At 46.5% G+C, this 144,179-nt stretch overlaps 1 protein-coding gene across 1 annotated transcript; it reads left to right on the top strand.

Moving 5' to 3' along the window:
• The first annotated feature begins 47,222 nt into the window (after window positions 1–47,222).
• On the top strand, window positions 47,223–107,704 carry LOC131393105 (coiled-coil domain-containing protein 180-like). Its single transcript, XM_058523542.1, is given in 39 exon segments — window positions 47,223–47,300; window positions 47,542–47,609; window positions 47,797–47,890; window positions 49,103–49,293; window positions 51,642–51,730; window positions 52,895–53,004; window positions 54,065–54,193; window positions 54,290–54,400; window positions 54,526–54,621; window positions 56,802–56,965; window positions 58,351–58,470; window positions 61,891–61,970; window positions 64,612–64,700; window positions 66,414–66,536; window positions 67,876–68,049; window positions 68,887–69,002; window positions 70,121–70,247; window positions 71,949–71,988; window positions 72,118–72,542; window positions 73,816–74,045; window positions 77,548–77,723; window positions 79,288–79,468; window positions 80,870–81,016; window positions 81,641–81,785; window positions 81,978–82,094; window positions 86,798–86,896; window positions 88,133–88,225; window positions 89,916–90,088; window positions 90,373–90,496; window positions 90,498–90,616; window positions 92,284–92,394; window positions 97,732–97,798; window positions 98,556–98,697; window positions 101,266–101,426; window positions 102,005–102,142; window positions 102,642–102,753; window positions 105,306–105,411; window positions 106,219–106,354; window positions 107,551–107,704. Coding segments are annotated over 39 exon segments (5,088 nt in total). The 5' UTR covers window positions 47,223–47,267; the 3' UTR covers window positions 107,683–107,704.
• The last annotated feature ends 36,475 nt before the right edge of the window (window positions 107,705–144,179 follow it).

Here is a 144,179-nt window from a genome sequence, read left to right as displayed (position 1 = left end):
CTTTCCTTGATGTGTACACAGAGGAGTTGAAAACTTACATCCACACCAAAACCTACACACAGATGTTTATAGTAGCTTTATTCATAATCGCCAAAAATTGGAAGCAACCGAGATATCCTTCAGTAGGGGAATGGTAAATCAGCTGTGGTACATCCAGACGGTGGAATATTATTCATTCCTAAAAAGAAATGAGCTATCAAGACAGAAGACATGGAAGAACCTTAAGTGCGTATTTACTAAGTGAAGGAAGCCAATCTGAAAGGCTACGTACTATATGATTCCACCTGTATGACGTTCTGGAGAAGGCAAAACTATGGAGACAGTAAAGAGATCAGTGGTTGCCAGGGTTGCGGGGAAGGGAGGGATAAATGGGTGGAGCACAGAGGATTTTGGGGCAGTGAAAAATACTCTGTGTGATACCACAGTGAGGGAGACATGTTACTATAGGTTTGTCCAAACCACAGAATGTCCACACCCAGAGAGAACTGTAACGTGACCTGTGCACTTTGGGTGGTGACGTGTCCATGTAGCTTCATCAACTGTAACAAATATACCACCCTGGTGGAGCGGTGTTGACAGTGGGGCAGGCTGTGTGTGTGAGGGGGCAGAGGGTGTATGGGTACTTTCTCCTCTATTTTGCTGTGAATCTTAAACTGCTCTAAAAAAATAAAGACAAAAATTTTTTTCAATTACACCTTATTCCCGAGAACATACTGGGTATTTTCTCCTTCACCAAAAAGTTGAGGCTGACACTGGACATGGAAATGACTTCTTTCTGAGTTTCCGCAAATAGAGATCGATCACTTACATCTTGTTACTGAGGAGAAAAGCATTTTTTATTCATTAAAATGTAAATTTACTTGGGTCTAATTCATGTCACCAAAAAACACTGGAAGGTTCTTCCATTTGATTTTGACTTAAACCTCGTTCAGTTTAGTGTATATAGTTAGTATTGGTTGTCTTCCTTAGAAACTTTCAAACCTTTCTTAAACAGTGACCTCAAAGTTCCTGGAATTTTTCCATGAAAAACCAAAGAAACACAAGTTTTGAAACTTCCATGGACTCGGGAAATATTCTGATCATATGTCCTCCTTGCAGCATAGTCAAGTCTCTGAGAATATCCACACATAACCACACACACGCACACACACACGCGCGCACACAGACACACGCACAGACACACACATGCACGCACACAGACATGCACACAGACACATGCACACACACACGCACACACAGACACACACACGCATGCATGCACACACAACCACACGCATGCACAGACACACGCACACACAACCACACACCCACACACACATGCACACACACACACACAGCTGCACACACAGACACACGCACAGACACACACACACAGACACAGACACAACCACACACACACACACTCACACAGTGAAAGAATGGCCACAAACTTCCAGCTGCTTTGGCCATAGAATCTTTTTATAAATCAGTATTCTTTATTATCCACTTTGACAGAGATTGCTTGACAGTGCACGGCACGGCATCGCTGAGTTAGTGTGGCCGGCCCACTAGAAGGTGGTTATAAAATGGAAGATTCAGAGCAGAGTAAAGAGAAGAAATGAAAATATTAGAATGTTTATTTTTTGCGTTAGAGACAGCTTTCAAGTTATATTAGACGTGAATAAGCATATTCAACCCCCTTTCTGCTTTCAAAAAAACGATTGTACTTTTAAGTCATTTTTGGACGAGACATTTGTCAGCAAGCGGATGCAGTTAAAGGACATCAATGACATTAGTGCATTATTGCCAGCTCTCTGCTCTCAGCTCACTTTCCTTTCGGGGCTCCCTCAGACTGGAAAAATGGTCTTAAATTCTGTGGTTCTGTGAGACGGCTTGAATCTATGAGGGGCCACCTGTGCACCTTACCGAGCTTAGGGGCTTTGGTGAAACGTTAGCCACCGGCTGTCATTGCGTCATCCTTGGGCCCCTGTGACCTCTGATCAGACTCAGTTGGCTAAAAAACTAAGACCACTGTTTCAGAAAAAAAATTTCACCTACTTTGGTATTCAGATAGAATGATTTTAGCATTGGTTGTCTACTCCTACCTGGAGATTGTAAAAGGCAGTGATAAACATGGCTACAGGGTGTGTGTACTGTGTCCTATGAAACAGAGCTAGTTAATAAAATAAATACCTCTCAGCTGGGGATGATCTCATGTGTCCATCTGGGCTCCCTGGGTTGCCCTGAGCCTGATGAAGAGACCCATGGCCTGCGGACCAGGACGGCAGCAGCCACGCAACGCCTGGGAGCCCACAAGAAAATTGTGAAGGAGGAATCTTATTAGCCAGGCCCAGATGCATCATTTCCTCCAGTCACTGCTCTTTTGTGAAAAATTTTAAACAAATACATATTTTTGTCCCCAAATAAATATAGTGCTGGATGCTTTCCCTACTAGGAAATTAGTAGAAAATTCATTTTCCTACCATCTCCTTTGGATGAACTTTCACCATGGCAAAATCACTCAGAGAAGAGTTCATCCTGCCAACACCGCCCCTGGACCTGTGTCCCCTACATGTCGTCTGGCCCACAATGTTGAGGAACTCACCAGCAGGTAAACAGGTGCTTGAATGTGATTTAATTCCCATGTGACCAAACTTGGTCACATTTATTATCTGAAGGGAAATACGGCAAAGTGCCACAGTGGTGATGACAGGCACTGGGGGCTCTGCCTTTTCTCTGTGGCCTCCCTGTGAAGTCGTCACCTCTCAGCAGTAAAGCCTCTTGGTTAGAAGCCCTGGGGGCGGGCCAGCCTCACTTCTGGGGATGCGCTGTCCTCCTGCTGGTTTCTCTGAAGCCCCTCGAGCAGTGCTCTTCACACAGGAATCTTTCCCACTCACCGAGGTGTCGGAGCCTCACACACTTGTCAGACGGCTCTTCATTTCAATGACTTGGCTTCTAATTCTCAATTTGTTTCTGTTCCTAAGCTTCTATAGCTTTTCACCAACCCATGAGAAACATCTTGGAAAGGTCAGGTGACCTTCAAATCTAAAGGCTTCAACCTGGTGTGTCCTTAAGGCTCATTTTGTTCCCCCAAGGAACTCACTCTCTTCTTTGCTAGGCAAAATAGAGACTTTAACATAAAAATAAATACACAAGTGAATCACCCCCCCATGTCGGCATTTTCACAGCTAATTCTTAGAATATTTTCTGTTTTTTTGTAAAGAAGGAAGAAAAACTGGCAAATATCTTTATAGGTAATTTTACATAAATAAATAATAATAGCCAAGCCCAAATCCCCAAATATCCAGATTATATAAAATTGAAGCTGGGTAGAGGGAGGTTACTGTAGACATTCAGTAAGCAATTTTCTGTTTTCCTGTTTAACTTGAGGGGTGACTCAGGGGTCTGGAGGATATGCGAGCTAGTTTTGCAGAAGCTTTGTGAGCTTGGTTTGCAGAAGGAAGAGAACGCCTGTGGGGAGGTTGCCATCACTGGATGGCCGACCCCCAGCTACTCTTGACACCTAGAAGTCATATTGCCCAGGAGCTTATCGGAGCGACCCCCTTGTTTCTCTGAAGCTCCTCCTGCCAAGCCCTTTAGTGCTATAAAACCCGTGCTTTCTGCTCTTGTTAAGGCAGATTTGGGTGAACCCAAGCTCCCACCTTCTCATTTTGGCCAATTTGAATAAAACTTTTCTCCGTCTCCAAGCACCCAATGTCTCAGTGTTTGTCTTACTGCACATTGGGCACACGAACTTGAGATTAAGAGGTTCGGTATCAAAATTTTAGATGCTTATATCTTAATTCTTTTTCCTGAGACGAGCAATCCTCTTTTAAATGAACTGGTAAAAGTTGGTAACAAAATTAGTTGAAAATGTACAGAAAACTCTTATAAATTTGGATCCCTTTACAGCAGCTCAAAGGCCTAACACCAGTCCTAGGAGGTGAGGGCTCCTGGATCAAGAAGGAGGCCTTAGCTCACCCCTGCAGCCCTCCAGGGACTGGGGGAAGGCTTAGAGAGGTGGAGATGGAGTAGGATTTTTCAGAGAGAGTTTTCAGGGATGTGAGTATACCCTCACACCTGTCCCCACAGGGGGCATCCAGGAACCAACTTTAAGAACCTGCCTGTGCCTCCCTGGCTTTTGGGGAACCCAAGGCAGACTGTCTGACCATCCCGGAGACATCGGGGGAAGGGGTGGGCTGAGATGCTGGCACAGGGTAGGAGGGGCTGCATTTGGGAGAAGTGCTCTCCCAGCCTCCAGTTGAAGGTGTCCACGCTGACTGAATGTGGCCCAGCTTGAGAGGGAGCTGCACTGAGAGGGGAGCAGATGGTACAGCAAGAGTACTGCCCCGTGATGGGGGAACTGTGGGGACCGCCAGAGGAGGTGCTTGCCCACAACAAGGAAGTGCAGGTGCGAGGCCCCTGGAAATGGCACCAGATGCCCACGAGAGAAAGTCCACTCCGAACCCACCAAGTTCAGGTGGCACCACTGTGGGCTCGCAGCAATGCAGCCAGTCGCGTGAGCATTTCTTGCTTTTTTAATCCCCATCGCTCCAGTCCCCTGCTGGGCAATGAGAGGTCAGAACTCAAGGTCAGTAAGCTGGGTGGGCAGGTGAGGGTAGTGGACAGGGCTTGGAAGAAGAGGAAGCAGCACCAAGTGCCAGTGGAGGAGTCCACGTGTTCCTCCCCGGCTCCCAGGGCAGCGTTCCCATCTAAGACGGGCTGTTCTCTTGGAGGAGAGAAGCGTTACGTTGAAATGCAATGTGGCGTTTGACTGTTACTCTGAACTGCACGACTCATTACTGAAATCAGACCTCCTCTGGTTACTGGAGATAACCAGAGGTCCCCAGATTCCACCTGAGGGCTGGGGGGGGGGGGCGGCACCGGGAAGCAGGTGTGAACAGGCAGGTGGAGAGAACAGAGTTGGTTTTGAAGTTCCACGAGTCCAGCTTGTTCAAAGAGAAAGAAATAGTAGCTTTGGGATAGGAAAAAGAGTCCTTTAAAATAGAAGTAAGCTAGTAGAGACCTACTAAACACTGTGTGGCAAAAAACGGTTTGAAAATTACTTGAAAGAATATTCAGTTTATTTTCTCAGAGATGATTTTTAATTGTTAATACATATAAAACACTAGCTTTTGTCCTAGAAAATTTTGCTTAATTCTGTAAAAAATAACCAGTGTGTACTTTATCTAACAAATAAAAACTACCTTGATACTAATAAAATGAAAAATGAAAGCAATGACAATAGCAAAGTCGCTCATTACTTGCTATGCAAAGTGTTTACCCTTTAACTCATTTCCCCTTCACTGCAACACTACTAACTTTAACCCCCGTTTTCCAGGTCAAGGAAATGAAGTTTGGAGGCACTGGGTGATTTGCCCAAGTCTCAGCCCTGGTAGGTGGAAAGTTTATCTCAGTCAGGGGACCACACTCTGCAAAACAAATCTACACACTCTACAGAATACTTACTGACATTGAAATAGGCAGGGGAAGTGTTGCCAGTGTAAAATTATGGCAGGGGTAAACAGGAAGGATGGTGGTCTTGCTTCTGAAGTTTCAGGTGGGTGTGTGAGCTGAGAGAGGTCTGTCTGGTTGAAGTGGTCCCTGGAAACTAGTGGCAGATTGTGAAGCCACAGGGGGCAGGTGGTGGCGAGTCCAGCTTCTGGACTCAGGAGGGAGGGAGAACTGCGGATGTCACTACAATGACCGAGGGAGTGAAACTCGAGTGCACAAAAGCGCTCAGAACCGGAGAGCTGTGTCAGCCACGTTGGCCAGGAAGGGTGTGGTCGTGTTCTGCATCCTCCTCTGCTGGGTCTGGCACAGCACTGGTTTACAGCCACCTGGAGTTTAGCTGCATCGGCGCCACGTGTGGCTCTGTGGTGGTTCGTTGCTGTGGAGAGCACAGAGTGCGTGTCCCTGGGGAAAGAGCTCTTCTGGTGCCCAGAGCGCGTGGACACCAGCCTGACACAGGCCAGGGAGGGCGCCACCCGTGAGCTAGGGGACTGGCGCCTGTTTGGAAGTGCGACCATCCACATGGCTGGGGCGCAGTTATCAAGACCGACCCTGCTCCAGGAATGATTGTGAATCTGACCGACCTCAGAGAGGCTGCGGCAGTTATGCAGCCCCTGGATCATCCGGATCTGGGTGTTCCCTACTATGCCTGTGTGTGAGCACCACAGAAAGTGTAGCTGGGTATATGTGGAAACACTTCCAGAAGTTTCTTCCTGTGAGAGTTCGATATAAAGTGTATGAAACTGAAAATAATATTGTAATCTAAAAGAGGAATCACTCTCAGGGTTAATGTTGTGGACTGACTACTTTTTTTTCCTATTTGGGAAAGCTCTTTACCCCTTGGAGTGTTAAGAAGTCATCACATAATTGCTGCCCTCCACATTTTGTTACAAAATCCTTGTTTGTTGTAAGAACCATTTTAAACAGAAATCAATGTCAAAACTGAACGTGTACTATATCCTGAATATCATGTAGAGAGCCTTTTATCTGTAGATCAAGAATCACTGCATTTTCAGCAGGATATTCCCTGCTGTGCCGATGGGGAGGGCCTAGAGGCAGGACCTTGCTCCAGGGAGAAACCACAGCAGGAGCAGGCCTGTGCCCACTCCACGCCTCCACCCCGGGTCCCGGTCCCACATGGTGGCATCTGACAGGCAAGGGGGCAGGGCCCATTCCTGCTGTCACCTGGATCAGGGGCACCTCCTAGAGCAGGACTCTCCACCACAGGAGTGATGCCCCCTGGAGCTGGGCCCAGTGTGCGCCCTGCGTGTGGCACAGAGCTTGGAATCACTCTAGAGAAATTGCTCCTGTCTCCCAGCTTTCCTGTGTGGATGGGGGCCTGGGGAGGAGGAAAGCTGGGCTCAGAGCAGAGCACTCAGCGGGACCTCCTGGACCACACCCTCATTCTGAGCAGGTCACTCCCGGCCCGTTGTGTGACAGATCCTGTCTGATGGCCTCTTCTCACTCCGGGCTCTGGGGTAAGCGAGACTGGCAGCCAGGTGAGACTTGCTACGTGACCCCAGGCCAGTCCCTCAGCCTTTGAAGTACCACTTGTCCTGGGGAGCCATCCTAGGACCACATGTGTAAGTAAAGGTCACAGACCGTGAGTCCTGAGGTCCCCAGTCCTGTGCGAGCTTATTAAATGTACTGTGAAGAAGTTAACCCTCTGCTTGAAGGCCGTGCCGCCTCTGTGAGCCTGGCCCTCTGTGGAGGAGCTACTGGCGGCTGCTCTGGGTCTGGGCTCTGGGAGCTGACGTGGGGTGGAGACGCTGGGTGGAGCCCCCGGGCCCCTAACTTCTCCTCCCTGCTGGGCCTGCAGGTGGCGGTGGGACGCCAGGGCCTCCTCGGTCACCGCACCATTCATGGGCACCCCTGCCAGTGTGCCTCCTTCCCCCACATCCTGCTCTAGGTGCACAGTGTCCCACTGTCAGATGGTGAGCACTGCACAGTCATAGCTCTCCTCTGTCCTGCAGAAAGAGAAGGCGGACGCCCATGAGCAGGGCCATTCTCTCCTCTCGGGCAGGGGTGGATTGGCCCTCGGCAGCCTCCGTGCCCCGCACTGCACATCCTGGGAGCTGGGCGCCCCGTCCTCATCCTTGCTGCTTCTCCAGAGTGTGAGAAGGGCAGAGGGAGGGTGATGCTGAGCTAAGGGGGTTCGCCGGCCCATCTCCATCCCGGCTTCATCAGGGAGGGAAGGGCTCCCAGGGCAGGCACCATCTGTTCCCACCAAGAGGTCTGGGAGGCAAGATTTCCCACCTCTGGACTCCGGGCCAGCACTGCCCCCAAACTCCCCTCCCCACTCTGTGACACGTGAACTTGTCTCCAGTACTTCCTGGAGCCTGAGGGGAATTTCAGCCTCTGCAGCCTCCTCCCTACAGCTGCACAAGTTCAAGGTAGAGAGAAAGCGGGAGAGGACAGGCTGAGCCCGATCCTGGGGTGGGGTCTTACAGGTTTTGCTCATCTTGGCAAGTCCTGAATGCTTTCGTTTGTTTTTTTGATGGAATTATGGAAACTTAAGGTGCAGTGAGGGAATGGGGGTGACGGTGGCTATACCACACTGTGGTCAGCCTTCCTCCATGGCCCCATCCCTTCTGGAAGCCAAAGCAGGCACTCGGGAAGCACGGACCCTGAGTCCTTCCCTTCCCCCTGGCAGGACACAGACAGAGGCCACCACCTCTTGTGAGAAGACATATTTTATGAAACAATAAAAATTGTGGTAGGAAGAAGCCATTAGCATATAGAAAATGTGCTAACATGAGAAAAACCAGGTTTTCTCCACATAAACTACATTTTTTATTGGCGGAAAGTTTTCCTCCCAGGAAAGGTGTGAGAAGCACACTCCAGCTGACGACGGGAGACACACTTTCAAAGACAGCATGTTGGGTGATGGTGGGCAGAGGCACCTCCCACCCTTGGCCCCTGCTGGCAGGGTCTGCCTGGGGACCCCAGCTCCTTGGGTGGGAAGGCCCACCTGCTCTTGTTTGGACAGCTGGGGCCCCTGGGGGTGGCTTGGTGACTATAGACCGTATCTGTTATCAGTCTTCTCTGCTCTGGGGAGGAGAGAACCTCCTGGTAGCAGGAATGCCCACCTCCTGGGGCCTGGAATTGCTCTTTGTGCTGACTTTTCTCCAAGGCACAGAGTCCTTGGTGAAGCCCCAATGTCTCTGCCAGGATCTGTCCAACAGATGTTACAATCATCTGAGCTTCAACAGCCCTGCCGTCCGTAAGAGATCTGCTTTTGACTGGTCCAGGGCTCTGGGCAGTGGCTGAGCCAGGCTTGCCTTTTTGAGGGAGATCTTCTAGTCCTTCATCTTTTCTACTGGGGTCAAGATGCTGCAGAGAGTGCTTCATCTGTTTTCTGAAGTGGCTAGAGTGTGCATTCTCTAGCAGGAGCTGGAGGCATTTGTTCCCAACAGTGTCTCCTATTCCCCTGACTTGGGAAGGGTGGCTCATCTCACCGGCTTGGGAAGCTCTCGGTCCTGCAAACGTGTCTTCATACTCTCCTGGTTTGAGCCTCCTACAGTCAGCCCTCTTGTCAGTTTGGGCAAATATCTTGCTCTGGCTCTCACGTGGGTCCTTAACTTTTGGTGTCCTGGGCTCCTGCTGACGCTGGCTTCTCCGTGCACTCGATGTGAAGTCATATGGCACCTGGGAAGCTGGGGTGTCCCCACTGGTGCATTCCTTCTGGGGACTGGAACTACGGCAGGGGTCTCGTGAGGCCTGATCCCCACTCTCCAACCTTGGCTCATTCCTGGCCGTTGCTGAACTTGGACGTGGCTCCAGGCTGCCTTTCTCGGCCCCCATGACGATCTCACTGTGCCAGTTTCTGCCCACAAGGCTGCATGTGAGGGACTGAGAAGGTGGCCTGCCCTCTTGTCCAGTAAGAGGGGCCTCTGAGGGCCCATCACCAGGTGGTGTGCCTCCTAAGGCCTTCTGGATTTCTTCACATACAGGTGAGGGGGCAGGGAGGGGACTCGCCAGGGTGGGAATGGACTCTTTTGTTATCAGTTTTTCTCTTTGTCGGGGCTGAAGAGGTTTTCCCAAGACCTTGGTGAAGTTGGCTTTTGAGTGGGCCCCAGATACACAGGCGGTTGAGGGGGGAAAGGCAGACCGTGGAAGGGGCGAGGGTTGAACCTTTTTCAACTTAAAGACTTTTATGGACTTGAGGACCTTGAGGGGTAGGCCCCACCGATGTTTCACTTGAAGCTTTATAATATGCGCTTCCAGCACCTGTCAAGTGTGTGGACTGAGGACAGAGTGCTCACAGGAGGTGTTCACACAGCATTCCAGACCCTTCAAGGATGCTGGATTTCCTGTTTCCATGTGAATGTGGGACTTGGGACAAACATAGTTGGCAGCAAGCCATGACTGACGCACGCTCACAGGGATCAAACCCTCCTTGATCTGCACTGACTTCATGCCCAAATGGACTTTCAAGATTTTTGCTAGATGTTTCTTATCTGGGTCCCTGGGTAAGCAATTTCCTGAGTCAGTCTTCGAGGGCCTCATCAAGTGTCTTTCAGACTCCTCAGAGTTCATTCCTGGAACCTTCGCTGGGAAGCTGGCTGAGCCCCTGGAGAGATCTGGGATCCCCTTCAGACATTTCCCTAGACCTCTGCTAACGGCCTTCCCTACCTGGAACTTTAATTCACCCTTCCCATGGGACTTTCTAGGGCACCTGGACCCCATTTTCTGTGTATCCTGGCTGCTTTCGTCTACAAATGCAGAGGGCTGTGAGGGCTCCTGCTTGCCCTGTGCCTGATAAGCTTCTGGGAATTCATTCTGAGGCTGCATCAGTTCCAGAGACACTTGGATCCTGTGGGGCAGGACATCCTGGTGTTCATCTTTGATGAGCCTCTTTTGAAGATGTTGCTTTTGGAGATTAGGGCTGATCAAGTCCCCATGAAGGGTGGAAACTGACTTGTGGGCATGGGAGGCCCCACTGTCTTGGGGAAGATTGGGAATCAGCTGGCTAAAGACTTCTTCAGATCTTTTTACCGCAGAGGGTAAAGCCCTCTCCCTTTTCAGTTGCTTCTGCAGCGAGAACAATTCCAGGTGTATTTTAGTTGGGATGAAAGATTGTATCTTATCATGGTGTGTCGGGCAAGATACCCCACAGGTCCTCATCAGAAGTGGAGAAGAAGGTGTTCGGGTTGGGGGAGAGGATGCCAGATGGGCCTGGGTCTGGGTCTGGGGCAGAGGTGGGGGCTGGAACTGGGGCAAGTTTGGAGTCAAAGGTTGAGGTTGGGCCCCAGGATAGGGCAAGGGTGGGGCCTGGGAAAGCCGTGAAGGTATTTCAGGCCAGATGGGAACTGGAAAGCGATTAGAGATGCCATTGAATAAAACAGAGGGGGCCTGTAGTTGAGAAGAGCTCCTAGAGACCAAGGCAGTAGCCACCAGGGACTCGCTGTGCAGAGAGGGGAGACCCCAGTAGAGCTGGCTGCATTTCTGCTGTAAATGGTCCCCCAAGGCCTTGGGATAGGAGAGCTGCTGAGAACCGGGCAGCTGCTCTGGTTTGTCTTTCAGGGTCCAGAGGGATTGGGAGGTTGTGGTGTCCCGCTCAGCACCCAGTGATTTCCACATATTCCCTGAAGAGTTCAGGTGGTAGTCTGAGCTCAGCTGTTTCAAAAATGACACATCCTTTTCTTTCTTCTTCCCAATCATCAGTTCTACTCTTTGGGTGATCTGTATGTTCAGCGTCTTCTGGACCTCAGCGTTGACAAATGAGGGGCTACCAGCCTCTACCTCCCTGTCTGGGGGGGCTCCCGAGAAGGAGGCCTCCGGTGGGTGGTGGGACAGGTGCTCGTGGTGGGACTCGTGCTGTGATGAGGTGAAGAACAAGGCCTTGGTAATCTTCCACCACTGGCAGAGGAACGAAATGGGACAACTTGTGCGGACAAGGCCTGAGATGGGGGATGCCAAACCGGAGTTACCTGGAGGTAAGCTCCCGGCAACCGTGCCCGGAGGGATTCTCTGCAAGTCAGGCCGGTCTTCTTGAGGGTCTGCTGACAGGGTGCAGGCCAGAGGTGGAGGGCGCTTGGTCAGCAGAGCCGAGGAAGCCGAAAGGGATGTGGCGGGAACAGCATCCTCCATCCACTCCCCGTGTGGCTGCTGGGCCCCAGCAGGCGCTGCCTCGCACACCTCACCGGGGGGGGGGGGGGGGGGGGGGGGGGGGTGTCCTGACGTGAGAGCTGATGGAAACTGCCCTTGTCAGGGAGCCTCCTCAGGCAGCTGCAGGAGACAGGAGGCTGCTGCCAGGAGCAGACAGGCCAGGAGGGCCAAGCAGGTCTGGCAGGGGTGGGCACCCACGACCCCCCACAGCCCCCACATCAACTTCACAGTGCTCCTGCTGTCCGTCTCCCCAGGGCTTTAGCCACACCCTGTCCCTGTGGCTCCCCCTCCCAGATCAGTCCCAGGCTGCAGGGGTCACATCATAGGCTCTGGGAGGAAGAAGGACCCAGGAGAGAAGGGGAAGATTCTTTACCTCTGCATAAGTAAAACCAGGCCCTAGCCTCCTCTAGTTCCTTCAGGCAATCTCTGCAAGCTAGAAATCAGGAGTTGGTCATGATGGTGAAGGCAGGGGCCTAGGGGTCTTACAGGAGGCTGAGGGCAAAGTCCCTTTAGGGGAGACCGTGGGGAGATGAAACTCTGGAGCCCAAGATAGAGTCCAAGGCCACGTGACCCCTGACAGGGATGGCAAGGCTCATACTGGGGAGCACTTTGTCGTTTACAAAGTACTTCCACATCCATTACCCCCTACAGCCCTCGCCACCGCCCTGTGGGGAAGAAAGGGCAGGGGTCACCTCACAGAGGAATCTGAGCCAAGTTAAACAACTTGTCCACAGTTGGACCTGGAGGTCCCACCTCCCAATCCAGGCACTATTGATCCACTACAGCCCACTGGCCCCTGCTGGGCAACGCCCACTCCAGGCCCCTCATGGCTTCGTTCCGGGCACAGAATCTGGGAAGTATCTGGGTTCTGATCTCCTTCCCAGGAGCCTCCTCGAGGGCTCTGTTTCCTGAGGGAAACAGGAATCTCTTTCTACCACTGTCGTCCTGGAGACCGTGGAGCCCTCAGGGACGGGTGGGATGGAGGCTAGCTCGGGGGCAGGGCTGAATGGCTGACGCTTACCTCTCACAGCTCCGCTTTTCTTCCTCGTTCTGCTGCTCCTCCCCCGCGGCTCCCCGTGACGCTGAGACGAGACGAGACAAAACAAGGGGCTGGGAGCCAGTTCTCACCGTCCTCTCTCTGGACAAGCTGGGGACGCTCAGTGTCCATGAACCATGTGACTTTCTACATGTAACTGCTGGAGCGCTGTGGGTTTGTTTCCTGTTACTCATTTTTAAAGTAGATAGAAATATTCTGTTTTCCTTCTTTGAAGAACGCAAAGAAGGTGTTTCTGTGTGAGACCCACCATGGATCTCTTCCCTCACTGTTCCTCTCACTCTCAGACCTACAGGGGCGTATCTGAGTCCCATTAGGGAGGACTCTGCTGCCGGAGGCCAGAGCCCCACTCCAGCCCCTGCCCAGAGTCTCTCAGGGGCTCAGCACTGCCCTCAGACCAGCCCGAGACACATGTCCCAGGAAGGCGGCTGGTGACCCAGTGCTCAGGGGTCTGTCCTCCCGCAGAGATCCGGCTCTTAGTAATGCAGTCCTCGGCCACTGGTCACTGAGTTTGGAACTTTGTCCTGGAGCACACCTGGACTCCTGGTCTGAGATCTTCAGATGGAAATCCTAGTGCCCACTCTAACCCCCGCCCAGCCTGGCTTGTCCCTAGAAGGATGGTGTTCTCTTCTTTCCTGAGAATAGGTGTTCTCTTCTTTCCCATCCCAGGAGTCTCTCTAGTTGATTCATGAAAGTAGAAATAACAATAGAAAGGAAGAGAGAATCATATTCTGTTGAGTCTGCGCCAAGGGTTCCTTACCTTCCTGATGCTTCCATGTTTCCTAGGTGGTGGTAAGGATGGATTACTCTGGAGGTAGGGACGTAGCACGAGGAAGAATCCCAGTGCACACAGGACAGCGAGGATGGTATCAGTCGCCCAGCAAGTGGAACTGGAGCTCAGCCATGTATCAGTTACGCTTTTCAGATTAAAGAGAGGATTCTCCATCATCTGAATCGCACTGCTGCCACCAGGCAACTGAGCACTGGGAGTGTACTTGGGGACTACAGCCCCAGGCCCACATCACAGGGCTGAGGTCTGGTCACAAAGGGTCCTGAGGGTGGGGAGGGGGCCATAAGAGGGGCTGGACCACAGCCCCTCCCCAACCATTCAGCCCCGCAGATCCCTCCACCCTTCTCTGAGCCATCCAATAGCACCTCTCACCCTGTTAGAGACAAACTTTAGTAAATTTTCTATTCATTCTGCCCGGAACTCAGATAATACTTGGTTCCTTGTATCTCTTGGAGAGCTTGGCTTGAACCCACCAATTTCTTATTCTTTGAAAGTCTGAAGTTCTCCCAAGAATTTTGAGTATTTCATGGGGATTTATCCTCTCAGAATCTCCTCTGTCCTCAAATCCATTTTTTAGCACATTTCAGTTGTACGATGCAGTGTTATCAACTATAGTCACCATGTTATACATTAGATCCTCAGACCTTCTTCATCTTACAGCTGGAAGTTTGTACCCTCTTACTAGCCTCTCCCTATTTCCCCCACCCCCAGCCTCTGGCAATCACTTTTCTACTCTGTTTCTATGAGTTCATCTTTTTTTTTTTTTTTTAGATTCCACACGTAAGTGATACCAGGCAGTATTTGTCTTTCCCTGTGTGGCTTATTTCACTTAGCGTAACGCCCTCCAGGTTCATCCATGTTGTTGCAAATCTCAACTCCATTTTTCCCACATATGATTTTCACTTTTATCGCAGAAGTAGAACTTTATTCTATACTTATTTAATTTTGAATATTTAAGTTGTTATTGTTTCCATCAACTTTTGCCATCTTCATTCAGAAGGACTGATGCAAAAATTCAAACTAATGATTTACTATTGAAAATGCACAAAAATAACTAAGTATAATAAGAATATAAATAATTAACCTCCAAATAATATGTTTTATGTTAGTAACATTTATACTTATAAAGTTAGAAAAGCTTCACAAAGATTTATGGGACAGACACACATACACACACACGCATACACACACATACACAAATACACAAAAACCTACACACACATACACATACATACACATACACACCTGCATACCTACACATGCACACATACACAGATACACACACACACATACACATACTCATTTTGACAGACTAATTTATTTTTAAATCCAAGCATTAAGCATTTCTTCATTTTCTTTAAATCTATTATATGTTGTCTTGACCCCATTTCTTCGTACTCTGCCCAAAATAGACAGTCTCATTCTCTAGAGTTGAGAACATGTGTGGCACGCCCAGAAGCCAGACGTGGGTTAGGTGAGCTAAAGTCCCGGTCTGTAGAGAGGACACTGGGACTGGCGGGGCAAGGCCTGGGTTTGAGTCTAGTCTTAAGCAGCCCTTCTGATATCCCGAGTGTGTTCTACACGTCCTCTCTCTCTTGGCTTCCACTTTGCCTTCCCCCTCCTGCCCCCTCCAGACCCCTGGAGCCTAACATTGTGCCTGTGTTCTATAGAGAGGGCACTTTGAGTCCTGTGGGAAATTCCCTTGTGACACCGTTGGACATCCCTTCTGGCAGGAGGAACTGGGGATTCCCTTAGGGATTGTACTTTTTGATCACTACATGGTTAATTTTTCATAATACTTGAAATACAGGCTTGAAAATAATGTGTGTTCTCCGTTGGTCATAAAGTCTCATACAGCTTTCATGGGAATGAGAGTGTTTGAGTTCATTTGCCTGGACTGTCGTGAAAGTACGTGTTCAAGAGCACGTCTGTGACATCTACTGTTGCTTTGATCTGCCTGCAGTCTCTTCACCCTTGATGATCTCGTCACTGGGGCATGGTAGTCCCCAGTGTGAACAAGGAGGGTACCTGGGGAGCATGGAGGGTCCCAATCTGGACACCTAGGGTCAGTGGGGAGCATGGGGGGGTCCTGACTTCTGCTTCATTTGCAGGGAGACTTGTGACTGAGTTGTGGGTCTCGTCTTGACCTAGAAAATCAGGCTTGGGTACGCAAGGAATCACCTTCTGTGAGATAAGAGAAAATGTATATTGGTCTCTGCCCCCAGTTCCTGGCACACACCTCCTGAAACTCCTGTAATTTCCTCAGTGATAACAGCACTAGGAGCATCTTTTGTACTAATGTTTGTTTATTGACCCCAGTTCCTGACAGAGGGCTCCTGAAACCCTTGGAATTTCCTGGGTGATAGGAGTGTCTCCTGTTCTAATGAATTTGTTCTAATGACTCTAGGTGAACTCCTGGATGAGACCTGGTCACTGGAAAGACCAAGCCATGATGGGAGCTTGGAATGTTCAGACCTGTCCCCCATCCTCTTGAGAAGAAAGAAGGGCTGAAAATGGATTTAATGATTGATCATGCCCATGTGAGGAAGCCTCCATAAAAATCTGACAAGTACGGGGTTAGGGGAGCTTCCAGGCGGGTGAACACAGTGACATTCCACGAGGGTGACACACCCTACACTATGGGGACAGAAGCTCCTGTGCTTGGGACCTTCCCAGTCTTCACCCTACGTATCTCTTCATCTGGATGTTCGTCTGTATCCTTTATCATATCCTTAATAAACTGGTAAACATAAGTCAGTGTTTCCCTGAATTCTGTGAGCCACTCTAGCAAATTAAAGGAAACTGAGGAGAGGGTCATGGGAACCTCCAATTTGTAGCCAAGTCAGACAGAAGTTGTAGGTAACCTGGGGACCTACTTCTTGTGATTGACGCCTGAAATGGGGTGGGAGCAGTCTTGTGGGACTGAGACCTTAACCTGTGGGATCTGACACTATCTCCAGGTAGATTGTGTCAGAATTGAGTTAAATTGTAGGACACTCAGCTGGTGTCGTGGAGAATTGCTTAGTGTAGGGGAAGAGCCATACATTTGGTGGCTGGAAGTGTCAGAAGTGAAGTCTTCTGTGTACAAGTAAAGGAGACCCACAGCAGGTGGAGAACTGGGTTTTTCCCAACTCGAGAAGGAAAGACTGGGTTTTCTAAGACAGACTCCCGCCAGGTCACTGCTATGCCAGCAGATGAGCTGTGTGTGAGGGAACAGGAGCTGGAGAGCAGAGAGAGCTGGCCACATTAGCTCCACATTTAGGTAAAAGATTTATCTCAGGACCCGTGCCTCTTCAAAACCTGTGCTCCCTTTCCTGGATAAACAAGAGAACCGCATGGTTTACGTGTGCATGGTTTCATCAGTATATGTCTCCACCACAGACTTTACTTTGCTGACACAAGTCTTAACTGCTTTCCATCCAACTGCTCATCTCGTGTGTCTACTACAAAGACAGCAACTGTGCCCTGTGTGAGCCCCTCCTCCATCACCTTGCTGCTGCAGATGAGATGGACCTAAGACATTTCCTGAACCCCTGACACTTCCTCACACTGCTGGGCCCATAATAGATCCCTGGGGGCTGTTGCAGGCTGTGGCACCCTCTCTGGGAGAGTTCTGCATCTCATCCTAGGTGGGCAGACCTGGGGGCCTTCTTTTGGCTTCTGTGCTCTTGACAGTCGGGATTTTACTATAGTTCACTGCTAACACTCATAGTGCGGGTAAAACCCTTCTTCCTGGTCCTTGGGCATCTGTAGAGTATATAAGTATATAAAACAAACAAATATACCCACACAGATATTTCACATTATGAAGTTTGAGTTCCTGCAAATAACCCTCACATTGCATACGCAAGAAATTCACACACTCTCAGCAGCACAGCCTTCTCATGGTAAATGTGTGTCTGTCTCATTAGAGAGCTCAGTTCATTTCACAGCATATGTTGATCATCAGCCTTTGTGAAGCCCCTGCTCATCCTCCTTTCCTAATGTCTATCAAAGGAAGGTAAGTGGGGAAATGTGGGCTGGTAGCAGAGTGCCAGGGGCATGGATTCAGTGGGCAAGAAAGGATCCATCACCATGCGTGGATCCTCCTTTGGATTTAATAGTCTAGAAATCCACTGGAAGAAGAGAGGCATCATTTCCTGAGTACAAATTATTGATCCTATGAACCCTTTGGTACACATAAGTACTTAGATATCCAATTTTATAGTTATTACACAGTTATACATACACACACATAAATTATGGAAAGATAATCTTGTACTTGATTAAAAGATAATCTTATTTATTTCAAAAGAGGTCTTGTATAAGTTGTTCTTATCACCTTAAGCTGATAAATTGACTTCCAATTTATGCATATTTTTGATCACAGAATAATTTGCTGTGTAGTTAACTCTTTCAGCAGTCACCAGAATCATGTTTAATGTTTTTCTCAACAGATAAAACAAGTTTATTCTTTTTAAATTTTTTTTTTAATTTTTATTTATTTATTTTTCCCCCAAAGCCCCAGTAGATAGTTGTCTGTCATAGTTGCACATCCTTCTAGTTGCTGTATGTGGGACGCAGCCTCAGCATGGCCGGAGAAGCGGTGTGTCGGTGCACGCCCGGGATCCGAACCCGGGCTGCCAGCATCGGAGCACACGCACTTAACCGCTAAGCCACGGGGCCGGCCCAACAACTTTATTCTTAATAAGTCAAACAAAGATTTTTTTCTGGAACTAGGGCTGAAGTTCAAGTCTGCTACTCTGTTGCCTCATGTCATCAAATGACGTAGGGACAAATTAAGAAGCACATAGGAGCATATCAAGAAAGGTAGTAGGCACACTGGGAAGTTATTTTGTGTACTTTATATTTAAAAACACTTATATAGCACTTCACTTGTGAAGTGTCAGGTTTGGCTCCATTTAAAATATTGACCATCGAATAGTTGAATAGTTCAAATGTGGCATAAATAATGTGTATCTGTGGGATCTGGTGCAAAAAAGAGCATCTCAAACGTGTCTGAAAGTAGAATTACTATTAGCAGCGGGTCAACCCATAGTTCTGCATTGTGTCCAGGCATCCTTACTAGCGAATTCCCAGTGCGTCACTTCTCACTAAAACAGTTTGTGTGCTCACCACTTCTGAAGATGCTATGCATTTTGAACCTGCTTTGCTGTTTTGATCAAGGTTTCCTTCTCTCTGCACATTCCCAACAGTTCTGTAACATCTTAACCATGATTCAAAGTCCAGTTCCATAAAAACCTTCTTTAAGAGAATCTCAGAGAGCCCTGCAAGTAAATTCCCCACACGCATCATTCTACTTCCATTAAATCACTTCTCAGCATTTGCTTTGTAGCAGAATCGTCTATGGATATGTCTGGCTTTTCTCCTAGGTAGGAAATTTCTGGACAGCAGGAGCTATTTAGGACAGGTTCAAACAACGTGGAGGAACCTTCAGATTCTGTGGGCCCAGTCATACCTCTTCTAGGAAAGGCCTAGGTAAGGTTTGAGCCAGGTGACTTGCCCAAGATCACAGGTCTGGTTTGTGGCAGAGGTAGACTTATCACGCAGTCCCATGACTCTTAGTCCTGTGTTCTTTACACCACACAGCTCCACACAATTTTGACCTGATTTTCTTTATATCATAAAGGTGGACTTCCAATAAGCCAATAAGTAGATATTCGGTACTAAAATATACCTAGCATAGCAACACGGGACTAAGGAGGAAATAAGGGAAAACTAAAAAGAACCGTCATGTATTTATTAATATGCCAACAAATAGACAATTTAGCCTTTATCCTTATAATAGAGGACCATTTTGAGGAAATATCCTGCTACCTTTCCTCATTTATGAACTGCAAATTATGTGGATTGTCATTGGATCTGAAAACAATGTATGTGTTTACTGTAGTATCACAAATCTTCTCATCTTCACTGTGCTATATTTTGCTTATGGTTTGTGTATGAATTGTGCATCTACGTTCGTGAGGGAGACTGTGGCTTTTCTTGAAATAAAAGTTTCCTGGTCTCATTAACAGCTATGCATGACCTCTACCCCAGTCTTCCATGTTGCACATTTCTTTGGTCTCAGCATTCTCTGCTGTGAAGTGCAACGCTGATGCCTGCATTGTAACACGTGGTAAATTCCAGCAAGGCGGAAGGAATGAAAGAGGATGAGAGAAACCCACCACTGCTACAAATAAATAAATGAAAATTCTTGGGGAAATGGGAATGAACACAAAAACTATTAAAGAGAGTTTATTTCATGCAGGCAATGTTTTCACATTCAAAAAAATCAATCATTATTACACATCACTTTAATAGAATCAAGGAGAAAAATCCAATGATCACCTTAGTAGGCACAGAAAAAGAATTTGGTACAATTCAATATGTTAAATGACTTATTTTCCTATTGCCATCATATTCTTGACAATCCTAATTTGGCTTTCTTATATTTAACAAACTCGATAACCTAATCCTGTTCGGTAGTTGTTCTAGGCCTACATGTCCATTTCCTGTGGAGACGTTGGGCCTCTTTTTAAAGACACCCCATGAGAGACTGACTCCCTGCAGACTCTAGTGGTGACTCCATGTAAGTCACCGTTTTCCAGGGGAGGGTTTAAGGACATGGGTCCTCAAGTCAGGGCATTACCAGGGATGCCAGCTGTTGGTATTTCTCTCAGACGCGGCATGGGGCCTCACGTTACCACTAAGGAAAGCAGAAACTAAAGGAACACCACTCTGGTAGCTGGCAGCTGCTCAGAGGCAGGGTCAGCTCTCCTGACTGCCCGGTGGGCTCGTCCCCCAGGCCTGGAGCTGCATACAAAGAAGCAGCTGCCTTTGGGGGTTTGCAGGCCAGCGGGGGAGACGTTCCTCCGAATGGGGACCCTAGGGTAGGAGCGATGACTGTGATCAGGGAGCCTGGCTTCAGGCTCTCCCCCACCAGAGTTCTGGGACTGCCAGGCCCTCACAGCCCGCTTCTCAAGCAGGCACTGACATGACTCAGTCCACATGCACATTTGCTGAATTGGCTGGCTTACATCAGAAAAAGTTTGGTGAGGCATGTGTTTTAAAATGTAAATCAATAAGAAAACTCTTCCAGAAAGCCTAATCCAACTAGAATAGTGTGTAAAGTGGAGAGAAATGTCTGGTATTAAATAACAGCCCCTCATTCCCCCCAAAATTAGAAATATTACATTGGATTATTTCCCTGACTTATATGACGATTTCTGTCTCTGTAATAAAAGAAAACATAAGTATAGAATGTGCCTGCTGCTCACATATTAAGGCAAGTTTCAGAAAGAGTCCCTTTTCTCTCCTATTGAATTATTACTTATTTCAGTAGGATCTGGAGAAGCCATAGGAAGGCCATAAATATATAGCAGATTTTATTGCTTCCTTTTCCAAGTCTAGTGTTTCTGGTATCATCATTTAATGTTGTGCTAATATTCAATTGAAAAACTTAAGTTCTCTGTTCTTTAACAGATAATTTGAGTCCTCAGCAACCATAAGTTTCTTATTAATTCCAGTGGCCGACAGGTCACTGGTTCATTCAGGTGATACACTCCATAGGTGTGGATCTCTTTGTAATTAATGTTCTCTGGAGAGGAAGAGGAAGAGAGCTTTCTACAGCTTAAATGTCATTTATCTCCTGTCAGAATCCAGTTGGATAGTGTTTTATCATATGTGGTGGTACATTTCCATACCACTTCCTCAGCATCTGTCAGGTGCATTAGGTAATGGATTTTTCCTCAAGTAATTGCTCAAATCTATGATATGGTATTAGGTTTACTCTCTCTGACCTGTTTCAACCTTTAAACATCTTCAAGTCCTAAATGCATGTTGCATTTCTTTCTAAGATCCTGGGAGGTGTGCCCACTTGATAAACCTTCGTTTTTCATTGCCATTGATATTGACCGTTATATCTCTGCGTGGGGCTGGTTGATGGGGGTGTTAGATGAACATTCCCCCTCCTTGTTTTCTACACTTTATGAGAATAATATGAGTTTTCTTTTTTAGGTAATTGACTATGTTCTCCACTGAGGACAAAGCAGAGAGTGAGCGTATTGCTGCAAGGCAAGCAAGCATGATTGAGAGGGGGGATGCAGAACAAGCCGAGAGTCGTGGTCCTTGTGTGTGTTATGGGTTCCCTCAAGTGAGGGACACGTGGAAGTGAGGCAAAGAGAGAGAAGGGAGATGGCGCTAAGAAATAATCTGTTTTTGTTTTCTTTAATGGCACCAGCCTGGATCAGAAGACTTCAAAGGACACAGAACCAATGAGTCAGAAATTAAACCAGGGATTTTTCTGAGACATTTTTATGAATAAATGGAAAGGTGTTTCCGACAGATATCAAAACTTTAACAATTGACTTCAGAGATGTACAGAGCTGGAAAGAGCATCCTGGAAATTAAGGACTTGTCTTGAACCCATCAGAGAACTGAGGTTAGAGGACGAACAACCAACATGAACTCTAGAGAGAGACAGGCCTCCACAGGGGAAACAGGAACTCAGCATTTGCTTACTTAGAACAGACACTCTGAATAAGTTATGAGCCCCCAAAAAGATTAAACTAGAAAATTTTAACAAATTGAGCAACAAAACAAACCGCCAAGTACTGGATTATAACCAAAGAATAACATAAATATCCATGAGTCCATACTAATATAAATAAATTATTGACCCTAAAAATAAATTACAGAAAAACTATAAATAATATATATAGATATGGATATTCCTGCCTCCAAGAGGTGGAGTTTAATGCCCCTCCCCTTGAGTGTCCCGGACTCGGTGATTGGCTTCTAACTAATAGAGGTCTGAGAGAGAGAAACAGTAACTTTACAGTAGAGAAACCTGGCAGGCACCCCAAACCAGGTGATCAAGATAACATCCTCGAAGGTAAGTCATGTTGCTATCACGTACCCCCGGACACAAGTAAGGAGACGGATTTTATTCAAGCTTTTGCAGTAAGAAGAGCACCCCAGACCCAAAGATCCGAGCATCTCAGCCTGGTGGCTTTGCCTTAGGCTCTCACAGGGAGCAGGAGAAAAGTCACAGGTGGTCTGATTTACAGTTGGGATTGTCCTGCAGTTGGGGGAAGTCTCAGTTAGATGAACAGAAATGGTTAGCTCTGTGTCTGGCTAGTTTCAGAAGGACACACAGTTCTAAGCTCAGCCAACTATTCATGAGACAAAGAAAGGGAAGTCGAGAGGTCAGTGACTGGCCTTCTTAGCAGGTTTAGGAAGAATGGGAAAGGCAGGTGTTTTTCCTGGTCACAGGTAAACAGGGTCTTCAGGGAGTCCTGAGAAAGCAGGGACAGCAAGTCTGCTCTAAGCCACACGGAGAGGGTGGTCCTCTGTGGTGGGCTGTACCTGGGAACACAAAGGGTGGAGGAATTTCAGAAAACAGAGGGTTGGGGTGATTTCTTAACTGTTGCTATGTTCTAGGATCACAGGACACAGGAAAAATTCAACACTGTCAGGCTCCAGTTTTGGTGAAAACCACGGAATATCGTTCATTGCTGAACAACTCAGAAGCGACTATAAACCTGAGGGTGGCAAAGCGGGGTCTAAGGAATGGTCTCTTGAGGACTCTTGTTTCATGTTGTTCCTGTAAAATCATTTGAACTTTCTGTTGAGAGGCACTGGAAAAGATCAGTTGTTTCAGAATCCTGGAGATCAGGCATCTTAAAAGTGGGAGGCCAGAGGGGCCGGCCTGGTGGCGTAGCGGTTAAGTTTGCACACTCCACTTCGGCGGCCCGGGAGTTTGCAGGTTTGTATCCCAGGCGCTCACCGACGCGCCGCTTATCAAGTCATGCTATGGCAGGCTTCCCACATATAAAGTAGAGGAAGATGGGCACAATGTTAGCCCAGGGCCAATCTTCCTCAGCAAAAAGAGGAGGATTGGCAACAGATGTTAGCTCAGGGCTAATCTTCCTCACAAAAAAAAAAAAAAGAGGGATGCCAGAAATGAAAAAGAGAAATATTAATATAAGATGTTGTAGTAGGTAAAGAGACTGTGGCCTCTCTGTACTCTGTGAAAATTAGAGGCAAAGGGCCAACCCAAGTGACCTAACGGTTAAGTATGGTGTGCTCTGCTTCAGCGGCATGAGTTCGGTTCCCAGGCATGGACCTACACCACTCATTTGTCAGTGGCCATGCCATGGCAATGGCCCACATACAAAAAAAGAGGAAGATTAGCAGCAGATGTTAGTTTAGGGTGAATCTTCCTCAGCCAAAAAAAAAAAAAAAAAAATTAGAGGCAAAAAGCATACAAACTTAAAATTTTGCTAAGTAATTAATTTTCAGTATCTCTTATTTATAATGACCTATGTACCTAACGAACTTCTATTAATTAACTCAATTTAGCATAAGTCTAAGGTTTTAAGTTACCTAAAGAGCTTGGAAACCATCTTCATACTATAAATCATAAGTACTGTTGAAAAAAGGTTGGTCTGAATAATGATTCAGTTTGGTTAAACAAAAATTTACATTTTTCATCGTCTGAAACATCTGGTAGACACAATGCTAGTTTATTCAATCAGAAAACCTTTATAAGTTTAGGAAGAATAGACCCAAGTAGAATAAAAATGCATGCCCCCTATTATACTTGACACTGAAAATATAGCTGTTTTTATTAAACCAGCAATATTAAACTAGTCTTGTTCACCAAAAATTTACCTAAATTATGTAAACTTGAATTTTAAAAATCTTTTGAGTTAGTTTCTATAAGAATACCTTTTTTAAGCATTTGAAAATATTGGAAGTTCAATTTCCTTAATTTCTGGGAATTTTAGAACTAGTCAATCTGTATAAGTCTTTATTTATCTTTAAGCCAATCAGAATAGAAGTCCCTTTAAGAAATTTTATAGTCCAATTTCATAATATCATCCAAAGGTAGGAAGATATTACACACTCACAGACACAAAGACATACAGACAGGCACTCAGTTGTAAAACTTCAGATATGGGTCAGTTCAAATGTTTTCCCTCCTTCTCCCGCTTGGTGCTTCCTTATTCTCCACAGGCATTTTCCTGACAAATCACTTGCATGTCTGATTTCATCTTGGCATCTGCTTCCCAGAGAACTCAAAATGACCCACTAAGAAAAACAAGAAAGCTTCCCCTTGGGCTCCTCTAGACTCCATTGATCTATAGCAAGTGGGTCATTTTTCTGGAATGAATGGTGACACTCAAGTCAGCTTAACATACAAGGCAGAGAAGCAAGGATTCTTTTTCACTCCAGAAAATGAATGACCCATGGTGGCTACATGTAATAAAACTTGGGGATAATAGGATGCATCGCCAAAGGCTGCAAACGCTTCATATTGATTTAACACAGGCAGGCGTTGTTCTGCAAAACCACATAGATCTTAAATTCAGTAGATCAAAATTGTTTAAATTCCACAGATCTAGAAAGATCTTAATTGTTCTTTTAAGCTTAGTATATTTGCATGATTCATGACAGGAGAAATTCTTCCCAAGGATTAAAAAAATTTTTTTACATGTGATTTTCTTTATAATGCAAAGTAATTCAGATCCTAATTGAGAGAATAAACAGGCGCCATCTGTGGCTCCCTACACACCCCCTTTTCATACCCAAGCACTGTTTCCTCTCCAACACCATCTGTTTACCTCTCCCAATCTAACTGAGAACCTTCTGGCCTGCTCTCTAACTCATCAACTAAAAATACTTAGTTTCACCACTTATAAGGAAATTATTTTGCCTCTTCCTGGAGCCAGAAACCACTCTTTGGCCTGCAGCCCCTCCCCAGCTCACTGCCCGGCCCACCCCGTCTTGTCCCTCGTGTCTCAGTTCCTCCACGGGGAGCCTCTCCTGATCCTTCGCCTGAAGTAGCCCCTTCCCATCTTTTCCTCCTTGGCCTGTTTATTTTTCATGGCATTTATTACTAACTAAAATCCCTTTTCTTTGTTTGCTGCCTTAGTAATTATGGAGATGCAAACTAAAACACAGTGAGATACTATTTCCCAACCACTAAATTGGACACATTTAAAAAGGGTGACACTGTTAACTGTACATGATGACATGGAGCTCCTGAATCTTTTAACGGCTCAGAGGATGTAAACGGATACAACCACTTTGGTAAACAGTTCGTCATGACCTAGTAGATGTGAAGATGTGTGAACCTTTTGACACAGCAAGTCCACTGTATATACTCTAGAGAAATTCCAGCCCCTGTATCCAGAAAACCTATCTCAGAATATTCATAGCTGTTTTTATTATAATATCAAAAATGGGGAAAAAACACAATCCAATCAACCAGAATGGATACATTTGCTTAATACAGTTTTATGATGGGATACAATAAAGCAATGACAATAGGCCACAGTGAAACTTTCATAAGAATGAATATAACAAACAATATTGAGCAAAAAAGCAAATTGCAGAATATACACAGTATGATCCATTTACTTGAAGTTCAAAAATATGCAAATCAAAGCAATATCTTATTTGGCAGTATATTCATATCGATGAAACTGTAAAGAAAAACAATGGAAATAATAAACAGGATGGGATTAGAGAAGGATCAATAGAGACCTTCAAACATACAGGTTAGTTTTCTTTCTTAGGCAGAGTGGTTACACATAGGTGTTCATTTGTTTTCATTCCTTACATCTTCTGTATAACTCACACACATTATTTTGCAAGTTTTAAAAGATAAAGCAAAATACTAATGTCAACAAACAATTGAGAAAATGGAATATAGCAATAACAACAAAAAGTGAGCCCTATCTGCTAGAAATTATTACGTAGGATACAGATGTGGGGGAGCAGAATTTGCCCACTCAAGATGTTTCTCTTTGGCATGACGATTATTTTTGGCTGGTTATATTTTTTAAAAACTGCAGACATTGGAAAAGCTCTGAAAACCAAGTAGAAGTTACCCTTTGTGAGAGACATTTACATTTGTAAGGGAAATTTCCGTTTGTAAAGGTGTCTCCCTCTCTGTACCAGGTTGAAGGAGAAGACCTTATCTCTAGAAACTCTTATCAATGCAGAAGGCAAGGACTTAAATGTGCATAATAACCTTACTCTTGTTTACTGTGCTTTTTCTGGTAATCTCCCATAACTGACTCCCCCCACCCCCAACAACCCCCTTTGTGTTTAGCTGAAGATGGTATTTAAGGTGGTGACCTCAGGCATTTGGGCAAGGAGCTCAGTTTTCCTAGGTTTCTCCCATGTATACATGTTATAAAGCTTTGTTTGATTTTCTCCTGTTATTCTGTCTCATGTAAATTTAATTCGCAGGCCAGCCCGAAGAATTTAGAGGGTAGAGGAATTGTCTTCCTCCTCTACACAGACAACACATTCAAATGTCCACTTTGTGCACCAGAGCCAAAGCTTTGTTTCACAACATCTTCACGATTTCAGTGAGACGTCTAGCTCTTGAAGCAGTGGTTCTCTGTTGCCTCCCTGCTGCCCTGTTTACAACAAGCTAGATACAAATAAAGGTACTTCTACAGTTTCTAAACCTAAAACGCAACATAGAATTCTGTTTCTTTTTTGACACAAGCCACTTGCTTCTTTGTTTTGGAGTGGGACTGTGCTTGTTTCTATAGATATGGTCTCATGCCATGACGTGACCACACCTGGTCCCTGGTGTGCCACTGCAGGGCCTCTTAGGATCAGGTGACCCTCACAAAGACACAGAAACACTGAATCCACAGTAGCTGAGAGTCAATGACACGTCTGATCAAATGTGTGTGACTTCAGGCCAGCGGCTCCCTGGGTTAACCAACCCGGGGGGCATCTATGCAGTGGCCAGAAAAGGCACTTTTAAGAGAGAAAATACATACTACTAAAAATAATAAAAATTAAAATGCATAACTATCCTCATGGAAATTTAAATATGATTTTTGTATGTACAGATTGTTTTGCTAGCATAGTTGTAATAAAATAATCCTGAATATACATATGTATAACGTGTTCCTTTTTGTAAAAAACTATGAAGATTGCAGGTGTTTCTATAGAATAAACAGAATGATTGCATTTTACAGCTGGCATTCACACTCCCCACCTCACACACTAGATGGAGAAACATGGTCAGAGAGATCAGGTAATTTCCTGTCAGTCGGACACTGAGCCAGGACCAGAACCCAGATCCTTCTGACTCAGTGCTGTTCCCTCCTCTTCACTGTACGGCCTGTCTGCAGAGGTTCAGGACCCACAACAGTACCACTGTGTACACTGTGTGTCATCGCCCTGTCCTTTGTGATCAACGCTCTTACTCATGAAGCTTACTCAAGTGTCCAGCACGCAATTTCCCACAGTCGTTGCATGCCTCTATGTCACTTGCCCAAATCCACAGGAGGGTAAACTAAGAATCTTCCCCAAACCCTGGACTGTAGAGGTAGACATCCCAGGCAGTGTGACGTGTTCCAGAACAAAGAAATTCTTACGATTTATCAGTATTGGTATTTTAGTATTGGTATTGTATTTGGTATTATTTATTGGTATTGGACTGCAGTGGCCCTGTTGGATTCCCTACAGCCTTAAATTTCATATTCTTAATGCGAGGGTCTGCACAGCAGTTTAGAAAACAATGTAAAGATTTCAGTAAATTAAGACAGTTTAGCAAGATTTGCAGTGATTTTGTCTCCTCCTGTTTGCTACTTATTGATTTCTTGTGCTACAAATAAATCACATCCCTTCATTTTGGTGTGAAATATCAATGCTATGCAAGAATGTTGGAATCAGATAATTCCAATGTCTCTGACATCTTGGTGTTAGCATCCACTGAATGTCTTTTCTCATATATGTTGTGATTGTCTTGGTTCTTATAATGATGAGTCATTTTCAATAAAAATATGGATGTTTTGGGTATTACATTATGAGACTCTGGATGGCCTGCAATCTCAAACATCTCAAACCATTTGTAATTCACTAGAAATGCAGAAAGAATTTGGGAAAAACAAAGATTCAACTGGGCAGAAGTTGTTGGAGCGACTTGAAAGACTAGAAAATAAATCACTAGCTTTTAAGCACGTGTAGGAATTACATAAATGTAGAGAAGGAGGGACGACATTCCACATTGGAGAATAACATGAGCAGATGTGAAGGAGGCAAAGAGCGTGGCATGAGCGAGGGATGGGGCCTCCCCGTCTGTGGTGGAAATGGTGTGTGTGGGAGCAGGAGGCAAACATTTGAATAAATGGAGGTAGGCAAGAACAGGGCAGGTTTCAGGAGCCAGACATCAGCATTTCAAGGGGATTCTAAAGGTGAAGGAAGCTGTTCTAACTATTGAAATGGGGAAAAGGCAAGAGATCAGTATTGGAAATAAAAGCGAATCCAGATACTAGAAAAGCGGTAGATGAGATTTAAGTTCAGTAGAAGACTCTCGAAGGAGGAGACAGATGGCACCTGGAAATGAAGCTGAGGAGGAGGCAGGAAGCAGGCCCTTTCCAGAGGTTCTTCTCTGAAATGTTACCTGAAGCCTCCTTCCTCAATCCTCCTTCCTCAGGCCTGTCCTCACAGAGCTCCTCCTCACATCCTCCCCCACGGCCTCTGCTTCTGTGGTGAGCCGGGAATGGCGAGTTAAGGATAAACACAGCCATCATCTTTAGGACATTTGAATAAAGGGGATGAGACTGAGGAAGGAGCCAGATGTTTCTATCCTAGAAACCCAGGGGAAAGGGACCGTCTCTGACCATAACACAGGGAGGATTGAAACATGAGGAGAAGAGAGAGATGGATTAGAGATGTCTCGAGTTGGAGGGGAGAGTAAAACGCCCAGGGTAGAGCATATGGAGCCTCCACCTCAGAAGCCACGGAAACTCCTCGTGACTGAACTGAAAGATGTTAAGATGGGCAGGTAGGGCGGACCCCAGGCAGATCAATCTGGGCAAATCCCCTGCCCACCTAACCCCTCCTCCTTTATTTGTTTTTTCATTTCATATTTTTATTTGATGGAAAAAGTTGCTCTTGCTGCACAGATTAAAAACAAAAAAAAATGACTCAAAATGTTTTCAGTGATGTGAGGAATATTTCAGAGAGACTCACAACCTCATTGGGGGCAGAAAAGAAAATTTCTTTCAATCCCTCCCCTTTCTTTCCAGGAATTCCTCACACAGTCTTCTCGGAGTCCTGAACCATCAGAACTCCCCTCGTGCCCCCGCCCTGCTCCACACAAGGCTCCAGGTCCTTGAACTCAGGGTGGGGAGGTACCAACCCTCCTTCTCATTCCCTCTCACCTCAAATCCTCTAAAACCTGGGGACCAGGAAAACTCCCAGACAGTACCACTTCTCTCAACAGGGGCAAAGAAATGTCATTTTTGGTCACACCTAATCATAGAGTAATGGTTGTTATAAATGGTATTGAACCCATTCTTAAAAAAAAAGATGTATATATATATATATATATATATATGTTGCAAATCTCCCATCCAAACTCCTTCAATCTCTTCTTTCAGAAAAATCTTTCTTAATGATGTGAAAAGAATATACTTTAAAAACCTGATTTATTGTTTTTTCTGCTAGATGCATGACCTCATTGTTTAGCTATTCCTACTAAGGCTGAATTCTTCCCTCCACATCTGGCCTCTCAGTCAGCAACACCTTTCACCAGCCCCGCGATGTATCCTGGTGATGCACACAACCAAGTGTCATTCCTGGAAAAATGTGGATTTTCAATTATTTTCTAGTGCAGGAATTTTGCAACCAGATTTCTAAAATACATGGTGAAATTGGTTTTATCAGTAAACTCTAATAATTGATCTTAGGTTATGAATACAAAATTATGAATAACCATTAATTAGTCCAGTTTAGTTTACTAATATCTAATCCTCAGCAGTATGTAAAAACTAAGAATACAGGATTGCATATTACATTTTGGTATCAATTTTTAGCTTTGTTGAAGACTGTCTTGGTTCTAGGACAAGGCCAAATTTTTTTTTTTTGTGTGTGAGGAAGATCAGCCCTGAGCTAACATCCATGCCAATCCTCCTCTTTTTGCTGAGGAAGACCAGCCCTGAGCTAACATCTATTGCCAATCCTCCTCCTTTTTCTCCCCAAAGTTGTATGTTATAGTTGCACATCCTTCTAGTTGCTGTATGTGGGATGCCACCTCAGCACGGCCGGACAAGCGGTGTGTCTGTGCGCGCCCGGGATCCGAACCGGGCTGCCAGTAGTGGAGCGTGCGCACTTAACCTCTAAGCCACGGGGCCGGCCCCCCAGGCCACGTTTTAAAAACAAAAGCTTTAGAGCAGTGTTTCTCAAACTTTCGAGGACATGAGAATCAGTGGGGGCCCCCGGCCCCAGAGATTCTGGTCTAGTGGTTTGGGGCGGGGGCAGGGAATTTGCGTTTCTAACAAAAGATGCTGTGGATGCTGCAGTCCGTCAGACTACACTTGGAGCAGCACTGCTTTCTAAGATCCCTGTTTATTTCCACCTTCCTTACTGTTATGCCTTCCATACCTGGTCATCAGAATCACTCATGAAGATATAACTAAAGAGAGGTAAGTTATAAGAAATTTTGCTCCCTTTAATTGCTTTTGAATTGCATCCTTGGCTAAACTACTCCTGGTCACAAGAATAGAAAATAAACTCCTTAATTCTAATAGAACATCAAGAATTAAGAATGGGCAGTTTGAATGAACAAGATAGTCTTGGTACTTCAGTGCAGCCCTCAAGTAAAGAAAATGCAGGGACTGTGTTGATGGTGATGTTGTCACGGCAGAGTCAGCGCCCTCACCCCCACAGAGGTCAGTGCAGCAACGCTGGCTGCTGGTAGCCTTTCTCTCATTAGCCCTTACCTGTAACAGGCTCGGACAACAGAGGGATACCAAAGATGAGCTCACCCTCTCCTGGTGTGACCAATCTCTGTTTAATTTGAGTATTTAGTTTATCCAAATGTCATATTGATTTAAAAGACATTTATACTTTTCTAAGCTTTGAAAATTCTCATTAATGAGGATCCCTTGAGAGACATGGCCGCTCCTCAGGGCCAATGACTGACACTCCCCAGCCCCAGGTCCATGCCGGCTGTTGAGAAGAAACACCAATGCCTTACCATGTGGGGCCTGTCCATAGGGCAGCTTGCAACATGGCAGCCGGCTTCTTCCTCAAGTGAGGAAGAGAGGGAGAGCAAGGTGATGCCACAGTCACTTTGTCACCTAATCTTGGAAGTGATATCTCTAAACATGCTTCTGTTATATGCTGTTTGCTAGAAGCAAGCCAGTAAGTCTAGCCCGTATTTAAGGAGAGGGGGATTACACAAGGGCGGGAATACAAGCAGATAGGGGTCCTCAGGGGTCATTTTAGAGGCTGTCTACCATAAGAACATTTTTGAAATTCTTTCTAAATTCACAAGATGAGCCAGTCTCCACAATTTATTCTTCATAAAATGTCTCTGGTTAGTTTTAACATTAAACCAGCATACACTGTGATGATCCTTCATTACTGGCCTATCACAATAGTCAATTTTTCTAAGTTGGGTAATGCAGTTGAAATTTTTGATCACTCCAAATTTAATCATTTGTCCCCTCTTTTTCCTATAGAATTTTTTTCTAAAGAAGATTTAAAAAAGTTTAGAGGCCAATTCTGTACTTAAATGTATACTTTTATAGATCTTAAAATTTTAAAAAAGCATTTTCTATTTTAGGGTGTTTAAATGCTCATCAGAAACTTATTCATACCATGTGTTTGCTTATGAAACCTTTCTTTCAAGTTTGAGTACATAGTTGAACTTTCAAATACTAATTTGGCAGAAGTGAAATGGTTAATTTGGACAAATTCACGTAGAATACCGGCTCATCGGTACCTGGTGTGGACCTCACACTTCATAAACCCGCAGGGCCCACCTGAGACTGGGGAGTCAAGATGGGGTTTCTCCCTCCCAGGGGGACCGCGGCTCCGTGGCTGCAGATGGGGCTGGCCCACGAGTTCCTGCTCTAAAAGTGCAGCTGCCTTATCTCATTCGAACTCCCCAGCAAAGAGGTATATTCTAGGTATTTTTGCTTCTTACCTTCATCCCAAAGGTATGCAGAAGCTTGCAGAGAGTTTTCTGGGAAGACACACCTGTTCCTTCTGCATGTACTTCACTCAGGTGGCTCTGCTGCCTATAAAAACCTTTGAGCTCGGGAAAACTTGGCCTGGTGTCAGACTTCACTCTCTGAGCTCACCTGAGCTCTACACGGGTAGCAGTGAGGGGAGAGGAGGTGGTGTAGTGATGACATCCTGCGTGTGAACACACGCCCGCACTCAAGGGTCTCCTCGGCCTCTCTAAGCCTCAGTCTCCTCTTTAGTAAAAATGAAGTCAAATAGTGACCTTGAGTAAGGCAAAGTCTCAGATGCAACACCCAAGGCACAAGTGGATAAATAAAGATCAGTTGGTCTTCATCAAAATTCAAACATATTGAACTTCAAAAGACACTGTTAATAAATGAAAAAACAAGGCATACTCTGAGAGAAAGAATTTTCAAAGCATATATATGATAAATGATTTGTATCTAAAATATATTTTAACAGCTCACAACTCAACTACCAGAAGACAAAAATGCAATAAAAAGTAAGCAAAATTTTGAGTAGACATTTCATCAAAGGAGATATATGTAGGAACAGCCAATAAACACATGACATGAGTCTCGATATTATTAGCCATCAGAGAAAAGCAAATCAAAATCACAGTGAGATGCCACCTCACAATCATGAGGATGACTATAATAAATAGATGGACAATGACAAGCACTGGAGAGGATGAGGGGAAATTGGAATAATTCATGCTCATGGGAATATAAAATGATGCAACCACTGTGGAAAACAATCTGTCACATTTGAAAATTAAAACAAATTTATTATTTGATCCAGTCATTACTCTCTTAAGTATCCACCCAAGAGAAATGAAACTATGTCTGTACAAAAGACTTGCACATGAGTGTTTGTAGCAGCATGATTTATAATAGCCAAAAAATAGAAATAATCCAAATGCCCATCCATGCTACAACATAGAGGAACCTCAACTAGATTATGATAAGTAATTTAAAAAAAAAAAAGCAGATTGTTAAATTCCACTTAAAGGAAATGCCCATAAAAAGCAAATCTATAGAGATGGAAAGTACATCAGTCATCACTTAGGGCTGGAGTGGGAATGAAGAGTGACTGCGTATGAACTGAGGGATCTTTACATGGTGATGGAAATGTTCTAAAATAGGGTTGTGGAAATAGTGGCACAATACTACATATTTACTAGAAATCATTGAATTGTACACTTAAATTGGGTGACTTTGTGGTATATAAATACGTATAATAAACCAGATTTATTGAGATGTATATATGTATTTATATACAAATAAAGTAAAATAGTAACTTTCGGGGTTGCTGGAAGAAGTGGAGTTTGAGCGTAGTGTACGGGAGCTGGTCAAGGAATGGCAGCCATCAGTACTGCTGTTGACTTGATTTCTGATTCTTCTTTGTCATCATTTCAACTTCTTAACTACTATGCAAGATTATTATCCTAGGAGACCAATCTTGTATGTATACTAAAAAAGTAGAGTAATAACTCTTCCTTTTTTTCCATGTTCTTGTGCCATTTAGATAAAAAATGAATATGAAGAAGATATGAAATCATTGCCTACAGATGGAATTATGTCCATGATTTAGCTAGGCCTTATCAACATTTGAAGCTATTCTTCCTAAATTCTAATCCAGAAGGGAAAAGCTCACTCATTTCTATTAGAAGTTTTCACTTCACAGTGAAACCAAACTATTTAACAGTATTTGCACCAACTGAATCTTAGGAAGCCATTTATATTTTTAAAACTTTGGTAGTTTTCTTTTATAATGCTCTCATGAAATATATATATATATATATAAATCCTTTTAGCTTACAGTCTATAATTAGAGACACAACAAGGACAAGAGAATAACAACTGAAAACCCAATAGCAGAATGATTTTTACAGGAACTTAATTAGGAACTTTGAGAGCCTCAAATTTTATTTAACAATTTATGTTTGCAAATTAAACTGTTAAAAACTATTGCATTTTGCTGCCCTTGTGTCTGTAAGAAGCATACTTTAAATAGTGAATGTAAAAAGCAAAATGGGAAAAAACTCTACCACTAACGCAGATATTTTGCTTTGCTTTACGTGTTCTCGAGCACCTCTTCCGAGCTTTCTGCCTGCTTCTTGTCATTGTTAGTGGGCCACTCTCGGCTACAGTGGAGGAAAGCAGTAAGAAAACACCAAGAAAACCAAATTTTTGAAAACAATTTTAACAAGAAAAGAAAAGTAATGCTAAACAGCTAGAATTTTGTGTCATTGCGGAGTTACTTAGCTCCTTGTTAGACAAAGGCTGGAAATCACCATGTTCTTCAGATTTCAGAATAAGCCATGGTGGTGCTGGGTGCAGACAAGAAAATCCTCAAGTTGCTGAAAATCTTCTTTCTGTTTTACTTAGATAAACTCTGGGATCATCTGTGATTTTAAGAGATGAGAAAATATACTCCAAATAGAAAAAATTAAGAAAGTTAAAGCAACAAGAACATATACTACACAGTGGGAGGCACTGGGCAAAACTTAGACCAATGTGGCCATTTAGGAGCAGGAGGAAGAGGAGAGTGGGTATGGGGGAGGTGGTGTCCACTTCCTGCTGACACCAGGAGCACACGTGAGTTTAGGTCTAAAGCTCTTCTGGGAGAGGAGAGGAGACCCTGGGCCTAACAACATCCTTCGACTGCTGGTCTCCATCCCCAGGCCTATTGCAAGGAAGCTTCCAAGAAACTGTCCTGCTGGCTGACACTGTAAGGACGTGTAACTCACCCTCTCTTCTGGGTGTGATGCTGTCTTGTTTATTTGTTTTTTGTTTTTCCTGGACATTTACTGTTCTATCTGTTCAGTGTTCCTTTTTGGGGAGAAACTTCCTACCCCGTTCATCTCTGAATTTCCTGTTCACTCTCTGCAGCCCCTTCCATCCACATGATCTCTACTGAAGGTGCCATGTTCTTAGCTGACACATCCCCAGTTGATTCATCCAGGGATGAGCGTCTTACACAAGGTGGGCTGATCACAATTCTCCCCTAGGAATTCAAAATGCCTCACTTCCCCACCCCCATCTGATTCATCTCCTGAACAAAAAACATGAACTTAGGTGGCCACCTTCACTGAAGGAACAAGAAAGCCACCCAGAGGGATAGGAATAAGGCACACTCACAGAGGGAAGCAGAAAAAAGAGAAAACAATCTCTTTTTATTTGTTTGTTTTAGCACATTCAAGTTGGGTTACTACAACATTTTTGAAAAGATTATTATCTGACACATTTCTAATACCAAGATTATAATTGTAGTAAATGTCCATTGGGCCCACCCCCTCTTCTTATAGATAGAAGTGTTCACTTTAAGTATAAAACTTCAGCTGTGCTCTCCATTTCAATATTGAAACGTTTCATGTTGAGGCTCACACTTTACTGCTGTTGAATGTTACACAGCTTCATACACTGAAGGACAAAGCTCTCAGAGAATTATGTTTAGACAAATGCCACCCTTCTCAATGACAGATAACATAAAAAAAAAATCACCTACCTTGCTAATCTGCATTTGACATATGATGTGAATAAGAAATAACTTATGCTGTTTGCTAAGATTTTTGGAGTTTTCGTACCGCAGCACGACCTTACCTCTCCTCAGTGGCATAAATGTTTTTTTTCCACAGAGCATGAAATATTTTATCGTCCTGAAGTGTTTACATATCTGACTTCCACCTTAGACAGAGAGGCAGCCTTATTCATTGGTTTATACTCAAAACTAAGTCAGACGTACACAGTAGAACCTTAATAAATATTTGTTGAATGAAATAGATTGGTTAGGGAGTTTTTTCCCCTAACATTTTCAGAATTTCTTAAGAATTTGATAAATTTCTACACATATTGAACATCCATTTCTTATAAATACTCAAGTTGTCATTGTTCTCACTTCACTCAGTTCACTGTTATATTTTCTATGTATTTTTTTCCAGCTATGTATTTTATTTTTCTTTACATATTTGTAGACTTTCATGTTTCCTCTCTTCCAGAGAGTCTTAATTCCCAAGATAGAATTTGCTCGTCCTCATTCTTATAATTCTCAGGGTCACAAGCCTCTTCTTAACTCTCCCCACTCCGTATTTGTCCTCCATAATCCTAGTCAACCAATTCCAGCTCTGTTTGGTTTTGAATCCTTCAGAGTGTGTTGCTGAGTTTCTCCTGCTGGTGGCGCTCTCCTGGGAAGCGCCGCCCCTCCTGCCCTGGAGTTTGAGCGTGACCTTTATTGAGCGCGTTTAGGCGAGACGCCCTGCAGGACACGCCCACCTCCTCCCGGATCAACTCCCCGCAGCCCCTCTAAGGTGTTTTCTTTGTGCACATCCTGAAGTGCACCCTCTTCTCAGGATCAACTCCCCGCAGCCCCTCTAAGGTGTTTTCTTTGTGCACATCCTGAAGTGCACCCTCTTCTCAGGAAGGTTTCCCTGCTAATACTCTGTTCTTCCTATAACCATCCCTTGGCCTTCCCCTCTGCTCTGCCACCTTCTCTGCGTCCTTTTACAGGTTTCCCTTTGTGGCTTTCAAAAATCTTTTCTTCTCTGAGAGTGTTTCTTTCCCACAGTATTTCAATTAGAGTTGTCAGAATTCGGAGTTCACCCTCTGTCCATTTTGCGGGGGAGGAGGGGGTATCCTTGTTTGTCCATTTGTCCTGTACTTCTGTTAATTTTTGCCTTGCATATTTTGAGACAATATTAGGTGCATACGTGTTCCTTGTTGGATCTTCCTGGTGCATTGAACCTTTGTCGTTATGTAGTAATCCCCTTTATCCATAGAAAGTTTTTTGTGCGTTAAAGCCTATTGGGGGGGGAGGAGGCGGGATGAGAAAGGCAGAAAAAAGAAATCTGATCTTTCATCCGCTATAATTCTGCCCCATGCTCCTTCACTTACACTAATTGGTATAATTGTTAAAGGTGATGCATGTTCTTTCTGCAAGCTGTAATATGTATACAGTCCATATTTTAAGTGATCTGACTATTCTAAAAAGAATTTAATTTGTGTTTCCATTGTAAACAATTTGGCCAAATGACCTTCTACTCTACGCAGTGACAATAGAGGAAAAAAAACAGCTTAGCCTTTCAGTTGTGAAACGTATTTCCCACATTGTGTGTTGCTATTTCAGTCATGCACATTCTAGTAGATTGTCATCATGATTGCAAAAATATCTTCCGAACTGATATTATATCACCACACATAATGGGAAAAAAACCCAACACAGTGATTGTCTTTTGAAGGGTCAAAATGAAGCCTATTGCTTGGAAAAGAGTCCTTTTTCATAGGTGCTGTGTTTCTTCCTTGAACATTTTCAGGTTACACCCGGTCAATAGCATTTTTGCAGTTAATGAATTCACACCTGCCACGATATGGAAATCACAAGCAAATGGATACTTATTTACAATCAAACAAAAAAACGCTTTAATCAAGACATTCCCAAGTTTTTAAAATATTCTAATTTAGCACAACTAAAGCTATTTAAAAGTTACAGGAATAAACAATTTTAAGGCTATTTTCCTCTTTCTTATTTTTATTCAATTTATTTAAACTAAGAAAAAAACGTTTACCCATTTCTTCCACCCTCCCACCCCCAATGAATATTTAGTTTTTATATATATATATTTTTTTAACTTTTAACTACGTGGAACTTGTTTTATTGATATTTTATATGAGAATATAGAATATATGACTTCATATGACTATTTTAAGTAAAATTGCATTTCATCGCCACACAGTTATACAATGTAATGCTGATTGGTTTTATCTATACATATCTCAAGAAGAATAATAGCGAAATTACATTGAGATTTTCGGTAACTGCTATGTAAGCTTAAGAACTATTCTTGGAAGGGAAGCAAGAATGGGAGTGAATTAATTAGAAACTGCATTCAACTGCAAGAAATAGTAGCCTCAAAACAATTAGGGTGTTTTTTATTAGGGGTTTATTTTTTCTCTCACATGAAAAGACAGAGGCGGGCCCCACAGGGTGGGGATGGCGCCTCCATGATAGAGTTACAGGAGTCTTCCTGACAACTCCTCCACCGGCTCAAAAACAGAACTTAACACAACCACTCATTTTTGTTATAATTCTCGTATGTCCTTGATCTGCAGCTGTCACAGATCGGGATCCTACCAGTAGTTACATTAAACTGTCACATTTTGTTTCATTTGCTGCTCCATCCATTGCACTCTGTTTCACATCTTCTCCCAGCTTCCATCACAATCTACCACACACACTCTCTGTTCATGAATCAAACACCGTGGATACTGCTTTCATGGGACTGGGAAGGTTTATACCAGCCTTCATCCTCAGGGATTTCCACGTAGATGCTGCGTTGATAGTAATGTGTATTATCAAGTAACACTTGGCTCTGGACAAGACGGTAACAGCCCTGTTATGGGATAAAAGAACAGAGCTCTGTGAATTTCAAGCACATAGGTGTGTTATATAACATTTGTGACTGCATTTTCTTACGTGTATGTACATGGCCAGATTAAATGGATTAAAAGGGAGAGTGAAAGAACTTGGTCCCATAAGTTGCTTACATACTCTTCTTGATCATAAAAAGTCTCTTGAAACTGATCTTGTATCAGAAAACAACAACCACAACAACACTAACACTGGTAATGGTCAGGTAGCACAATAAAGCAAGATGCAACCTATGATACTGAAAGCATTTTTAAAAACTGTTTAGCTGCTTATTTCATGAAATGTTGGGAAATTACAGGGTTTTTTTAAACAGCTTTATTGAGGCTACAAGTGTTATGTTAGACTTCATCATCAAGTCTACCATAAGGTGAACATTTTTATAACTGACGAATCTGAGGGGAAACAGGCAGGAAAGGCCGGAAGTCTGCTGTAGGGACGGGTCCAGTCGCATCAACCCTGTGAAAGTGAGAAGCGGGGTACGGTCATGCTGTGCTCCACAGAGAGACTGAAGACTGAGAGAGGAGAAATTAGCGTTTATACATCAATGAAAATGCAACAAATTGGTCAAATGAGCCAGAGTCTAGGAAATAATAGTAAGTATGGTGTAAAAATATGAATGAAAGTTGCTGCTAAGATTCCTGGGAAAATCATAGAAACCCCTCAGGGGCCATAAGCCCTGATGTATGAAACAACATCTATATGTTCAAAGTACCAAAACAAACTGTGAGGTTACTTTAGAAGTCAACCAAATCAAAAAGAAAATTCAATGCTGGGAGCATAAGGAGACAAAAATTCTAATTTACTTGACAGAAAGAAAGATTAGTTTACATCACTGTGTGGATAACACGACTTTAAAACAGGCCAAAACAGGCTAGATGAGCTCACTCAAAAATTTCAGCAGGAGAAAGATGCCTTAATGTTATCTTGTATGGGCAAGCTCGGGGCAAGTTCTGTTTGTTTGTTTGTTTTTAGTAGTAGTTTTCCTGAAGTATAACTAACTGTAGTGGGTTGAATAGTGTCCCCCCGAAATTCATGTCCTCCCAGAACCTCAGAATGTGACCTTATTTGACAGCAGGGTCTTTGAAGATGTAATTAAGGTGAGGATCGAGATGAGATCCTACTGGATTAACATGGGCTCTAAGTCAAATGAGACTGTCCTTCTAAGAAGCAGAAGAGGCCACACACAGAGACACAGGAGAATGCCAGGTGAAGACGGAGGCAGAGATTGGAGCGATGCATCTACGATCCAAGAAATGCCACGGACTGCTGGCAACCACCAGAAACCAGGAGAGAGGTGAGGAGATGATTACCTCAGAGCTTCCAGAAGGAACTAACCCTGCCCTAGCCCTGCCAAAACCTTGATTTTGGACTTCTGGCCTCCAAAACTGTGGAGAGAATACATTTCTATGGTTTTAAGCCACCGAGCTTCTGATAATTTCTTACGGCAGCCCTAGGAAACTAGTGCAGATTCTGGTTCTGGGAACTGGGGTGCCACTATACCAGATGCCTAAAAATGTGCACGTGGCTTTGGAGCTGAGTCATGAGTCAAGGCTGGAAGAGTTTTGAGGCTGGTGATAGGAAAGGCCCAGAGTATCTTGATGAGAAGGTAGGAATATGGATGTTAAAGGTGATTCTGGTGAGAGCTCAGAAAGAAGTGAGAAGCGCTGTAGAGAAAGTTTCTCATCATGATCATCCTGTTATTCATGCACAGAATCTTGGTATAAATGTACATGTTAAAGGTGCTTCTGGTGAGGCCTTAAAAGGAAATGAGGAACATATTCCTGGAAATTGGAGAAAGTGGCAGAAAACTTGGCTGAATTGTGTTCTTTTGTTCGGTGGAAAACAGAACTTAGAAACGATGAACTTGGATATTTAGCTGAGGAGATTTCCAAGCAAAGCTCCTTTCTGCTTATAGTAAAATGTATGAGGAAAGACATAAATTGAGGAACAAATTGCTAGGCAAAAAGGGACCAGCACCTGATTATTTGGAAGGTTCCGAGCCAATCCAGATACAAGGGATGAAAAAATGAGGAAATACACTGTTGGGAAAGTGTGCTTGGGAGAGAGGGCCAAGGATGCGCCTGGACAACCTTTCTCCTGAAAATATTAGGTAGGTGACTCATGGATCCACTCAACCATCTCAGCAGAAGCCAGGAATAGAGATGGGGTTTTGCAGGAAGGATCTGTGAAGAACACTTTGTCTAAACGTGTAGGTTCCCTTGACATACACCAAAGACCAATGAGCTTTTTGAGAATGTTACATCAGAGGAAAAGCACTGGCAGCTTGGATGGAAGGGACAGAGACAGGAAGAAATGAAGGAAGGCCATCAAACTTCTGGGATTCTCTAAGCAGGAAGTGGGCTGATAGAACTATTCAGCTACAAACATGAGCTGCCGTTCAAGAAAAAGAAAGAACATCTCCAAAGACAGAGCTGTGGACATAGAGGCAGAGGCCAGAGAGACAGGCTCATAGCCAAGGGCCAACAGGACCAACCACCCAGAGTCCAGAGGACGGGGCATCAAGCCTCAGAGGATCTTCCTAGCCTGGAAACCCAACGGGATTTGCCCTACTGTGTTTAGACTTGCTTGGTGACCCCTTTATTCCTTCCAATTTCCTTCTACGGAAGTGGGAATGTCTATCTTGTGCCTGTCCCACCATTCCATTCTGGAAGGAGATAGGTTGTTTTTTTAGCTTCACAGGTGCACAGATGGAAAGAAAGTTTTCCTGGGTATGGGCCATACCCAGAGTCTCACCCATGCCTGATTTAGATGATTTAGATGATGAGATTTGGGACTTTTAGAGTTGATGATATTTAGACAAGATTTTGGAGTTAAGAGTTGATGCTAGAATAGGTTTAGACTGTTGAGGATGTTGGGATGGGATGAATGAATTTTGCACGTGGGAAGGACGTGAAGGTTTACTACCTGGTAGGAGTTGTCTCTGTTCCTCTTTCATTCAGAGTTTTACTAAGTTTTTTTGTCTATTTTTCCATGTGAACTTTAGAACTGGCTTGACTTAAGCACTGCACCACTTGCCAAAACAAAAATGAAAACCCAAAACTGCTGGTATTTTAATTGGGATCGTCTCTATAAATTAACTTAGGAATAACTAATATCTTTTTTTTTGCTGAGGAAGATTCACCCTGAGCTAACATCTCTGCCAGTCTTCCTCTATTTTGTATGTGGGTCACTGCCACGCATGACCGCCAATGAGTGGTATAGGTCTGTGTCCAGGAATTGAACCCGGGCCGCCGGAGTGGAGCATGCCGAACTTAACCACTAGGCCACAGGGCCAGCCCCGAGGAATAACTAATATCTGAATGATACTAAATGTCTACTTAAAACCTATTAAGACGTATTTACCTGGCCAATTTCTTATTGATTCCTTCTTCCCTTCCATCCACATTCCTTGAAATTCTTCTCCATTTACATGTCAAGTCTATTCTTTTATCATCTCAGTTCTAGAAATTCTAAAGGTGCAAAGTAGAATTAGACGATGATTCTGCTCTCAAGCGGTCTGTAATTTCATAAAGAAGATAAGATGTCTGCATTCACAATTCAAATTTGAGAGAGAAAGTCATAAGCATCCAAAAAAAACAGAAAAACTTCTTCAGGATCTAAATAGCCTGAAAGGACACGGCACATTGCAGAGCTGGTCTGCCATTTCCTAGCTGAAGGGTCTTAGTGGAGTTTAGCTGAGGAGTGCTTGTCTAATGAAGTGGAGCAGAGAGTCCGTTTTAGCTTTGCTCTCACGCCATCATAATCAAGGCTTATTGAACAGCACTCTGTGCAAGGCACTGACTACTCGTCATAGGAAACAGAAGCCAGGAGAACGGAGTCTCACCACTCAAGCTACTTAAGTACTTAAGTCAGAACTCAAAGAAGAGTAGGACAAGGTGCTGGAGGTGCCTGAAGGGAGGTGAGACCACGCTACTGGAGTCAAAGTGGACCTTGAAGGACGGGAAGGAAGTCATCCTTAGTTTGTTTGGGGGAAAAGGTGACATAGGGTAGGAGGAGAGGTGAGGGCCAATTGCTACTGTAGTATTCCAGGCGAGAGGTAGAGGGTTTAAACTGAAATGATGGCAGCAGGAATGACACTGAGTCTATGTGATACCATGGAAATAGAATTAGAGATCTTTAGGAACAAGTTGATAACTGATTGGATCAAGGGCAAAGGGAGAGAGAGCAGTTTTACACTTACAGTCATGTGGAAATAAGAATAGTCAAGACCATCTTCAAGAAGAACAAACTTGGAGGGCTTACGCTACCAGATATTAAGCCTTAGGATATAGCTACAGTCATCAGGGCAGTGTGCTGTCATAGTGCAAGGATAGACACAAGGAGAAATAGAGTCCAACTCAGACCCACACACATGAACACTTGGTCATGACAAAGAGGCATGGCAGAGCAATGGCGAGAAGATAGTCTGCTCAGTAAATGGCCTGGGGACACTGGTTATCCATATGGGAAAGAAATTAATCTTGACTCCTACCTCACACCATAAACAAAAATCAATGCCAGGTGGATTTTAAATCTAAATGTAGATGTTTAAAACAATAAAATTTGAGGTAGACAACATAGGAGAATATTTTCATGACTTGGGGCAGGCAAAGATTTCTTACATAGGACACAACTTACACTAACCATAAAGACAAAAATTAATAAACTGGACCTTATTAAAATTAAGAACTTCTCTTCATCAAAAGGCATTTTCAAGAAAGTAAGAAGGCAAGAGTAGAATAGGAATAAACACTTGTCATATATTTACCTGGAAAAAGCTTCATATAGGATATGTAACTAACTCGCATGAAGTAATAAGGGAAAAGAGACAATCTACCAGGAAAAACAGCAAAAAATTTGACTAGGCATTTCACAGATAACCAAATGGCCAACAAGTGTATGAAAAGGTGCACAAAAATCATTACTCATCAGGAAAATAAAAATTAAAACCACAATGAAACACCACTACACACACACCAGAATGGCTAAAATAAAAACCACTGACAATACCAAGTGTTGATGAGGATGTCGAGCAAAGGAAACTCTCATACACTGCTGTGAGTGTAAACTCCTACAGCCACTTTCAAAAACTCTTTGATAGCATCTCCTAAAGATGGACTTACACATACTCTATGATGCAAAAATTCCACTCTTAGGTAAATATCCAATAGAAATGGCTACATGTGTTCACCACGCAAATGAATGTTCAGAGCAGCATTATTTGGTAATTCTCTAACTGGGAACAACCCAAATGTGCATTAGTAATAGAAAGGATAAATAAAATGGGTTATATTTTTTATAACGAGATGCTATACAGAAATAAAAATGAACTACAGCCACATTCAAAATGTTTGAAACTTACAAATATAATGAAAGAAGTCTGACATAAAAGAGTATATTCTGTAGGATTCCATTTAAATAAAATTCAAAAATAAGCAAAACTAATTCATAAGTTAGAATATTTGTTATCCTTGGGGAAGAGAGGGCAGTGACATGGGATGGGTACATAAGAGGGGGCTCCTGCAGAGTTGGTGATGTTCTATTTCTGTGGGTACTGGTTACCAGGTGTGTTCCCTTTGGATAATTCATTGAGTGATACACTCATGATTTCCATACCTTTTGGTATGTATGCTTCAACACTGGATTGGATGTATCCAATCACTTGGATCCAGAACTTTTTTCCTAGTTAGTCCCAAGGCTAGATGGCATAGCGTTTGGTTCAAGAGTCTGGAATTACAGGGTCTAAATTCATATCCTCAATCTCATCACTTCCTATCTCAGAGGTCTTGGCCAAGTTACTAACTCTGAGCTTCAGTTTCTTCATCTGGAAAATGGACCAATTATGGTACATCTCTCATGTGTTAGCTCTTGGGTGGGTCCTTTTTGCCGTTTGTTGTATGGGCCATGGAGAAGATGGACGATGGCCTGTGGAAGGGGAAGGAGAAGGATGAGGTTCAAGTCAAGAGACATTTTCAAGGTGAAGACAGGCGGAAGATAGGATGTTGAGGTGCAGGAAAAAGCGTTCAAAGGCTTGGCTTCACTCCTTCCATTCCCTGTCTCCTGCTTGCTGCCCATCTCTAACAGGAGAGGGGGACGGACTAGGTGACCTCTAGCTGCTTCGTCTTTCCAGCTATAACACTCTGGAGTCGGGAGGGCAATGCAAATGTCATGCAAAAGCCAAACACAAATTTCCACATTTGATTAAAACTCAAACACAAAGACTCAGAAACTTGGGAGCTAAGCAAGGGAAATTCTCAGTGGTGAGATTATGGGTTATTTTCATTTTCTCCATTGAATTTTCTTTCTATTTTATATAATAAGTGTGTTGCTTACTGAGAACAAAACACCATACATGATATATCCATGCCTACATATTTATATCCATATATTTAAAAAATAAAAACTCCAAAATTATAGATGTGCCAGAAACTAGAACCCACCAAGCATCTGGGCAGGGAAAACACTGTTTCTGATGTACAAGGGCCAAGCCAGCATGGCATCCTGGGACAAGACAGACATATCAATGACTGCAAATAATTCCTGGACATTTCCTATTTTTTTTTATTTATTTTATTTTATTTTTTTATTTTTATTTTTTATTTTTTTTAAAGATTTTATTTATTTATTTTTTTCCCCCAAAGCCCCAGCAGACAGTCGCATGCCACAGCTGCACATCCCTCCAGTCGCTGCACGTGGGACACGGCCCCAACATGGCCGGAGAAGCGGCGCGCCGGTGCGCGCCCAGGATCCGAACCCGGGCCGCCAGCAGCGGAGAGCGCGCACCCAACCGCTAAGCCACGGGCCGGCCCGACATTTCCTATTTTTTATTGTATTTTCCCTCAGTTATCTACACTTTCTCTTTTTCCAGATAAAATTAGTCCAATCTTTTGTTACAATATTTCACTTTGTTAATAAAACCCAGGACCAAAGAAGGAGAATAAAAGGGTTCTTCTTAATTTCTGAATGTAGTCTGGACAGAATGCTCACTTCCTGGAGGAAGTTGTCATAGGGAGCATTTACTAGCAATTGGAACAGGGATCCTTGCGGAGGGGAGGGATTCTCTGAGGAGTCGGGTACCCCACATATACAGGAAACCCTCAGCCAGGTTCGGTGTCAACCACAAGCATTTTCAGCTCTGGCCATGGGACTCTGGCTGGGTGTGTGGGAAAGAGCCAAACTCTGGGAGAGTCAGACCAGGACACTCCAGGTAGTCACGCATTTGCCCAGGGAGCACTCACTGTGTCTGAATGTTGTGCAAGACACTGTGCTAAGGGCAAGCGGAGTTGAGTAAAAGTTAGTAAGGCGTACTTGGCCTTCTGGAAACACCTTCCGTGGGTGCTCTGAACTCCTGCATTTGACAGCAACCAATGTACAAGCACGTTCAGAGAGGAGAGCTGACGGGGTGAGCAGGGTGAGATGAGGGGTCAGGCTGAGTGAATGGGACCCTTGTCACTGGTAGGGACTGGAGGTATGGGCAAGTGTGGGATGTGTGGAGACAGAAGGGTCCCAGCAGAGGAGCAGGATGAGGAAGGGCAGGGGGCCAGGAGGCATATGCGAGAAGAGTGGGGAGTTGGCTGAAGCAGGGAGAGTCAGGAGGGAACCAGATGCGGGGCCTCTGGGGTCATGTGGGGAGGGGACTGTGGGTTGGACTTGGTAGGGGCCGCAGAGTTGGGGAGGGGCTTGTGAGCAGGAGAGTGGGTAGGTCAGAGTTGTATTTTGGGAGGGTCATGTGGCGGTGGTGGGTTGGATGATTGGAACTCAAAGAGTCACATAAATTAGCCTTTTTATTATAATTCCATTCGAGCCTTGAAGCTGAATTCTGAGCCCTTCAGCCTCTTTTAATCTGAGAAAGAGGTGGTCTCTTCTAGAGACGCTTTCCGCTTCTTACAGCCAGGCGCTGCTCTCTGCTACTCCCCAGCAGAGGTTGGTTTTAACCAAGGCAAAGATAGGGTGGATTTTCTTGACCACACTGGCTTAGAGCTACGTCTCCTGCCTCCTACTAGTTTTCGGAACATTTACTGCGCTGCTCTGGACGCTCCTGACAGCCCTGAGGCCTCCCCCTGCAGAGAGGAGACACTGCCATCCAGGGAAGGGGTTGACTAGTAAGAGTTTCGCTGCTCCACTTGGGGCGCTCCGGTTGCTAAGGGCAACGACCCTCCCTCCGCGGAAAGGAGGTGGGGGCGGGGCCCGCGGGGCTCCCTCCCCTCCGCGTCGCCTTGGAGACCAAGCGTGTCCTGTTGCAGTTGAGACTGGACAGGCCCTGGCTGACTTGCGTGGTGCTTTCTGCAGGTGGGGGCGCGGCCGGGCCCCTGCGCGCAGGCCCTCCCTCCACTTGGCGGGGCTTAGAGGGGATGTCCAGGCGCTGCCTCCTCCTTGGTGGGCTGGGGGAGGGGGTGCATGAGAGGAACCTGCAGGTCTTCTCAGCACACAGTAGGTGCCTAATTAGCGTGGCCAAAGTCAGTCTGGTCCCTCCCTCCACTTCCCTCTCCTTGTGTCCGCTGGGGCGGGGAGGGCGTCGGGGGTCCTTGAACTGTGTTCAGCGCCAGGTCGGGGGTCCAAAATCCCCGGGTTGAAATCCCAGCTGACACCTTGGGCGGGTGGACTTTTCCCAGAAGAGCCTGGGAGAGTGAAGCACAAAACAATAACCATTTATTATTCTTCACCCCCAAAGTCCCTCTCGGGTTTGCGCCCTGCGCGGCTGAGAGCCCGCCTTCTCCGCGACTTCGGTTCTTGCTTGAGGTTTGTTTCCTTTCTGCTTCTTCGCCCCCTCCGTTGTTCTTCTTTTTGTTTAAAATAAAAACCCTGAGGCCAGAGAGAGGCCCCGATGCTTTGTCCCAGAGCAGAGGAGTCTCGGCCTGGTTTCTCAACCTCCGGATGGGAATAGAGGCCAAACCCCAGAGATGATTCCTGGACAGTGGCTTCCCAGCAGGGGCGTCCAGCCTGCGGCCAAGATGTCCCCAGTGGGGAAGGTGACCCAGGTCCCGAGCGGGAATGTCTACCAGCAGATCTTCGAGGCTGAGGTAGGCCTGACCCTCTGTCCCCCCTTCTCCTGCTCCCCCTTCCCTCTGCTCCCCAAACTTCCTTCCCTCTCAAGGCTTCCTTACCTGGAAATCTAATGAAATAGGGCTTTGAAATTGCTTTGATTTTAAAAATAATTCTTATTGATTCTTAAAATGTAGGAATACAAAATTAGAATGTCTATTCTTGAAAGTTAGAGAATTTAAATTAAAATTTTAAACTAAATTAAATTTAAATTTAAGTTACTCAGAAATAGACGGAATTAACCATTGGATGCCCTGGGTGTTTTTCCTGTGCATTAAGGCATTTCTGATTTTTTTACTTAAAAACTGGGTTTGATTCTATACTAATGTTCATTTGAAACCTGCTTTACCTGTTCACAGTGTCTCATGTCCCCGGGCATTCATGTAGTTCGTGAATGTGGCTGCCTGGGGCTTCCCGTATGTGTTAACCTAACGCCCTCTTGACAACCATATATGTTGTTGGAATTGCCTTGTCGCCTATAAAAAGCTGCACAGACAAAATGATATCTTAAAGACACACTCACACCCTTCCTTTGAAGTGCTGTACTGCTTCTTTGAAAGGGACTTTCGTTCCTACTTTGAGCCCTAAGTAATGCTCTCTGTGGAAGGCTTGGAAATTACAAAAGTGTAAAAAGACCATAGAAACTGATTACTCACATGATCCTGCTCCCTGGAAGCAACACACCGTTCTTAACATTGGGCATATTTTCTCCCAGTCATTTTTCTATACATTTTAAATTTTGAGATACTTTATAATTTTAGTTATAATTTTTAATTTATGCTTTTAGTTAATATGCTTGATAAGCATTTTCCCATGTCCTAAAAAATCCTTTCCAAGTCTCATGTTTAATAAATGCCTAACATTCCATTGAAGAGACATACATGTTTACTCAACCAATCCCTTGCTTTGGACAGTTCCATTTTTCCAATTCCTTGTGATTATAAAAAATGCTGGGATGAGCATCTTGGTCCTCATTAAAATTTCTGAGATGCCTTCCTAGGAGTGGCTGAATGACTGTTCTGGGGAGTGTGTGTGCCCAGGAGGGGTGTGCCCTGGGGTTGAAGGCCCCCTGCGTAGCGCCTTCCTGCTGGCAGGGTCCCACATGACCTTCTGAGACTGCGCAGTCAGCCTGAGGGTGCAGGGAGTCTGCAGCTCCGACCCCCAGCCCAGAGCTTCCTCCGTGGATTCAGGTGCAGCTGGTCCGCTCCCTGGCGGCCACCAGGCAGCGGGCTGTGGAGTGTTCCCTGTCCCCGAAGAATGGCAGGAAGCCGTTGATGAAGAGGGTGGATATTCCTGAGGGGGAGATGATGTCTCCGCGGCAGCAGAAGTGGGTGCACAGCCTACCCAATGACTGGGTCACGGAAAACCCTGTTCTCTACAGGTAGGTCCTGCTGTCCAGGCCGCACCCCCACACACTGGGGGGTGTCAGAGTCTTCAGAAGCTCAAACAGAGCTCACCCAAGGTGAGGGCCAGGTAGGAATGAAGTCCCAGTTGCCTCCCCTGGAAGAGGGAGGTCATGACACCTCCTGTGCAGGCCTGTTTGCTTCTCCGTCCCTTCCTCCCCGTCCCCCACCCTCCATAATTACTGACTGAGTGCCTGGGGCCAGCACTGGGCGTGGGGCCCCCACCCTCTTGGAACTCGAGGCCTGGACAGTTAATAAGTAAGCAGGTCCCCCCAGAGGTAGGAAGGCTCTGACACGAAGGGCGGGGCGGTGGGACAGAAGTCTGGGAAGCTCTCTGAGGAGGGGCCTCAGCTGAGACCGGAGGATGAGAGAAGGCTCTGAGGCGAGACAGGCTTGGTCCACTCCAGAAGGCTGAAGAGTCACCGGGCTTGGGGAGAGGGGTTGGAGATGAGGCGAGGAGAGGCTTGCCGGCCACGGTCAGTAGTTTGGACTTTACTGAAGTGAGCAGCTGATCTGCATGTTGAAGGCCTTCCGGCTGCCGTGTGCAGAATGTGGGAGCTGCAAGAAGACGCAGGGAGGCCAGGGCGGAGCCACCGCAGTCCATGTAAGCTTGAGGGGGCTGCGGAGGGAGAGTAGGGGCTTCGGGTGTATTTTGGAGGCAGAACCCAGGTGTATTCAGGTGTATTTTAGAGGCAGAACCCACAGGACCAGGTGATGGATTGGATGGGAGGAGAGGGCTCCTGAGGGTCCTAGGTCTCTGGCGCGAGTGCTTGGATGGACAGTGGAGGCACCATTACCTGAGATGGGGCAGATGGGGTGGGGCAGGGAGAACAGGAGTTCCTTCTGAACTTCCAAGTTCAGAAGTTGAATTTGAGACTCTTGAGCATGTCCCAGTCCCCTCTCAGCTGACCTGTTCTCATCCAGGCCCCGGGTCTCCCGACATCTCCCTGTGCCTCCCAAGAGTCCTCTGTCTCCCAGGGTTTAGCCTAGGACCACCCATCATCTGATAACCGGATATAGCATCAGTCAGGAGCTCTTGGCACCCACAGGACACTGTTTTGGGAAAGGCACTTCTCGTGGAGGGCAGTGGCACTGTGCTGGCTTCCTGGGACAGACAGACAAGGCCACTCTGCCTTGGATACAGATCCAGAGCGCAGCTCTCCATGGCCTGTGGCAGGAACAGAGATGTGTTTGTAACCTGCCAGGCCCTGCCACCCTCAAAATGACTGAGGTGTCTAACTCAGCACCAGTGTCTCTCTGGGGTGTCTTATCTCCTTCTTGAATTCGGCCAGCCAAAGCCAGTCAACTTGTGCGTTCATCCACGCAGGGCGGGGCCTCTGGGTGGTGAAAGAGGAGCCCAGGGTAGGGATGGATCACCACTGGCGTAAACCAAGCCCCCATGTCCCCAGAGCAAGTGGCCGATCAGCCAGAGCCACCGGCAGCTCCCGCGGTTGGGGCACCTGGGCTCCCCTGGGGCCGCCTTAGTCCAGGGGCATTTGGTTGACAGGCCGAAAGCCCCACCTCTGGAGGGTCAGCCTGGGCCCATCAGCTGCGGCCCAGGCCCTGCAGTCTTCCTCGCCCTAGGTCTGCAGTGAGCACTACATAAGGAAATGTCTGGAAAGTGCTGTGCACGTCGGGGCCCCGAGGGATGGCAGGCGTCCCTGAGAACGGCTGCATTTCTGTGGTGCTTGCCCTGTGGACGGTGCTTTCAGGGGCTTTTATTCCAGAGTTAGGGTCGTGCTCACCCACCCTGTTCCTCCCTGCTGAGACAGTTTATCTGGGGTCTCAGCTCTCTCCTCCCACACCCAAACCCCAGGACCGTGCACCTTGGCGTCACATGTGTGGGTCTGGGAGTCCCTGCTTTGCTTTGTACAGTGACTTTTCTAAGCCCCCTTCCCCTGTCCTGAACAATGGGGTCACCCCAACTGCCTCATAGGATGGGTGGCTGAAGGAACAAATGAGGAGCATACTGAATGCTTAGTGCCAGGCTGGCTTTCCCCAGGCTGCTCACACCCTTTCCGGTCCTCAGTTTCCACACGTGGAAAATGGCTCCTGCTCACTCCCCACACTTGGTTTGCAGCCTGAGCAGAAGCAAGGTTCCTGAGGGCAGGCCCGACTTCTCGTCTAGGGACTGTGGTGTCTGTTGGCAGCAGACACCGAGGCAGTGTTTGTTGGGAGACTGGCACAGCCTTGGGGCTCTAGAATCGGGTGGGCCTGGGCTGTCGCCAATGCCCAGGGTCCCTCTGGAGACTCCCCGATGTGCCAGAGCTGTCCTGGGGAGGTGAGGGGGCTGGAGGCTTATTGTTCTCCTCTGCTTGTGCCTCAGGGAAAAGGAAACAACCAAGAAGGAAAAAGCCCAAGAGGGTGAGAGCACCATCGCTGCCCGAGAAGTCCGGGGCCTCGTGGACACCATCGGTGAGCCTCCATTCGTCCATGAGGGCAGGCCTGGCCTGGGCCAGAAGGAGAGCCCTGTGGGCATCTCCTGGGAGCTCTAATGTAGAAGCACCTGAAGCTCCCACTGTGTTCTTCTGCTCAGCCACGTAGAGGGCCTTCTCCCCTGAGCCCTCTCCCCTCAGCGTTCTCCCCCTCGGCCTTCTTCCCTGGGCCTCCCCCCCGAGCCTTCTCCCCTTGGCCTTCTCCCCTGAGCCCTCTCCCCTCAGCGTTCTCCCCCTCGGCCTTATTCCCTGGGCCTCCCCCCCGAGCCTTCTCCCCTCAGCCTTCTCCCTTCGTTTTTCTCCCCTTGGCCTTCTCCTCTCGGCCTGCTCCTCAGTGCAGGGAGCTGGAGGCAGAGGAAGGGGCTGCCCGAACAGTTGGCATTTACTGATGAAAACCAGTTGGTAAAGGATAGAGGATTTCTCAGTCTATGTTTTGTTCCCTCATGCTACATTGTCCTAGTTTGACTTTGTCCCAATATGGAGGCTTTTTTTCTTCATGATAAAAAAGTAGTACATGCTCACTGTGAGAAAACCAAGGTAGGCAATAAGCAGAAAGTAAAAACTCCCCCTCCACGATAGCACCCTCCTCCCAGGAGTGCCCCTCTGCCCCGTGAAACCAGGCAGTGTCCACCTTCTCACATAGATTTAGGGGACAGCAGTGCACAGGGTGAGATCTCAGACCCCAGAGCAGAGGTCCCTCGTCCAGAGCTCCACTCAGCTGACTGCCTTTGTTCCTTAAGCCCCATGCCTGAGTGTCCTCACCTGTAAAATGGGGCTGAGAACAGAACCTGCCTCTTGGCCCCCTCCTAAGGCGTAATCGAGTTAGAGCAACACCTGGTACGTGGTCGGTGCTATATAAGTGTTGTTTACTCTTGTTTGCGTATGGATTTGCTTCTGTAAAGCTTTTTAACAACCATAAATGGCCCCATTCTATACATTGCCATATTGGAACTTTTTCCCGGCATTTAACTGTATGTGCAAGACTTCCTTCCATATAGCATTTATGGATCGCCTTCGTCTCTTCTCCTTTTCCTTGAGCCCCTGACACTGCTGGCATTTTCCACCTGTGCTGCCCTTCCCCGGGGGCCTCCCCTTGCCTTGGAGCTCTGAGGGCAACCTCATCACCTCTGTGGTTCTCCCCCAGTTCCTGAGAGGACCAGCACCGTCACCCTTCGGGGGCGAAGAGACTACAAGAGGAGGGGCTACGAGAGCGCTCTGGGGAGCCTTAAGGAGGAGATCGCTCAGATTGGGATGGTGAGAACCCTCCCTCTCTCTCCCCTTCTGTTCTGGGCCATTCCGAAGGTGGGCTCGTCACTGCATCCAGCCTGCCTTTCCCCCCAGCTCAGAGGTCCAGTGGCTCACCACGGTGTAGATGGAACTGTAGCAGCCACGTTTGAGTGGCTTGTTATGAGTGCTTGTTATGAGCATAGCCCTGTAAGTCAGGTACTGTTATCACCCCCATCTTACAGGGGAGACCCAGAAAGTCTTGCCTGACTTGGTACATAAGGGGCCCAGTGGGAACTGGCCTCCAGGTCTGACGCCAAAGCCCAGCCTTTGATCTCCCTGCTCAGTCCGACTCGTGAGGGGCCAAATGGCCCGGCCCTAAGGCATCACCCTCACTTGGCTCCCTGTTCCTCTCCAGAGACCTCATCTCTAACCCCACTGGTGCCGGAATGTTCCCTAAATGAGACCCTTCTTGCCCTTCCGGGTCCTCTCTGAGCCCCAGATTGCACTCGCCACTTTCTCCGGAGTCTTCCCTGACTCACATCGTTCCTCTAGATTCTTGGAGCTGGCTCTGTACTCACAGCATCTGCCCTACCAGCGCATCGCTTTCCTGACGCGTCCCAGCTGGACGTGAGCTCTGCTTTCACCCGTGAGCTCTGGGGCTCCAGCCACACGGCCTAACAGAGCCTCAGTCTCCTCTTCTGCAGTAAACTTGGCGTTCTTTCACTGGCCGTTTCTTTAATGAATATCGTCGAGCCCCAACCTTGGGCCAGGCCTAATGGCAGCACCGCCGTCACAGGCTGTGATGAGGACCAAGCCAGTCAGGACGAGGGCTCAGCAGAGAGTGAGCGCCAGCACGTGGCACGAGCTCCAACTGGTGGCTGCTTTTGTGCTCTGCTTGTGAGCTAATTAATGAATCTTAACTGTGAACTAATTAGTAAATCTTAACTGTGAACTAATTAGTAAATCTTAAATAATAACGGTTGTTATTTCTGAGACAAGACCACGGCCGGCACTTCCCCGTTAAAAGGGGGCTCCCTCCTGCCCCGGCCTGTCACACCATAGCCCTCGCCCTCCTGTCCTGTTTTAGGAAATGGAACCTCTCATCTTGGAGCCAGGGGCACTTCTTTTAAAAAAGCTGGCTGAGTCTGACGAAGACATCGACAGTCTCTTCAGAAAAGCAGAAAATGACAACAACCTCGAAGACTGCACCATCCAAGTAGGGGACCCCTCGTGGCCGGGCCTGCCCCTCCCGGGTCCTGCTCCTTCCCTCCCTGCCATCTGTCCTCCCAGCCTGACCCAGATTCTGGCACAGACCCTGCTGGAGCTGTGGGATCAGGTGGCCGAGAGATTCCTGCTCCAGAAGCAGGAGATTCAGAAGCTGGATGAGACCCTGCTCTTGCTCGAGTCCTCCCGGGCAGACAAGGTGAGTTGGCCCGCAGATGGCTTCTTGGTGATGGTCACTTGTAGGGTTTATGAGGCCTCCCCTGTTTCCTTTTAGTTCTCCAGGAAAAGAGAGAATCACTAACTAGGGCGCTTTGTTGTTTCCAGCTAAAAAGCGTGTTGAAGAAATATGTGGACATCATGGAGAAAACTTCCTATCTCATGCAGCCCGACGTGTACAGGCTGATAAATAAAGAAGCCATGGTGAGCAGTTTTCACGTGCAGGGGGTCAGCCCACAGGAGGAGCCTGGCGACTCAGGAATGATGAGCTCTTCATACATAACATTTCCAAGTGACTCAGGTTGCCCACTTAGGTTCAGAACCAGAGTCTTGGTTAAGTATCTTCAACAGAAATCCTTCTAAAGTACATTCCATGCTTCCCTGCCCTCTTAATCCCAGTAAACCTAACACAGCGCCCTTGTTTGGAGCACTGATGGTTTTACGAGCGCCTGCTGGGCCGCGTCTCAGCTGCCGTGTGCAATGCAATAGGTGCTACACGGTGGAGGCGGCGTCTGCCAGCTGTCGTGGACCCGGGGTGGTTTGTGCCCTCATAAGTGACCCCTGCCTGGTCTGTTTGTCTAGTTTTCCTGGTGGTTCTTGTCTCGGCTCCTGCTGGCTGTCAGTGTTGCTGAACCATGCCTGCCCCTAGCTCTGTCCTCACTGCTTCCCTATCCTCCCTAGCCTCCCCGAGCTGCTTCCTTTGGGATAAAGAGCAAGAAATTCAAGGTTATTTATGATGTCTCCAAAGTCAGAGTTAAGCCTGACGCCTCTGCCATGTGAAAGGATGCTTCTTTTGCTCCTCAGAGGTGCATTGTCTTGCGTGGGCTTCCAGGTCCTGTGCAGAAAGCTGGGCTTGCCAGGCAGCGGGCCCCCCGGCAGCACACAGAATGAGAGGAGTCCGGCGTTCAGAACCAGAGATGGGCTCCAGCCCCGGTGTGTGCCTGGGGCTCCTGGACAGAGCACAGACGGGGAGTGGGCACAGACTCCCTCTGCCCTGCCCTGACAGGCAGCTCCTGAGATAACTCGGCCCCTGCACCTGGACTCCCTATCCAGGAAATGGGGCTAAGGATACCTATGCCAGGACTTGTTGGGAGGGTGATAAGAGGGCTCAGCAGTGGGAGCTCTCGTTTTGAGACCAGCGAGAGTTGCTAACTTTTATCCATTTGATCCATCTGGGAGGTCAGAGTTAGTCGGTGACCAGTTGTGAGTCAGTGTTTGACGTTCCTGTGCTTATTTGAGTTGTCGTGACAACTGGCACTTGCTACTTGCTCCATGTGCATTAATCTCATTTCATTTCACAAAATCCCTGTGCTGTAAACAGCATTATCTTCATAGTAGGGCTGCGGAATTGGAGGTTCGGGAGATACTTGCCAGTGCCCCCTCCACTGCCATGCCAAGGGTGCCCAGGAGAGGACCAGTGGGAGGACTGCCAAAGAATGTTCTAGCTCTGGCCTCATTTGATAATTGGGTCCTGGTTCTCATCACAACCATATGTGGCTGGTCCCTGATGGCATGAGCACTCTGCTTTTGGAACAAATTCATATATATTAAAAAAAACCAGCTAAGCACTGAGAGCTTGTTACCGAACCAAGTGGGCTCACCTCCTGGTGAGTTAAATAAGACTCTACACCAGTGGAAGTTGTCTCACAAAGTAAAGTGTATCTGCAGCAAAAAGGAGGCCGTGATGAATCATTTCCAAAGTCATGGCGTCCTTGGACAAAGGGAAGCAGGGACCTTTTGTTTCAGTTGAGAAATGAATATTCAAAAGGGAGAGGTAGGTATCCGCTAGCGCAGGCTCAGTTGGAAAACATGCTTCCACATACACCGCAGGTTACAGTAATGAGGCCTAAGGGCCTCCTGGAGAGATCTTAGCTTTAAAGGTAAGGCACAGGTCATGGGGGTAGCTCCTGTGGTGAGGCTTGGTTGGTTTCAGGATGGTTGGTGGTTACATCTCCTTAACATACAAAAGAAAAAAAACAACTTGGACAAACAGTTAATTGCTTCCAAATCCACCCTTGAATTTCTCGAGGCGCCTTGTCGGTGACGAGCCCACTGGAGTGTTGAACTCCAGTGAACTAAAACACCTTCTCTAACACACAGTCTGATGGGGCTGTGGAGCTGGGCTGAAGCTCACGTGGTCAGGGTTCCTGGTTAAGCCTTCAGGAAAGACTTGTCACTATCCATGGCTCTGAACCCCAGTGACCCCTCAGTACTCCTCAGTCGCTGCCACCGCCCTGCTCGCCACGGCCCCGCTGGGGCCCAGGCCCTGGGCCTGCACCTCACCTGCCCCCTCTCCAGCCTCTCCTCGCCCCGCTCCGCCTGAGCCTTGGTCTGACCTTCGAGAACCCCCGTCCCATCTAGAGCCTGCCCGCCTGTGACCGCAGGTTATAAACCACGCCCTGCTGGGCAACCGGAGGGCCGTCGCCCAGCTGTCTGTCCACCTGGCGGAGGCCACGCTGCAGCAGGAGCTCGAGAGCCGCCGCCGCTGGCAGGGCCTGGTCGGTGCCTGGAAGGCACTCAAGAAGGAGGCCCTGGTGCGGGGCTTCAGGTCGGTGGCTGCCCACACTGCCCACAGCGAGGGGGGTGGCCCTCTCCTTCCCTTTTTGTCGTTACTGTGAAACGCTGTTGTTTTTCTGGTGGTTAACACTAATATGTGCTCTGTTTTAAAAAGTTAGAATAGATAAAAGTATAAAGAAGAAATTAAAAGTCACCACTAATGCCTCGCCACAGTGAGAGGCACAGCTGATATTTTGGTATATTTTCTCCCAGGCTTTCTGAGACCCAGACTGCATATGTAGGTTTTTGTCTTATTTTCTTCATAAACATTATCGCATAAGCATTTTCTGAGCACAGTGCAAATTGTATAAAAACATTAGTCTGATTATCGGCCCACTTTCCACTCTTGACTATTACATGTAACCCTGTGTTGCTGGCCCGAGGAGCATGGCCGTCCCTCAGGCGTGGATACTTCCCACCCTCTGGTAGCAACTTGCACCCACAGGAGGGATGGTGGAGAATGCCGGTCTCCACGCTTCCTGGCCGGGGGCACTTTTGTTAATACTGACACGAGCGTCCTGCAGCTTTTGGCCAACAAGCAAGACATTCTTTTGCTAAGAAAGGGACACCTTGGGCCAAGATGTCTGAGGACACTAAAGAGTGTCTGTCCATCTGTGCCACGGGTCTGGGGGTGGAGGCCCACCTGTACATCTGCGTTTCCAGACGGGGAGCACCAGAGTCTGACACTGGGGATGAAGGAAAAGTCTGGAGACCTGGCTCCACCTGTACTTTCCCTGTGACCCTGATAAAGCGCTCGAACGTTCGGAGCCTTTCTCTCCCAATGCAAAGCAGGCACCGTGATGGACACGTGATAGGGTTTCAGCGATTGTCCGCAGGATGCCGTATGGAGAGTGCCTGGTCTGGGCCTGGGCCTGGGGTTGTCACAGATGTCAGGAATCATTGATGGTGATGGCAGGAGCCGGCATTTACTGGGCGTTTCCCACGAGCCAGGCACGGTGCTCGGGGTTTTGCTTGTAATATCTTGCTGGGTCCTCACAGATACTGAGTGAAGAAGGTACTATCCTTAGCTCCGTTACAGAAGAGGAAACTGAGATTCAGAGGGGGCAGTGACTCGCCCAAGGTCACAGAGCTGGCAGGGGGCAGTCAGGACCCACACCTGGATCTGTGCCTGCAGGTCCCATGCTCTTAGCGCCAGAGCCTCCCTGGTGGTCCCTCCGTTCTTCTCTCCCCGCCCCTCCCTCCTTCTCTCTCTTCCCTCCTTTCCTCAGAGTCCCAGAGGCCCAGGATGGGGAGGGGTGCTGGGAGTGGTGTGAGGGTGCTGGGGTCTGAGTGCTCCTACACGGGTCTCATCCCCTCTCTCCCAACCGCCCTGCCCCTCCTCTCGTCTCCATGGTGCCAACGTGTCTGGCTGCCCAGTGAGTTCATGGCCAGTGAGAGGATCCAGGCTCCGCCAGCCGTGAAGAAGGAGCTGGAGAGCATGCTGGAGAAGCAGAGAGCCCTGCAGCAACAGCGGCTGGGGCATCTCTGCACCATCCGGTACAGCGGGAGGGGTCGCTGGGGAGGGCAGCTTTGGGGGCCACTGGGTGCGGCACAGTCCTCAGCGTTGACCTTTCTCCCGAGGTGTCCCCCCGACCAGGCCATCTCCTGGCTCTTTGGTCCTGGACTGGCCGCCTGGGCCCACGTTCTGGGATGTTCCAGCCCCAGTGACAACAAAGAACGTGACACGTTTGCTGTAGAAAGAAGTTTGGTGTGACTGTGCCAAAGAGCTTGGAAGGAGGCGATGGCAAGGGGTGGGGTGGGGGAGGAGGGGAGGGATGGGCCAGGTTAGGGGGTGGACTTCTTCCTGAGGGCAGCAGAGGGGCTCCACCAGCTGTGCAGTGTGGAGGGTGAGTTGAGTCTGAGGCTGGAGGTCAGTGAGGAGGCCACTGCCATCAGACAGGGGACCCATTGGAGGCTCTGGACACTCCCCTCAGACCTTGGTCCACCCAGCTCTGATGCCATAATAAGCTGTTTGGTGGGGGGCACACTGAGTGTTCTAGACCTGGAAGCCCACTGCCCGGGGAGCCTGCAGCATGCACTCTGAGCAGCAGGGCGGAGCCTGCGTGGTCCTGCGAGGTGGAGACATTGCACGTGCTGGGAAATCCTCCTCCTCCTGAGCCCTCGGTGGTCCCTCCCACCTGCTAACCCTGGGGTGCAGGGTCTCTTGTCTCCCCACCACAGAGCCTGAGTTCTCCTAGGATATAAATGACAATTAGAACCCCACACGGTCTCCCCCAGGGCGGGCACCTCCTGCCCCGTGTGCAGCCACGTTTTCACGCAGGCGTCAAATTAACAAGGTGGATAAAAACCTCAGCCCCAGGAGAAGTGCTTTGTTGTTTTCTGTAACTCCGCCTATTTCTGACTCTGAGCCCCTGTTCGTTAAGCTGGGCAAAACTCAGCCTTTCTTGGGGTCCCATCCGTTGAGGGAGAGTTACGGAGTCTCACCCAACGCCAGGCCTGGTGGTGGGAGTCTGGTCGTTGGTGTTTAGTCCACCCAGATGCCGCTGGGCAACTGCTGCCTCCAGACACTGGCCGCGGGCATCTTGAGGAGGCTGCTCTGAGCCCCTGCATCCTCACGCCCAGGCAGCCATTTCCCTCCAGGGCCCTGGGTCTTCCAGCTGCTCCCATGATGGCACCAGGAAGCAGGACCCAGGCTGCCACTGCCAGGCACCTGCCATCCTGCTCTGTCCCCAGCCCCTGTCTGCTCAGTGAGGGGAAAGCCCTGGCCCCAGCATCCCCCTCCTCCCCAGGGCTCAGCCCACTCTCACAAATGCCTTCTCCTCACCAATGCTCTATGCTCTCCTAAGAACTTAGACTTTTGAGAACAAAAGCCAGCAAGATTTCTCGGCTGCTGTCTTTTCTGCCCCACTGCACCCCCTGCCCAGGCTGTGCAGGTGGGGCTGGCTGGCTACCTGCCTGAACGGAGAGAGAGACAGGGCTGAACACAGGGAGAAAAATGCAGTCATTGATGCTATGGCCACGGCTGGGATCCAGTGTGCAGTGACAGTGACTGCAGGCAGAGCGTGGAGCTGGTAGGTGATGTGAGCTGGCCTGGAGGAAGGTGGGGCAGCTCTGTGAAATCAGAGGCAAGAGTGCACGTTTACGGGACCCAGCAGCTCCTTACGGTGGGAGTGTGTAAAGAGTGTATCAGGGCACAATTCCAGCATCAGAAGTGTGTACTATGAACACAAGGCTTGACCGTGCAACTTAAAGGTCAAATTGCAAAGCCTTGATCGTAGAACTCCCGTGAGTGTCAAGAGCGATGATTTCGGTTTGTAGTTTGTGCAAGGAGGTTTTGACGGCACCCGCAAAGCACGCTGTGTAGACGCCCGCCTGTTTCTCCTGGACCTGTAAGGCAGCTAGGAAGCCTTCTCATCAAGCCCGAGGAGCTGTCCCAGGGAACTGCCTCATCTGGAATCATGGGGAGTCCCTTCTCCAGAAACCCCAGAGCCCCAGACGTGGTGGGGATCCTTGTTTCTGCTAGTGCACAGGCCATGCTGCAGGCTTGTGAGTGGCAGAGGGGTGGGGAGTCTTGCTAAGCTTCTCAGGGCCCTGAGGGGGATTTATCCAAAGTCCTGGGAGAATCCCCAAGGATTTTCTTGAGCCCAATAAGTATATGTGCATATAATTTTAAAATTATTGAAAAAAATTTGTATTTTGGAGTATGTTAGATATACAAAAAAATTACAAAAATACACAAAAATTTCTGTATATCCCTCACCCAGTTTCCCCTAAAGTTGTGAGCTTACATTACCACTGGACATTTGTCAAAACTAAGAAATTCACTTTGATTCATTCCCATTACCTAACCACCAGACTTTTCCAGATTTCACCAGTTTTTCCACTAATGCCCTTTTTCTGTCCCACGACCCAGTCTTGGACACCACGTTGCATTTAGTACTATATAATGTTGCTCTTTCCTGTCCCACCGTAAGTGGAGTGCCCAAGACCATCCTGGGTTACACATCTTATCCCGGCATAATCATTAGTAGCATCCCCCCCACTTTCACTGTCAAAAATGTCCTGATTTGGATAATAAATTATATGGCCCCCTAGCCATACACATCTTTCCACATCATTAAACACCACCCAAAACTTAGTAGCTGAAAACAACAATAATTTCTTGTTTCTCACGATTCTGCGGGCAGGCTAGGTGGGTCCCCTGGTCTGGGCTGGCTTGGCTGGGGCTCTGTGGTCTAGGATGGTCTCAGTCCCGTGTCTGGAGCCTGGTTTGGGACAGCTGGGGCTTCTCTCCTCTTGCTCTCTCAACTTCCAGGAGCTAATCCAGGGTCATAGGCACAGTGGTGGTGGCAGAAGAGCTCCCTGCAGCAAGAGAGGGCGAGTGGAGTGCATGGGCTCTCCAAGCCTCTGCTGTGGCATGTTTGCTAATGTCCCATCGGCCAAGGCAAATCGATGGCCAAGCCTAGATCCAGGGATCAAGAAATAGACTCTGCCTCATGATGGGAGGAGCTAAGGATATTTGACTCTTTTTCAATCTGCCGCACTTTGTAGTTCATTTAGACAATTCCCTATTGTTGGATATAGTTGTTTATGATTTTTGTGTGCATGTTTATAAACAGTACTGTTAAGTGACCATCTTAATGCATAAACTTTGTGTGCATTTTATATTGTTATCTCAGGTTAGATTCCTAGAGGGGCTTCCTTGGTCAAGTGATGTGAAGCGTTCGGCTTTTTTTCTTTTAGGAGAATTCATTTTATTTTCTAACAGACTCATGAATATTACTAGACCTTTTTATGGGGCATGTTTTTAGCACCAGGAAATCCCCAGCAAGTCACTCTGTTTCTTTGGTATTTAGGTGCATACGCCTCTGGAGCCGTGTTCCTTGAAGATGCCACCACTTTTGGTAAGTGAACATTTATTCAAGCGGGCTTACTTGTCATCTCTTCCTTCCCCAGTGACCTTCTGCCGCCCAGTTACAGCAGAGCCCGGCTGACTGAATGGCACTCCTCTCTCAGCTCCCTGAACAAGCAGCTCGGTGAGTGCGGTTTGTGGGGTTCTGTTCAGGTCTCTCAGAGCTCTGTTCCAGTGCTGGCTTTGTAGCAGCTTCAGCAGCCAGTCAAGCATTTATGTGAGAGTCTGTTATAAACTCAGGGGTGAGTGGCAAGTCCTCCAGGGGAAGGAGGGAGGGGATGTAGACGACAGAGTGAGCCCTGAGGGTTCATATCGGACCTCTGGTACTTTGCCTGGCAGAGCCCCCTCCTCCCTCCCACAGCCTCCCAGACACTGCCCAGCCGGCAGCAATGCCAGCCATGTACTCTGATCCCTGACTCTTGACCCAGCATGGAGCCGGAGGGATCATTCCAATGACCACCTGTGAGGACGGGTCGGGGGCCAGGTCCTGGGCATATGAGGTTAAAGCGCAGGGTCTTACAGTCAGAGAGACATGGGTTTGATGCCCAACTCTGTGCTGGCTCAGCTCTGTGACCTTGGGGAAGTCATGGCCTCTCTTGGCCTCAAACTCCTCCTCTCTCAAATAGGCCTATCAAGAGGAACAATAACGTTACCTATCCTGTGGGGTTGATGTAAGAATTACATGCGATCCTGTGGTCCAGTCATAGTTCAGGCCTGGCTTACACGGAGAATGCTCAATAGTAAATGGTTATGTTTGAAAATGCTCTATAGCAAGGATTCTCAAACTCCTTTCCCTGGGCCAATGCCTGTTTGCAAATAAGTTTCATTGGAACCCAGCTATGCTCATTTGTTACATATTGTCTCTGGCTGCTTCTGCCTTACAACAGCAGAAATGAGTTGCAACAGAGATCTTATGGCTTGCAAAACTGGAAACATTTATTATCTAGTCTTTTATAGAAAAAGTTTGCCAAGCCTTACTCTAGAAGATATATAATATTTCCATGTCCTTTGAGGCTCACAGCAACCCGGTGAGGTCAGTGGTGTCATTGTCCTTCTGTGATAGAGAAAGACTTAGAAGCACAGAGATGTGCAGTATTCTATCCAACGTCACACAGCTAGTGAAGTGTCACATCTGGACTTGACCTGGGTACCTCTGTTAGTAGTATTCACCATTGCTCCCAGGGCTCTCAGGTTTATAATTCCAAAGGTATTATAATTACATTATAATACCCAGGGTAAGAGCCCCGAGACCCTAAATCATAGCAATGGCTGCCATTCATCAGGCATCTCCTAGGGACAGGCATGGAGCTGGGCCCTGGTAATCAGCAGGGTGTATCACCCCTTGGGTGCTTCCAGGCCAGAGGAGAAGCCAGACCATGTAGGATGTTACAGCAGGGAGTGGACAGGTGACAAGCCTGTATCTTGGGACACAGGTTAAGGGTCATGCAAGACCTTGCCAAGGAAGTGATCATCCAGTTGAGACCTGCAAGGCAAGTAAGAGTTAGCCAAGCCCAGGGGTCAGGGGAGCTTTTCAAGCAGGAATACTAGCATGTGGGGAGGCTCAGAGGCAAGACAGAGCTGGGGCCTTCGGGGAAAGGAGAAGATGGCAGGGGAGGCTGGAAGATGCTGAGGGGCCAGACTGTGCTGGCCACATGGCCATGTGGAGGAGGCTGGACTTTATCTTGAGGGCAGTGGGAACCCAATGGAAGGTTCTGAGCTGGGAGTGATGATGTTAGCAGGGGAACAGTCAGAGGGGTACAGGAGTGGAAGCACGGAGACCCAAGTTGGGTCCATCACAGTGACCTCACGGGAAGGGTGGGGATGTGCTGGCGTAGGAGGTGGCCCTGGGGATGGGAGAAACCAGCTTCGGAGCTTCTCCTCACCAGTTCCACTGAATATCTACCTCCCCCATGTCCCCACTGCCATTCACCCTGCCCTCCTCCCCAGTCCTTGTCAAAGAACAACCACCACAAAATCTTTGTGTTGTCTTTCAATTTCTAGAACTTACCTTAGACACCAAGAGTCACACTGAGTTGATTATAACTGGGAAACAGTAGGGAGAGGGAAGAGAAGAAAAGGAATCAATCCATCCATCCATCAGCTTCTGAGAGTTCTGCTAGTCCAGTCACTTCTTGAGGAATTAACCAAAGACATGATCTATAAACTCGCATTCAATTTGCACCCTTGTTACTGTTTTACAACTTGGTACAACTCTCCAAAAGGAATTTTACAGCCTTGAATCTGAGTTATGAATCAGAGTCGGGGCTGGCCCGGTGGCGCAGCGGTTAAGTGTGTGTGCTCTGCTGCGGTGGCCTGGGGTTCACAGGTTTGGATCCCGGGCGCGCACTGACGTACCGCTTGTCAGGTCATGCTGTGGCCGCGTCCCACATAAAGTGGAGGAAGATGGGCACAGTTGTTATCCCAGGGCCAGTCTTCTTCAGCAAAAAGAGGAGGAGTGGCATGGATGTTAGCTCAGGGCCGATCTTCCTCACAAAAAAAAAAAGAATCAGAGTCAGAATGGATTTGTAACAGATGAAGATGACTCCTCATTTGAGGTCCTTACTTGGGGTGTCGGGCACTCTGTGAGGAGGGAGATACTAGCCCTGATCTGAGTCGGGACTCCTGATCTCACTTGAATCATCCTCGCTATTGAGGCACTTTGCTGGGGAGAAGCTGCTTCCCTGAGCCCGGGGGACGCTCCTCTTGCTGATCTGCCCTCTTCCTTCTGGAAGAGAAGCTGACATATCTTGTTTCTGCCCATGGAGATGCCTACCACGTGGACTGCATGTTGCGGATCCGCCTGCAGTATGAGAAGACGTGGCAGGAGTGCCTGGCCCACGTGCAGAAGTGCAAGGTGGGTGCCCCTCCAGGCAGGCTTGAGAGGAACAAAGGACAGGGGCCTGATGTCTCCCCCCTGGCCCACGCCTACCCCTCTCCAGCCTGGGTCTCTGCTCTCCTTTGTCACATGCCCCAGGCCCTCACTGGCCCCTGGGCATCCTGAGGCTGTCCTTCTGCCTGGACCCCCTCCTCCCCACCTATCCCTCAGGTTATAGCCCAATATGACCTCCCCCGGGAAGCCTTCCCTGATCCCACAGACAAAGGTATATGCTCTCTGATCACCTCAGTCTTCCCACCTTGACCCTCTGTTTCACTCACAGCACTTGACATTATTTATTCAGTGGAGGTCGTGGCATGGGGGTAATTTCCAATGCACCACTTTTATAAATAGTGCTGCCACTGCCCTCATGCCTAACTTTCTCTCCACCCTGCCCGCCTTTGTTAGAGACTGAGACAGTGAGTTCACTCACAAACCCCTCGATTACAATGGCTGGTTTTCTGGGGCTCAAGGAAATATTTTGTCAAAATGCCCCCTCCCTGGCTCCTTGGTAAAACTGTTTAGATGAAGAACCCAAGAAACCTAATCATTTTGGAGACAGTCTGACCCGCCGGCTGTGGCAGTCAGAGTCCCAGGACTCTGAGGGCCCCGCCTGCTGACCCCATTCCTGCTCCTCCAGCCCTCATGTGTCTGTTGTGTCCTTGGAGCTTTGCTCTGCCACCAAGCCTCTGAGGTGAGCAGGATTCACGGGGAGTAGAGCACTTTACAGCGTGATGCGCGGTCCTGATGTTGCCGTCCCTGGACTGTGCCCCTGCTTGCATGAGCTCTCATTGAATCCTACAAGGTCCTGTAGAGTGGGGGTCACCAGCCCCATCTGGAGATGAGAAGACCAAATTTGCAAAAGGCCAGGGGCTGCCCATTTGCTCTGTGGCCTCAGGGGCAGCCATGTGCCTCTCAGCTCTTTAGGGGCGTCAAACCTCAGAAGTAAAACCTGGAGGGAGAGGGGGGAGGGAAACCTTTGTCCTGGGAGAGCCTCCCTGAGACCACACCCCTGGCACTCACCCCCCCACCCCCTACTGTTGACAGTTGTGCCCACTCTCACTTCCCTTTGTTGGGGACATGCAGGGGAGGAGTGCTGAGGTCATCACATACCCCAGGAGTGCAGTAAGCCTGAGAGAGGGCACCTGGTACTCCTGTTCAGCAGCATTGCAAGTACAGAACTGTAGACAAATCTTTCACTGGGGGGAGGTTGGTTTATGTGCATAAACCAAGACCAAGTCTTTATTAATATAGAGTGCCCACTTTCCAGTTGGCATAATTCAAAGTTACAGGAAACGGAAGCCCTGTCTAACTTGCAGCAACACTGAGACCTTGTGGGATGGCGGTTTATGCGTGTAGGCTCTACAGTGAGACAGTTGAGTTCAGACCCCGGCCCCACCACTTGCCAGGTGTGTGGCCTCCAGCTAGTTCTTTCACTTCTCTGAGGCTCGGTTTCCTCATCTGTCAAATGGGGCTAATGAGAACACCTCCGAGGGCTCACTGAGACACCAAGGGCGGCACACAGTGCCTGGACACGGCGGGCGGACCGCAAAGCTGGACCATCTCGGCCACTGTGAGCGTTTCCTCTGAGGTTCTCAGGGACGAATGGGAGTCCGATCTCAGGGGGCAGGACCAGGCCCTGAGGTGAAGCTCCACCAGCCCCAAGTCAGCCTCTGCCTTATCCCCCTCCAGAAGCAGCTGCTGGACTGGAAAGCCTTCACCGAGGAGGAGGCAGAGAGCCTGGTGAGCCCGTCCTTCTTCCAGATGGTGGGAGTGCTCCAGAGCAAGGTGGAGGAGGAGCTGGAGTTCTTGGATGTGCGTAGCTGGGGGCCCACACAGCTGGGGAGCAGGGCAGACGTCACCTGGGGCACTGGGCTGTGAAGAGAATGGGAGTCTGGGTGCCACCAACTTTCTTGTCACTAGTGAGTCCCTCTCCCTCATCATAGCCAGCCCCTCTGGAGCAGTCCCTCTGTGGTGGGCGCTCCAGGCCCACCCCTGACACCCGAGCCACCTGCTGACACTGGTGCTGTGCAGGACTCCACGCGAACAGTCTCGGGCCACGAGTGCTCCCTGACCCCTTGCTGAGTCTGAGTTTTTTTCTTTCCTTATTAAGTCAAGAACTTTCACCTTTTCACTTAAAGGAAGCACTTTACGGCTTCTCTTTGGCATACCTGATTTGTTAGCATCACTACTCTTGAGCTTTGGGGCTATTATTAAGTAAAATAAGGGTGACGAACACAAGCGATACTTGATACTTGAACACTGCGATACCACGACAGTCGATCTGATAACTGCGACGGATACTAAGTGACTAACGGGTGGGTAGCACATACAGCACGGATCCACTGGACAGAGCGATGATTTACTTCCCAGGAGGGATGGAGCCAGAGGGCATGGGATGTCATCACACTACTCAGAATGGTGCACAATTTAAAACTTATGAATTGTTTATTTCTGGAATTTTCCTTTTAATAATTTTGGACTATGGTTGACAGTGGGTAACTGAAAGTGCAGAAAGCGAAACTGAGGGTAAGGGAGCACTCTACTATACCTTCTTTCAATTTTTTTTGCCATTTAAAAAGGTAAAATCTGTGCTTAGTTGGCAGGGCCAAACCAAAGAGGGCAGAGGGCCGCATTTAGCCCACAGGCCAAGGGCGCCGCCCCCTGACCCCGATGAGAGCATAAAACACTTATATAAAAGGGGAGAGGTGAGGACTTAACAGCAGAGGGCGGTGCTTGGCTCAGATGCTGAAGGTCAGGGAACCCCAAAGAAGGAAAGATGCCCCAGGCCGAGGTGGTATGGCCACCTGAGTGCCCAGGCTGGTGCCTAGGGTTGGTCCTCCTTTCTTCTAGGCCCCAAACTCCTGTCAGTGATTTCAGTGGACATGGGACAGGTCGAGAGACGGGACTTCAGGGTCAGCCAGACCAAAGGCACGGCCCTGGGCAGACTAGAAATGCTGTCCCAGAGGTGGGAGGGCCATGAGCCAAGGTGTGGCCAAGAAGAGCCTGAGGGACAGTGTCCAGGCAGTGACAGCCAGTCCTTGGAGACACGAGGCCTCCACTGGCTGGTGAGGGAGCCCTGTGAGTGGGGCCCTCCTCTTCGCCCTGGGCCAGATGGCACTCAAGGCCCCTTCTCTGGGTTCTGCCACTGCAGAAATCCTTTGAGGCCCTGGCAAAGCAGACAGAGCGGCAGAGCTCAGACCTCTTCAGATTCTTCCAGGAGGCCGTGTCGCTGTGGGAGGCACATCAGAACGTGCTATCTGTGCAGGAGCTGGAGCTCGAGAAGAGGATGGAGCAGCAGCGGCAGAAGCACAGCCTGGAGAACCAGGTGTGGCCTCCAGCACCCAGGGTAACCCCGACAGGGGATGAGGGAAGGGGCACAGCCAGATTGTCAGCTGCGCATTGGCTCTGTTTGGTGGCCTGTAAACTCAGCAAGCATTCAGATGCAAAAAAACAAAAAGAAGAACTTTGATCCATACTTCACACCATAGACAAAAATTAACCCCAAATGTATCCTAGACTCAAATGTAAAACCTCAAGCTATAAAACTTGAACAGATGGGGTTATTGAGGCTCACCTTGGTCATGGGACCAGATGGGAGTAGAAGAAATCTGCCTGAGTCAGGTCCCGGCTGTGTGATGGGTCCCTGGATCCAAACGTGTCTGTAAGAGAGTGTGCATGAGAGACAGACAGACTGGGGGCTATGGAGCATCTACCTCTGGTAGTCACCCTGCCCCCCCCAAGAGATGAGCTGGGCCCCTACCCCACTGTCTTCACAGGGTCAAGGGAGTGGAGGGGGGCATGCTCAGCATCTGATTTCAAGTATGGCTGGTGAGAAAGAGGGTGAGGAGCAGGTGCCATGGGAAGGTGTAGCAGGCCTGCCAGGTGGGGTGGGTATAAGGGATGTGTTCCTGAGGAGTCCCACCTGAGCTGGGTCTCCGGGGACAGAGAAGAACCTTCCAGGCAGAGAGAGGAGCCTGGAGGCCTGGAGCAGTGCGAGTCAGAGTGGTGGCACATTTGGTGCCCCTTTTGTAGGAAAGAGAGTCCTGGGCTTGCGCTGGGCACCTGCGCCTCAGTTCCAGTGGCAGAGTCTCTGCATGTCACTTATACCCTGTCAGCTCTTGTAACTCACATCTGCTTCCTCCTGTTTTTGGGGAGCTGCCAGGCCCAGGAGGCCCACCTTGATAGGCTCTTGGACCAACTGAGGCAGCAAAGCCATGAGAAAACACTCAAGTTTCACCTGGAAAAAGCCAAAGATTTCCTGGAGAATATGAAATGCAGGTAGGCAGACCGGATCCCAAAGGACAGAGGAGGATGGCCTGGAATCCACAGTTGAGGCCAGAGGCTGCCTGCTCAGGAGCCCAGGGGTGTGCCCAGCAAGCTCAAGATTCAAATGTTGCCTCTAACTTTGGAGAACGTTGTGGTCCTTTGCAGCCCTGCTCAACCAACATAGAAGCTTCCAGGGAGAACTTTGATCTGAAAAGTTTATGGAGAGAGGTTTCAAAGCCTTGTCCTTTGAAGGCCAAGAGCATGGGCCCTCCCCCCACCTTTGTAGATTTTAAAACATACCTTCCCTTTGTTAAAGCAAAAACAAGTTAACCACTACAAATGTAGAAATGTTTGCCTCATTCCTGCCCAACTCTTCCTTTTTATGGACATACACATTTATATGTGTAGATATATTCACATATATAGTGTTTCTTAGATAAAAGTTGGGTCATACTTTGCAAATTGTTCTATAACTACAGATAGATTTCCTTTTTTAAATGACCATGTAGAATTCATTCATATGGATGCTTCGTAATGACTTAACCATCTCCTAATTGATTAGCTTTTTAAGATTGGGTTTCAATTTCTCAATATTAAAAACAGTTCTCTGTGAACTTCCTAGTACCTTTGTGCCTTTGTACAACTAATTCTGTAAGGACCATCCACAGAGACGGAATTGCGCTGCCAGTTGACTGTAGTACTTAGATTCAGAAGTATGTCTTGAGGCAAATAAGTAACCCCCTGAAGGTTACCTAAGAAGACCTTAGGTAAGGTCTTCTTACCTAAGAAACAGGTAAAAGTCTGGGCCTTGGGGCGTTGGAGGGTTTGATGGGATGTAGGTAAAGTTCAAGGACGGGGTTAGGAGGGTGGACAGGAAATGGGAGCCCAAGAAAACTCTCTCATGTTTGTTTTTAAATGTTCTACAAAGAGTATGTATTCCTTGTATGATCAGAAAAATAGGAAAACAAACCAAGGACTGTTGTAAAAGGAAACTTACAGAGCAGCTCTGTGCAGAGCTAAATGCCAGATTCCAGCCCACCTCTGTGGGGTCAGGGGCGTGGCTCTTGGCTGCGGTCTCCCACACTCTGCCCAGCCCCCTTAGACAGTGGTATCCCCTACCCACCTACCAGGTATGAAGGTTTTCACGTCCTCCTGACAAAGGAAGTGATGGAGTACGGAGTGATCGTACTGAAAGAACTCAACTCCTACAGCGCCACCCTCAGCCAACATTTCTATGTTCGTGAAATCTTTGAGCAGGTATGGAGAAGGAAACTAAAAACCCAGCCACCTACCAAGAAGCAAAGGGGAAAGGATGACTTCTAGTTTTGATTTGCGTCGACTTCGAATGCCTTCTCTAACCCCTGCAGAGTTAGAATTTATGTCAGGATATCGAGGAGTAAGAAGCTGAAAGCGCCTCTAGAAGAGACCACCTCTTTCTCAGATTAAAAGAGGCTGAAGGGCTCAGAATTCAGCTTCAAGGCTCGAATGGAATTATAATCAAAAGGCTAATTTATGTGACTCTTTGAGTTCCAATCATCCAACCCACCACCGCCACGTGACCCTCCCAAAATACAACTCTGACCTACCCACTCTCCTGCTCACAAGCCCCTCCCCAACTCTGCGGCCCCTACCAAGTCCAACCCACAGTCCCTTCCCCACATGACCCCAGAGGCCCCGCATCTGGTTCCCTCCTGACTCTCCCTACTTCAGCCAACTCCCCACTCTTCTCGCATCTGCCTCCTGGCCCCCTGCCCTTCCTCATCCTGCTCCTCTGCTGGGACCCTTCTGTCTCCACACATCCCACACTTGCCCATACCTCCAGTCCCTACCAGTGACAAGGGTCCCATTCACTCAGCCTGACCCCTCATCTCACCCTACTTACCCCATCAGCTCTCCTCTCTGAACATGCTTGTACATTGGTTGCTGTCAAATGCAGGAGTTCAGAGCACCCACGGAAGGTGTTTCCAGAAGGCCAAGTACGCCTTACTAACTTTTATTCAACTCCGCTTGCCCTTAGCACAGTGTCTTGCACAACATTCAGACACAGTGAGTGCTCCCTGGGCAAATGCGTGACTACCTGGAGTGTCCTGGTCTGATGCTCCCAGAGTTTGGCTCTTTCCCACACACCCAGCCAGAGTCCCATGGCCAGAGCTGAAAATGCTTGTGGTTGACACTGAACCCAGCTGAGGGTTTCCCACATATATGGGGTCCCCACCTCCTCAGAGAATCCCTCCTCTTGGTGGGGATCCCTGCTCCAGTTGCTAGTAAATGCTCCCCGTGGCAGCTGGGTGGAGATGGAGCTCAAGCTATCAGAAGATGAGCTGCCATCTGTCCTTTGAGATCAGTCTGGTTGCCTGGATTAAAGGATTGACGTTATTATGATCTCCATGTCGCAAGGGAGGACACTGAGCCCCACAGGGTTGAAGGGGCTTGCCCAAGGTCACCCAGCTTGTAGGGAGCTGGGATTTGAATCCAGACCTGCAAACTCCACAGCCCACACTTATCCATGACACACCACATCCACAATTTCGTCCAGAGCCTGTGAAACAGGGAATTTGGAGGGTTCACAAAGGGCTCCTGTACCATGTAAATCATGTTCATTCTGTATGTTCGCATCCAGCGCTGGGTGCAGCAGATTCCAGCCCCTTTGTTTATATCCCTCAATTTATACTTTCTTGCTCTGCCCCAGATCATGACCAAAAATATGTCAGAATGAGATTTTATTTTGTTGACACACATTGTGTGATGAAAGGGTTTGCTAGTCTGTTTCGGATTGTGGAACACTGATTCCCTGGACTGGGAGCACCCTGCTCACCCCAGTGAAATAAAGGTCAAGGCCCGTGTCAGATGTTGAGGGGGAAGGGTGAGTCCTTTTACTTAAAAGAAGAGGTGCCCTTAGCAGTGGTGCTCCGGGGGAAGGCAGTACTGCTCACTCTGTGTCATGTGTTTTCCTTGTAGAACTTGGATGGGAAAGTCATCTGCAAGTTCAGGGAACCAGGTAACACTTTCACAATTCAAGTCTGATTCTTCCTGATTTCACTCTTGTGTCCCTGTGGGCTAGGGAGGCCCAGTCCAGGCTCCATTGGTAACCTGCTTTTCCTTGTTCTTTGGGGTTGGTCATCAACAGAAGCACATGAAAAGCACTTCCAGGAGAGAAGGAGAAAACAAAGGGCTCAAGTAGAAATGAGCAAAAGCAAGGGAAGCATCAGTAGAGGGACAAGTTCCCCAAGGCCAGCAGAAGAGATGGAAGAAGAAAAAGATCAGGAAATCAAGTCCTCCACAACTGAAGGGCTGGTAGGGAGCCAGCGTGAAGAATCTGTACTGAGTGACGAGATGGATGAGTCCAGAGAGGACTCTATTCAGGGATTAGAAGAAAAGCAGCTTGAAAGAGACAGCTCCTTAAAGCCATCCCTGAAACTGGAAAATGTGATGGTTCAAGAAGAGGAGATGGAGGAAGAGGAGGAGGAGGAGGAGGAGAACAAAGAAGGGGAGAAGGAAGAAGAGGAAGAGTCGGAGGAAAGGGAAGAAAATGAGAGTTTATCTATGGATGAGGTAGACCAGCAATGGGTTCATTCTTGGGTGTGGGGAAAGTGTGCTATGTTCACTGTGTGTATCCCTGATACAAGCTGGAGTCCCCAGTAGCACAGTCCCCACTGGGGTGCATATAAAGAATTACAAACATAGGCACATCTCTCACTTTTGCCAATAAGGATCCAATTCTTATCTCATAGCAATGCTTTTTAAAATTCACCTTCCTCTCCTCACCTCCCATCCTGCAACCTACTCTGAAATCACCCCTCAACTATATGGCTTTCCTCGTCCTTCCCTGGTTCTCTCTTTTTCCCAGCTCCCCTTTATTGTATGGATCAACTTAGCCTCTCCATTCCTTCTCTCTTCCCATTCTCCGGTTGTGTAACACAAAAGATCCACATATGAGCTCTCTTTAGAGTGCAAGGAAGTGACTCTCATATTAATAAATCTTGTCCTCAAAACATTCAAACTCACAGAACAGTAACTTGCATTCCATCGTTTTGAAATTGCAAAAGACTCTTTTCCTATATTGCTATGGAAGAACTGGCATATGAGACTTCTTTTTGAGCAGGGATCCCAAACTCAAATGCCCACAGGCATGTAATAGAAAAGAGGGCTGGAGACCAAGTGTAAAATAGTGACAAGTGGGCAGACTACTGTCTGAGTCCATTCGGGCTGCTGCAACAAAATGCCACAGGCTGGGTGGCTCGTAAACAACAGAACTTACATAAACAGAACAACATAAACAACTTACTTCTCCCAGTTCTGTAGGCTGGAAGTCCAAGATCAACACACTGGCAGATTTGGTGTCTGGTGAGGGCCTACTTCCTAGTTCACAGATGGCCATCTTCTTGCTATGTCCTCACATGATGGAAGGGGCAAGGGGCTCTCTGGGGTCCCTTTTGTAAGGGCACTAAATCCCATTCATAAGGGCTCTGCCTTCATGACCCAATCGCCTCCCAAAGGCCCCACCTCTAAATACCAGCACACTGGGGATGTGAATTTTGGAGAGACACCAACATTCAGTGTATGGCAACTGTGCAGCCATTAACTCAGGTCCAGCCAATAATGCCATGTGGAAATGTAGGCTCAGAATTACCGGATTTTCTGGTTTTTAAGAGAAACCAGAAATCCCAGTTTAAAATTTCCCAATTTAAAAGCACGATATGGGCAAAAAACAGTTATAGGCAAGATTCAGCCCAGAGGTTTACAACCTCTGATGTCGAGGAAGCTATGGTTGGGATCCACAGGTCTGTTTGATGATGTCAAGTCTAAAGCCTTATTTTCTGCTTAGGCCAAAGCCCAGGAAGAGAGTCTGGGGGAGGTCTCCCATGAGAACATGGAGTGCTTCACAACTTCCAGTGGAAACACTTATTTTGTCTTCCTACCCCTGGAACAAGAAGAAGAGAGTTACAAGAGGCCCAAGTCCAACCTTTCTGCCATTCTCATCAGTGACACTTCCAGTGCCAAGTTCCTGGAACAAGTGATGATTCCATCCAGACTGGTTTCAGAAATTAAGAAACAGTGAGTGGAAAACTCTTCTATATTCATGCTCTTATCCTACATTTTATTAACAAGGTAAAATATTAAAACAAAAGATTGGACTAGTTTCACCTGGAAAAAGAAAATATGTAGGTAATTGAGGGTAGAGATGAGAAATACCATAAAAAAGTGCAAATGTCCAGGAATTATTTGCAGTCACAGTGACCCCCTCCACCTGTCCCAGGATGCCTTGCTGCCTTGGGCCTCGTGCATAAGGAACAGTGTTTTCTCTGTGAGATGTTTCTGGGTTCCAGATCCTGGCATACCTGTAATTTTAGGGTTTCTTCCTTTTTTTTCTTTTAACTATATAAATATAAACCATAGGTATAAAGATAGCAGTATGGTATTTGGTTCTATGTGACACATTTATTGCAGAAAATTAAAAATTAAAAAAAGTACAATGAAGAATATAGAAATGACCCATAATTCTACCACTGAGAATTTACCTCCTCTGACTCCCAAATTTCTGGGCCTTCGTGTTTGAATTTGGACCAAATGTGGAATTTGCATTTGGCTTTAGGATAGCAATACCATTGCCCTCCTGACTCTACGATGTCATAGCTAGGACTAACCAGCTAGAGATCACCCAGTTCTACCTCTCATGTTTACACATGGGCAGGGAGTAGAAGGAGTAAAGTCAGGCCTTTGGACTCTTCTCCTTCAACCTCCCTACATCTCACTTCACATATGTCTCTTGACTTGAACCTCATCCTTCTCCATCCTCTTCCACGGGCCATCATCGGTCTTCTCCATGGCCCATAGAACAAAGAAAAGCAAAGACCACCCAAGAGCTAATATTTACTGAGAGGATTTAATCCCCTCAATAACTATGAGAGAGGTACCATAATTAGCCCATTTTACAGATGAAGAAACTAAAGCTCAGAGAGTTAGTAACTTGGACAAGATCTCAAGAAAGGAAGTGGTTAGATTGAGGATATGAATCTAGACCCTGCAATTCCAGAGTCTTGAACCAAACACTATGCCATCTGGCCTTGGGACTAACTAAGAAAAAAGTTCTGGATCCAACTGACTGGATTTTCATGTTGAAGCATACATACCAAAAGGTATGGAAATCATGAGTGTATCACTCAATGAATTATCCAAAGGGAACACACCTGGGAACCAGTACCCACAAGAAATAAACCTTACCAACTCCACGGGAGCCCCCCTTATGTACCCATCCCACATCAGTGCCCTCTCTTCCCCAAGGATTACAAATATTCTAACTTCTGAATTACTTTTGCTTGTTTTTGAACTTTATTTAAATGGAATCATACAGAATGTACTTTTTTATGTCAGGCATCTTTCATTATATTTGTAAGTTTCAAACATTTTTGAATGTGGCTGTAGCTCATTTTTATTTCTGTATGGTATTTCATTAGAAAAAATACAACCCATTTTACTTATCCATTCTACTACTGATGCACATTTGGGTTGTTTCCCATTTGGGAATATGCCAACAATGCCACTCTGAACATTCTTGTACAAGTCCTTTGGTGAATACATGTTTATATGTCTATTAGATATGTAACTAAGAGTGGAATTGTTGGGATGTGGAGTTACATGTATGTCCATCTTGAGGCAATACAACCAAATGATACTACCCAAGAGTTTTCAAAAGTGGTTTTGTTTTAACAGTTTACAACAGTGTGTGAGAGTTCCATTTGCTCCCCATCCTCACCAACACTTGGTATTGTCAGCGGTTTTTATTTTAGCCATTGTCGTGTATATGTAGTAGTGTTTCATTGTGGTTTTAAGTTGCATTATCCTGATGAATAATGATGTTGTGCACCTTTTCATATACTTGTTGGCCATTTGGTTATCTTTCTGTGAAATGCCTAGTCAAATCTTTTGCCCATTTTTTTCTGGTGGATTGTCTATCCTTTTTCTTATTAATTTATGTGAGTTAGTTACCTACCCTAGATATGAGGTTTTTGTCAGGTAAATACGTAGCAAAATGTTCATCCTCCTCTGTGCTTGCCTTTTTTATGCTCTCTTTATTTTTTTGCTGAGGAAGATCAGCTCTGAGCTAACATCTGTGCCCATCTTCCTCTATTTTGTATGTGGGATGCTGGCACAGCATGGCTTGATGAGCTGTGCATCAGTCCGTGACCGGGATTTGAACCAGCGAGCCCTGGGCTGCCAAAGGGGAGTGTGCAAACTTAATCACTACACCACCGGGCCACCTTTTTTTACTCTCTTAAAGGTATCTTTTGATGAACAGAAATTCTTATTTGTAATAAGGTCCTATTTATAAATTTTTTCATTAGGGTTAATGTACTTTCTATCTTATCTAAGAAATCTTTGCTTGCCACTAGGTCATGAAAATATCCTCCTATGTTAACTACTACAAATGTTATTGTTTTAAACTTCCACATTTAGTTGTAAAATCCACTGGGAATTCGTTTTTGTTTATGCATGAGATAGGAGTCAGATTCATTTCTTTCCCATAGGGATAACCAGTTGGATAGCTGGATAACCCAGGCCATTTGAGAAGACTCTCCTCTCCCCACTGCTGTGCTGAGCCTCTTTTCTGTCTCTCTCTGTGTCTATCCTTGCACCACCACCTCACTCTGCTTGATTACTGTAGTTTTATACTAAGTCTTAATACCTGTTAGTATAAGTCCATCAACTTTGGTCTTCTGCAAGATTGTCTTGACTATCCTTGGCCCTTTGAATTTCTATATAAATTTGAAATCAGCTCATCAATTTCCATAGGAAGATATCTGCTGAGCTTTTTTTTATTATTATTGCATTGAATCTATAGATACATTTAGGGAGAACTGATATCTTAATACATGGCCATTTAACAATACATACGTTTTAAAAAAGAAGTGATAAACTTGGAAAAATATTTGCAACTCATATCACAAAGGACCTCGTGTTCCCAATATATAAAGACGCCCCATATAAAGAGATAAGAAACAATGCAGCTACACAATAGAGAAATAGGCAAAAGATATTAATAGATAGTACCAGAAAAAGAACTTAAATAGTCTTAAACCCGTGAAAATATGCGCAGTCTTAGTCATAACATGACAAAATTATCAAATTCAAAAGTTTGACAATACACTCTGAGGCTATGGAGAAATAGGAGTTACTATTCATTGTGGATGGGAGTTCAGGTTGCCTTGCGATGGAAGCAGTTTGGCCACATCTTCAAGAACTGCACATGTATTTTAGCCTTTGATCAACAATTCCAGTTCAGGGAATTTATCCTATAGAAATGCTTCTGCACTTGACATATGTACAAGGTTATTCATTGCAGCCTTCTTTGTAAGAAGAAATGGTTCGAAACCACCCAGTGTCCTCCAGTAGGAGTCTGGTTAAATGAATGATGGTCCACCCGGACGTGGAAAAGAAATACAGTGTAGTCGGGAAATAAAATAAAGGAGTGAAAGGGGGAAGCACTGTGTCAATATGGAAAGATCTCTCCCTGGTCATGATTGCTGGCAGGGCTGACCCTCACTGGTCTGTCCCTCAGACTTCGAGCTGGCTTTTTCGAGCACTTAGAGAAGTGGTTTGACCAACGTGCCCTCCATGCCCGGGTCATCATGGCCACCAAGATTGATGAGCTGCATTCAGAACTGGAGCTGCGTCTGCACCTGCACCAGCCAAGAGCCCAGCACATTGAAAAGGACATCTACAACGTGAGAGCAGGTAGAGACCCTGCCTGGGAAGGCCGCCCTCCCCTAGACCCCTAGTGTCTATGCCACCACAGCTCCAAGTTCATCAGCTGCCCCAGTTTGCACCAAACAACATTTAGAATGTTGTCGTCACATCATGAAAGATGTGGGTGATGGTTCGCACCTCCCAGGCTGGCAGAGAAGGTAGTACTCAGAATCCTCATTCGAAACTTTCTTAATTGTTTTTTAAAAAGAGGGTGTTAGATGCTGAAACGAAGAATATTGTCCTGTTTTAGCTGTGTGGATCCCAGATCTACTCACACTCCTGTTGGATACATACCTGCATGGTGGATGCTCCAGAGGCAAGCCTGTAGCTCAGGAGTCAGAGCTATCAGACTCAACCTCTATAGCTGTGTGAATCTGGGTGGGTTACCTGACTTCTTCTCTGATCCCTCCCTCACCTGGCGGAGGGGATGTTGGTGGTGGTAATTAACTCTCCTTGAAATGGTACAATGAGGAATCATGAGCACCTGGTACAAGCTCCAAACTTGGTAGCCGTTATTCTCAGCTTATAATTTATAACATTTAAAAAGAGGTGCCGTTTCTCTCTTAGGCACCTAATGGGGGGGACACACTTTTAGTTGGATCCTTCAATGGCCCCTGTCGGGTTTTCATTCGTGTCACACTTCAAGCTTCATCACAGACCTTTAGAGCTTGCAGAGCCTCCACCCCCCCCCCTCCAATCTCCCGTTGCCTGGGGCAGTGAAAGAGTTGTGGAATCAGACAACCTGGCCGAGAGTCCCAATGCTTGTGGCCTTGGGAGACCTGCTTGACTTTTGGAACCTCATTGTCTTCATTCGGAAAATGTGTGTGTTAAATATAAATACAAATAAAGATGCCCCCTGAAGGCTGGTTTCCGTCCCCTTGTCTGGGTGTCTGGCCCAATGCACACTGTGGAAACCGAGGCCAAAGAAACAATGTCCCAGAGTCGCACCCTTCATTTTGGCAGAGCTGGGACCACAGAACTTTCACCACTCCAGGCAGCAGGAAGGTCAGATGGGGTGACCTGGGGCTGTGTGCTAGCTCTGAAGGCCTCTGATGGAGCTCTTGAAGCCAAATCCTCGTTCTTTTTACTTAGAAGTCCAGTGGAATTCAGGCTCATTGTAAATGAATATCCGCTGAAATAAAGGAACAAAGCTGACTGCCCACTTTTGTGCCGGTTATTTTCTCCCAGACCCTCTCACCGAGATCCCCGCCCTCCTCAACACCCTCTACTCATCCCACGTGCCCCCAGGTTTCTCCCCTGGGACTCTCCATTTCGCAGGCTTCATTCCCTTCTGCTGCAGGTGGGGACCTCCCTGCTCACAGCCAGGCAGTTAGAGACCCTGGGACAGTCTCAGGTTGGCCTCTCTGAGATCTGCGCCCATTCCCAGGCCAAGCCCTGGTGAGGGCGGGGTGGGGGCAGGATAAGGGACTTGACCTGAATGGTCCCTGCTCTGCAGCTGGCCTGAGAGAGGCAGCCGTCACAGTCCAGGAAAGGAATGTCCTGAGGTGTCTCAGGATCCCCGAGGGCCTCAGCTCCCCTCATCCTTTTTCAGCTGAGCTCCTGCTTCATCAAGAGCGGCTGAACAGCCACTGTGCTGGGGTGGTTGAGACGCTGAAGAAGGAGAACCTGATGTTCCACCAGTTCCAAGAAGAGTTACACATGAGGAGCAAAAACTTCCAACGCAAGATTTACGACATGGAGCACATCTTCTTGAATGCCACAAAGAGCCAGAGGTGAGGGCCCTGGGAGTCTCCTGGCCTCCGGGCCCTAGAGTCCCAACCAGGTGGCTGCTCTCAAAGGAGTGGTCTCTCCCTGGTGGATAAAAGAGTCCGTTTTCAGGCCCTTTAGCAACTTTTTCTCTTCACGTCACCTCTTTCACAAGAGTAAGAGTCCAACCATGTGAGACATCTATCTGGAGCTGGAGGCTGGGGGCTGGGGTTGGGACTGGAGGCTGGGCGCTGGGGCTGGGGCTGAGAATGGGGGCTGGAGGCTGGGGGCTGGAGTTGGGACTGGGGGCTGGGCTCTGGGGCTAGGGCTGAGACTGGGGGCTGGGAGCTGGCCACTGGGGCTGAGAGCTGGGGCTGAGAATGGGAGCTGGGGCTGGGGGCTGGGGTTGGGACTGGGGGATGCTTGCTGGGCGCTGGGGTCTAGGGGCTGGGTACTGGGGGCTGGAGGCCGGGGTCAGGGGCTGGAAGCTGGGGTTGGGACTGGGGACTGGGGGCTAGGTGCTGGGCACTGGGGCTGAGACTAGGGGCTGGGGGCTGGGCACTGGGGCCGGGGCTGAGAATAGGAGCTGGGCTGGGGGCTAGGTGCTGGGCACTGGGGCTGAGACTGGGGCTATCCATTAGGGGCTGGGTTTGGGCCTGGGCACTGGGCACTGGGACTGGCAGTGGGTGAGCAGCCAGACAGAGAAAATGGTGCACATGCTCAGAGTGCAAACGAGTGCCCCAAAATGTCCATGGTGGGAAAGATCTCTTCCATCAGGGGAAATCAGGAGGAGCTTCCTGCAGGATGCCCCTGTGCCTGGGGTGGAGGAAGGTAGGCAGGGGCAGAATTCTCCCGTCAGAGAAGGAGCCCTGGCCTGGCTCGGCTGGGGGAGTGTACTAGGGCAGAGCAAGGGGTTCTAGGGAGGCCATTCGGGGATTTGAGATGGAGACTCTTGCATGCCCAGAGAGGCCTCAGTCAGGTACTGTTACTGTGAGGAGCCCTCACAGGTGTCTGCAAGGCGATCAGGTTCACCAGAGGCAGCTGTTAGAGTGGACTCGGATGTAAAGAGGAAACTTGCAGGGCACTCTTCTGGGAGAGTACAAGGGCACAGGAGCCACGTTGCTGGGAGTTAGCGAAAGCGTACTGGAGGGGAGGAGACCCAATAAGACCTGGGGACTCTTACCAGTTTGGTGGCAGGGCCAGAGAGAGGAGAGGGATGCCTTGTGATCCAGCACACTGAGAGTTCCACACTGTGTCTTGCACACTCTGGCATTTTGAACTTCCTTCTAATGCCCCTTTTTCTACCCAGAGAAGATGGGCAGTGGTCCTGGTGGCCCCCCAGCTGGATGCAGCGTGTGGAGCGCAAGCAGCCTCCCAGGCTGCCTGCTCACGTCCAGGCCACCACCCTCCCCTCCCGTGTCCCCCAGGCTGGTCACCCTCAGCGGCACACTGCACCAGGAGCTGCTTAACTACATCGATGTTGTCCAGGTGTCCCTGCGCAGCTTCCGCCAGTACTTGGAGGAGAGCCTGAGCAAGCTTCGCCTCACCAACGTTGAGTTCATCAAGCACTGCAGGTGGGAGCCAGCATCCGGGCTTTCTCTACTGAGGGGTGGTCTTGTTTCTCCTTAATTTTTTATTGTGACAAAATATACATAACCTAAAGTTGTCCATTTTAACTATTTTTTGGTGTCTAGTTCAGTGGCATCAAGTACATTCACATGGTTGTGCTACCATCGCCATCATCCGTCTCCACAACTTTTTCATCTTCACAAACTGAAACTCTGAACCTATTAGGCACTAACTCCCATTCTCCTTTCCCCTGGCCCCTGGCATCCACCGTTCTACTTTCTGTCTCTGAATTTGACTACTATAGGCACCTCATATAAGTGAATCATGCAATATTTATCCTTTTGCACATAATGTCTTCAGGGCTCATCCATGTTGTAGCGTGTGTCAGCATTTCATTCCTTCTTAAGGCTGAATAATATTCCACTGTGCATGTCTACTGCATTTCGTTTATCCATTCGTCCACCAATGGGTATTTGGGTTGTTTCCCTGCTTCTTTGATTGGAATGTCTGCATTCATTTTACCATGACCTTGTACATTTAATCTAAAGCCTTGTCAACCACAGTATTTGGGATGAGTGAAAAGTTTCAGGTCTGATCAGTGGCTTTTATTTCTCCCAAATTATTTTCAGATTGTTTTCAGAGGGAGGCAACTTTTCTCCTGAAGAAATTGACTCCCTGTGTCATCGACTGGAGAAGGAAGCTTCCCGGATAGAGTTTGTTGAAAGTTTAATCATGATCAACATGGAGAAGATGGAGAGCGAGTACCTGGACCAGGTGGGTGAGCTTGGCTCCGCCCTCAAGCCAGGCTCCCAGGACCCCCGGTTACAAGGTGGACGCCTGGCTCATCGCCTGACGAGCCAGTCAAGCCCCCTCTCCAACCATTAATTGAAGCTGTCCCCTCTGCTTCCAAAATCCAAAAGTTCCAAATTAAGCCCCCCTTCCTTTACTTCTTATATTTCTTTACAGGCCAATGATGTCATCAACAAGTTTGAAAGTAAATTCCATAATCTGTCTGTGGACCTTATTTTCATAGAGAAAATCCAGCGTTTGCTGACAAATCTGCAGGTGAACATCAAGTGTGAGGTAGGATGGATTCATTCTTCATCTGGTAGATGTTTATCACACACGCCTGCACGCCAGGCACTGTTCCAGGTGCTGGATCCCACTGTGTTCTCTGAGGGTGGAGCTGCACTGCAGCTGGGGAGACAGAGGTTAAATCATAATAGCCTCTGGCACTCACTGAGTTATTAAGCATGCACCCTGCTACTAGACTTATTTTGATTAACTGTGTTTAGAGGTCAAGAAACCGAAGCAGAGAGTAATTAAGTGACTTAGGCAAGAACACAGAACTCTTCAATAGTAGAGCCAAAACGTGAACCCAGGTCTGACTGACACCAGAAATTATGGCCTTCACCATGAACAGGCCATCTGGGTGACAAAAGGGGAAGAGGGTCATGTGAGGGGCAGAGAGGAGAGGATTGAACCTGGGCTGGGAAAGTGGTGCTTCCCAAGGCTGGATGGAGAAGTGGGAGCCAGCCAGGCAGGAGGGAGGGAGCAGTGTCCTGAGAGATCATGAAAAAATCCTGAGGGGCCAGAGCCAAGAGGAGAGAGAGCTGGAGTGGGAGAAATTGGAAGCAATGAAGCTGGAGAGGTGGCTGGACTGGTCAGCAGGGCCGTGCAAGCGGGGCTCCTGGTGCTGGATCGACAGTCAGGGCAGTGGGCACTGGGGAAGGGGGCTGTTTATAATAATTTATAATTTATACATTTATAAATTATAATGATAATTTATAATTTTATGAATCGATAATTTATGAATTATAAATTATAAAAATTTATAATTTTTTAAGCTTGTATAATCTTTACAGATTCTTCAAAAACACCATTTTTGATGGCTTTCCTCTCCTGGATGTGTTGACTTTTTTTTTTTTATTATTAATGTCATAATAGTTTATAACATTGTGAAATTTTAGTTGTACATTATGGTTTGTCATTCACCATGTAAATGCGTCCCTTCACTCCTTGTGCCCACCCCCCAACCCCCTTCCCCTTGATAACCACCAAACTGTTCCCTCTGTCTGTGTGTTAGTTTATCTTCCACATATGAGTGAAATCATGCGGTGTTTGTCTTTCTCTGTCTGATTTATTTCACTTAACATAATACCCTCCAGGTCCACCCATGTTGTTAAAAATGGGATGATTTTGTGTTTTTTTATGGCTGAGTAGTATTCCATTATATATATATACATCTTCTTCATCCAGTCATCAGTGGGGGGACAGTTGGTTTGCTTCCGCATATTGCCTATTGTGAATGATGCTGCGGTGAACGTAGGGGTGCATAAGCCTCTTTGGATTGTTGATTTCAGGTTCTTTGGATAAATACCCAGTATCTTAAGGTATTTCTATTTTTAATTTTTTGAGGACTCTCCATACTGTTTTCCATAGAGGCTGCACCAGTTTGCATTCCCACCAACAGTGAATTAGTGTTCCTGTTTCTCCACAACCTCTCCAACATTTGTTATTTTCTGTCTTGGTGATTATAGCCATTCTAATGGGTGTGAGGTGATATCTTAGCATAGTTTTGATTTGCATTTCCCTGATGATTAGTGATGTGGAACATCTTTTCATGTGCTTTTGGCCATCTGTCTATCTTCCTTGGAAAAATGTCTGTTCATATCCTCTGCTCATTGCTTTGTTTCCCAACGTATGGTCTATCCTTGAGAATGTTCCCTGTGTGCTTGAGAAGGATGTGTAATCTACTGTGTTTGAATGGAGTGCTCTCTATATATCTATTAAGTCCATCTCATCAAGTTTTTCATTGAAGTCCATTATTTCCTTATTGACTTTCTGTCTGGATGATCTGTCCATTGATGTAAGTGGGGTGTGAAGATCCCCTACTATTATTGTGTTGTTGTTAATATCTCCTTTTAGGTTTGTTAATAGTTGCTTTATGTACTTTAGTGCTCCTATGTTGGGTGCATTATAAGTGATATGTCTTCTTGGTGGAGTGTTCCTTTTATCATTATATATTGCCCCTCTTTGTCTCTCATTACTTGTTTTATCTTGAAGTTTACTTTGTCTGATATAAGTATGGCAACACCTGCTTTCTTTTGTTTGCCATTAGCTTGGAGTATTGTCTTCCATCCTTGCACTTTGAGCCTGTGTTTGTCTTTAGCGCTGAGATGTGTTTCCTGGAGGCAGCATATTGTTGGGTCTTCTTTTTAATCCATTCCACTACTCTGTGTCTTTTGATTGGAGAAGTCAATCCATTTACATTTAGAGTGATTATTGATATATGAGGGCTTAATGTTGCTATTTTATCACTCATTTTCCAGTTCTTTAGCATTTCCTTTGTTTCTCATCCCATGTGTTTTGGACTACCAATTCAGTTTGGTAGTTCCGTATGACGGTTTTCTTAATTTTCTCTTTATTTATCATATGTGTCTCTGTTCTGATTATTTGTTTGGTGGTTACCTTGAGGTTTGTATAAAACGTCTCCTAAATGAGTTAGTCCATTTTCTGATGGCCTCTTATTTCCTTAGACTAAGTCGATTCCTTCCCTTTCCTTTTCCCCTTCTAAGTTATTATTGTCACAACTTATTCCATTTTGTGTTGTGAGTTTTTGTTTAAAGTGATGAGGTTATATTTATTTTTGGTGTTTTCCTTCCCTTAATCTTTGATGTTATTATTAAGCATTTGCTAACCTGTTCTGATAGAGAGCTGCAATTTTTCTGATTTTGTCTACCTATTTTTCTCCTTGCTCAAAGCTCTGTATCCCGTTTCTCTTTTTTTTTTTTTTTTCAGGCATGAGGGGCTTCTTGAGCACTTCTTGTAGTGGGGGTCTTGTGGCAGTGAACTCTCTTAGCTTTTGTTTATCTGGCATAGTTATTATTTCTCCATCATATCTGAAGGATTTTTTCACTGGATAGAATATTCTTGGCTGAAAGTTTTTGTCTTTCAGAATTTTGAATATATCATTCCACTCTCTTCTAGCCTGTAGAGTTTCTGCTGAGAAATTGGCTGAGAGCCTGATAGGAATTCCTTTGTATGTTATTTTTGTGTGTGTATCTTGGTGCCCTTAATATTTCTTCTTTATCATTGACTTTTGCCAGCTTTACTACTGTATACTATATGGAGAGGGTCTTTTCATGTTGATATAGTTAGGAGATCTATTGATTTCATTCACTGGTATTTCCAGCTCCTGCCCCAGCTTTGGGAAGTTCTCAGCTATTACATCTTTGAACAAGCCCTCTGCTGCTTTTCCCCTCTCTTCTCCCTCTGGAGTACCCATAATCCTCATGTTGCATTTCCTAGTTGAGTCAGATATTTCTCAGAGAATTTCTTCATTTCTTTTTAGTCTTAGTTCTCTCTCCTCCTCCATCTGGAGCATTTCTGCATTCCTATCCTCAATATTGCTAATTCTTTCTTCTGTACTGTCAGCTCTTTCTTTAAAGATTTCAGATTTGTCTTTATCTCCTCCATTTTGTTTTTCATCTCCAACATTTCTGATTGGTTTTTCTTTATAGTTTCAATCTCTTTTGTGAAGAAGTTCCTGATTTCATTGAGTTGTTTATCTGTATTTTCTTGTATTTCATTGAGCTTTTTTATGATCGCTATTTTGAATTCCCTGTCATTTAGGTTATAAATTTCTGTGCCTTCCAGATTGATTTCTGGGTGCTTGTCATTTTCCGTCTGGTCTGGAGATTTAATGTATTTTTGCATACTGCTTGAGGGCGTGGGCTTATTTTTCCTCATTCTGAAAGTATCTGGTCACAGCTTTCACCTGCCGCCACTGAGTGGGGCTTAAGAGCTGTGTGTTCTGAGTCTGCTGCGATCTGTGGGCACTCTGGCTGACCAGCTGTGCTGGTGCTCTAGGTGGGGCGAGGGGCTCTTTCTTTTGCCTGGGGTCTTCTCCCGCTTCCCTCGCTATTTGCTCTCCTGAGATGCTAGCTTGATGAAGGCACCCTGCAACAGTTCAGTCCCTTCCATATGGGAATGTTCCACAGGCTGTGAGAGAACTTGGAGAGTGACGGTTTTCCTGCAGAGGGCTGCCCCTCCCTGCTCTCTCTCAGAGAGCCACGTGGTCCCGGTCCCAGGGTTACTCTTGTTGGAGAGGGAGAGGAGTTCTCCTTACCTCCTTCCACTTCCTCCTGGAGTACCAGCACCTTCACCTTCAGATGTATGGCTGTGTGGGTCTCTCAGACGTCTTTTGCGTCATGTGAATGTCGTCTGTTGGTATATGAATGTCCTTTTTGTTGTGTCTTAGCGGGGAGAGTCTAAGGGGAAAAGCTCACTCCGTCATGATGCTGATGTCACCCCCTGTTGACATTTTTACTTAACCATTCCGTTTTGGAGGAATATTTAGTGGATTTCACTTATTATTATACCAATGGTGTGATAAATACACTTGCACAGGAAACTCTGATTATGGCCATAGGCTATGTCCCAGAGCTGGAATTACTGGGTAGACTGTGAACATTTTAAGGCTCTTTGTGCTTTCCACTTGGCTTATACAGAAGTCTCCTCACCAGTAGAGCATAAGTGTGTCCTCCTAACTCCTCACCAGGACTTTGGGTCACTAATTTTATTTTTAAATCTTATTTATTTGACAGCAAAAAAAAAAAAATCTTTATTTTTCCATTGGTCTAGTTTCTGATAAGATTGTTTATTTTCCCCCGATTTCATTTCTTCAATACTTAATCTATCTCTCTGATAATATGTTTTGCTGAACATTTCCTGATCAAAATAAGTATTCTAGAAACAAATCTCAGAACCTCTGATTTTTCTAGGTTGCAAAATCTAATTTGCAATCAGATGGATTAAATTCTTCTCTGGAACAGCTTCAAAGCAAGGTAGAAGTGTGTCAAAACTCAAGGGGAGATAAAATAGTAAGTGCTCAGTAGATGCTGAGGTATGGAGAGCCCCTGGTGACCCCTGTGTTTTCATGCAGATGTGTCTGCACATCCCCTGGCAGGCAGGGGAAATGAGGGCTGTGGGCCTTTCCGCAGGCCTTTTAGGGGCAGCCCTGCCTCTCCAGAGCAGAAATGTTTGCTCTCCCACTTTTCCCCACCTCCCAGCTCCCCCTCTCTGCCCTCTCCTTGTGGTGCCAGGGTGTTGGGAAGGGTGCCAGGGGCTTGTGCAGCCTCCTGGCCAGGCAGGGGGAACACGAGCTTGGGTGGGCAGGCAACCCTGTGTTGATGGAGGACACTGGTTGGACACTTCTTCAGAACAGTGATCAGGAGATGGGAGTAGTGCATCAGAGGCATGGTGAAGGCAGTGGGGGCCGGGGACGGTGTGAACAGGGCTGTGTGCTCAGTGCGACATTGAGGAGAGCCTCCTGGCTGCTGGGTGAGGAAAGGCAGGGAGGCAGGTAGGAGTGAGGCAGGATGTCGACACTGAGGCAGAGAAAATAGTGGCCTGGACAGGGTTCCAGCAGGGACATGTTCCAATTCCAGAGTTGAGTGGCAGGGGATGAGTGGGAGTCAGAGTGCACTGGAAATGAAGGAAGCAGAAGAGGCCAAGGTGCCTCATGGCCTGGGTCACCCACCAGGTCAGTGAACCTCTCAGGGAACAATGTGCTAAGTGGTGTGTATGAAGGTGAACATCCTCACAGCTGCTTCCCTCTGCACCTGTGGGGCATGGTCTGTGGGACTGCTGCTCCAGGGGCTATGCATCTGATGTTGTCCTGGAGATGGCCAGATCACCCTCCAGAAAGGCTGTGGCCATTTCACTTCTACACAACCTCGCCATCTTGGACCAAACATTTCCTTCTAAATGTAGAGTGCTAGAGCTAGAAGAGATCCCTGGAAACATTCTGTGTCCCCATTACACAAATGGGGAGATTGAGCTGAGTAAGTTTAAATCATTTGTCCAGAACAAATCCATAGAACCAGGACTAGAAGTCCTGATGCCCCATCAGTAAAGGATCTACTGTCCCAGAGCAGCCACCTAAGAGAGCCGGTCCAGTGTTCCCCACTTCCCCAGGGCCCTCCCTGCAAGTGAGGGGCCTCCACTGAACCAAAAGATGTTCTTACCAGCCAGCCCCCATCCCTGTGGTGCAGATGGAAACAGCCTGCCCTCCCGCAGCCTGCTTCCTGGGGCTCTCTTCCTCCATGTTCTACTAGATGGTGACCACAGAAGACCTCCTTGGCTTTGTCCAAACTTGGAAAGAAAAACTGAGCCAGAGGATTCAGTACCTCAACTGCAGACTGGACAAGGTGTCCGAGACTCAAGTAGTCTTTACTGTAAGGAATGGGATGGGGTGGGGGGGAATAGTGGGGGAGCTGTTTGGGCTGGGCTCCTAGGAGACCCACAGGGCTCAGCAGAGCCTAAGGGAAGAGAGGGCTCCCAGGCTCCTACTGGACATCATGCCTACTGGGATGCCTTGGAAAGGCCACAGGCTGTGGAATCAGATCTGAGTTCATATCCCAGATGGGCCACTTCCCTACATTGGTCTCTTAGGAGACCCCCTTACCTCTTGGCGTCACCTCCTCATCCCCATCAGGACCCTCAGCTCACCTTGCCCATCCGCAGCCTCACCTCTCAGCCTCTTCCTTCTCACCTATACCCATGAGCAGCCACTGGCTTCTCCCCACCCCACCCCCACTGCTTCATCCAAGCTCACCCACTCCCCCATTCCCGTCTCTTGCCCACCTGGCTGCCCTTATCCTGTCACTTCTCCCCATGATCCATTCCCTGAGCTGCAGCCAGACCTAACATTGGAAAAAGCCAGTCTAACTGTGTCAGTCTCCTGCCCTCAGGGTAAAATCCAGGCCCTTTAATCGGACCTATATGGCATCCTCTGCGGTCTGCCCTCCATGGCCCCTTTATTTCTCTGCATCCCCATCAAGACATCACTTCCCCCTTGGCCTTCTCCCACCCCCTGGTCTGGTTAGAGCCTCCTGGTCCCCAGAGCACCTCCCCATGAGCCCACAGACCATACAGTAAGGTCTCCATTTTAGGGGCTGTCTCCCCTAGACTGTGTGCCCCAAGAGGCAGACTGTGCTACCCTCACCCCACACTCAGCCCCTCATACAAGGCTTTGAACACCAGAGGTGCTCAACCAACTTCTAGGGGGTGGTCATAGAGCCAAAGGCAGTGAAAGTGGCACCCCTCAAGTGCTGCTCTGGCCACTCTTCAGGCCCTGCCTTTCGCTGCCACATTTTGAACTGGCTCTTCCTTCTGTGGGGATGCTCTCCCCCTATGCTCCCAACACTAAGCCTCCATCACACGACCAGATGGACACAAGAGTCCAGCTGGGGCCCTTGCCTCTTACAGTCCTCTGCTGAGATGAGACTCAGAATGAAATGAGGACCAGCCTAGCTGGGCACTACCTGTGGGCTCCACTCCAGCCCTGTTCTAAGGCCCAAGGGGCCTTGAGGGGGAGATGGCTGTTCCCTCATCCACACATTCATTCACTCATCCATTTGGTCAAAAACACTGCCTGGGCACATCTACCAGCCAGCCTTACAGGTCCATGACCCTCAGCCTCATAGAAGATGCTGGAACTTTTCCTTCACAGCACTTATCCGAATATTGACCAAACATTTATTTGTAGAAGTGCATATTAAGTGTCTGTCTCTCTGACTAGACTGTCAGCCACATGAGGACAAAGGTCACATGTGGCCTCTTCAACCTGTGTCCCAGGACCCAGGTGGAGCCTTGCAGAGAGCAGACACTCAGGAAACATTTTTGAAGGCCAGCATGCACACATGAATGAATGAATGAATGAATGGCCCTCTAAGGTAGATATGATCATTGCCATTTTTCAGATGGGAAAATAGAGGCTGAAAGAACTCAGGCAGCTGGCACCTGGGCATGGTGGTGCTGGAATGTGAACCTAGCCTGCCTGCCTCCCTGGCACCTAGGCTGGGTCCACACACTTGGGATCTTCTCTCTGGCCTGCAGGACAACATTTTGACTGACCTGGAGGTGGAGAGTGACATCCTGGTGTCTTCAGAAGCCCTTGAAGAGGATGCCAGGGTAGACCTGGTCACCCCTGAGTCCTTCACGCAGCCGAGCCGCATGGGGAAGTCCATGATTGAAGACCCAGCTGTGGAGGTGATCAAGAAGATTCTGCAGTGAGTGGCACAATGGGGTGCACAGTGGGGCCCTGCCACTCTGGCCTATGGCCCTGAATCTTCAGGAACCCTCTTTGAGTTCCCATGTGAGCCCATCCTGACAGCCTGTGACCTTTCACAAGGGGCTTCTCCTCTCAGAGCCTCAGTGTCCTCCTGTGAAATGGGGCTCATAATAGGACAGACTCACATGATGTTGTGGGCTAACTGGGATGGTGCCCAGTGCCTGGCCTGAGCTGTCCTCGTGGTCACTGGGGAAAAGCTCACATCCTTTCCTTTGGTTTCAGATGTCCTGACTCAAAACGTTCAACCCAGCAGTGTGACAAAGTTCGGTCCCAGACAGGTACAGACACACAGGCCTGTGGGTCTCATGGCACCGGTGGTGGGGAAGCTGATGGTGCCACCTGACCCATCCTCCCCTCCAATCCTCTGCTCTTGTCCTGGACAAGTGTCACCCAAAGGCTTGAAGCGACACTGGAACTGGGGAGAACATTCCGTGAAGGCCTTGTCCAGTGCCACCTCAGCAGGGAGGTAGGGATGCTGGGCTGCCCGGGATCTCCCCTTCCCAGACCCTACCCCCTCCCCCAAACAGAGGCCAGAGAACACCTTGTTGCTTTACCAGACTCTGTCCTCAGAATGCGCCGCTGTGCTCACAGCTCTGAGACTCCAAGGGACCCAGTGAGGGGCCGGCTCTGACGCTGGCTTTGGTCAGATCTGCTGGGTGACTCACCTCCCACAGCCTCCACTGTGAGAGCCTGTCTGGAGTCCACTGGTTGTCCATGTGACAGCTGGTGGATCCGAGCCCTGCTCCCTGCCCACATACATCGTCCTGGTCAGAAACAGGGCCATTGGAGGTGGTTTCCTTGGGTGGCAACACAGAGCTGCAGGAGGACCCCTGGGCCTCTGCGTGCTGACCATTGCTCTGCCCACTGTGCCCTGTTGCGGGCGTTAGACTCGTGGCTCAGTGAGCTTGGGCCCTGGCTGACCTCTGAGCATGATGTTACAGAAGGTGGATGACAAACCACGTGGCTGAACGGACTTGCTGGGTCCTCTGTGGGCCCTTGGTGACATGGTTTAATTCCTGGTTTTGAGGAAGTAGTAGTGAGGAAATTCCTGCTTTGTGCACCTCCAGAAGGTCTTTTTGAACACAAAGCCATACATCTGCAGTGTGGAAATAACAATACCAACCAAATGAGAAAAGCAAAGGCTGTTTATTCAGAGCTCGCTACAGCAAGGGAGTCAGCCACCATCACTTGCATTTTAGCAGAGACTCAAAAGCAGGCAGAAGAGTGGGAAAGCTGTACAGTGGAGAAAAGAGAAGGCTTCAGGTGTGCCCTGAGTGGAGGCTGTTGGCGTGGGGAGGCTGGAGGCAGGCCAGCCAGCAGGGGGCTCCTATGTGATTGTGTAGGGTACGTATTTGGCCTTCTCTGGCTTGTCCTAAGTTGGAAGCAGGGACAAAATTTAGGGAAGCTGTCAGTTCTTAATCAAGTCTTGGCCATTTGGTGCCAATTGTTACAGGAGTTATTGTTTAGCTTTCTGGACTGTCACTAGAGATGACAGTCTGGCTTCCAGCAGGCTGGCTTCCCAAGTTGTTTGCTGCAATCAGGAGTTCGTTTCCTGGGCAGGTTGCTGCAGGCTGTGGGTCAGAGTTCTATATTTATCTGTGGTCCAGCCATTGTCCATTTGCAGATTCAGTCTCTCAGCAGTCACAACATGATGTCCATGTTGCTAGGGCTGCTGGATAAAAATTTAGGATGCCCAGTTAAATGTGAATTTCAGGTAAACAACACATAATAGTTTTAGTGTAAGTGTGTCCCAAATATTGCATGGGATGTACTTAAGACTAAAAATTACTCGTTGCTTATGAAATTCAAGTTTAACTGGGCGTGTTGTATTTTTATTTGAAAAGCTGGCAACCCTACAGGTGGCTCGCCATGTTGTTCTTTGGGTCCTCACCACAGGGAAGCAAGGGGACAGATTTCTGGCCCCTTGCCAGCTCTCAGCGGCCTCGGGTAGGCTTTAGTGGTAAAGGCTTCATCCCACAGTAAGGTTGTCTTCCAGGCTGTTGAAGAGTAGGGAGGCACCTCGAAGGGCTCAGCCCCAGACACAGGAGTCAGGTTGCCCCATAGCAGGCCTAGCGCCTCTAGCAACCCAAATGGGGCTCCCACGGGCTCAGCCCTGCCTGTGTCTGTCCCCAGCCTCCAGAACACTGACCCACCTTTGTCCCACGGCATCACTCGGTACTCCAAGCCCAACCGAACAGACAGAAAGTACCAGGTGCTCGGGGACAAGCCACCTCCTCCTGCTGAGTAAGTGACAATGCTTTTTTCCTTTAACTCCATTTAACCTGTTGTCTCCGTCAGGGGGTGGCTAAACCTTACTCAGCTGAAGGGAAAATAAGAAGTGGAGGGCAGAAAAGGAGGGGTCGGGAGGGGACAGGTAAAGGTCAAAGTCAGTTTGTCTTAACCCATTTCACCTAAATTTGTTGAGAGACATTTTTGCCAAAATGTTTCGTTTTCCGAGCTAAGCGTTTGTGGTGGCAGGGCAGCATACGGCTTTCGAGCTGTGGAGTTGTCTTGCAATATTTTTAATGCTTTCCCCTCCCCCATTCCTTTTTTCCTTTATTTTAATTTCAGTGATTAAAACAAAATCTATTCCCTTTAATATGGCTACATTTCAACAAACAAGCGAAATTCCAACTTCAGAAAATTGAAAGCACTCAGAGAAAGTTGAGATCTACAGTGGATCCCCCTACCCTTAAACAGGAGACCCATACCCGCAGCACCCCTGCTCATCAGTCATTTTGTCCCACAGCTCTGATCTCTGGGGTTTTGTGAACCGTGCCAAGAAGGGTGGCTTTTACATCAGGCGGCCCAGAAGCTGCATGTAAGTCAGCAGATAGACATTCCCTTATCCCACACTCCAAAGACATTCTTCATCATTAAAACCTTGACTCTCTCTCCATTTTTTATAGTTCTGTCGTTTTATTACAAGTGTAGATTTGTGTAACCACCACCACAATCAAGAGACAGAACTGTTCCCTCACCATCAAGACCTCCCCTTTTTAGCAACACCCACCCCCTCTTCCTCACCATCCCTAACCCTGAGCAACCACTAACCTGTTTTCCATCCCTATAATTCTGTCACTTCAAGAATGTCACATAAATGGCCTCATACCGTATATGACCTTTTCAGAGTAGCTTTTTGCACTCAACATGATGCCCCTGAGAGCCATCCAAGTTGTCCCATGTATCAATAGTTCATTCTTTTGTTTGGCTGAATAGTAATCCATGGTGTCAAGGCACCACAGTTTTTTATGATTAAAAAAAAATCATAGGCTAAACTGAAAAAAAAATTGAGCATGTATTAAATCTCTGAAAAGGGGGAGACTTTCCTGGCATAGCACAGTGGTTATTGCCCAGGAAATAGAATCAGACCAATCATGTTTTTACCCCCACATGGAATCTGGCTACGTGACTTCTCCCCAAGCCTCAGTCTTCCCCTCTGCACAGTGGGGAGAAGAGATCCCTCCTCTTAGAGCTGCAGACAGGAGCCAGCAAGTCACCCGCTGGCCTCCCTTGTGCAATACAGGATTGTCACACAACGAAACACTGGATGAAATCACAATGGAAAAGGTGGAAAATTTTGGCAAATAACTTTTTTTCTTTCTTTTTTTTTTTTTGGTGAGGAAGATTAGTCCTGAGCTAACATCTGTTGCCAATCCTCCTCTTTTTGCTGAGGAAGATTGGCACTGGGCTAATATCCTGTGCCCATCTTCTTCTACTTTATATGTGGGATGCCTCCTCAGCATCGCTTGATGAGCGGTGCGTAGGTCCTCGCCCAGGATCCAAACCCATGAACCCTGGGCTGCCGAAGCAGAGCACACGAATTTAACCACTATGCCACCAGGCCAGCCCCGGCAAATAAATTTTTAAACTCCTCTGAGTTAAAATGCAATTAAAAGTTAGATAACAACCAGCCAGGAAACAGTGGTGGTAAATAGGCCAACAAATGAAAAGGCCTTTAAAAACAGGCTGCCTCCCTTCTGCCCCCCAGCAAATTGCTAAGAAAACCCTGAGAACTCAGTGCGGCAAGAAAAGAGGGGAGAATTTGAAGAGATCACGCCCAAAGGAGGAAATGAAATTAGAACAAACACGTGGAGAAAACACTCTCATTAGAATGCAAAGAAATGAAAGTGGAACAGGTCCGTTCCATATTTTGCCTGAGATTCACCAACATATAAATAGATTTTAGTGGAAGTTCCCAGTTTATCAAGGAGGGTGAAGGTGGCCCCTCCCAGGCACTGCAGCTGGGAGGCGTTAATGAAAAAATTCTTCTGACACTTGTTAAACCAGTGAGGAAGACTTGATGTGGGACTGTTGCAGTAGGTGCCAGGACTGTCACAATAGGGGAGAGAGATGGGGCTCAACTCTAAATACAATAAGGACAAGTGGGGGTTTATAGCCAACGTGCAGAGTGAGGGGGTCAGTGGATGGGAAATTCAAGGGTTGTGGAATTCTCACTGCAGGCAGGCCAGCGTGATCAGGTATCGGGGTGGAAGATCATCTCTAAACTGACTTAGCAGGATTCTTGCTAAAACCGGACCCAGCAGGGCAAAGACTGTGCCCAAGGAAGAGGCCTAGTCAAAAAGTGGGCTCAGAGGAGCCCGTCTAAAGTTGGTCAAGGAGAGAGTGTCTGTCAGTCCCTCCTCTTGTTCAAGGAAAGAAGAGACAGTCATCTTTCCTTTGGACAATATAAATTCATTTCCCCTTCAGTCACCTTTTGTTCATTAAGGACCAGCTGAACCATCTGTTGAGACCTGGTAGCAGGAGAGCCAGACAAGAAGATTTCTAGATGTCAGGTCTGAAGCATCCTGAGTGGCCCACACAGCAGCAGCTGCAAGCATTAAGGGTGCCCTTCGGCCAGCTTCAGGTTGCAGGGCTCCTTTAGATCCTGCGGGGAAAGCCAGCCACAAAAGAGCCTAATGTCCCAATAAGGGTCTAGACAGTCAGGTTTTAGTTCTCAGTGGAATCAAGTCAGGAGGATGGGAGAAAAATTGGAAATGTTAATTTGAAGAGTCAGATATTGAAGGAAACTAGAAGAACTGAGAATTTGGTAAGGACTGACAAAATGTGCAAGATGGCAAGATCCAGTCCAATTTATAGGTAGGTAACAAAACCTCAAAGAGAGTGAATAGGGGTAGACTCTACGAACCCACAGGAGTGTGCTCTGGTTTTCCATTGAAACATAAAATTTTTATCCCCCTTTCTTTTTGATTCTTGTTTACAAAGTAAGTCTGGTCTCATTAGATTTGGCCTGATTATTTATGTAAGTGCAGCAAGAATGGTAATTGACCACATAGACCTTTTTAAGTTTGTGTTGCTGGAACTTTTCATAAGGAATCTCAGATTGGACTTTTAAAAGCCTCTTGAGGCTGGAGAGCCAAGCCAGATTGGCCTGCAGTACCTATGGATTTGGGTGAGTCCCTCTCTTCTTGAGGTCTCCACGATATCCTAAGGTTCCTGGGGCTGCCAGGAAGTGGCCTTCCTTACTCACCTATAAAGCTGAGAACCCTGTAAGCCAGGTACTAGACTGGTTTTTCCCAAGACGGCTTGGTAAGCATTGGCTCCATCAGGTCAACCTGAGTTCCTTAAAACTGTTTGGTCATATCCGATTCTGTGCATCATTCTCCTTATGACATTCCAGTCAAAGCCTTGGTTATATATCAATGTTTGCAATTATGTCCCATTCCAAAGAAGACAGATTCTTATTTAACTCATGTAAATAATTATATTGCCATGAAAATAAGTATACTCAATAAGAGTTTTTGAATTCTGGAGTGCATATGAGTGGATAAAACTTCCAGCCTGTTTCCAATTAGCCCTTTTTCCTTTTCAGCCTCAAGCAGTTGCTTTCGGCGGTTCCGCAGTTCCTTGAGGCCTGGATAGGGACAGGAGGCCTAAATTTCAAGTGACTGTAGGGAGTTGAAGGCTGGAGTGGGAAGGGAAAGGTCGGGCAAGGGTGGACAGAGGGTTGAAGAGTAGGACTTTGAAGAGGGACAAATCAGAGGATACAAGGAAACTGAAGGCTAGATCGAATGTGGTAAAAGGAGGAAGGAGCAGAGGTGATGGGAAGGGAGGGGTCTTAGATGAGCCAGTTTTCCAAAGAAACCAATGAGGTTTCAAATTATCCTTAGTAAAATCACGCCAGTGGCCTGAATCCCACAGTGGAATATTGTTGGGAAGGTATAGTGAAAGTGTACAAAGGAGCCATGTAATGTTTGGTCAAGGAGACAGTTTTTGTCAAGGTCAACAGCAAACTATCTTTCCAGAAAGCATTTTGGGGAGGTTTAGTGAAAGCCATAAAATTATGCCTTTGTGCGACTCCTTAGGTCTCTCTCCCAAGGAAATCATCCTATCAAGAAGAAAAAACTTACACGAAAATATACCTTGCAATACTTTTTATCCTAGTTAAAAATGGGAAAAAACCTGAAGGTCCAGAGATAGGGGACTGTAAACCATGGTGCATACATACCCACCGGTGTCACACAGCCATTTAAAATGATGCCGTGATGTGGGGACACTTAGAAGTGAGCAGAATGTGCAACACACATGAGCCTAATTCCAAACTGACTTTAAAATCAGCCCAAGGAAAGACAATAAAATGTTGGCATTCATTTTTCCTTCTTGTTTTTCAGTGTATTTCTAATTTTCTTTAATTATGATGAATGAATTCTAAAGTGAAAGATCAAGTGACCTATATACATATATTTAGAAATTGGCCAACAATGATGTGTGTGTACAACAGTCACTGTGTCACTTTACAGACATCATGATACATCAAGCGTCCTCAGCTGCATGCAGTTCTAATACATCTGTCCCTTATTTCACTCTTACTATTGAGATGGTTGACCTAACTGGACAGAAATGTCCGCTGGATCTGTGCAAATTTGTTTAATAAAGCCCCAGTGTGCGTGCAGTCAGCCTGAAGGCCAGAGGTACCAGAGGGAGGATATTTGGTCCTACAGGAAGTCTTGCTCATTTGATTGATATGTATGAGAAATCATTCTTTCTTCTTTCCACCAGTACTGAGCACTGATTGATGCAGGCACTGCGCTGGGGCTGGGGATTCCAGAGGGAACAAAAGCAGATGCCCACAGTCCGTGTCCTAGTGGACTTGACCATTTGCTGTGAGAGATGGAGATTAACCAGCCAGTCACACAAATCAATCCCAAGTTCCCCTGTGGGGAGTGCTGTAGGGCTGAGGGCCACTCTGACAGCATTGGAACAATGTGGGATCTGAGGAAGAACAGGAACAAAGATGACCAAGAGGAAAGTTTGCAGTGTTCTCTGGAGAGAAATCAGTGTGTGCAAAGGTCCTGGGGCAGGAGTGAGTAATTACAAGGAGTGATGAGGCCAAAAGAGAATAGAGATGCTTGGAAGGGGCCAAATCCAGCTTGTCACATACAAGAGGCATTAAACTCAACAAATAGAATTAGGTGGGAACATGCTTGGGCATCACATGAACCATCCAACTCCAATTCTGGCTGGGCTGCTGAGTCCTTGGAATATGCTATTTGGTTTTGTCCACACCATTTGGTGTGATTAGACAAGGCCCCTCAGAGATCTGTCTCCTGTGTGTTGCAGGGATTTTAAAGGAATCATCCTGACCCTCCTCTGGGAGAGCAATGAGCATCTGCTGACCGTCGTGGAGGTGAGGGCTGCTGCCCACAGGCCTTCACCTGCTGCTCTGCCAGGCACTGGCCACATGTCCCAAGCTGCCTCTGCCTCCTGCATTCTGCTGATAGTGGCCTCGTGGGTGAAACTCAGGAAAGGGGATTCCAGCCCCCATGACTATGGCCACCCAGCTAAACCTCATTCTCATTCATTCATTTATTCAGCCACCAAACATTTTTTGGACACTGTCAGATACTGGGGGACATACTGGGCAAGAGGAACAAGCCCCATCTCTGTCCCTGAGAGGCCAGTGCCCAGCAGGGGGGCGAGATATGGCAGCACCACAGGGAGACAGGTGGGGCTGTGGGAGCAGGCACCTGGGGTGCCTCCAACAGGAGCACCCCAGAGCCCTGATCCAGCACACCCGCACAGGAACGTCTGTGTGTTTTCCTGTCTGCAGCCCACTGGGCCATGAGCCCTTCAGAGCAGGGGCTCTGGGCCATCCATATTTGGGGCCCACAGCCTAGTACCCAGCTGGGCACTTCATAGAAAGCTCTCAACCTGGTCGCTGAAGTGAGATTCCGTTTTGGTCTTGAAGGATAAGTGGAATTCTGCCATTCACTCACTTGTGCCTCACTTAGCCCTGGAATGCTGACAGTGGTGTAAAGGACAGATGGGTGGGAAGGCCGTTGCTGGCATAGGGGACATCAGGAGAGCAGGGCGGAGGGTGTCAGTGCACGGGCCACAGTCCCATGGTGAGGGTCCCCACACACACCATCAACCCTCTCTGGCAGGAGTTTTACCGCAAAGAGAAGCGCCCAGTCACCAGGCCCGACTGCATGTACGAAACATTTGACCAGTGCGTGGAGAATATCAGCAAGAAGATCCTGGAGCACCAGGGCCAGACAGACGAGTACCACAACTCCTGCCTCATAGGTGGGTGTGGGCGGCGGGCGGGCAGGCAGGTCGAGGGTGCGGCCGGAAGCCGCGGATTGAGCTAAGCCTGGGCCTCGCGGCCTGGGTGATGCCCTCCTGGCCTGGAGTCACTGGGGGAGGCAGCGGAGCCTCCCTGGGAGAAGCCAGCATCTTAGAATGAGGTAAAAACTTGGACCAGATTTAACTGGGGAGAAACAAAAATGTCAACAAAAAGCTGACTTTTCTTGAGAAAGATGGTGATTTGTATCACTAAAAATGTTTTTTTCATTGCACAGGTATTTTTTATAGCTTTGTTGAGATATTTACATACCATACAATTCTCCCATGTAAAGTGTACAATTCAGTGGATTTGAGTATATTCAGACAGTTGTGCATCCATCACCACTGTTGATTTTAGGACCCCTGTCCCTCCGTCACTTCTCTAGCCCTAAGCAACCTCTAATCTACTTTCTGTCTCTATAGATTTTCCTATTCTGGGCTTTCATATGAATGGAATCATATAGTGTGTTGTCTTTTGTGACTGGCTTCTTTCATTTTGCATAGTGTTTTCAAAGTTCATCCATGTTGTAGTGTGGATGAATACTTCATTCCTTTTTATGGCTGAATCATGTTCCATTGTTTGCATGTACCACATTTTGTTTAGCTGTTCATTCATGGGTATAAGAGGAAGAGGATTAGGGGATAGCCAGACCTGGGCCCAGGACCCAGCACTGTCATCTCCCAGCCATATGACCTTGACCAAGTCACCTCACCTCTGTGAGCCTCAAGTTCCTTGTCTGTAAACTGGAGATGGAGACAGTACCCACCGTGCAAGGCTTTTTAGTGGAGTGAGCCCTCCTGTGGGCCTGCTGTACACAGGGAGAGTAATCAGCGGCTCTCATTGCTGTGGCTGTGGAACGACTGGAACTGCGAGCTCGGACAGCGTTTTGGTTCTGTAGCTCAGAATCTCCCCCCCCGTGAACTCTGCGGGATCCCATCCTATAAGATCCTCCTCGAAAGAAAGGTTCCATGCTCAGATGGAGTTGGGAAATGCTGCAGATTGTATCCCTCTCTGGAATGTTCACAGTTCATGTTAGATGGAGACTTCCATTTCCTACAGTTTGGGAGTCCAGTATCCTGACCAACTCTTCCACTGGAAACATGTAAAGATGCTGGATATAATTATTTTTGTGATGAACTCTTTTAAATGCATTGATGAGCTAGTTGTAAATTAACAAACACACAAGGCCCCCAAATTAAGTGAAAATAGGTACTTGGAGAAATAAATTGAGTGGTAACTCTGGCTGTTAACCTAAGGGCTTTGCTAACTCCCAGGTGAACTTGAGCCTCTGTTTTCATGGCCTCCAGGGCATTGGGAACAAGAGACAAAGCTCCAGACCACCCAAGGGCGGAAGTCTGAAAGGACACAAGCCACATAAAACTGGGCCTCCACAGGGCTCCATCTGCGGATTAAGGTGAATGAGACAGAGACCAAGCCCCGCCCCCCGCCAGTGATGAGAAGGAAACTGTCTTATTAAAAGCCTTGGTATTGGGTAAAGAAGAAGAAAAAGTCCAATGAGAATCCCTAACTATAAGCCAACCTTTATGTGGGTTTTAAACCTGAAGTCACACTTAGATAAACCTGAATTCACCTTGTTTTTGTGGATCATCCAAAAGACCTCCAGCTGACACTTTGGCTTAAAATGATCTTGAGTTAGTTATGCCCAGATGCGTGTTTAGTAGAGACACTGCAAATTCTCTCTAGAAAAACCCATCTTCAATTCAGGCCTCCAAGGATTCCCACGAATAAAATGCCCAGAATAAGTGCTTCTAGTAAAAAACAACAAACAAAACACACACAAACACAAGGAAAAAAGACACCTTGAGCATGAGGCAGCAGAATGAGACCAGTAAATACTTCAGATATTGAACGAATGAGACCCAGAATATAAAATGCTGTATTTATTAGAGTTAAATAAAAGAGGAAATTGGAAACATGAGTAAGGAGCAAGGGACTATTAAAATCACCAAGTAGATATGAAAGAGAACCAAATAGAACTTCTATATTGGGAAAATAAATAGTTGAAATTTAACACTTATGAATGGCTTTACTACCAGATGATTCACAGCTGGAGGTGAAATCAGTGAACTGGAAGGTGGATCCAAAAATATGCAAGATGCAACAGAGAAAAACAGAGATGAAAATATCAAGAGAGGTGAAGAGATATGGATGAAAGAGTGGGTCTAACACATAGCTCTTTAGAAGTCCAGAGGGAGAGGAAGGAGACTAGAGTCAAGGCAATGTTTGAAAAGATAACGGATGAGACAGAACTGCTGAAAGACACATGCATTTTAAAGGGGCTGAAAAGTCCTGCAGAGTATAGAAGACAAGTCCTTTGAACTTGTTTAATCTGGTATTTCCTATACTGGTTTGACCACGGGACCACTTTAGATGAAATAGCTATTAGCACCTTGTAGACCAAGTCTTTCTCTTTGGGAAACTGCTTTGGGCCTTTGTCGGAGAGATCACCACAGCAACGCGGCTCCACTCTGTCTTCTCCCCTGGGCCCCCACCCCCAATTCCTATAGAATTACGGGCCCAGATGAGGAGATTTGAGGAGCTGCTGCCCCAGGTGTGTTGGCTGGTGATGGAGAATTTCAAGGAGCACCACTGGAAAAGATTTTGCGACTCCATCAAAGAGATCCGGGGACAGTTCTGGGAACATCAGAAGCAGCTGGAGAAAAGGAAGGTGGGGCCCCCAGACCCCCTTCCTCTCCAGGACCGGGGGCCTTGGAAGTTCAGAAGTGGGAGCAGGGCATAGGGAGAACTGAGTCCCAGGGAAGGAGGTGGGCCAGGCTTGTGGTTATTGGATGGGGGCTGAGGGACAGAAAGCATTGGAGAAATGAGAACGGAGCCATCTGCTCCTTCATAGAAGGCGTTCAGTAAACTCCTCGTTGGATTTAATGGGTGGGTCAGCTGGTTTCTGTGGGGCCGTGGTCATTGCGATGAACAATGATTCTCCACCTGGTCCTTGGAGACGTGGTATGTGGGTGCTGTTGATTTTATTGGACTAAAGCCCTGATTGTGCTGGGGCAAATGCTCAGCTCGCCCTCTCCTAACCCTCAGAGTCGGCTCCAGTCAGGCCCCTCTCTTGCCTTCTCTGCCACTCCTCTGCCCATCCATGGCCCTTCACACACCCAGGTCAGAGCACACATCAGTCTGGCCATGGCCGTAATTAGCAGAGGATATCATAGGCCAGTGACTTTCTGGTCCTGAATTCAAGACCAGGTCAAAATCCACACTGATTTCTGGATTGTTTGATTGAAGGATGAAAATGCCCAGAAGCTTCATCCAAATCTCGGACACCCTGCACATGTCCAAGAAATGGAGTCTCTATGTCAGGGGGAAGAGGAAAGGCAGGAAGATTTGGACACCGTGATCACAACAGCCAGGGAGAAGCTGGAGGTCAGTGGCGCCATTGACCCCCACGTGCAGGTGCTGAGGGCTGCACTGCCCGCCAGGGAGATGCCCCCATTGACAGCCCACCAGCAGCGCTGAGCACGCCCTCTGCCGGCACCCTGCCCAAAGCAGGGCAGGAAAGCAGGCAGGCTTTATAGTGGAGATGGTCATTATTGGCTGTCTTAACTTGCAGTTTTTCATTTCTAAATGAATTGATTACAGAATTACTAATGAGAGCTTTTTTTTTTAAGATCCACAGTGGTTTTATTTCCTCTTGAGTGAGTTGTCTAGGTGCATCCCTTGGCCATTTCTGAATCATTTCCTTCAGGCCAAGTTACCTCTTGGGAGAGGCCTCCGGCCGAGCACCAGATGCCAGTTAACTGGGACACACTTGGCACACGGCTTTGGTCCTCTCTCCCCCGCTGGCTCCGCAGATCCTCCCTCAGCCTGCCTTCGGAGGCCGCTTCCTCCCCTTCCAGCACCAGGCTCCTCCTGTTTCCTCCAGGAGTTCACCAGGAAGTCCAGCCAGTATTTCATAGCCAGCCTGGCCACCTTCACCGAGAAGTTCCTGCTGCAGTTGGATGAAGTGCTGACCATCGACGATGTCCAGGCTGCAAGTAAGTGGCACCAGTGGCCTTGTGCCCTGGCCCCAGGGGGTTGGTGAGGCACAGGGTGATGGGCCTGGGGGGGTCTGCTTTTCCCCAACTGCCCAACTCCACCGGAGTGAGAACAAATTCTCCATCGACGGGACTGATGAGTTCTTGTTTTCATTAATAGTAACTTTTTTTTTTTTTTAAGTGAAAAAGCAAATCCCAAATGGGTCAAAGATTATATGTAAAAAATGAACCTTATTACTACATGTTTTCATAATCGTGGGGGAGGGACAGCTTTGCCAATTATGAGATGAGAGCCAGAAGCCGTAAAGGAAACAGCTGGCGCTTCTCTGTGGCCAAAACAAAAACAAGGAAACGTGTCAAAAGATGGAGAGTCGAGCCACAAACTGGAACAATATTCCTAATAACCTCTAGGTCAGAGAAAGGCCTAAGGTCCCTGTGGTACAGAGAACTCTAACAGGTCAGATTTGTAAAAGGAGACAGAGGACAAACGCGCACAAAAGAGAAGCCGTGCACGTGGCCAGTAGATGTCAAAGATGCTCCACTTCACTGATGGTGGAAAAGGCGAAGGTAAACACTCAGATGTAGTTTTTCACCAACAGCCTTGCAAGGCTTCTAAGTTTAGTGACAAGCAGCACTGGTGAGGAGGCCCAAGCGCCACGGAGACCCTTGGAGAAGTGCCCATGATAGCGTCTCCTGGAGACCCCGCTGTCAGGACCTGTCAGGATCCTGAGTGTGTGCACCTCTGACCTGGGTTCTAACCTAGAGTGTATCAGACAGAAATACCTGCACCATTTTTCACAGGTCGATTTTCAAGCATATTCACAGCACTGTTGGAATTTGCAAAGAATTGGAAACAACTGTAATATCCATGTGTTGGGGATTGGATAAATAGATTATGGTCCAGGGGTACAGGTGAACACTGCACAGCTGTTGAAGTGGGAGAAGTAGGTCCACATGTGCCAACATGGAGAGGCGTGAGAGAATACCACTACGTGAAGAAACAAGTCCATAGTCAGTGCTTATCCATGACAGCATTATTTTAAAACCCATGTATAAACATGTGTACTCACATATATGTAAATGAATCTGTGTGAGAGACAGACAGAGAGAGACAGAGAGAATGAGAGAGACAGAGCCTGAGAGACAGGGACCAGACTTGACGATGCTCCCCTCTGGTGGGTGGGACTGTGAGAGATTCTAAAATCTTTTCTTTTCCCCTGGTAGGTGATGTTTAAACTTTTTATAATGTGCACATTACTTTTAAAACTATACAAAGATTCAAATCATATATTAAATGTTATCCATTTGTCACTGTTCTATTAAGCAATTAAAATATATTAATTTTGTTTTTAAAAGTTTTTATTACAAAGGCAATAGATGTTTATTATGGTAAAATAAGAAATTCAATATAAATTATGAAGAAAGTGAAGAACACAGTTCTTCCACCCAGAAATGAATGGCCTTAGCATTTACTGTCCATCCTCCCAGTCTGTTCGCTTTGGACTCAGGGCCGTGTGTGTGTCTGAGGGGGCAGTTATAGGGCGTGTGCTCTTTTATAACCTGATTTACCCCTGGGTGGACGTTGGCCACACCAGTCCATCATCCTCTTGAGGATTTTTAGTTACTGAGCACCGTGATTTACTAAGCATTGTAATTTGCTAATTAGTCCCCTGCTGTTGAGTGTTGGGCCATTTCCAGTTTTTCTCTCCTGTGATTGCGCTGAAGGGAACCTCTGTATCCACATGTCTCTGTTTTGGGGCGACAGACTCCTAGAAGTGGACTTTCTGGGTCAAAACGTGTATGCGTTTTGAGGTTCTGGTGACTTTCCAAGGTTGGAGGTCTCTGTCAAATGTGAGCCTTGTTTGGGAAAGTGGGGTCTGCGGAGACACTGGGGTTGAGACTCGAGGGAGAACAGGCAGAGGAGCGGGCGGGGGAGGCAATCTCAGTACCTTGGAGGGAACCGCCGAGCCGGGAAGACCCCCTGCACCAGGCCCAAGGAGGCGTCTCCTGCTCTATAACCTGGGCTTCTGAGCCAAGCAGCCTGGCCCTGCCGTCCACGCAGACCAGGTGCAGGGCAGGGCCACTCCTGCGTGCTCACTCGCTGCCCGGATGGAGCCCAGTCACATCGAAGGACAGGCCAGCGAGCTGCGCGTCAGAGGGACAGCCTCGAGTGTGTTCGTTCCAGGGGTAATTAGTTCAGAACCCATCGGAGCTGGAATAAGCCAAAGAAGCCTCCACAAAGCGTATTCGGGGGCTCATGGAAGCTGTGAGGTGAGAGCATGATGCTTTGGGCTTTGGCGCTGGGAACAGCGCCCAAACCACACCTCACATCCTCCAGCAATGACCCGCTGCCCCCGCACTGCCCCCAGCCCACACATCTGGTGCATGCCGCTTCTCTGCCTGGGGGATGGGGCCCTGCCTCCCAGTGGAGACTCCAAGTGGAGATTAGGAGAGCGAGCCCTCATTTCTCTCAACGTAAGGTCAGGGGAAGGTCCCCTTGATCTCAGGCTGCGGGTGAGGCCACGGTCAGTAACCTGTCTCTTGCCTACCAGGGATGGAGTCCCCCAGACAGAAAACGTCAATCCTCATCCGGAGGAAACTCGCTGGGCTCTCCCTGGAGGAAGAGAGTGAGAAACCCCTGATCGAGCGGGGGAACAGGTAAGAGCCGAGAGCAGCGAGGAAGACCATGAATGGCTGTATTTGCTGGGGGGCTGTGCAGTGCAATGGTTATGGGCACGGGCTCTGAACTCAGACAGACCTGGGGACCTTGGAAAGGCATGATGTTCTAAGCCTCAGTTTCCTCATCTGTGAAATGGGCATGGCTGCTTACCTTCCATGGTGTTATGAAGAGAAAGTTAGATGACACTGTAGTTGGTGTGCCCCTGGCACAAAGAACTCAGCAAGCATCAGTGCACGTGGTGAGGACTCATGAAGGGGCCCACAGAGAAAGGGAGGCCTGTCCCAGTGTGGGGCACATTCTCAGGTCGCCGGTGGCACTGTGAACCACCAGCGTCCGTCACGTGTAAGGAGAGCCATCAAAGTGCCTGTCCCCTGTGCCCCAAGTGTGAGTGGGAGAAGAAGCAAGGCCGGGATTTGCCCGGCTGAGTTCTCAGCCGTGGCTTTTATGGCACAGCAGGAAAAACAGGCTGAGACCGGTGACTGCCGCCTGGCTGGCCGACCGATGAGGAAACTGAGGCCAGAGGAGGGAAGCGACCAGAGCTGTGGCCTCCCCTCCCCACGCAGAGCCCGAGACCGTGTATGCGCGTGGGTTTGAACAGTGTGAACACGTGAAAAGGAACCTGAAGAGCTTAACGCTAAAGCTCACCAGGGTTTCTCTTTAATTAAGAAGCTTAAAGCGTGATCTGCTTTTTCAAAGAAATGCTGAGCTTTTCCACCAGGCTTGGAGGGTGACTGTGAATGATGGGGACAAGCCTGTAGGACTTTTACACACATGTTCATTTGTAGGAAGTGGCCGGGAATCAAACCCACCAAAGTCACCATCCAAAACAAGCTTCTCCTCCAGGAAACATCATCGGTCACCACCATCAGAACCACCCTGGGCCACCAGGCGGCCGTGGAAGCCCGAGACGCTATCTACCTGGTGAGTGGAGAGACAGGCAGGGTGGGTGCGTTCCGGGGAGCGCAGGGCCGCTCGGTTTGGCTGCCTTGGGAAGGAAGGGACTTCCCATCACAGGGTGCCCTGATGTTTGGCCCATGGAGCAGACGACACACGTCAGGGTGCCCCAGGGCACAGTGTCACACTCAGGACAGTCAGTGTTCTCGGGCACAAGGATGTGAGCCCAGGGTCATGTCCAGTCCCAGTGATAGCGTGGGGCTGATGGCGTGAGCCTCAGTGCTGGGGGAACCCACCTGAGGGACACCGCACTGAGGCTGGGGGTGAAGGTAAGCTTTCTGGAGGAATAGCTGAGTCAGACTGAGGGGACAGAGTAGTCAGAGGGCGGAGGCCATGGGAGCAGTCGGTGGAACAGTTGACAGTTATGAGCACCTACTGCTGCTTCTCTTCTCAACATGAGGCATCCCACTGAATCCTCCTGACAACCCCATGAGGAAGATAGAGTTGTCCCCGTGTCACTGATGAGGACGCTGAGGTTTAAAGAAATGTGCCCTCCTCTATGCCACTACAGAGTGGCAGAGGCAAGATTTGAACCCGGTGCCTGTTACACCCCCATGGGGCCCACCTGAAGAGAAGGCTGCACCCAGGTGCCGCCTGTGGGACCTCGCAGCTCTGAAGATATGTGGACCTTTGGTCCTGGTGCCCAGAGAGAAACCTTGTCCTGCCCAGAGGTAGGCTGACCGTGGTATCAGGAGAGACCACAGTGCCCAGGGCCAGCCCTTCCCCGGCCACCATGCCAAGCCCCAGGCAGAGGGGGCGGCTCTGCCTGCTGAGTTCAGTGAGGGCTCGAGGCCTGGAGGGCTCAGCCTCCCAGCAAGCCAGGAGCTCTGAGCTCCGGGAGCCCACAATGCGGGACGGCGATTAGGGAGGAGTGCAGAGTCCAGAGTCCGGTAGACCAGGGTCCTAGTCCCTGCTCAGCCTCTTTCTAGCTGGGTGACCCCAGGCAAGGCTCTGAGCCTCAGTTTCTCCATCTATAAAATAAGCAAACAATCGGACCTGCCCAATCAGTTGTTGGGCAAATTCCATGAGAAATGACTTGTGGAACTCTTGCCCGTGCCTGCAGTAGATTAAAGGCTACCTGCCAGCAGGTTACAGCGTTCCTCCAGGGCACAGAGTCCAGAAATCCCTCCTCATGGGGCCTCCTCCTGCTGCCTTGCTCCCAGAAATATTTAGCGTTATTTGAAGAGGAGCTGAAGAAGATCCAGGACGACCACACGTCGCAGGTGAAGGAGGCTCAGCGCTGGAAGGACACCTGGAAGAGCTCCGTGCGCACTGTTCAGGGCCTGTACTCGTGACACCCTCCACTCACCCCAATAAAGGCTCATTTTGTATGGACTCCTTCTCTGTTCATCCGTCCATCCATCCATCCTCCCACCCACCCACCCCTCCATCTGTCCATCCATCCACTCACCCACCCATCCATCCATCTGTCCATCCACCCACCCACCCACCCATCCATCCATCCATCCCTCCATCTGTCCACCCACCCACCCATCCATCCGTCCATCCCTGCTGTGTGCCCAGCATGGTAGCTTCAGCACTGACCAGGACGTGATATGGTCCTTGCCCAGGTGGCGATCACTGTCAGTGAGGGAGACTGAGGTGAAAGGGGAGTCCCACGTGGTTAGGAGGGACAGTGGGGAACAGGGATGAGTCACTTAAAATAGAGATTGGTACTTCAAAAGAAGTAACTTCCAGAAGGCACGCTTGGCACATCATCTTGGGAAGTGAAGTAATTAAAACTTATGGGAAAGAGTGTATTTTATTTTTTATTTATTTATTTTTTTCTTGAGCTAACATCTGCCAATCCTCCTCTTTTTGCTGAGGAAGACTGGCCCTGGGCTAACGTCCATGCCCATCTTCCTCTACTTTATATGGGACGTCGCCACAGCATGGCTTAGACAAGTGACGCGTCGGTGCACGCCGGGGATCCGAACCTGTGAACCCCAGGCCACCGAAGTGGAGCACGAGCACTTAACTGCTTGCGCCACCGGGCTGGCCCCCAAGGAAAGAGTGTATTTTACATTTCACAAAATGTGGTTTATAATTGCAGCTATGCACTGGTTTCTGGAACCAACAAAGAATTAATCCAGTGTTGATTGGCTATCTGTCTGGCAATTTGCCTGAGCAAATTATAGCATTTTGGCAAAAACCTTCTAGGCGTCCTTAATTTTCCTAAGGGCCTCTTTAATACTGTGAGGCTCAGCTCATTCTCTTTGGAAAACTCCGTCTTGCCGTCTTCCTTGTCAGTTGTCTCTTCTTTGATTAAGTGGCCTGACCATGCCAGGTCTCTCTTGTCAGTCGCTTTCTGTGTCACTTGGAGAGGCTGCTTACCTTCCTTCCTGGACTCGTGAATATGCTTTGCTTTTTGACTTTGCATCAGTTTCCACTTTCACATGCTTTACCCCTTGCCGCGACTCGATGAGGTAGGCTTTTGCCCCCACTTTACAGGTGTGGAAACTCAAGTCCAGAGAGTTGAGACCACCTGCTCAAATCACACAGCCAGTGTAGAACCTCAGCAGAGTTTCAGGTTCCCCGAAGTCAGACAAGGGCTTGGGGGCGAGTCGCTTGTTTTGGAGGTGATCCCAAGAAGCACCAGTGAGGACGTGGGGAAAGGGAACCTGGAAGGAGAGGAGCCGCTGAAGGGGCTGTGAGGAGTGGCCGCTGCCGTGGGTGACCAGGCTCAGTCCCGCTGGAAAACGGCCTCCCGCCTGGCCCGACCCTGTCTGTGCTGGAGGAGGTTGCCCCTGGCATTAACACTCCCACACTGCCCGCTTGTGCCAGCTTGCAGGACGGGACCTCCCGTGGTGCCAGAGAGAGCCCTCAGGCAGGGGCGTTCCCAGGGGATGCTGTCGGCCTGCTGGAGACCAGCTCCCCAGCTGCCGGTGAACACGGGTGGCCGAGGGGATATGAGTGCAGCATCAGCAGCGTCACCACCCCGGGTTTCCCGAATCCAAAGGCGGGCCCTTGCCACGCCACTCTGCCGTGCCGCCCTCTTTCCTCAACGCAGCAAGTCACATCTGCACGGCCCCTCCCAGCTTGCAGCAAGCTCTGCAGGTACACGATCTAATCCAGTCCTGCCGGGGAGGGGGTGGCAGTCACCTCTTTTGTAAATAAGGAAGCCGAAACTCACAGAAATGAAGAAATCTCCCAAGTCAGTCAGTGGGACAGTGATGCAGCCGTGGTTCCTGCCCAGCTCTGGCTGCCCCGTCGGTGCGTCTGCCCCCGAAACTCCGCCTGGAGTAAGTGCACTCAGGTACTTTGTAAGTAGGAAAGCACCCAACAGAACAAGGGGTGCTACCTCTCCCCTCTGCCACCCCTGGAGTCTCTGCACTTGTCACACTCTCCTGCCAGGCACTGGGCAGCACAGAGAGCAGGATGCAGACCTGGGCGCAGGACAGCCTGTGGTCAGTCACTCTCCACCTCCGTCTGGACAAAGTCCTAGTGGGTGCGGGAGGCTGGAGGAAGCAGGCCTCCAGTGAGGGGGGCACCTGGCAAGATCACCCGAGAGCCTGGCCCAGCTCAGAGCAGCTGGCTGCAGTGGGGTCAGCAGCTGGCGTGGCCAGACCCTGAGAACGGGGTAGGAGTCATCCACTAACTGCCATTAGTGCGGGCCAGGGGCTTGTGGGCAAAGCTCACTTCGTCAGGAGCCTCAGGAGATGGTTCCCCCATGTTTCAGAGGGGAAATCAAGGCACCAAGATCCCTCTTGGCCAGTAAGCAGCAGAGCTGGGGTTAAAGCCAAGTGTGTCTGGTCCAAAGGCACAAGGCTTTTCCCCGTCTCCTGCACCTTCCCCTCCCCTCGGCTGGCGCAGCCTCCCCGCTAGGGGCACGGAGCCCCATGCGCAGACGTCAGGGGCCCAGGAGGCACCTGCACAGTTGCCCTGGGAGACCTTACTCTCCCTCCTGGCCTCTCTGCCCCACGCCAGGCACATCCTGTCCTCCTTCCCTGGGCCCCACCCTGCATCGCCTGCCCCCTGGCCTGTCCCTGACCTGCCCCCTGGCCTGTTCCATCTTCTGTTCCCTGACCTGTCCCCTGGCCTGCGCCCCTTTGACTCCAGCCCAGCTCACTGCTCCACATCTTAAGGTGGTTTGGTACCTGCCTTCCGGGCCCCCCTTGAGGCTGAGGGGGACGTAAGGACTGGGACAGGTAGATACTGGGGGCCCACCACAGCCCAGACAGAGCCTACAAATGGTGGCAGTGCCAGGGAACAGAAGGAGCCACAGAATTGGGAGGACTGGGCCATCCCTTCAGTGCCGTGTGACCCTCTGAGCCCAGTCCCTCAGCTGTCCAGTGAGGATGCAAACCCCACTCTGCTGGCCGCTGCACCCAGTGAGGCCCTGCTGGGTTAGCTTTTCTCTCTTTCTTTTCTCTGTCTTACCTCTGGATCTGGGGAAGCAAGCATGCGTGTTTTGAGCTGCCCTATGTAGAGGTCCACAGAGGAGAGAACTGAGGGAGTGTCCAGGCCAACAAACAGAAAGGAACTCGGGCTCTGAGTCCAAACTGAATCTTGACAACACCCACGTGAGGGAGCTTGGGAGCAGATACTCCCACAGTCAAGCCTCAGTTGAGACCGCAGCCCCAGCTTCAGCGAGACCTTGAGGCAGAGGCCCCCAGGTAAGCTGTGCCCAGACTCCTGGTCTACACAAACTGAGAGAGATTCAATATTTGTACTTCTACGAAGGTGCTAAATTTTGGCGCAATGTTGTCAGAGAGGAACAGATAATTAACTTGGTCTGCTAGTCCCCAGGATCTGGTCCTGCCTTCCTCCTCCCTCCCCTCCTCTCTCCTCCCAGGCTCCCTCCAGCCACACAGCCACCCTCCCCTGGCCAAACTCACTTCTGCCTGCCAGTCTCTGCACCAGTGGTGGCTTCTCCCGACACACGGTTCCCAGGCTGGTGCAGGGCTCATCATCCCAGCAAATGTCACTCAGTGAGGCTTTCAGCCCAGCCCTCCCCCACGGCCCCCTGCTTTATTTTAGGCACAGCACTTGCTCTTTTCTTTCCCGTCTTAGCGCCCGTGCTTTCGTCCATCTCCCGTCCAGACCGTGAGCTCCTGGCGGGCAGGGGCCGCTCCGTCCAACAACACAGCCACCTTCATTTGTGTGACCTCAAGGCAGTGGCTGTCCAGAGTCCCAGATGAGCAAAGGAGCAGGACCTGCAGGCTTCCAGGGCTGTGTGAGGGACCTTGGAAGCCTCCCTTGCCCCCCTCTTTCTGTCCACCCTGGGGTGTCCTCTTCATTCGTGAGGCATCTTCACTTCAGCCAGGACAGTGATGCCCCCTACTTCCAAATGAGGACCCTGAGGATCTGACAAGAGGTGGTCTTGTCCCTGGACCCGGGACTCGGTGTACAATGCTCTGGCATGTTCTTCCCGATCACAAGTCCTCATCTACCCCAGCCTGAAAGCTTCTCTCTGCTCTAAAGGACCTCCAGAGAGTGGAAAGCATTTTCCCACTTGGTCATCGATGGAGAACCAAGGCGAACAGACACTCTGTGAGCATGTGGAGCCCTTGGGGCACCCACTTCAAGCACCCTGGCTTATACAGGAAAAAACAGACCTTCTCTTCTGTAGCCACCAACCACTCTAGGGGCTGTGGGCTCATCGTGCCCGCAGAGGTGGACAGCAGGACCCAGTCCTGTCCTCTCGAGGATACCCTTGGGACCCTAGGGATTCTCCTGCCCATCTCTGGGCCCCTGAGCAGGCAGTTAGGAGATGGCTGCCCCTGCCCATGACAGAGCCGCCTCCAAGCTCTTCCTCCTCTCCCTCTTGTAACTTCCCTTTTCCTGACCACACCTCCATAGTCCCTGCCTGAGAAGTCAGTGGGAGTGAGTGTGCCTGTGCACAAACGGGCATGCGGAGCGGAAAGTGACCCCATATGGAAAGGGGGTGGTGGGCAGGGGTCCCCCCAGGATCTTAGAGGCTCTCATTTCCAAAGAAACCCCTTAGGGAGGAGTTGAGCACTGGCCTTGGAGACTGAAGCCCTCCCTTATCCTCTGGAATCCGTCCACCTCCTGTGCCCTGGGCCAGTCCCTGCCTCTTTCTGGGCCTCAGTTTCTCAATTGTGCATTGAGAGATTGGATGCAGAACTGCATTAGCAGATGCTCAGTGAGATCAGGCTCCATCGAAACAAGTTGGGGTGTCGGAGTGGAGTGGCTTAGGTGTGCCTGGGTGCAGAAGGCTCCCTAACACAGGCAGGCACTGGGGGACACCATGCACGACAGCCAGGTTTCGTGTCCATGGCCAGGTGCACACGAGACCCAAGAAGAGTGCATATACGTGAGCCCTCGTGTTGCTGTGTATGCGCGTGCAACGCACCAGTGGCTTCGCACATGAGGTTAGTCTCCTGCAACCAGCTCCATGAGCCCCACAGCTGCTGGGGATTGGGTCACATGTTCACCCCTAAACCCAGGAAGTGGTGTCAGTCTTATTTAACCACTAGGATTGAGGGTGGGGAAGGGGCAGTTCCCCAAAGGAAAACTGATGTACTGTTCCCAATAGAAGAGGGCATGGATGGCGACCAGGCAAAAGCACCAGATCTCAGAGTCACACAAGCCACCTCCACACCTGCCTCCACCAGTGCACACAAAGGGATATGTCCCAGAGAAGGGATCTGTCTCATCCAATCTGTCATCGATGGAGAACCAAGGCGAGCAGATACTCTGTTCAGAACAGTCATCCAAGGTCACAGAGTGATTCAATGGCAAAGCTCACACTTTGGTCTGGATTAAATTTGGCTACACATAGTAGAAACCCCCAAATAATGGTGGCATAAACAAGAGAGAGATTTATATCTTTCTCATATAAAAGAACCCTAGAGGCAGGCGGGCCTTACTAATCCTGGACTGCTCATCACGGAAGATCGTGGATCATCTGTCCTTCTGCCCCAGCAGCTTAGTGTGCGGTTTCCATCATCAAGGCTGTCCGTGGTCCAGGATGGCTGCTGGGGCTCTGGCCTGGACCAGCCCCCATGTCTGCATTTCAGATGGCAGGCAGGAAAAAACAATGAGGGCAAAGCGGGCCCTCCCAGCTGTGTGGGTTCCATCTGACCAGCCTCCCCAAAGTCCCACACCATGGGACCGGTCACACGTCACTGGCCTGAACTTTCTCTGGTCATTCTTAGCTGCAAGAGAGGTTAGGAACTCTCGTCTTTCAGTTTGGCGAATTGTTGCCCTAATTAAAACTGTCTCTGTTTTTAAGCAAAGGGAGAATGAAAACTGTGGAAACCACCAGAGCTCTTTCCCTACACAGAACTCCTTCCCTACACAGAACTCCAAGACGCAGATGAGGAGATGGTTTATTTTCAGATGCATAGAGCATTTGTTTGCCAACCACAGCCTCTCTTTTCGTGGTGTTTGTTCATTCACAGAGAAAACAAAGTCTTGCTTCCAGACTATGGTGAGTGGGATGTCTGCTTTTAGTTCCCAGCAGAATTATTGGAACCACTGTCTTGGCTTCATCTACTTGCACCTTGTACGTAGATCTGAGCAAATCCTCTTCTGGTCCATCAGTAGGGTGTGGTAAGGATGAGGGCTGTAAGACTTTTAAGGAAGAAGCAGGTTCCTAAAAAGCTGAGTCAAAATTCTATCTATGTAAATCAAAGAATAGAATGCATTGACCCCATTTTTGACCCTCATGGTGAATATGCTAGTAAAAATAATCCACACAAAATAAAATTGATACTGGTTAAAACTGCTCACGTAAAATTTATCACTGACTAAAAATTAATGGAAGAAAAAATATATTTGAAAACATTTTGATATGCATAATTTCACCCCCGAAAAGTGACTTGGTAGAAATAATAATCCCTATAATTTACAATAGAAGAATCTACAGTCAGTAAATTATGATATGGACCCAAAATCAAGTAATTTATATAAAAAATAATTGATCTTGATAAAAATCATTTCAGTAAATTAAGAATAAAAGTGGATAAAATAGAATTGATTTCTGTGCTGTATGTTTTTCTCCAATATTATCTCATTTACGTGTTTAATACTTAATAGACTTCATATTTTCAAGCAGTTTTAGGTTTATAGAAAAATTGAGCAGATAGTACAGAGTTCCCACATAGCCTATTTTTAACATCTTGCAATAGTGTGTTTCATTTGTTAAAATTTATGGACCAATAGTGGTACATTAACAACTGAAGCCCATAGTTTACATCAGGGTTCCCTCTTTGTGTTATACAGTTCCATGAGTTCTGACAAATGCACAATGTTGGGTCTCCACCGTTACAGTATCATATAGTTTTACCCCACTAGAATCCCTGGGCTCCACCTAGTCCTTCCTCTCTCCTTCCCCTCAAACCACTGACAGCTACTGATCCTTTTACTCTCTCTAGTTTTGCCCTTACCAGAATGTCAAATAGTTGAAATCATACAGTATGTAGCCTTTTCACACTGGCTTCTTTCACTTAGCAATATGTATTTAAAGTTCCTCCGTGTCTTTTTGCAGTTGGAAAGCTCATTTCTCTTATTGATGAATAATATTCCATTGTATGGATGTACCACAGTTTGTTTATCCATTCACCTATTGAAGGACATCTTGGTTGATTCCAGTTTGGGGCAATTGTGAATAAAGCTGTTAAATATTTGTGTGCAGGTTTTTCTGCACACGTAAGTTTTCAACTCTCGTTGGGTAAATATCCAGCAACGTGATTGCTGGATCAATGGTAAGACTATGTTTAGCTTCGTAAGAAACTGCCAAACTATCTTCCAAAGTGGCTATAGCATTTTTGCATTCCCACCAGTCATGTTATTCTACAGCCAGCATTTGATATTGTCAGATTTTTGCATTTAGCCCTTCTAATAGGTGCATGGTGTTGTCTCGTTGTTTGTTTTGCAATTCTCTGATGACATTTGATGTTGAACATCTTTTCATCTGCTTATTGCCATCTGTTTATCTTCTTTTATGAGATAACTGTTCAGATCTATTGCTCATTTTTTATTTGAGTTTTTGTTTCTTGAGTTTGTGAGAGTTTGTTTTGTTTGTGAGACCTTGTTTGTTGAGATATGGTTGAGTTGTAGGAGTTCTTTGAATGTTCTGGATATGCTTATTTGCCATCTTTATATCTTCTTTGCTGAGGTGCCTGTTCATATCTTTTGCCCATTTTTAAATTGGATGATTAATTGCTTGTTTTCTTATTGTTGAGTTTGAAGAGTTCTTTCTCTATTTTAGACATCAGTCCTTTATCAGATATGTGTTTTACAAATATTTTCTCCCAGTCTGTGGCTTTTCTTTTCATTCTCCTGACAATATCTTTTGCAGAGCAGAAGTTTTTAATTTTATTGAAGTTCAACATCAATTTTTTTCTTTCATGGATCATGATTTTGGTGTTTTACCTAAAAAGTTACCGACAAACCCCAGGTCTCCTAGATTTTCTCCTATGTTATCGTCTAGGAGTTTTATAGTTTTGCATTTTACATCTATGTCTCTGAACCATTTTGAGTTTTTGTGAAGGGTCTGTATTGAGGTTCATTATTTGCATGTGGATGTCCAGTTGTTCCAGCACCATTTATTGAAAAGACTATCTTTTCTCCAATAAATTGCCCTTGCTCCTTTGTTAAAGATCAGTTGACTGTATTTGTGTAGTCTATTTCTGGGCTCTCTATTCTGTTCCATTGATCTATTTGTTTATTCTTTCACCAATACCACCCTGTCTTGATTACTATGGTCTTTATAGTAAGTCTTGAAGTGGGGTAGTGTCAGTGCTCCAACTTTGTTCTTCTCTTTCAATATTGTGTTAGCTATTCTGGTTTTTTTGCCTTTCCTTATAAATTTTAGAATCAGTTTGGTGATATTCACAAAATAACTTGCTGGGATTTTGATTGGGATTGCATTGTATCTATAGATCAAATTGGGAGGAACCGACATCTTGACAATATTGAGTCTTCCTATCCATGAACATGAAATATCACCATTTATTTAGCTCTTCTATGGTTTCTTTCATCAGAACAGTAGTTTTCCTCATAAAGATCTTATACATATTTGTTAGATCTCTTTTTCTTTTTAAATATCAGGTGGCAATAGCAAGGTACTCTGGTTGGCTAATAACATATATTCTGTGGGGTTAATGCCATTTCTTGATCCATTCAATTCAACACACATTCCTTGGGCACCTGCGTAGTCCTGGCTGTGGGTAGGGAGGGAAAAGGTGAGTCAGAAGCAGCCCTAGCCTCTGCCCTTGAGGAACCTTCATTATGGAAGGGAAAACACACACTCAGATAAGCCATCATCTTTATCCGTCCTGAGCCCACAGGGCCATATGCCAAGGGTGGTAGTGACCCAGAGGAAGAAGTGACTATCCACGCCCAGGACAGGGCACAATTGCTTGCCAGAGGAGTTGATGTTTGAACTAGACCTGGCAGGGTGAGTAGGAGGTCAACAGGAAGAAAATGAAGTTATGCAGGGCAGAAGAAAAAGCATAAGTAAATGTGCCAAGTCGGGAGACTGCATGGCCTTTGGGTGGGGAAGTTAAAGGGTGGACTGCAGGGAGGGGTATTGGGGATAGATCCCACATAGGGGTGAAGGTCCTTGGGTGAGCACCAGCTCCCTCCACCTGCAGGCTACCTCAGATGTGAGCCTGTGTGGCATGGTGATCATGTACAAGTTACTGTTGCCTGTCACACACAGCCAGAGCCTGGAGATGCTCCAAGGGCTGGGTATCCTGAACTTATAACAATCTGGTTTGAATTGATACCAACTTAGCTTCAATAGCATATAAAACTCTGCCCCTATACAGCTCACCACCCCCCAACCTTTTGTTGTTGTTGTCACAAATTACACCTTTTATGTTGTGTGCCTATTTACATAGATTTATAATTATTTTTCATGTATTTGTCTTTTAAACCATGTAGGAAATAAAAAGAAGAGTTACAAACCAAAAATACAATAATACTGAACTGTGTGGAAATCTTTATTTCTTCACATGGCTTCAGGTTGCTATCTAGTGTCCTCTCATTTCAGTCTGAAGGACACCCTTTAGCATTTCTTGTAGGGCCATTCTACTGGCAACAACCTTCCTCAGCTTTTGTTTATCTGGAAATGTCTTAATTTCTCCTTCATTTTTGAAACATAGTTTTGCAACATAGAGAAGTATTGCTTGAGTTTTATTTTTCTTTCAGTATTTTAAATATATTTTCCCACTGCCATCTGGCATCCATGATTTCCGATGAGAAATCAGCTGTTAATCTTATTGGGGAGCACTTGCATGTGATGAATCACTTCTTTCTTCCTACCTTTAGGATTCTCTCTCTGTCCTTGGCTTTTTACAGTTTGATCATAATGTGTCTAGGTGTGGATCTCTTTGAATTTACAGTAGGTGGAGTTTGTTAAGCTTGTTGGATCTATAGATTCATTACTTTCATGAAATCTGGAAAGTTTTCAGTCGTTATTCTTCAAATATTCTTTCTGCCCCTTTCTCTCTCTCTCCTCCTTCTGAAATGCTAATAATGTGTGCTGATCCACTTAATGGTGTCTCACAGGTCCCTTAGGCTCTGTTCACTTTTCCTCACTCTTTTTTCTTCCTGCTCCTCAGACTGAATAATTTCAGTTATCCTATCTTCAAGTTCACTGATCCTTTCGTCCACCTGCTCAAATCTGCTGTTAACCCCTCCAATGAGTTTTTCATTTTAGTTATTATATCTTAGCTCCAGATTTTCAGTTTGGTTGTTGTTTTTATAATTTCTATCTCTTTATTAATATTCTCACTTTGTTAATATATTATTTTTCTGATTTCCTTTAGTTCTTTGTCCATGGTTTCCTTTATCTCACTGAACATATTTAATACAGTTGATTTAACATATTTGACTAATAATTCCACTGTCTGGGCTTTCTCAGAAATGATTTTTGTCAAATTCCTTTTTTCCTGTCAATGGGTCATATTTTCCTGTTTCTCTGTGCATTTTGTAATTCTTTGTTGATAAGTGGACATTTTAAGTAAATCTTTTTTTTGTTTGTTTGTTTGTTTTTTGGTGAGGAAGATCAGCCCCTAGCTAACATCCATGCTAATCCTCCTCTTTTTGCAGAGGAAGACTGGCCCTGAACTAACATCTATTGCCACTCCTCCTCCTTTTCTTTCCCCAAAGCCCCAGTAGATAGTTGTATGTCATAGTTGCACACCCTTCTAGTTGCTGTATGTGGGATGTGGCCTCAGCATGGCTGGGGAAGTGGTGCGTCGGTGCGCACCCGGGAGCTGAACCCGGACCGCAAGCAGCAGAGCGTGCGCACTTAACCGCTAAGCCACAGGGCCGGCCCTTAAGTAAATCTAACTCTCCCACTCATCAGGGATTTCTGATTCTTACTTCTTGAGGACTGAAACCATGCATTTGTGACTTTTACAAACTATTTTTGCAAGGTGTGTATTCCTTGTTGTGTGTGGTCACTGAAGTTTCTGTTCCGCTATCTTTGTAGTCAGCCAGTGACCTGACAAAGATTCTTAACTATCTGGCTCCTGAAATGGGGAAAAGTATTGCTCTTTAAATCCCCTGGAAGCTACGTCAGCCCACGGGGTTTGAAACAGTGGCTGCCAACCTCTGTGCTGGCCCTGCAGCAATCAAAAGCAGCAATCAGGCAATCAGCAGTCAGAACACATAACCCAATATTTGGAGGACCAAGATCCTTGTCGCCCATCCCGGCTCCAGCAAGTCACACCAGCAACATGGGTCATCATCCCTAAGGCTACCTGTCACAGGGATGGAGGCTGGGGGTTTGTAGCTATACTATGCAAAATTTGCTGAAATTCACCAAAATTTACCAGCCTTCTCATCAAGCTCTCCCCTGAATGCTGCAAGTGTTGTTGGACTGGACTCCAGGGTTCCAAAACAGCTATTTTCAGACAGTTACTGCCAGTTCAACACTTGTTTAGGTAGATGGGCTCCTGCAGCTTCCTACTCCACCATCTTCCATGACATCACTCTCATTACTTTTTGTGGCTGATAATATTCCACTGTATGGATAAACCATATTTTGTTTATCCATTCATCAGATTATGTTTATTTGGTTTGTTTGCTCTTTTTTGTCTATTATGAATAATGTTACTATGAACATTCATGTATGAGTGTTAGTATGAAAGACTTAACTTTTTATCATACTACTCAAATTTGTACAAACAAAAAGCCCTATGTGAATGTCCCTTATATAACCCTAAAACACAAAATAAGTTTATAAATTAAATTTATTATTTCATTCAACAAGTGTTTATTATTTGCTGTGTGTTCTGTGTCCTGGGGGTTCAGCATTGTACAAGAATAGACAAGGTTTCTGCCCTCTCTGGGTTTGCATTGGTGGGGGTGGGGGTGAGACAATCAGTAAACAAGTAAACAAATGGGTACCTTTAGGTGATGATATGCTAACAAGAAGACAATGTGGGAAATGGGATAGAGATTGACTGGATGCATGTGTGTAGATATGATGATCCTCATAGGACTGATGATGAGCCAGAAAATTGAATTACGGTGGTAATCGTTTGTTTAAAAAAAAATCTACAAAACAAGTAAAATTATCTGCATTTACACTTATAGTTGGCCTGATTTGATTTTGTTCTTGGTGAGCCATCATTTGAGTCACTGTCATTACAACTTTCATTATTTTTCTCCTTGAACAATAAGACCCTTTTTGACAACTGACATATTATTTTGATGGATTGATGAAATTCATAATGCACCCCAAAATATAGACTAAAAAAATACCATTAAAAATTCTTCACCAACTATTTAATACCTACTTGCTGTTAATTAACTATTTATAATTGATACATGGAGGGCAGAATCGGTGTAATACAGCCACTTGCAAAAATGAGCATAGATTTACTACTATTGACAGTGTTCATTTGAACCATTTGTGTTTATATTATCGTAGGGCCATGTGGTTACCTAATTTTCTCACCATTTTTCTATTCTAGCTACTATAAAACTTTCACTTATACTATATACCCAAAGTCACTATTTGGGCTTCATTTGGTATAAATGCATCATTAACATATTAATTCTTTTTTAAAAACATATTGATTCTGCCTCTGTCATTAGCCCGTGATAAATTAGTATGTTACTCCCTTGCAGGGCATCATTTTATGATATATTTATGATGATATTTAATTGGTTAACTTTAAAAGTATAGGACTTTGTGAATACGCCTTCAATTACGGATTATTTCTGCAAAGAGGAGACTTTCTCTTCATCTCTGATGAAACACTTCGTCACGAGCAGGAAGCCAGTTGCTGAGAGGCCGCTGCAGCTCTGGCGCGAGGGCGCACCAACCAGCGCAGCCGGGCTGCTCACCAGCATGCTGGACTCTCAGCACCACCGCTTTGGGAGCTGTTGGAGCGTGGCCGTCACAAGCATAAAGCAAATTCCAGCACCGAACTAGCACGGCGACACTTTGTCACAGTCGTCAAGAAGATGCAAAATGTGCTTGTGTTTATTTAGATGATCGCCTAAATGAAAACCCAAATATTTTACATTCTGGTTGAGAACTCTCAGACCCCTAAGAACACACCCAAGGACACCAGTTTGTGCAACACTGGCCTAGACTCTACTTCACCCGTATCCCGTGAGTACCACAGTCCTAAATAGGTTGCTAGTGATGTTGTGAACATTGCACACAAGTTATGAAATCAGCTTCCCAGCAGCAGGCTTTATGCAACACGCCATAACCCCTGGCCACAAGTCTTGGAGTTTCAAATAAAGACACCTTGGCCTTCCCAGACACATTAGCAGCTCAGGATTGAGAGAGGATGACTGGGAATCACTCAGCCATGCTTTTCTCAGTTTTAGCAGTGTAGGCTCCAAATAACCCCGGGGAAAGATCCTGACCAAAGAGTTACTAATTCTGCTGTTTAGAACATCCAGCCATTGTCTGGCTGAGTTACAAATACCTTCCAAATGGGTCTTGTTTATTTGCAAGGAAATGACCAGCTGGAATTTAGAACTTTGTTCTGGGTGCCACTTTCAAGAAAGACTTTGAGTAATCAAAGCTTGCTTAGAGGAGGAAAGGGTGACATTTCGCCAAGAGAAGACATTTGGAAGGTTGTGACAGTATTCTCCAAACATCAAACAAGCCTCCCTCCATAGTGAGGATTCCACTCTTTTCCTTTAGCCAGCAGGTAGAACTAGGGCCCATGGTAGACACTCTAGAGAGGGAGCTTTTACATCAAAATGGCATTTTGACATTCAGAGCTGCCTGCCCAATAAGCACCGGGCCCACACACCAGAGGAAGATCTCCACTGACGCAGAGGCGGTCCATGCAGAGGAGCGACATACTGGAAATAGTCCAGAAGGGCTCTCTGTCTAGTTGATTGAGAGAAAGAAAGGTCGCGCTCCTCCAGCCTGCTGTCCACCTTACCACCCAGGATCCACCATGCTTGGAGGTACACAGAGTTCCTGTCCACCTTCCCCAGGAAGGAAATGGTGCATAGAAGAAACAGAAAGAACTGACCAGGAACTTTTGGAGATCTATCTGAAAAGGGAAATTCTCTGGATTCAGAGTGACAAAGTAAAGATCAAGGCTCTTTCTGAACATTTGTCAGCCCACAAATTGGTACCCGGATTTGGTACAAGCTATTTGCTAACCTATGTTATATAGGTCTATGGCTCTCCATAGACGTTTTGATAGCGGAAAGAAATTTTACTCTGTCTTTATGCTTTTTATACTTTTTCCTTTGTTTGCTTCTTAAGTCCTTATTTCGTTCATCAGGTATCCAAAGAGGCAGCATGGCATTGTAGAAAGAGGATGGACTTGAGCCCTTCTCTCATTTATTCATTCATTGAATAAACATTTATTACAAGCCTATATGTGCCAAGCACTGGAACACTGCAGTCATCACGATGAGGGATTATATACCTATTTTGTAAATAGAGTGCCCATAATTACAGTGATGTTTACAAGTGGGTTTATAGTTCAACCTTCAAACACATTTTCAGGAACATGCACTGTACAAAGGGAGGGAAATGCCATGTTAGTGTTGACATATGGTATCGCTCTCAGATTAAGAACCACTTTCCTTGAGGAAATCTCCTCTGGTGGCTTACTCTGGCCAGCAGTTTGCTAGCTCCTTTCTTAGCCAATAGCTAGCCCCCGGGTGTTGTAATTTTCTAATTGCAAATACAAAACATCCTGTTTTAAGGAAGCTGCTGAGAGCAAGGGCTCCAGTTTTAAACAAAAAAGACTAGGTGGGAGGGGGTGAGAAGAGAATTGGGAGGAAGACCCTCTCTTCTACTTAGAGTGGAGAGATCTGACTTTGGGCTAAGTGAACTCCAGGAAGAACCCCAAAAAGAGGGGTTTTAATTTCCTCAACTGGTGGTGAGTGCTGGGGAAAATCAGGTGACTTGGTAATGGGGTGATGCGGAATTCTCATCAAGATAAATGCACGTTTCCATCCCCATGGCTGTTGGAGTAAACAGGAATGTCCTGCTCAGCTTCTCTCTGGGTGGGATTGGCTGTTGGGGGATTTCTAGCAGCAGCACTCAGCCCTATCTGACCCAGCACCCCTGTTTTATAACAATATTTTGTAATCTCCTCTTTTACTCTCCTAATGAGAAATTCACAGATAAAATAACCTGGAAAATTCATTGTATAATAAAAATTGAAAAAGTTATTTGTTTGTACATAAAGCAGAGGCTTGTCATCTACATGAGTGACCGGCAAAACATTCCCAGGTTGGTTGCGACCAAAGGAAATTTCTCTGATGTGGGGGACTGTTCTGTACATGGCAGGACAGCAAGCATCCAGCCAGACCCACTAAATGCTAGAGGTGCCCCTGACCATTGTGACAACCAAAAATAACCTCGTGAATGTCCCAAGTAACCCTGGGGGGAGGTATTGCTCCCATGGAGAACCACTGATGAATGGGAATTGATCAAACAGCCCCAGAAGAAGGCTCTGTTGCTACTTATTGGGTTAACTCTGCCACGTAAGGGAATTCAAGGCTAGAACCAGACCAAAGGGCTCCTAATTTAACAAAAGATCAAGCTCCAAATGTTCATCCAAACCCAAACAACTAAGGGGCAATGATCCTCCCTGAATAGTACACTTTGAATCTGAAACCCCGCTTTTTGAACACTGTCTGTGTCTTTGATTTCAGGGTCCGCTAACCTATACCTAGCACCTCCTATATACTTATGTGGTTCCTTCTCACTGCCTCTGCCCAGTGTCCTGTGGGCGTGTGGCCTCACCAGCTTTAGGGATCAGTCTCTTCTGGGGATTAGCCCCTTTCAGCTGACTCACCTTGGAGGCCTTTGTGGGCAGATTAGGGAGTTTTGCTTCATCAGCACATCCTTAGCTGCACCATGGCCTGGATTTAGCAGGGCTCCGGCAAGCTCTCCCTTCTGTTTTTTGTTTTGGTTTTTTTCTCCTTACTCAGTTAAAACAAATGCAGTTGTCTAGAAATTTCTCTGCGTTTGTTCGTGAGGCAATAGCTGATGGGAGAGGGAGTAATCATGACGTTAATTATTAACCAAAAGTAGATCTGTCCAAAGATTCCTCTTGTCCTGGATCTGTTTTTCCTGACCTTAGCAGAAAGGTACCATGAGGCTGGGCTGCATCCACACATGTAACTTTGAACATGTTGTTTGGCTTCAAAAAGGAGTAAAATTATTGTTGATAAAATTATTTGCAATTAAATAACTCTGAGAAAAAAGATGAATAAGATCTAAACTCTTTTCAAGTTGTTCACAAGGGAGACGAGACGTAGAATCACCTCCTACCTTCTCCTCCTCTGTAAACATTGTTGAGGAACAAATCATTGTCTAGGAGCTCGGCTGAAGGAGCAATCACTTTCAGGTGGGGCTAGAAGGAAGCTGCCTTGAAATGAGAGTTTTGGTTTTGGTTTTATTTTTGGAGATAACATAGAGAAGAAACAGATGAGTTCATATAAGAAGTGAGATGAGAGCAACCAGAGGTCCCTAAAGTTGCCTCTCTCAATTTTGGAGGGTGGAGAAGATGTTTGTAAAGCTGCCTATGGCAGCTGTGAAGTGGGAGAGGCTCTGAGAGGGAGGATGAGGAGTGTCTCTTTCTTGGGCTGTATCGCAAACACCAAAAACCCATCAGGTGAGATAAAAACAAACTGAGCTACAAACACGTTCTTGGAACACGGTTGCTGTTTTCCCTTCATTCTAAATGGTGCTTGCTGAACTGAGAGAAGGGAGGGACAGAGGGACAGAGACTCAACTCGACCAACAGCTTTGGTCCTGTCTGCCTTGTACAGGAGTTTTGGTGTTTGTGTCCAATGTGGCTCTCTCCAAACACACAGGGTCCCCAGGTGTGGACGAAAATGCAGGAAGGGCTTTAGATGGAGGTTTCCCACTGGAAATATTTCCACCTTTCTCAGCCCAGGATAAGCAAATCCATCTTCCTCATACCTGGGCCTTGACTGGCACTCCCTTTCCACGGGAACCTCTCTCCTGTGAAGGATCTGGACAGGCACAGAGTCCCTGCCAGGCTGCTGCCTATTGGCCAGCTGTTCCCGATCCCCCGCCATCCACCTTGCCTACCCCCAAAAGCCACCTGAGCAGAGCGCCAAGGACCTCTCCACAGCCCTTGGGGATGGGAAATGTGCCTGCCTCTCCTGAAACAGAGACCCAGATTCTCCGGGCCCCATCCCATCATCCAAAGATGAGCTTGGGTTGGAGAGAGAGAATGCCTTCCACCTGAGTCTTGTCCATTCTGAAAACGCTGCTCTTTGGCCTCAGGATATATGCTTTCATCTAAAGCAGCTTTTAACACGGGCTCATAGGCGAGTTTCCGGGACCCCAAAATCTTCTCTGAAATCGTATGCCAGATTTTGTATCTATGTGTTGCTTTCACATATTCTGACCTCCTTCCCCCCAAAAAGGTAACAACCATTGTGCCTAAAGAGTAACCAATTTGTGTCATCTCTGACGTCTCTTAATTCCCCTGAAATCCAATTATATCCACGGCATGAGCTTAATTCTTGAACTCCCTTGGGCCTTGGACCATTCCCAAAGAAAATAAACACAACTTCCTAAACTGTCCTTGCTATGTCAGCTACCCAGGGATTTCTGAGACCTTCGTGATTGATATGTCTTAGCCAAAAATCTACCGGTAGAATGGACCCTTTACCCAAGAACATATATGAAGGGCCAATAAACACATGAAAAGATGCTCAACATCATTAGTCATGGGGAAATGCAAATAAAACCTCAATGTGATATCTCCATATAGCATGAAATTAAACAGACTGACAATACTAAGTATTATAAAGGATTTGGAGAAACTGGAACTCTCATACATTGCTGGGGGATGGCGGCAGATGAGTCCAAAATGGTGCAGCCACTTTAGAAAACAGTTTGATAGTTTTCTGTTAAAAAAATAGTGTAAGTGTAGACATATATCTATCCTATACCCAGCAATTCTACTCCTAAATCTTTATGCAAGAAAAACATATGACCACACAAAGACCTGCATGTAACTGTTTATAGCAGCTTTATTCATAATAGCCCCAAACTGGAAACCACACAAATATGTATCAGATGTGAATGGATAAACAAATTGTGACATATCCACACACATGGTGGCCACAAAAAGAAACAGACTACTGATATGTACAACAACATGGCTGACTTTCAAAAGCATTATGCAGAGTAAAAGAAGCAGACCCAAAAGACTACATACTGTATGATTCCACTTATATGACATTCTAGAAAAGGCAAATCTGTAGACAGAAATCAGATCAGTGGCTGCCAGGGGCTGGAGGTAGGGGGAGGAAACAGACTACAAAAGGGCACAGGGGAACAATTTGGAATGATAAACTAGTTTTATATCTTGATTGTGGCAGTGGACACATGATTGAATCCATTTGTCAAAATTCATCAAACCGTACATTTAAAATATGTATTATATGTAAACTATTCATCACTAAAGCTGGCTTATAAAAACTAGCTGCAGAGCATCATTTTTCTTTATACACAGGACAGTCCAAACACGGAACCCCTTTGCAAGGATGAAGGATCTCAGACTCGGGGTCGACTCACATCGTCTTATGATTTATTTTGCATATTGGACTCTGGAGTTTTTCCTAATTTTCTACTCCAACTGGCGTTCTTTTAATTGGGAGCTGCTTTTTATATCTTTCCCATCTTAAATGTGGGGCCAGAGGATGTTACGAGCACGGCAGCGTCCAAACCGGGTCCAGCTGTGTTCTAGGTCTATTAAATCCACTGCAGTGTTTGGAGCAGACTGGAGGGGAGAGAAGGGAGAAGGAGAACTGAAATAGACTGAAACACAGCAGCAGGCATGGAGAGAAGTGCCAGGGAGAGACATTTGGGCAGACTTGGTCAGGGACTAGATGTGGGAGCATAAAAGAGAACGGTGTTCAAAGACGACTTTCAACAGTCCCCATCACCTTTGGGGAAAAGCCTAACCTCCCGAGCACGGGCGATCAGGCCTTCCATGGTCTACTTCCAATCCACCTTTTCAGCGCTCACTACATCTTTTCTCTGAATCAAGGCTCCTCAGGCATAGGCTTGTGCCTTAACGTAGTAGGCTCTCCCTACAGGTTTGTTGTTCAACAGCAGGTGTTCATTATACACGGGTGGATTCACCTACCGATGAACATTTGTGTTGTTTCCGTTTTTGGCTATTACAAAGCTGCTATGAATATTCTTGTCCAGGTCTTTGTGTTGACATGTGCTTTCATTTCTCCTGGGAAAACCCTGGGAATGGAATCACTGGGTCATATGGTAGGTTTAGTACATCCGTACAATGGACTACTATTCAGCAATAAAAAGCCACGGACTATTGGTCCACACAACAACATGGATGAATCTCAACAGACATGATGAGTGAAAGAAGCTGGATCCCGCCCCCTGCCAAAAACAGACAGCGCATACTGTGTGATTCCGTTTCTATAAAATTCATGAAAAAGCAAACTAATTCATAACAAAGCAGATCAGCGGTTGAGGGAGCAAGGGACTGGGAGGCACAAGAGGTGAGGGTCATAAAGGGGTATGAGGAAACTTTTTGGGGTGATGGATATGTTCATTATTTTCATGGCAGTGATAGTTTCACAGCTGTATACATATGTCAAAACTTATCAACTGGTACATTTTAAATGTGCAGCTTATAGTATGTCAATTATACCTCAATCAGGCTGTAAAAAAAAAACCTGGTTGAACAAACAGCGGGCCCTCAGTAAATGCATACAGAGTGAACGCAGAGAAGTGTTCAAAGTTGGTTTAAGGAATACAAAGCGGATGCTCAATAAACGTTGGTAGAATTAATACACAGAAAAAATAAGTGAATAAATATTAGGAGTTCAACAATTTTGTAATGAATGAATGAATCTGACAAATATTTATGTCACGCTCATCACATGCCAGGCACTGTCCCAGGCTCTGGGAATAGATTAGGGAACAGAACCAAGATCCCAGTGCTCATAGAGCTTTAGTTTGAGGAGGACAGCAGGCCGTGAAAAGATAAGTAAAACGCACACACGTAGCGAGCTAGACGGGGGCACGGAGAGGTGAGGCTGAGAAGCCAGACCGGAATGCCAGGGAGGGACGGACACTTTTGCGAGTGTGGCCACCCTTGAAAGGATGACGCTTGAGAAAAGACAGAGGAAACGAGCGGACCAGGAGGTAGACGTCTCGGAGAATAAAAAGCACCTGTTCCAGAACAGAAGAAAAGAATGAGCAAAAGTTGAATGAAACGTCTGACCGACGGAGAACATCAGCTGGGTCCCCGGCCCTGCCGGCCCCCGGGCCCGGCGGTACTCGCGGTGTCCACGAGGAGGCGCTGCTGCGCGACCCCCTCAGTCGCCCTCCGCCGTCGGCCCGTGCGTGGGCACGCGCAGAAACCGCTAGGCGGCGTCGGTTTCCCTTCCCACGCGCGGACGCCGGCGAGGAGCGCCGCGGCCGGGGGCCCGCGCGTGCGCAGAACCGAGGCCGGGCTGCCCGCGGGGATGGCCCCGGCGGAGCTGGGGTTCCAGAGCGGTGCGCTTTAAATCTCGGCGGGGCCCCTCCCGGCCGCTCGGCCGCGCTGGGCGTCACCCGGAGCCGGACGGACCCCCCGCCGCCCGGGCAGCTCCGTGCAGAGGGGGAAACGCCGCGGCGGGTGCGGGCCGGGGCGGGAGGTGCCGACCGGGAAGTGGTTCCGGACCGGCGCGACCGGAGCAGGGGCTGCCCGAGCGCCGGGCTCCGAGCTCCCGGGTTTTACACGTGAACCACAGTCCTTAGAGGCACGGCCTCTGCACGGACCACCCCCGCAGGCCACTCAAGTAATGCAGGGCACAGATACCCTTCCTCCCGAGCCGTGGGCGCTGGGTGGGTAGAGGGCCCCAGGCCGGGAAGGAAACGGGGATCCCTGAGTGAGTTGTTTCCTAACCTTCCCCACGATCCCTCAACAGGGGCAGGGTCTCGGCCTCAACGCAGTGGGAGGGGGCTTGAAGCCCGCACCACTTTTCTGCTCCAGTCCACTTGAGAGGTGTCATACATTTCCATTAATAACCGAAGACACCACCAAATGGATTTCAAAGAGCAGGAAAGGGAAATACATATGTTAAAAAAAAAAGCCCTGGTCCAAAACCATTCGGATAACTGCCCGGCAAAACAAAACAAACCACTGATCTAGGTCATCCTCCCCTCCCACTGCCCCGTTCGTGCAGGTGGAAAAATTGCAGAAAAGTGTGCTGCCTAGTATGCAACAACTTAATGACAGAAGTGAAACTTAGACTCGGGTCCCCAACTCATCCTGGGCTGCCTCCACCTGTGGGTGTTGCATTCTGCAAATAGTGTGGGCTTTACAGACCTGAGTTGGAATCTGGGCTTCTCTTACCAATTGTGGGATCATGAACGAATTAGATAGTACTTTCTTTGAGTCTGGTTTTCTGTGTGTCGAATGGAAATACTTAACTTACTCTGCAAGGCTTTTGTGAGACAAGTACTGTAAATCCTTAGGCTTTTAATAATAAGAGTCAAGAAATGTTGACTCTCTTCCTTCCACCAAACTTCCCATGTTTTACATAATTGGATTTCATTTTCTTGGAGGGACACATCTTTAAGCTCTGTATATAATATAAATTGGCTCGTGGGGAGATTTTCGCAGTTCCACCCAACTGACATTCATTGAGCATCAGTTACTTGCAAAATACTGTCTTGTGTGCAGGCACTTGCTCCTGGGGCCAGCTGGTTTGGAACCCACATCTCCTTGCACCAGCCCAGGGCCACATGGTGGCACACAGCCTCCCTCTTTGCGAGTTAAACAGGTGAGACTGAGGCAGCAGGTGGCGGTACCTTGGGATTTCAGTCCCTGTAGAGTGGAAATGAAATGTAATCCCTGCTCATGCCCTTTTAAGTGTATTGGTTGAATGTGGCTGAACGAAGTACTGTTATTTTGTACTAAGAGATTTAAACTCCTTGAAAGACCTCTCTTTAAGTCCTCTGTGCGATATAATCTAGTTGGAGACTTAATATGAATGTAAGGGAAAAATACTTTATAATCCAACTCTAAGTGCCTACTCTGCTTGATCAAGTGCTGTTTTCAAGAACTGAGATTGGCGTAGAGAGAAAGTGCTGTGCATCTGGGCACTTGCAGGGTCAGCAGACAAACACAGGAAGAAGTTCCTCCGTGCTTGGAGTGAAATCTAATTTCATGTGTATGTGAGTTGATTTTTCTCTCTCTATGCAAAACCTAATTTCTCCTCCTCCTCCTCCTCCCACCTTTGTGCTTTTGAAAGCTTCATTCTTTTCATTATTTCTCCATTGGGCCAAATGGTTTTTTTTCATGTTGTTAATTTGTCTTTCAAACAAACTATTTAAAAGTAATTTATTTAGCCATTTCTAGCTGAAGGTATGTATGTATGCCAGTTAGAGCTTCTGATCAGCACAAGATACCCAGTGTGACCCTAGAGCAAACTCAGTTTGAGCTGTGCAGCTTTGTCAGGAGGAAGCAAACCCATGGTTTCCGTTAGATCTTTGGACCCCATTTCCGAACTTGAAGGACTCCAAGGAAAGTTGAGAAACGCAGATCTTGTCCACCCTCATCTTCCATGTGAAAAAAGAGACCTGAAGTGACTTGCTCAAAAGGTCACAGCTAATTAGTAGCAGAACTAGGATTAAGATGCACACTCCTAAGCCACTTTATCATCTCAGAGTTTTTTCTCTAGTATGTGGATTTGTGGGAAACTCTTACTTATATATCCATAGTATGTAGTTAGTAATGCATGCATAATTTGGAGCTTGAAATTACGGTAATAAAAAAGACAAGTGCTCCCTAAGGAAACCCTAAGGAAGTATATTACCACCTGAGGGCATTAATTACTGTCTTTCCTTTTAAAAACAGTTGGTGGAGTAATTCAGGCAGTAATAAGTAGACTCTAATTGGAAAGAAAAGACAGCGTGTTAGACTGTTGCAAGATGAGAAATGGACTGGAAATTTTGTCTTAGACAAAAACCTTCCCTCTCTTAGGCTCAGTTTATTGATTTGCAAGATGAAGAGTTTGATATAGACTAGATGAAGTCAAATCTTTTCAGCACAGACATTCTGGACTTTAGGGGCCCAGCTCTTTGCTGGAATAGTGTCTTCAAGGAGAAGGGCAGCTAGTTACCAGAAGTATATGCCTAAGGAGATACTAAAAATTGAGTAGCTGACTAAAGAAGGTAAGAGATTACTTGGTGATTTCAATTTATCCCAGTAATTCTTCAGATTTATTTTGGAGTTTAGTGCCACTCTACAACTCAAATTTCTTTTTTTTGAGACACTTTTTAAAAAAATTTTATTGAGGTCACATTGGTTTATAACATTGTGTGAATTTCAGGTGTACGTCATTATATTTCAGCTTCTGTATAGTCTAAATCGTGTTCACCCCAAAAGTCTAGTTTCCATCCATCACCATACACATGTGCCCTTTTACCCTTTTCGCCTTCCCCCCATCCCCATCCCCTCTGGTAACCACCAGCCTGTTCTCCTTATCTGTTTGTTTGTTTATCTTCCACATATGAGTGAAATCATATGGTATTTGTCTTTCTCTTCTGACTTATTTTGCTTAGTGTAATACCCACAAGGTCCATGTTGTCACATATGGCACAATTTCATCTGTTTTTATGGCTGAGTAGTATTCTGTTGTATATATACCACATCTTTATTCATTCATCCATACAACTCAAACTTCTGACATGAAAAATACAATGAGGAAGATGAGCCAAATAGTACAGTTGGAAATAGTTGAGAAAAGAGAGACTTAGAGAAAAGAGAGCATAGACGAGAGCCAGACCAGCTCGGCTAAAGGTCTTCGGGCACCAGTAGTGAGGAAACTCAAGCTATAGAAAGCAGATACATGCAAATGACCGAGCCGGGGAGGAGCAGCCAGTGGTAAAGGCAAGTATCCAGAGTACACCAAAAGCAGGTTCTTCAGAATAAGACTTTCTCAGGACCATTTTCAGGTGTTAAAGAGAAAAGCTGTGAATTTCCAAAACACTACAGTTTTGAATGTGAGAATTATTTTAGGCTATTGAAATTGTTTGAATCTTGCTTTCCTAAATGTTGTCATTACTTCCGCCTACTCCTTGCCCCACTTCTTGTGCATTGTGAGCACCTGGAGTACTCATGATTAATTGTGTAGCAAGGAGAAAAGGGATAGAATGAAAGGATAAAAGGAGATGTCAGTTGCCACCATTGAATTTTTGCAGCAGTTGGTAGTTCTTTTGGATTTGGATGCCACACCGTGAACTTGAACTATGGCGGAGCCCTGTTTCACGCCACGTTAAGGGCTAGTAGATAAACATGCCCCAGGGTTGCTGTCAGTGTTCCCTAAGTCAAATGTACTTTCGGAAGCCAACTCTACTTTTGGAGCAGCTGTCTGAAAGGAAGCCCTAAGTTTGGGAGCCAGAAGACTGGGGTTCTTGTTGTGGTTCTGGCCATAAAAATATGTGAGGCCTGGAATATTTACCCTGGACCTCAGTTTCCTCATTTTACACTGAAGAGTTTGGAGGGGATGGTGTGAAGGTGCCCGCTAGCATTCCATGCTGCTCTCAGCGCCCCACTCTGAGGGGAGCCCACCCTCCTGTGCTGCTTTCTTAAGCCAGGCAGGGTCCGGGGACGTTGTGGGATTGCAGTCCAGCAGGGAATCTCTGCTGCAAGACCCTTTGCCAACGCAGGAAGTGACTTTTTGCCCACTAGTTAGGTGAGAGATCCTGGAGGAGATCCACTGGCTTTCTTACCAAGCTCTCCAGTTTATAAGTATGTTAATGAGGCAAGTAAGAAAATCTGGGAAAATTCTGATATTTCAAATTTAATCCGAACTAAAAATCTCTCCAGTATTTCAATGAGTATATCATTGTACTCTTAGCTGTTTAATGTATGTATTCATAGGTAGTTTCCCTCCCACTATTCCCTCCCATAGTTTCCCATGCTTCTAGGAAAATGATTTTTATTAAGTAACTACTGAATGCCAGGTATTGTGGTAAGCACATATAACTCTTAAGACTTGTCATTCAGAAAGAGAGGAAAGGAAAGGAGGAGGAAAAAGAGTGAAAGGAAGTGAAAGTCAAGTGCAATTTGTTGTGAGCTGTGGTGGCCAGTGTCTTTCTCTCTGACTAAGGTCTTCGCTAGCTGACCTTGGTCAGTTTTTGAAATCAAAACCATTCTGATTAAGTAATTCCCCAGACCCTCCTCCACATTACTCTGCTATTTAGGATTCTCATTCAGCTCAAGCAGGCCCCATATTGTCTAGGGAGACCCTTAAGAATTTTACCTGAGAGCCTGTGGTCTGAAACAGAGATGGCTGACCTCATTTCTTCCAACCTAGCCTAACTTATATAAGGTCACCAGGGCTTGCATAACATTCTCAAAATAAAAGCAATTTGAGTTCTCTAAACTCTAAATTATATTTATCATAACACTTTTAGAGACTAGAAATAAGGAGGGAAGAGAGTTGAACGATCAGAATGGTAACTTTAAAAATTTGGGGAGAATTCCCACTTTAGAGAAACTTCCAAACTTAATTTCTTTGGGGGGATTGCCTAAAGGTTTGCCGTTGAGACACTAATTGAAATTCCCATAAGCTTCCTTTTGTGCTTCTAAGGATGGCGTCCAAGATGATAGACTTGATTTTTATAGTCAGAGGAAAGTATTCTTATATACTTTCTACAAAAATTCTGGAGTGTAATTGCCATCTTCAGGAAATCGCGAAAAATGCCATGATAACCAAGGAATTAAAATTTAGAGCATTTTAAAGCAATATGGTAGATTAGAAAAAAATAATGATTTTTTTAAGCTTTAGTTGTAACTTTGTTCAGTGCCTAAAGTGATATGGCTAATGTAGGAATTGCAAGCCAGACTGGAAGAAATTGCCAAGTATGAGCATAAGACATGAGTCTGAACAAGATGTACAATCGCATTTACCCTTCCAGGTTATACGGCACTTAACTGCTTCTCGCCAGCTTTGTGATCCTCAGTCTTATAGTCCAGGGGACTGCCCTTCCCTCCAACAAGTTTTTCGCAAATAGAGAATTATAGTATTCCATGAAAATAGCAGACTTAAAAAAAGGCGGGGGAGGAGGGGAGGGATACTTAATTCCTGTTGCAGCCATGTGCTCGAGCACTGCTTCCCAGTCCTCTCAAGTATAAGGTCCTTTTCATTTAGCTTTTTAAAAAACTTAGTGAAACCTCACACGCTGGTAGTTGCATTTCTGTCGTCCACTGGGTGATGAAGTATATAGCTGCCAGAAGTTGCTGTGGATTCAGTATCAGTTGTATCTGTGAATCCCGGCAGTGTCTGCACGCTGAGACACCCGCCACTACAGGCAGTGCCTGCTGCCCTTCGGGGCGTGTGGACTTCTTGCAGTAACACTGTGGCCCTGCCCTGGGCCTGCTCGTTGAGAACACTCACTGGCTCAGAATGGAAAGGCCCAGGAATAATCTACCTGACGGTTCTCAACCACAGCTTGGTGATACAATTGACTGTCTCAGTCAGTTTATAACAATCATTAAAATTTGCAAATAATTTTTTAATAAATTAAAGATTATTCCTTTAATAGCTTGCATGCATTGTGCTATATTTTAGTGAGTAGGAGAGAAGAGGAGTGGTGTTAGCCAGCTGGAGAATTTCTCATTCATTGATTCAATATTTGTTGAGCTCTTGTGGGCACTAGGGATTCAGCAGTGAACAAAACCTTACAAATCCCTGCTTTCATGGAGCTTACATTCAAGTCAAGGGAACAGACAGTAAAATTAAATAAAGAAGAATATTGGGTGGTGATAAGTGCTCAGGAGTAAAATGAGGCAGGGAAGGGGTATGGGGTGTACTGGGCAGCTGGCATAACAGTTCTGATTTTGAATAGGGTGGCCAGGGAAGGCCTTACTGAGAAGGTGACATTTGAGCAAATACCTGAAGGAGGTGAGGCAGTGAGCCGGGTGGACCCCTGGGGCCGGGGCTTCCTAGACAGGGAATGGCAAGTGCGCAAGCCCTGATGTGAGGCTGTCCCAGACGTGTTCAAGGAAAAGCAGGGCAGCCGGCCTGGGTGGAGTGGAAGGAGAGAAAGAGCAGGGAAGGAGGAATTGAGGTCAGAGAAGCAGGGTGGGTGCAGATTGTCTAGGGCCCTTTTGACTTCTCGAAGACTTTGGCCTTTTGTCTGAGTAAGACAGGAACCCTTTAGAGGGTTTTGAGCAGGGGAATGACGTGATACGGATCATGCTATAAAAGGATATTATATTATGGATCTATAAATACAAAAGGATGTTATATTACTATACTATGATATAAAAGGATCACTCCAGGTGTTATGTGGAGAAGAGATTCTAGGAGGAGGAGTGGAAGCAGAGGGACCAGCTGGGAGGCAGTTGCCCCAATCCATTGGCGTGGACTAGGGCCATCGCCATGGAGGTGGTGAGGGGCGGGAGATTGTGGACGTCGGCCTCTCCATCTTCAGGTATCACTTGGTGCTGGCGGCAGGGAGTTGCGAACACTAATATCGAACTTCTTCATCTTACAGATAAGGAAATCGAGGCCCAGGAGAAGGGATTTGTCCTAGGAAGATAAGTGTTCTTTCATAGTGATATTGAACTTGGGGACACGAGCAAGAGAAAACACAGGCACAGCATTCTGCAAACCCCTGCCTCTCCCTCCAAATCAAATCAAATCAATATATCGACTACTAGTTGTCAGCAACTTTACTGTTGAAAGAAATATTCAGCTTCTTTGGGTTTTAACTATGATAATATGTGCATTAAAGGAAAAGTGAAACTTTTGTTTCACTTTTGTGTGTGGCATAAGCCTTTCTCAGGTCATGTTGGGAAGTCTAAATTAGAAAAAAGAATCTAATTACCAAGAAATGAAGTTAGACAAACATGAGGTTAGCGGGGGGGTGGGGGTGGGGTGGGGTGAAAAATAAGGATGAGCACTATCATGCCACACTGATTTGCAGTGGGGTTTTATTTAATTTTATTAGCAGTTGCTCACTGTAAATACACACCTTGTATCGACATGAAACGTATGTGCGAGTCTTGGGGCAGGAGGGTAGGATAATTAGGATAGAGGCCATAAGGCATCTGCTGTATCTTGGCAGAGTCTAGGAGGTCCCAAAAGAAGAAGACACACTTAAAGAGGGTGAGATTAAGGAAGCAAGCATTGGGCAAAGCTTTCCAGTGTTTACTGAACTCTGTGGCAGTTAGGTTTTGTGTGTGGGTGTGTGCCCCCCCGCCCCCAGTTGTTAAGTGTTCTGTTTGGGGGATCCCTGCTGGCAGCTACTTCAGAGCAGAACTTAGGAAGATAGAGGAGGACAGTTCAGAAAAAGAGGTCTGCAATTGGTCTCCTGAGGGTGGAAGGAGTAGAAGGCTTTCCTATAGGGCGGTCTGTGGAACAAGCCTCTGATTAGCGTCTCAGATGGGCTTAGACCTGTCCTTTCAAACTAGCATCATATTGGGGTTCTGTTATGTTAGTCATAGAATTTCCATTGGTGAGTAGAATGCATTTATCAGAGATTTTTTTCCCCCCTTAAATTAGTGATTGCTGTTCACCCCCTGATGTAGTTGTGGAAAAGTAGACCACAGTGGAGAGGTAGTAATGGAAAAGATGCTCGTTCCACAAAGAGGGGAAGAAGGAGGCTTTAGAAACTCCCTTCTCAAGGTAAAGGGTGAGTCCTTCAGACTGAAACTCTGGCAGGGGAGTTTAAAGTGGTTCTGACTGGGGAGGAGCCAGATAGACTAAACAGTCTAGTTGACCCAGGTACCCTGCTCACAGCCAAGTGGGTATATTCCTACATGTGTACGTAAGGTACCACCTGGCATTATATCTTCTCATGATGGGTATGTAACTCATTGTCAAGGCCCATCCAGATATGCAGATGTACAAAGATGCGAAGTCCAGTTTTACTCAGAAGAGCTCTAGATGAATAGGTGGGAGGCAGTGGGTTTTGAAGGAAAGAAGGTGGGAAGGTGGAGGTCAAAGAGAGAAAGTTGGGGAGGCCTGGCACTGGGAGGTTAGTAAGTGATCCTTTGGTTTCTCCTCTTGCAAGTTAAACTTGGCCAGCCTCCGTTATGGTTTTTCCCACTTGAGGAAATAACGATGTAGTGCAAGGTCAGTGGTCTTTGACCTTTCGGTCATGAACCATTGCAGAGCAAAGCATTTCTCTTGTAATCAGGAATTGCTATTTAAGAGCCAGAATTCATACTTCAGATTTAACATCTGACAACCTTGAAATATAGATCCCAAGCCATCCTCTCTTTCCTTCTCCCGGGCATACTCAAAGTGTGGCTGGACATCAGGGATAATGGAGGTGCTCTGACTTAGAGCTTTCGTCTTTCTCTGCCATGAATTTTCTCTTGAGTTTTTCGGGTGCCTGTCTCCAGCTGTCCCTTTGCCTTGGCACCCATACCATCCCTGTGAGTAGGCAGAGTCTGCTGTTGATTTCACATCACGGTTTTTTTCTCTTTCCTTTGCTTACTGTCTTTCTTGACAATCTTGTCTCCCCTTGTTAATTCTTCAGCTTTTGTCTTTTGTTTTTTTCAGTATCAGTAGGCAGGGTGATATGATAGAAAGAATGTGGGCTTTGGCATCACACAGACCAGGACTAAAATCCTGGCTTCCATACATCCTGTGATACCTTGGTTATTTAACTTCTCTGAGCCTTGGTTTTCTCATCTACAGAATGAGAATAATACTTTATTTCCAGAATTATTATGGATATTAAATTTTTAGAAAATCCAGAAAATTTTCAGAATTTACAAAAGAGAAAGGAAAATATGTCTACCTGATGACTTGTACTGTTCAAAGCAGCTTTATTTATAATACCCCCAAATTGGAAGCAACCTAAATGCCTATCAGCATTTGAATGGATAAACAAATTGTGGTATATCCATACAGTGGAATACTACTCATCAATAAAAAGGAATGAACTGCTGATAAATTCAATAACATGGTTGAAACTCAAGAACACTAGGCAAAACTAATTTATAGTGACAGCAAGTAGATCGGTGGTTGCTGGGAGCCAGAACACTGTAGTATATGAGGGGTAGACAGTGCTGCAAAGGAACACAACTTGAAGGAACTTTTTTTCCAGTTTTGTTGATATATTTTACATATAGTAAAAGTCACCCTTCTTTGGTTTACAGTTCTATGAATTTTGAAAAACTATATAGTTGTATAACTATCACCACAATCAAGATATAAAATATTTCCATCACCCCAAAATTGCTTTGTGCCCTCTTTATAGTCAATCCCCTCTCCAAACCCCCAGCCCTTGGCAACCAGTGATCTAATTTCTGTGGCCATAATTTTACCTTTTCCAGAATGTTACATAAATAGAATCATACAGTATATAGTCTTTTGTGTCTGGTTTCTTTCACTTAGCATAATATGAGAGTCATCTGTGTGGTTTTATGATTCAATAGTTTGTTCCTTTTTATTGCTGAGTAGTACTCCACTGTATGGATATATGACATTTGTTTATTCATTCACCTGTTGATAGACATTTGGATTGTTTCTGGTTTGGGGGCAATTATGAATAAAGCTACTGTAAAAATTCCAAGTACAGGTTTTTGTGTGGACATATGTTATCATTTTTCTTGGGTAATTACCTAGGAGTGGGTTTGCTGGATTGTATGATAAGTATATGCTTGACTTCATAAGAAACTGAGAATTCCAGTTGCTCTGCATTCTCATCAGCACTTCACATTGTCAGCTTTTTAAAAATTTAAGCTGTTCTAGTAGATGTGTAGTGATATCTGATTGTGGATTTAATTTGCATTTCCCTAATGAATAATGCTGTTGGGCATCTTTTCATGTGTTTTTTTTTTGCCATCTGCATCTTTACTTTAGTGAAGTATGTGTTCAGATCTTTTGCACATTTTTAATTGGGCTCTTTGTTTTCTTATTGAGTTTTGAGTGTTTTTATATATGATGCTGGTTACCAGTCCTTTACCAGGTATGTTATGAAAATATTTTCTCTCAGTCTATGGCTTTTCATTTTCTTAACAGCCTTTAGAAGAGCATAAATTTTAAATTTTGATGAGATCCAATTTGTCAATGTTTTCTTCTATGATTCCAAAAAGTCTTTGCCTAACCCAAGGTCACAGAGATTTACTCCTTTGTTTTTTCTAGAAGTTTTACAGTCTTAGCTTTTCCTTTAGGTCCTAAATGATCCATTTTGAGATAATTTTTGTATATGGTGTGAGGTTCATTTTTTGTATATGGATGGTTAGTGTTCCAGCACTATTGGTTGAACTTTCTCCATTGAATTTCCTTGGTATCTTTATTAAAAATCAGTTGACCATTAGTGTGGGTCTATTTCTGGATTATATTTCTGTTCCATTGATGTGACTGTCCTTTTGACAATACCACACTATTTTGATTAATATGCTTTTATAGTAAGTCTTGAAATCAGCCTTATTGCATTGGCTAGGACCTCCAGTATGATAATGAATAGGAGTGAAGAGAGTGGATGTTCTTGCCCTGTTCCCAATCTTAGGAAGAAAGCATTTACTCTTTCACTGTTCCATATGATGTTAGCTGTGGTTTTTTCACAGATAGTCTTTATCAGGTTAAGGAGGTTCCCTTATGTTCTTATTTTCTGAGAGTTTTTATCATAAATGATTTTGAACTTTGTCAAATGTCTTTTCTTCACTTGTTGATATCATGTGGTTTTTCTCATTTAGTCTGTTGGTATAGTCAGTTACCTTGATTGACTTATGACTGTTGAATCAATCTTGCATTCCTAGAGTAAGCCATAGTTGACCATGATGTGTTTTCCTTCTTAGATATTGTTGGATTTGATTTACAATATTTTATTAGGAACTTTTACATTTATGTTTATGAGGGATATTGGTCTGTGCTTTCCTTTTCTTGTAATGTCTTTGTCTGGTTTTGGTATCAACATAATGCTGGCCTCATAAAATGAGTTCAAATGTGTTCCCTTCCCCTCTGCTTTCTGGAAGAGTTTATATAGAAGTGGTATTAATTCTTCTTTAAGTGTTTGGTAGAATTTGCCAATAAAGCCCTCTGGGTTTGAGTTTTTCTTGTGTGAAGGTTTTTAACTACAAATTCAATTTCCTTAATAGATATAGGGATATTAAGGTTATCTATTTATTCTTGAGCAAGCTTTGGAATTTGTGTCTTTCAATGAATTTATCCATTTCATCTGATTTACCAAATTTATTGGCATAAGTTGTTCATAATAACCTCTATTTAATGTCTGTAGGATCTGTATTGATGGCCCCTTTTTCAATCTCATTATTAAGAATTTGTGTGTTCTCTTTTTTTCCCTTGGTTAATCTACCTGGAAGTTTATCAATTTTATTGATGTTTTTGAAAAACTAGTTTTCGTTTCATGATTTTTTTCTCTACTTTTTTTCCTATTACATAACTGATTGATTTCATCATTTCAATATTGATTTTGCTCTCATCTTTATTACTTCCATCCTTCTACTTGCTTTTGGGATAATTTGCTCTCTTTTTGTCTCAAGGTAGTAGATTAGATTACTGATTGGGGACCTTTCTTTTCAGACATAAGTGTATAATGTTGTAATTTCCCTCTAAATATTGCTTTAACTGCATCCAGCAAATTTTTATGTTATATTTTCATTTATTTAAAATATTTTCTGATTTTTTGGAGGGGAGGGCTTTTTTGACCCTCAGTTATTTAGAAGTATGTCATTAAATTTGCAAATACATGAGGATTGTTCACATATATTTCTGTTACTAAGACCTAATTTAATTTTGTTCTGGTCACAGAATACTCTTTGTATAATTTCAGTTATTCTAAATTGGTTGAGGATTGTTTTAAGTTCCAGAATTTATTCTGTCTTGGTGACTGTCCCATGTTCTCTTGAACAGAATGTATATTTCTGCTATTGTTGGGGTGAAATGTTCTATAAATATCAATTAGATCAGTTTGGTTGACATTGTTGTTCAGCTCTCCTATATCTGTACTGATTTTTGTTTACTGGTTCCACCAGTTACTGAGAAAGGAATTCTGAAGTCTCCAACCATAATTGTGAATCTGTTTATTCTTTCAGCTCTGTTGGGTTTTGCTTCATGTGTTTTAAAGCTCTGATGTTAGATGCATTCACACTTAGGATTGGTATACTTCCTGATGAATTAACTCCTTAATTATGTAATGTCCCTCTTAATCCCTGGTAATATTCCTTGTTCTGATATTAATATAGACATGTATTTGCATGGTGTATCTTTTCACTTTTAACCTATGTATTTATGTTTAAAATAAGTTTCTTGTAGATAGTATATAGGTAAGTCTTGCTTTTATATCCATATGGAATATTGGGATATTTCCATCATTTACATTTAATGTAATTTTTGGTATGGTTGGCTCTAAATCTACCATTTTGCTAGATGTTTTCTATTTGCCCTATGTGTTCTTTGTTGTTGTTGTTGTTTTCCCTGCCTAATTTTTTTTTTATTTCTATTTGCCTTTTGATTGAATCTTTTTTTTTTTTTGTGAGAAGATCAGCCCTGTGCTAACATCTGCCAATCCTCCTCTTTTTTTTGCTGAGGAAGACTGGCCCTGGGCTAACATCCATGCCCATCTTCCTCCACTTTACATGGGATGCCGCCACAGCATGGCTTGACAAGCGGTGCGGTGGTGTGCGCCCGGGATCCGAACCGGTGAACCCCGGGCCGCAGCGGCAGAGCATGCCGCTTGGGCCACCAGGCCGGCCCCTTGATTGAGTCTTTTATTCTGTTTTGTCTTTACTACTGGCTTATTATACCTCTTTAAAAATATTATAGTCGTTGCCATTAGGTTTACAATATATGTCTTTATCATATTCCCCTTTCAAATAATGTTATACTACTTCATGTATAGTATAGGAACCTTCCAATGGTGTACTTCCAGTTCTTCTCTCTCATTCTTTGTGCTGTTTTTGTTGTGCATTTTACTTTTGCATATCTTATGTAGCCCACATGAGGGAACTTTTTTGGTGATGGAAATGTCTATATCTTGATTGTGGTGATCATTACATGGGTGTATATATTTTTCAAAACTCAGTATACACTACGCATAAGATGAGGGAGTTTTATTGTATATAAATTATACCTAAATGAAGATTTTAATATATAAATGATATATGTGTGTGTATATATGTGTGTCTGTCTGTCCATCTGTCTCTTTCTCTATAGGAAGAATGAGAATATGCACCTAGTATAAGACTTTCCTAGACTATGTACTATTTAATTAATAGTATTAATTAAATGTTGGTGCTGGTGGTGACAATTTGAACAGAGTTAATATTTAGTAGAGAGAAGTATATAATGAATACTTAGGTTATTTGCATTTAAACCTTGCTGTCATATGAGTATCATATTTATAATCAAGAGCTTCCACAAGTGAGCTGATACTTTGTCTCTTTTTTAAAAGAGACAAATGAGGAAATTGCTAGAATCGTATGCTGTTCCTCCTTTCTGTTTTCTAAACCAGAGAAAGAACAAGACTGTCTAGCATTCTATGCTGTCCCATATAGTATCCACTAGCCATGTTTAATTTAAATTAAATTAAAAATTCAGGTCCTCAGTCATGCTACCACCTTTCAAGTGCTTAGTGGCCACATGTGGCTAGTGGCTATAGTATTGGACAGTGCAGATATAAAACATGTCCATAGCACAGAAGGTTCTATTGGATAGCACTGTCAAAGGAAAAATTAACAAGTTTTCCATGGCTTGCCTTTTGCCTTCCTTTAATGAAAGGCTAAGTCCACTTTTTCTGGCTGCTTGAATGTCATTCTCTGAATGTATCTCCATTCTTTTTACCATTAGTCCAAAGAAAATATGATTGGTTAATCTTGAAAAGCACCTGTTACTGACCAATGAAAATCCTTACCCAGGGTCCCCATGGGTTTCCTAGGTAGCAAATATTCAGTAGTCATTTTTCAGTTTTTCTCTCACTTGACCTGTCCGCTGTGTATGACACCTTTGAATAGGCCATTCTTCGTGGTTCGTTCTTCTTTTTGTTTATATGACACTGACTCTGACTTTTCTACTTCTGTCTCTCTGGTTGCTTTTTCTTAGCCTTTTATAGGCTCTTCTTTCTCTGCCCATGCCTTAAATGACAGCTTTCCACAGAGGTCCATCCTTAACCTTGTTTTTGACTCCCTGGAAACCAAATACCACATATATGCTGAAGACCAACAAGTCCGTAACCAGCTCGGACCTCTAACCTAAGTTCCTAGTGAATATATCTACAGGGCTGCCCTACGAGCATCCCAACCTCCATATGTCCAGAGTGAATTCACGCTCTTCCTCTCTTGCAGACCTGCCTCTACCCCACCTCAGTGGGGGTCATTAGTGTCCACTGTGCTTCTAGAAACTTGAGAACCTCCCTCATCATCCACACCGGTTAATCAATCCCTATTGATTCACCTCCTAATTACCTCTCAAATTGATTTTTTTGTTTATTCCCAAGGCCCTGTTTTCAGGTCCTCCACATTTCCCAGTATTCTTACAACGTATTAATCTTTCTCCTTCCCATTTATCTTCCCCACTGCTGAATAGTGGGGAATCTCTCTGAAATGCAGAGTTGACCACTTCATTCCGCTATTTAAAATCCCTCTAAGGTCCCACATTATGTTTGGCAAAAATGCAAACATATTAGCATAATATAGTATCTCTTCTGGGTCTGCCTCTTCTCATCTCTCCCATCCTCGTCTTTCAGTCCTCAGGTTGGTCTCTGTTCATTCAGGTCCGGCCACCTAACTGCCTGGAATTCTCAGAACCAACCATGTGCTTCTCTCTCACCTCTATGCCTTGTGAACTCGGTGTTTCCTTTACTTGGAGCTGATACCTCTCCCCATCCCCATCCGCCACACACCCTTTTCTTCCTTGCCTGGCTGATTCCATCTTGCCCCTTCAGGACTCTGTACAGGCCTCTCTTCATCTGGGAAACATCCTCCGATGTCTTCCCTCCCCAGGCTCATCTGTGCCCTTCTGACTTCCCCTGTGTTCTCATAGTATTCTGTGCTTTTCTCTACCACAGCAGTTATTTCCCTCTGTTTTAATAGCACAGAACGTTTTCAGTAACAATTTACAGAATAATCTAACAAATGTAAATTCTGAAAATCTACTTGAATTCACAGACTAATGAATCATATTATAGTAACCTTCTACTGTGTTCTTTTGGGGAAGATGCTGGAAGCAGATCTGGTTTCAAAAATGCTGCGAGCTGTTCTACAGTCTCATAAAAACGGAATAGCATTACCCCGGCTCCAAGGAGAGTACAGATCCTTGACTGGAGACTGGATCCCCTTCAGGTAGTTAGGCTCCCCTACACTAGAAGCCTATCTGAGAAGTGTGCCCGGAGTTGTCAGGATAGAGACTAGTAGATCTGGAGAGGTAAGGA

This window comes from Diceros bicornis, chromosome 28, assembly GCF_020826845.1.
Source record: "Diceros bicornis minor isolate mBicDic1 chromosome 28, mDicBic1.mat.cur, whole genome shotgun sequence".
Classification (NCBI taxonomy): domain Eukaryota; kingdom Metazoa; phylum Chordata; class Mammalia; order Perissodactyla; family Rhinocerotidae; genus Diceros; species Diceros bicornis.
The sequence above is the reverse complement of the archived record's forward strand: the minus strand, read 5'-3'. Positions and strand labels throughout refer to the sequence as shown.